The sequence below is a fragment of the Coregonus lavaretus genome (assembly GCF_964263955.1).
Source record: "Coregonus lavaretus genome assembly, chromosome: 8".
NCBI lineage: Eukaryota > Metazoa > Chordata > Actinopteri > Salmoniformes > Salmonidae > Coregonus > Coregonus lavaretus.
This window is the reverse complement of record NC_139995.1, coordinates 36,315,951-36,458,842: the sequence shown is the minus strand read 5'-3', so window position 1 is coordinate 36,458,842 and position 142,892 is coordinate 36,315,951. Positions and strand designations below refer to the sequence as shown.

Sequence of the window (142,892 nt, the reverse complement as noted above, 5' to 3'; positions counted from 1 at the left end):
AGTCCACAATCATCTCCTTTGTCTTGGTCACGTTGAGGGAGAGGTTGTTGTCCTGGCACCACACGGCCAGATCTCTGACCTCCTCCCTATAGGCTGTCTCATCGTTGTCGGTGATCAGGCCTACCACTGTTGTGTCGTCGGCAAACTTAATGATGGTGTTGGAGTCGTGCCTGGCCATGCAGTCATGGGTGAACAGAGAGTACAGGAGGGGACTGAGCACGCACCCCTGAGGGGCCCCCGTGTTGAGGATCAGTGTGGCAGATGTGTTGTTACCTACCCTTACCACCTGGGGGCGGCCCGTCAGGAAGTCCAGGATCCAGTTGCAGAGGGAGGTGTTTAGTCCCAGGATCCTTAGCTTAGTGATGAGCTTAGAGGGCACTATGGTGTTGAATGCTGAGCTGTAGTCAATGAATAGCATTCTCACGTAGGTGTTCCTCTTGTCCAGGTGGGAAAGGGCAGTGTGGAGTGCGATAGAGATTGCATCATCTGTGGATCTGTTGGGGCGGTATGCAAATTGGAGTGGGTCTAGCGTTTCTGGGATAATGCTGTTGATGTGAGCCATGACCAGCCTTTCAAAGTTTGAGCATACACAAAACAAAAATTAGACAGCAGGGATCTTAATCCAGGAGGGGGTTGTCTCTGCTGCTACCAAGATTCAAACTAAATACACAGCTGGAAAGAGTTTATTTGGCACTTATTAGATAGAGATGGATACAGATGTGTATATATACAGTGGGGGAAAAAAGTATTTAGTCAGCCACCAATTGTGCAAGTTCTCCCACTTAAAAAGATGAGAGAGGTCTGTAATTTTCATCATAGGTACACGTCAACTATGACAGACAAATAGATAAAAAAAATATCCAGGAAATCACATTGTAGGATTTTTAATGAATTTATTTGCAAATTATGGTGGAAAATAAGTATTTGGTCACCTACAAACAAGCAAGATTTCTGGCTCTCACAGACCTGTAACTTCTTCTTTAAGAGGCCCCTCTGTCCTCCACTCGTTACCTGTATTAATGGCACCTGTTTGAACTTGTTATCAGTATAAAAGACACCTGTCCACAACCTCAAACAGTCACACTCCAAACTCCACTATGGCCAAGACCAAAGAGCTGTCAAAGGACACCAGAAACAAAATTGTAGACCTGCACCAGGCTGGGAAGACTGAATCTGCAATAGGTAAGCAGCTTGGTTTGAACAAATCAACTGTGGGAGCAATTATTAGGAAATGGAAGACATACAAGACCACTGATAATCTCCCTCGATCTGGGGCTCCACGCAAGATCGCACCCCGTGGGGTCAAAATGATCACAAGAACGGTGAGCAAAAATCCCAGAACCACACGGGGGGACCTAGTGAATGACCTGCAGAGAGCTGGGACCAAAGTAACAAAGCCTACCATCAGTAACACACTACGCCGCCAGGGACTCAAATCCTGCAGTGCCAGACGTGTCCCCCTGCTTAAGCCAGTACATGTCCAGGCCCGTCTGAAGTGTGCTAGAGTGCATTTGGATGATCCAGAAGAGGATTGGGAGAATGTCAGATGAAACCAAAATAGAACTTTTTGGTAAAAACTCAACTCGTCGTGTTTGGAGGACAAAGAATGCTGAGTTGCATCCAAAGAACACCATACCTACTGTGAAGCATGGGGGTGGAAACATCATGCTTTGGGGCTGTTTTTCTGCAAAGGGACCAGGACGACTGATCCGTGTAAAGGAAAGAATGAATGGGGCCATGTATCGTGAGATTTTGAGTGAAAACCTCCTTCCATCAGCAAGGGCATTGAAGATGAAACATGGCTGGGTCTTTCAGCATGACAATGATCCCAAACACACCGCCCGGGCAACGAAGGAGTGGCTTCGTAAGAAGCATTTCAAGGTCCTGGAGTGGCCTAGCCAGTCTCCAGATCTCAACCCCATAGAAAATCTTTGGAGGGAGTTGAAAGTCCGTGTTGCCCAGCGACAGCCCCAAAACATCACTGCTCTAGAGGAGATCTGCATGGAGGAATGGGCCAAAATACCAGCAACAGTGTGTGAAAACCTTGTGAAGACTTACAGAAAACGTTTGACCTGTGTCATTGCCAACAAAGGGTATATAACAAAGTATTGAGAAACTTTTGTTATTGACCAAATACTTATTTTCCACCATAATTTGCAAATAAATTCATTAAAAATCCTACAATGTGATCTTCAGGATTTTTTTTTCTAATTTTGTCTGTCATAGTTGACGTGTACCTATGATGAAAATTACAGGCCTCTCATCTTTTTAAGTGGGAGAACTTGCACAATTGGTGGCTGACTAAATACTTTTTTCCCCCCACTGTACATCTCGCTCGCAAACATTGGTAGTGAATTTCATAACTTGAAATGTGTAACTTGATCACCTCACTTAAGTTGCACTGCAGGAGTGACTCACCTCACAAAGCTCGCTCAATCAGCTGTTTTGGGGGAACTACCAGTCAATTTAATAATGAAAAATAACATGTGAAATGAAGAGCACAATCTTCTTTATCGATTAACCTAGTGCACAAGTTGACTGCAGGTATTTATTTAAAAAGTACAAATATCGAAATCTATTAAACTAACATTTGTTTCAATGGTATTTAAAATCATACCGTGGGTATTTAAAAAATACCCCTGTATACGTTATATCGCCCAACCTTAAAGTCCTATCATTTGCATTTAAAAGTAGCGCTGCAGGGGATTAATTATTATAGAAACAATGGCATGTAATGCACCATTTGATAAGTATTATTTGTTTTTTCTTTTATGTTGCCGATGTGTGAAATGTACCAATGTTTTGTGATTTTATGTTGTAGGCTCAAACCAGAGTCAAGCTCAACTTCCTGGATCAAATCGCAAAGTTCTGGGAGCTACAAGGGTGCACCCTGAAAATCCCTCATGTGGAAAGAAAGAATCTGGACCTGTACCAACTCAACAAGGTATGTAGCTACAACTTCTGGCACACCCTGGATGCAGGAAACTGGCCAGCTATTCTTGGATATGATCCAGGGGGCATTTGTGTTATACACTCATAAGCATGGGAGCTCTATATGCTTCTTATTGTGCTATGTTTACACATTTTTATACACACACACACACACACAGTAAATCTAATTGATTGGTATCCTCCTTCCTTTCCCAGTTGGTGAACGATGACCGGGGTTTTGACGCGGTTTGCAGAGAGAGACGCTGGTCTAAGATAGCCCTAAAGATGGGCTTTGCTCCAGGCAAGGCCATAGGCTCTCATCTGCGCTCTCACTATGAGAGGATCCTCTACCCCTACAACCTGTTCCAGACTGGAGCCAACCTTCTGGTGAGTCAGATGGTCGCTCTCTCAGCAGATGGTGCTCTGCTCTGGGCTGTTTACTAATGTGCTCTTATCTCGAGTTGAGGACTAAGAGGTTGTGCTGCGTCAAAGGTGTAGACATTGTCCATAGCGAAATGTCAAAAAAAGAAAAAAGTTTTAGCTGTTGATATAACATTTATTTTCCAATAAATACCTGCTCGAAGATGGAAGCAGGGTCAACTTTATAAATGGGTCAACTGTACAAATAATTGGCAGTTCTTTTTTCCTGCGTAAAATGTGTAAAAGTGACTTGTCACTCCCTGCTGTCTCGGTATGTAGAGCATCACCCTAAATTAAGCTAATACCAGCCAAGCTCATTATTAACTGCCCTACTACTGCAGAGAAGGCACGTCAGAAGTGAACTGGCACTCACGTGGCCTCTTTTCCACACTACTCTATAAGTTTGATATTTGGCCAGGGATAATGTCAAATTATGTATTCAGTAGGTCTTCTTAACTGCAGTAGGTCTGCTTTGTCCCTTGGTATAACGAGGAGTTGAAGGGTCCTGGGTTTTTTCACACACATTTAGTTATATGCTAGATGAAGCCTGGGACTTTTAAAAAGCATGACTGGAATCCTGACAACAAACTGGCAACAAACCAACCATTTTCTTAGTGAGCTCTCCTCCCCATTGGGTTATTTTTGTATAATTTAGTACCGGTTTCCTCTTTTCTTTCCGTGTTTATTTTATTGAAGGCCTAAGTTGTCTCTTGCAGCTTCTCTGATTGTACCTTGGGGCCCTGGTTGGGTTTTGTGGTTAGCAGCAGCTCATCCTCTCTTTGCAGTGCTGCATGCCTCTCTCTCAACCTGCTGGCCTTGACCTCCCCTGATCCCCTCCCTCTCCTCCCCTTTCACCCTCCTCCCTCTTGCCCCACCCTCCCTGTGTAGAGGCCTAGCTGTCTCTGGCCTGGCTGCTGCCCTCGCACTGTCCTCCTGATACACCAGAGACAGCAGAGCGTCAGTGATCCCAACCCCCACCTCACCTCAGTGTTGCTGCTTGTCTTCCTCTTTGTCATGTGAGTGGTGTCAACAGAAAGATTAGAGACCATGTGCTGATCTGGCAAGACAAAAACAAGTATCAACAGTTGAAGCCCATGTGTGTAGTGGTGGGTAATGTTGAAGTTTGAATTAGATGGTTGAATTTATCAAGCCATGGTATTCAACAACTCAATTACAATTATTTTGTTCAAAGGCAACAATGAAAGATTGGAAATCAAACCCCCAAGGGAACTGTAAGACAACTAGGCACCTAAACAACCACATGGCCCTGCCTCTGTTTATCAAATCAAATCAAATTGTATTTGCCACATGCACCGAATACAACAGGTGTAGACATTACTGTGAAATGCTTACTTACAGCCCTAAACCAACAATGCATTTATTTCTTAATAAAAAAGTAAAATAAAACAACAACAAAAAAGTGTTGAGAAAAAAGAGCAGAAGTAAAGTAAAATAAAATAACAGTAGGGAGGCTTTATACAGGGGGGTACCGGTGCAGAGTCAATGTGCGGGGGCACCGGCTAGTTGAGGTAGGTGAGGTAATATGTACATGTGGGTAGAGTTAAAGTGACTATGCATAAATAATTAACAGAGTAGCAGCAGCGTAAAAAGATGGGGTGGGGGTGCAAATAGTCCGGGTAGCCATGATTAGCTGTTCAGGAGTCTTATGGCTTGGGGGTAGAAGCTGTTGAGAAGCCTTTTGGACCTAGACTTGGCGCTCCGGTACCGCTTGCCGTGCGGTAGCAGAGAGAACAGTCTATGACTAGGGTGGCTGGAGTCTTTGACAATTTTTAGGGCCTTCCTCTGACACCGCCTGGTATAGAGGTCCTGGATAGCAGGAAGCTTGGCCCCAGTGATGTACTGGGCCGTACGCACTACCCTCTGTAGTGCCTTGCGCTCGGAAGCCGAGCAGTTGCCATACCAGGCGGTGATGCAACCAGTCAGGATGCTCTCGATGGTGGAGCTGTATAACTTTTTGAGGATCTGAGGACCCATGCCAAATCTTTTCAGTCTCCTGAGGGAGAATAGGCGTTGTCGTGCCCTCTTCACGACTGTCTTGGTGTGTTTGGACCATGATAGTTCGTTGGTGATGTGGACACCAAAGAACTTGAAGCTCTCAACCTGTTCCACTACAGCCCTGTCGATGAGAATTGGGGCGTGCTCAGTCCTCTTTTTTTTTTTCCTGTAGTCCACAATCATCTCCTTTGTCTTGGTCACGTTGAGGGAGAGGTTGTAATCCTGACACCACACGGCCAGGTCTCTGACCTCCTCCCTATAGGCTGTCTCATCGTTGTCGGTGATCAGGCCTACCACTGTTGTGTCGTCGGTAAACTTAATGATGGTGTTGGAGTTGTGCCTGGCCATGCAGTCATGGGTGAACAGGGAGTACAGGAGGGGACTGAGCACGCACCCCTGAGGGGCCCCTGTGTTGAGGATCAGCGTGGCAGATGTGTTGTTACCTACCCTTACCACCTGGGGGCGGCCCGTCAGGAAGTCCAGGATCCAGTTGCAGAGGGAGGTGTTTAGTCCCAGGATCCTTAGCTTAGTGATGAGCTTTGAGGGCACTATGGTGTTGAACGCTGAGCTGTAGTGAATGAATAGCATTCTCACGTAGGTGTTCCTCTTGTCCAGGTGGGAAAGGGCAGTGTGGAGTGCAATAGAGAGTGCATCATCTGTGGATCTGTTGGGGCGGTATGCAAATTGGAGTGGGTCTAGCGTTTCTGGGATATTGGTGTTGTGAGCCTTTACATTTACATCATTTAGCAGACACTCTTATCCAGAGCGACTTACAAATTGGTGCATTCAACTTATGATAGCCAGTGGGACAACCACTTTTTTTTTTTTATGGGGGGGGTAGAAGGATTACTTTATACTATTCCAGGTATTCCTTAAAGAGGTAGGGTTTCAAGTGTCTCCGGAAGGTGGTCAGTGACTCCGCTGTCCTGACAGCCATGACCAGCCTTTCAAAGCACTTCATGGCTACAGACGTCAGTGCTACGGGTCGGTAGTCATTTAGGCAGGTTATCTTAGTGTCCTTGGGCATGGGGATTATGGTGGTCTGCTTGAAACATGTTGGGATTACAGACTCAGTCAGGGACATGTTGAAAATGTCGGTGAAGACACTTGCCAGTTGGTCAGCACATGCTCGGAGTACACGTCCTGGTAATCCGTCTGGCCCTGCGGCCTTGTGAATGTTGACCTGCTTAAAAGTCTTACTCACATCGGCTACGGAGAGCGTGATCACATAGTTATCCGGAACAGCTGGTGCTCTCATGCATGCTTCAGTGTTGCTTGCCTCGAAGCGAGCATAGAAGTGGTTTAGCTCGTCTGGTAGGCTTGTGTCACTGGGCAGCTCGCGGCTGTGCTTCCCTTTGTAGTCTGTAATAGTTTTCAAGCCCTGCCACATCCGACGAGCATCAGAGCCGGTGTAGTACGATGCCTAGTTTGTTCTTGGCAAATTGAATTTGTCACAGCATAATAGTAGTAGGAGTGACAAGGAGCTAGCAAAGCGCTTTCTGTTGTCATTCAAACAGAATTATTGTCATTTGCTTCTCATTATTTTCAAACAAACATATGTTTGATATCTGTGAAAATGTCTCATTGATGATATTATGGGGACTCTGTGTTAGAAAGCTCTACATGCCCACTCACTCCCCCATGTCTCCCCTACAGAAGCCTACTCTGACTAATGACACCAAGGACATGGACTACATCCCCCATGACCTGCCCCAGCGCCAGTCTGTCCAGCCCCTGGAGACCTGCAGCATTGCTCGCAGAGCCAAGCGCATGAGAGCTGAGGTGAGCTTCTTCCCGGTTCCCCATAAGTCACAATTCTACCTCTAGGTCGCCATAAGTAAACATTCTACCTCAGTCAGTGGCTCTGGTTCCCCATAAGTCACAATTCTAACCCACAATAGTTACATGGAAGACAGCTCTATCCGAGTCATTGTGTGAAAAGCCCAAAGGCACAATTTGGTTCACAGCTTTGCGTATATTTCTGGATACTGACCAAAAGAGCCTGTTTGTGTATGCAATGGTGACCTCTAGAAAAGGATGTTGCTCTTCCTGAATTTCCTGTCGTAGTCCACATGGCATGAACCCCTCTCTCTCTGACAGGGAGGCTGTATGAAGACTGAGACCGAAGATGACTGTGAGAACCGTCCCAACCTGAGGAGGAGGATGGGTTCCTACGTGGCCAAGCCAGAGCCACAGCCTGGTAAACACTGACCTCTGTCCTCTGGCAAAGTCTAGTGCAATGTGAAATAATTTTAATATTTTTCATGAACAAATGAAAATGTTTCTCATGTTTTAATTTAAGTTTTGATAATTATTACATAAAAAAAAAGTAAAATGGTGAAGGAAATTAACATTTTATAATATTTTAAATCTACAGTACCGTTCAAAAGTTTGGGGTCACTTAGAAATGTCCTTGTTCTTGAAAGAAAAGCAATTTTTTTGTCAATTAAAATAACATCAAATTGATCAGAAATACAGTGCAGCATCCCGGAGTCGCCTCTTCACTGTTGACGTTGAGACTGGTGTTTTGCGAGTACTATTTAATTAAGCTGCCAGTTGAGGACCTGTGAGGCGCCTGTTTCTCAAACTAGACACTCTAATGTATTTGTCCTCTTGCTCAGTTGTGCACCGGGGCCTCCCACTCCTCTTTCTATTCTGGTTAGAGCCAGTTTGCGCTGTTCTGTGAAGAGAGTAGTACACAGCGTTGTACGAGATCTTCAGTTTCTTGGCAATTTCTCGCATAGAATAGCCTTAATTTTTCAGAACAAGAATAGACTGACTAGTTTCAGAAGGAAGTTATTTGTTTCTGGCCATTTTGAGGCTGTAATCGAACCCACAATTGCTGATGCTTCAGATACTCAACTAGTCTCAAGAAGGCCAGTTTTATGCTTCTTTAATCAGCACTACAGTTTTCAGCTGTGCTAACATAATTGCAAAAGGGTTTTCTAATGATCAATTAGCCTTTTAAATGATAAACTTGGATTAGCAAACACAACGTGCCATTGGAACACAGGACTGATGGTTGCTGATAATGGGTCTCTGTACGCCTATGTAGATATTCCATAAAAAATCTGCCGTTTCCAGCTACAATAGCCATTTACAACATTAACAATGTCTACACTGTATTTCTGATCAATTTGATATTTTAATGGACAAAAAAAATTGCTTTTCTTTCGAAAACAAGGACATTTCTGAGTGACCCCAAACTTTTGAACGGCAGTGTATATAAGAACAGGGTTGTGTTGATATGAGTACATACTGTATGCCCTGGCCTCCATTATTCATGTGATAAATGTATTTCAGTGGAAGTGAAACTGGAACCCACTGAGCACGAGGAGCCAATAACAAGTGACAAAGAAAGTGTGCTTGCTAAGAAAAACGACCCTGCAGTGAGTAAAGTACGTTTATATGCTGAGCTAATCAAGGCTAATTGTCACTTCATTATTACTACGATGATGATAATAACCATAATGGATAGCATTTATTCAGGTCTCTCACAAAAGTACAATTGCTTAAGCTCTTTACATTTTAATGGTTAGTTAACTCATCCCTTCCACCAACCTGGGTGATGTTTTTGCTCTATAGTGGATAAGAAGCCTCATGGTCTTGTCTCTGTCTCCTCAGGTGGATCAGTACATGTGTCTGGTGTGTGGCAGCGGGAGTGAAGAGGACCGCCTGCTGCTGTGTGACGGCTGTGACGACAGCTACCACACCTTCTGTCTGATACCGCCCCTCCACGATGTCCCCAAAGGAGACTGGAGATGTCCCAAGTGCCTGGCTCAGGTGACAGACATGCTCCCGCTCTCCCCCAGCCCTAATTACCGTACTACACTGTCACTCTGTAAACCAACTCGACACACCCCGTCCACTGGGGAAGCTGAACGCAGAAGCAGCAGTAGTCGTGAAATGGGAACTGAATCTTGTTTTCATTAAAAGGCTAAAACACTAGACTCTTAAAGCGAAACAAAAGAATGCTAAACCTCTGTTGTTTTGTGGTTATCTCATATACCGGAGCTGCTCAGTAGAATCCTACTCCTGTTGGTATTGTTTTCGGCAAGTATAACTTGATGTTGACATTTTGCTGCATTAGTGCTTATCTCATCCTTGTCTTCCCTAAAGGAGTGTGGCAAACCCCAGGTAGCCTTTGGCTTCGAGCAGGCTGGCAGGGACTACTCCCTACGCACTTTTGGGGACATGGCCGACTCCTTCAAGTCAGACTATTTCAACATGCCGGTTCATGTAAGTTTGGCAGCAGATGTACTGTCCTCATCAGTGTCATGTTTAAGATGGAACCTCGGTTTCAAAGTATTTTCCCAGTGTCTTTGTGCCTACTGAACCCCCACCTGATATAAGCTGTATTAGACGTAGCTCAACCAAGCTCAGCCTGTAGTTGAGGTAATGGTTTTTCTCTGTCTCTGTTTGTCAGATGGTTCCCACAGAGCTGGTGGAGAAGGAGTTCTGGCGGCTGGTTAGCACCATCGAGGAGGACGTCACTGTGGAGTATGGAGCAGACATCGCCTCCAAGGAGTTTGGGAGCGGCTTCCCCATCAGGGGCGGACGATTCCAAGTCTCCCCTGAGGATGAGGTACACAAAGGCTCTCCTCTTACAAGTTAACATATGCTAAGTATTGGGATGATTCTGAAGTTGACTGTACCACAACATCATGGCAACGGTACACAATTTCAGACCAAGAGAACTGTCATGAAAAATAAATAAATGAAAATGTACTACTCTCAAATAGTTCTATAGCTCACAACCCACATACATCTATGCTCTCAGACTGTGGTAGCACTTGTGGCTTATATTTAAGGTGATATTGGAGTTCTACTGGAGATTAAACCCTAGCCAGTATCACCCGCAGTTGAGTCGAGCCTTAACTTGTACTTGTCTCTGACCCATAGGATTACCTGAGCAGCGGCTGGAACCTGAACAACATGCCCGTGATAGACTCCTCGGTGCTGACTCACGTTACGGCCGACATCTGTGGGATGAAGTTACCATGGCTCTACGTGGGCATGTGCTTCTCCTCCTTCTGCTGGCACATTGAGGACCACTGGAGCTACTCCATCAACTACCTGCACTGGTACATACAGGCTGCCTCTAAGGCCCCACAGGCCATTAGTATGGGACTGGAGTTTTACCTGACCTTGTGACTGGACCAGGAAAGACTCCTGTTCCGCAGGATAATGCACTGTATAGGTCTAAGCAAATGGCCTCTGCTTCTTTCATTTTGAGGAATCTTGTCAAACCCAATTGCTTGCATAGTATTGGAGTTTATTGGTTGACGTGGTATTAAACACCTCAATATACCTCAATCTTCAGAGTGATAACAGCAATCAGTGTTTTTGACAAACTGGCATCTGTGTCCTCAGGGGAGAGCCCAAGACGTGGTACGGCGCTCCGGGGTACGCTGCGGAGAAGCTGGAGGGGGTGATGAGGAAACTGGCCCCCGAGCTGTTTGAGTCTCAACCTGACCTCCTGCACCAGCTGGTCACCATCATGAACCCCAACACACTGATGAACCATGGTGTCCCCGTAAGTAACACACACACACACACACACATGCACACACACTGTGTTTATAGTTATGGTCTAACCATGACTGCATACCCACTCATCTCTAGATCTATCGCACCAATCAGTGTGCTGGTGAGTTTGTCATCACCTTCCCTAGAGCCTACCACAGCGGATTTAACCAGGGCTTCAACTTCGCTGAGGCTGTCAACTTCTGCACCATGGACTGGGTAAGATGCCTTGGAAGTCCCTCGTCAATACCATACAGAAGCTAATAAATGAATAACTGGAAGCTGTTTCTAATGACCAGTGGTCAATACACCTGGTCCTGGAGAGCTACATGATGTACAGGCTTATCATGGTCCGGATGAACAATAAATTAGCTCAGTCAGGTGTGTTAATGCTGGGCTTGAACAAAAGGCTGTATACCTTGTAGCTCTTTGGATCAAGTTTGGTTATTAATGATGTAACCAGCACTGTGTACGGCTCAGTTCAATAGTGTTAAATCGATAGTATAGTTCTAACCTAAAGCCTCCTGCTCTGTCATTTTAGATGCCCATGGGCCGCATGTGTGTGGACCACTACAGACAGCTGAATAGGTACTGTGTCTTCTCCCATGACGAGATGGTCTGCAAGATGACGTCCAAGGCGGACACCATGGACGTGGCCCTGGCCTCGGCCGTGCAGAGGGACATGACCGTTATGCTCCAGGAGGAGGACAAGCTGAGGGACAAAGTCCGCAAGATGGTGAGAGGCCTCTCATACTGGCACACTTTCATAGATTTTTGACAACATTATCATTAGAGAAGCAAATGGCCAGAGTAAACTTTCCTCGTGTCTGTGCCTGAGTCATCCATAGGACACTACTGGTGTGGGTGTCTGTGTGATCTCTGTGACACTACTCATCTGTGGGTGTGTGTTTATGACACTCATCATCTGTCTGTGTGTGATACTACTAATCTGTTTGTGTTTCCGTGTGTCCCCAGGGCGTGCAGCAGTCCCAGCAGGTGGAGTACGACCTGCTGCCAGACGAGGAACGCCAGTGTTCCAAGTGCAGGACCACCTGCTACCTGTCTGCCCTCACCTGTCCCTGTAACCCCGGCCAGCTGGTGTGTCTGCACCATGCCCAAGACCTCTGCTCCTGCCCCCCCAACAACCTCACACTCAAGTAGGTCTATCCACAGCTAAGTTGGTGCTAGATGCACACATTAGAATGTTAACATTCATCCCCATCATTACATATATCCCATGTTTTACAGAAACGGGCAATCAACAGAAGCTCATAAGTTAAAACTTTTTTTTTTTGCAGTTTTCAAGTAAAATGCCCCTTTAAGAACATCTATCAACTTAAAGTCAGGGTCAAATTCAGAGTGAGCAGCATTAAAACTTCTAAAAGCCTTCTAGAACCTTCTGATGAAAAACAAACAAGTGTCACCTGGCCAGAAAATCAACAGTTGTGACAACAGTTACTCAGCCAAGATTCCAGTCTTCAGAAACACTATAGACGTGTTTACCTGGTTGTGTGTCTTGGTCTTCAGCTACAGGTTTACCATGGCTGAGCTCTACCCCATGATGGAAGCAGTCACTCTGCGTGCCGAGTCCTACACAGGCTGGGTCTCCCATGTCAGTAACATACTGGAGGCCAAACAAGACAGGAAAAGCAGTAAGTACTAACCCTAAGTAGGATACCTCTTTGGAATCAGGCGTCTGTGGAATTTAAATGGGTCATTACATAACAAAATGCAAAATTATGTTATTGCTGCTTATTTGCATAACTCCAAGTAGACAGGATGTTCTCAAATGTATTATGGAATGTTTTGTACTTCTCGTCACCCAAATATGTTGCCTTTGTCTAATGATACACACAAAATACCAGAATAGATTATTTTCTACCATTTGCTAATCATACAGTTTACTTGATAATTGGACCTTGATTCTTTGGATGAATTGATGACTGTGTCTAAAGCAGTGTTCTGAAGCACTGTTTGTTTATTTATGTGTTCAGGCTTGGAGGTACTGCGCTCCCTGGTGGAGGAGGCGGAGGTGAAGCAGTTCCCTAAGAGTGACCTCCTGCGGCAGCTCTGCACTGTTTCCCTGGATGCTGAGAAGTGTGCCGTGGTGGCCCAGCAGCTGCTCAATGGGAAAAGGCAGACCAGGTATTTCTATTATTGTATTATCATGCTTTCTAATGTTAAAATCCTTTACCACTCCTAATTCTAGTATTGCTAGACACATGGTTAGACAAATAGTCATAACTAATGCGCAAAGCAATAATGTGCTCTAGTGAAAATAGTTTAAGCTTGTGTGCTCTGTTGGTTAGCCGTGTCTCTGATCTTTAGTGTGTTGTTGTCAGGTATCGTTCAGGTGGAGGGAAGTCCCAGAGCCAGAACCTGCTGACGGTGGAGGAGCTCAGGTCGTTTGTCAGGCAGCTGCACAACCTGCCCTGCAGCATCCGCCAGGCCCCCTTACTCATGGTACAACTATAGGGCCAGAATATATCCACTACTATCACAGTGACAACTCCTGCTTTCCTCACTTCGCTATCACACCTGACTCCGCTCAGCACAGTCTTGATTAGTTGAAGATGCACTAGGCGGGGACAAAGACTACGTACAGCCACATTGGTCTTTCAGGACAAGGATAACACTGAACAAAAACAACAACAGCGTTCATTGATTGACCCTTTTACTTGCTTGTATTTCCCCCCAGGACCTGCTTACCCGTGTGGATGACTTCCAGCAGCGCAGCGAGCGGCTCCTCTGTGACGGGGCCCCCAGCCCAGCGGAGCTGCAGACCCTGCTGGACGTGAGCCTCGGTCTGGATGTGGAGCTGCCCCAGCTGGTCCCGCTCAGGGAGAGGCTGGAGCAGGCGCGCTGGCTGGAGGTGGTTCAGGGGGCCAGCAGCCAGCCCCACAGCCTCTGTCTGGACACCATGCGGAGGCTGATAGACCAGGGGGTGGGTCTGGCCCCGCACGCCTTGGTAGAGAAAGCCATGGCGCGCCTGCAGGAGCTGCTCACCATGTCTGAGCACTGGGAGGAGCGGGCGCTCGGCCTCATGGAGGCCAGGTGAGAGGCAAGGGAGGAGGAGAGCGCCTTAGACAGTACTGTAGTTGAATATGCAAGTTGACCGGTTCTATCCTACATCACATTATGTACAGGAAAAACTCTTGATTCAGTAGTTTCACCTTTCCTTCTTTCCCTGAGACATGGCTGTAGACTCCTAGCTGTAGTGGGGGTCTACAGCCATGTCTCAAGGCCACTTCTTTCATAACTTGAGTAATACAAAAACTTTAATAGTAAAGCCATAGACATGTTTTCATTAGGATGCACAAAACAAGATTTTAAAAATAGAATGAGATGTGTAAAACAAAATAAAGCACACTGACATAGTTAATAGTAAATATGAAGCCCTGACACCTACCTTGCGAAAAGCTGCTTAGAAGTTCAGCCAGCAGAGAGTGAAAAGTGCAAGGTTTGCATTCGGAGTTGAAAGCTGCTCACTGATTGATTAACTGGATCAGTGGGTTGGGACAATGCTCTGCTCGGCTGGCTCACGCAACAGTTTACACAGAGGCGCTAGTCGCAGAGCTGGGTCCCATTGCTATGAGGGTAAACTGTGGCGGTTGCCTGAATTGAGACATCTTGGACCCTAAGGTCTTATTTGACAACTCTGAACTTTTTGAAATAGAGAAATGATGTACAGAACACTAATTCCACTGTCCATAAGCAACATCGCTTAAAGAGTTGGTTTATTCTATTGGTTTAGTTCGCTCTCTTCAGACAAGCTGAAATCTAGCTCCTCATAGTGCTAATGTGAAGAGTGACCACTGTAGAACCATATGAACTGTGAGATGAGTGACTAATTTGTACCACCTGGTTTTGAGAAGTTATGAAAGGTGTTGACAGAACTTCAAATCAAATCAAATCAAATTTTATTGGTCACATGCGCCGAATACAACAGGTGCAGACATTACAGTGAAATGCTTACTTACAGCCCTTAACCAACAGTGCATTTATTTTAAACAAAAAAAGTAAGAATAAAACAACAACAAAAAAGTGTTGAGAAAAAAAGAGCAGAAGTAAAATAAAGTGACAGTAGGGAGGCTATATATACAGGGGGGTACCGTTGCATAGTCAATGTGCGGGGGCACCGGCTAGTTGAGGTAGTTGAGGTAATATGTACATGTGGGTAGAGTTAAAGTGACTATGCATAAATACTTAACAGAGTAGCAGCAGCGTAAAAAGGATGGGGTGGGGGGGCAGTGCAAATATTCCGGGTAGCCATGATTAGCTGTTCAGGAGTCTTATGGCTTGGGGGTAGAAGCTGTTGAGAAGTCTTTTGGACCTAGACTTGGCACTCCGGTACCGCTTGCCGTGCGGTAGCAGAGAGAACAGTCTATGACTAGGGTGGCTGGAGTCTTTGACAATTTTGAGGGCCTTCCTCTGACACCGCCTGGTATAGAGGTCCTGGATGGCAGGGAGCTTTGCCCCAGTGATGTACTGGGCCGTACGCACTACCCTCTGTAGTGCCTTGCGGTCAGAGGCCAAGCAGTTGCCATACCAGGCGGTGATGCAACCAGTCAGGATGCTCTCGATGGTGCAGCTGTAGAATTTTTTGAGGATCTGAGGACCCATGCCAAATCTTTTTAGTCTCCTGAGGGGGAATAGGCTTTGTCGTGCCCTCTTCACGACTGTCTTGGTGTGTTTGAACCATGATAGTTCGTTGGTGATGTGGACACCAAGGAACTTGAAGCTCTCAACCTGTTCCACTACAGCCCCGTCGATGAGAATGGGGGCGTGCTCAGTCCTCTTTTTTTTCCTGTAGTCCACAATCATCTCCTTTGTCTTGGTCACGTTGAGGGAGAGGTTGTTGTCCTGGCACCACACGGCCAGATCTCTGACCTCCTCCCTATAGGCTGTCTCATCGTTGTCGGTGATCAGGCCTACCACTGTTGTGTCGTCGGCAAACTTAATGATGGTGTTGGAGTCGTGCTTGACACTAAAGATAAGCAGTAGTGTGTCTATTTGTGTTTTTAAGCCTAGCTTCTATTTTCTCCAGGCCCTGTCACTGTGTGGAAACTCTTGAGGCAACTCTGCAGGAGGTGGATAGTATCCCTGCCTATCTGCCCAACTGTCTGCTGCTGAAGGACACGGTGGACCAGGCTAAAGACTGGCTTCAGGAAGCAGACACCCTGCAGGTATGAGGCTCTTAGGTTGTGTCCCAAATGGCACCCTATTCCCTATGTAGTGCACTACTTTTTTTGGGGGGGGGAGCCAGACTGCTTGTGAGAGTGTCTATATGCTTATAAGAGTGTGTTTGTGTGTAGCTGGGAGGCCGTATCCCTGTACTGGATACCCTGACTGACCTGGTGTCCCGGGCCAAGGCCATCCCTGTCTGGCTGGACCCTCTGGCTCGACTGGAGGCCCTGGTCTCTGACGTGCAGGCCTGGAAGGAGAGCGCCGCCAAAACCTTTCTAATGAAGAATTCCCCTTACTCCCTGCTGGAGGTAAACTACCTACAACAATCTAATGCCAATACATATAATCAGACACCTTAGGGGTTGTTTCACTAAATAGTCACTTAGGCTACGTCCCAAATGGCACCCTATTCCCTTTATAGTGCACCGCTTTTGACCAGACCCCTATCATTTTATCCTAAGGAGAGTCTTTTGGGATTTGGCTCATTGTCTCCTTTGTGTGTTTAGGTGCTGTGCCCCCAGTGTGAGGGTGGGACGGGGTCTCAGAAGTCAAAGTCTAAAAGGGCAAAGGATGCAGCCCAGTGCAGCAAGAGAAATGAGACTTTGCTGGACTGCCTGAGTGACGTGGAGAGGGCCCTTTTAGAGAGCAAGGACTCCGCCTCTGCTGTACGTGCTGCTTGTTACTCCATCTGTCTACGTACATGTTTTAAAAAAATTAAAATAAAAAGCACACCATTGAACTCACTGATTAGCTTCCAACATATTCTAAAGACCCCAACTATTGCAATCCTCTACATTGATTGATATAAGCACCCATGATATGAAAGTGCAAATAATTCAATGTATGGTTTGATACAGTATTGTAATTCCATATACTGTAACTGTGTAGGTTACTGTTTGGTTACATGTATGTTGATGTAGTGAGCATTGCGTGTTGTCATGCCAACCTGTGCTGGTTCCCCTTTCTGTAGATGGCCACTCTAGCCGAGGTGCGTCAGAAGGAGATGGAGAGTCTGCTGGCTCTCAGGGCCTCCAATGAGTCCAAGCTCCTCCCAGCGGGCGACTGCGGGGCGTTGAGGGTGTGCGTGTGCCACAAGGCCCCGTTGGGAGCCATGCTGCAGTGCGAGCTCTGCAGTGACACCTTTCACCGCAGCTGTGTCTCAGGCTCCAACCAGGACCCCCGGCCCAACCAGGCCTGGCTGTGCCCCCATTGCCGGCGCTCGGAAAAGCCACCTCTGGACCGGGTGCTTCCCCTGCTGGCCTCCCTGCAGCGCATCAGGGTGCGGCTGCCTGAGGGCGATGCCCTACGCTTCCTCATTGAGAGGACGGTCCGCTGGCAGCACCGCGTGCAGCAGGCCTCCGCAGAGGGGGTGCTGGGGGAGGGGGTGGCTGTGATGACATCACATCAGCGCTGGGGCTCATCCAGTCCCACCTGGGTTCCATCTCAGGAAACATACAGCGCATCATTTTACACGGATCACCAGTGCATTCCTCTGCAAGGTCAGTGTCGGGCTAGCAACAACATCCAATATCCCAACCTTTCATAACAATTCACATTTTTATCAAATTTCTATCAATGTCTATCACATAAAATGTATTGCACAGAAAAAAATAATAAACTATTCCTTTAAGGTATGTGTTGAGCCGTGTTATTGGTGTGTGTTTCAGGACTGAGCCCTGAGCTGGAGGAGCTGATGATGGAGGGCTTCCTGCTGCAGGTGACTCTGCCTGAGACCCAGCAGCTGTACATGTCCCTCCTCAGCAGACTGGCCTCCCATAACCACACAGACAGCCCCTCCCCCCAGCACAGCACAGAGCAGGACCAACACAAGCACAACTCTCAAGGAGGGAGCCCCCCTCATAACCAGGTAACATACTAGTCTACTACTGTGAGGCACAGCTCATAAAATTGTTGTATTGATGTGTTTGAGAAGTTTCTGAACGTTTGTTCTTCATGTTGACATTAATTATTTTGAATGAATTTATTTGGGTGAAAAATAATACAACAAGATCTGCACTGGATCCCAGAAGATGACACTTAAAAGCATTAATTAAAACACTTATTTCCAAAGTGGTCCACGATGGTAAAACAAACATCTAATGATTTTAAAAGACAAGTTAAAGTTACAAAACTAAAACATTACATTCAAACAAAATTACATTCATACATACAAAACATTGACGTTCAAACAAAACCATTACATTCAAACAAAAACATCACATTCATGTGTGTGACCTTAATGCGTGTTTACTGTTTTCACCAGAACGGAGTAGCCTGTCTCAAGAAGGAGGCTATGAATGGCAAGCGGACCAAGCGGCACATGGAGAAGGAGGGTTCCGAGCGCAAGGACAAAGCCAAGAAGCCCCGCAAGAAGAAGCCCAAGATGGAGAGGAGCCAGGGGGCCAAGGGGACCTGTTCACCCACCACCACTCACTCTGACCTCTCCCTGTCGGACTCTGATGAAGACTTCACCCTGTGCGCTGCACCGTGGTGCCGAGAGCCAGAGGGGAAACAGGTGAGCATTAAACCCCCCTCCAATGCATTATGTTGTGGGTAATTTCAGTGTGTTTTCCCTCCCCTCATATCAAATTGTTTTAGCAATTAGACTAATAGACTTATCGTAGTATATTGAAAATAGTATGTAGTATGATTTGTATTAAAGGAAAATTCCACCCAAAACTATATTTTGGTATTTGTTTCATTAGTCCATTGTTGACATAGTCCCAAAATGTTTTGCATGTCAGAAATCAAGTTATCAAGATATATAACTTTCAAAATACAGAAATACAGCCGGTATGATGCATTTTGCATTATACCATTATACAAAAGGTGATCAGTGTCTATTTCCCTCTCTTTTTCTCAGGTGAATTGGGTCCAGTGTGACGGCAGCTGCCAGCAGTGGTTCCACCAGATCTGTGTGGGAGTGTCTGCAAAGCAGGCAGAGAAAGAGGACTACATCTGTATCAGCTGCACACAGCCAGACCACACCAGGGAGTGAAGATCGAAAGGAGAAAGAAAAAACAGTTTTGAAGGATCATCAGTTTTAGCTTAGTCACAGCTCTGGGTGTATAACCACCCAGTGATTTCCCTTCCCCATTCTTAGCTATGCTCTGGCCCCACTGCCTCCTCATTGACTTTCCTGATCTGGCTACTCTTGGTGACAACAGTGCTACTTCCTCCTCCTTCCCAGCCCAGACTGCTTTTCAGAGCTATTGAGACTCTTTCATCACTATTTTGTTATAGTGGCTGGCTTTACAGCCAATCAACTTTATCTTTCCAATCAACAACGACATGATTGCGATTGTACTGTGTGAGGTACCAACTGTCTACGAAGGAGAATAAAGTGGAGGAAACAAGACATTTTCACTTGACTGACTTTACTTGCATGTATAACAAGACAACGCAGGGATTTTTCAACCAGAAGAAGTCAATTGGACAACATTTTTGGAACCCAGTTTTTATACATGCATCTGAACAACAATGTGAACCCCTTTTCTTCTCTTGTAGAGCTAATATTATTTATCTGAGCAATAACTGAGTTGTTAATTCATTTGAGTTCAGTTTTTGTCTGAGCTATGTTTGCTTAGAAGTGGTTCTATACTATAGAACCTATAGAGCGCCCTTGCAGGTTGAAAGTGATGTGTTTGACTTGCAACATGGCTAACATAAGGAACTGTGTGAATTAACTGCCACGGGTATCATTTGACTTTTTTCCTCCTTTGGGTAAATATGATTCATGCGTTGCAGTTTGCATAAGAAATAAAATAATTTGTTCCCACAAGTATGTTGTCCTTATTTCCTCAGTGTAGAAGCTATCCAAACTCTTTTTTTCCCTTCTTTTTTGTTGTTGTCATTTAGCAGACTCTCTTATCCAGAGCGACTTACAGTAGCAATTAGGGTTAAGTGCCTTGCTCAAGGGCACATCGACATATTTTTCACCTAGTCGGCTCGGGGATTAGAACCAGCGACCTTTCGGTTACTGGCACAACGCTCTTAACCACTAAGCTACCTGCCACCCCTTACTCTTAACTTTAATATCTGAGTCTCACATGGACAATAATAGTTCATTATATGAAGAATAACGGGATTATAATGGCTGAGAATAATAATCCACTGGTGTACTGTGAATAGAGTGGGCTAAACATGATACATGAGATATTTACTACTTACAATTAAATATTATGTAGGATTATATCATCCAAAGACAACTTTAAAAATAACTCCTACTGTTAACAATCAAATGAGTCACATTCCAATCTTCCAATAAAATATTACAAATTGTATTCTTATTCAGCTCACGCTGATGCTTAGCTATTTCTATCCAAATAAATAATTCCTTTACACTGAACAAAAATATAGACGCAACATGCAACAATTTCAAAGATTTTACTGAGTTACAGTTCATACAAGGATATCAGTCAAATTGAAATAAATTCATTACTTTACTTTACTTTACTTTAGTCATTTAGCAGACGCTCTTATCCAGAGCGACTTACAGGAGGCCCTAATGACTGGGAATATAGATATGCATCTGTTGGTCATAGATAACGTTTAAAAATTGAGGAGTATTTATGTCTGTAATAAAGCCCTTTTGTGTGGAAAAACTCATTCCGATTGGCTGGGCCTGGCTCCCCAGCGTGGATCAGAAAACCAGTCAGTATCTGGTATGACCGCCATTTTGCCTCATGCAGCTTGACACATCTCCTTCGCATAGAGTTGATTGTGGCCTGTGGAATGTTATCCCAGTCCTCTTCAATGGCTGTGTGAAGTTGTTGGATATTGGCGGGAACTGGAACACGCTGTCGATCAAGAGTATCCCAAACATGCTCAATGGGTGACATGTCTGGTGAGTATGCAGGCCATGGAAGAACTGGGACATTCTCAGTTTCCAGAAATTGTGTGCAGATCCTTGCGACATGGGGCCATGCATTATCATGCTGAGGCCTGCCCATACCATAACCCCACCACCACCATGGGGCACTGTTCACAATGTTGACATCAGCAAAACGCTCGCCCACACGACGCCATACACGTCTGCCATCTGCCCGGTACGGATGAAACCAGGATTCATCCATGGAGAGCACACTTCTCAAGCGTGCCAGTGGCCATCGAAGGTGAGCATTTGCCCACTGAAGTTGGTTAGGATGCCGAACTGCAGTCAGGTCAAGACCCTGGTGAGGACGACGAGCACGCAGATGAGCTTCCCTGAGACGGTTTCTGACAGTTTGTGCAGAAATTCTTTGGTTGTGCAAACCCACAGTTTCATCAGCTGTCCGGGTGGCTGGTCTTAGATGATCCTGCAGGTGAAGAAGCCGGATGTGGAGGTCCTGGGCTGGCTTGGTTACACGTGGTCTGCCGTTGTGAGGCCGGTTGGATGTACTGCCAAATTCTCTAAAACTACGTTGGAGGCGGCTTATGGTAGAGAAATGAACATTCAATTATCTGGCAACAGCTCTGGTGGACATTCCTGCAGTCAGTATGCCAATTGTACGCTCCCTCAAAACTTGAGACATCTGTGGCATTGTGTTGTAACATAACTGCACATTTTAGTGGCCTTTTATTGTCCCCAGCACAAGGTGCACCTGTGTAATGGTCATGCTGTTTAATCAGTTTCTTGATATGCCAAACCTGTCAGGTGGATGGATTATCTTGGCAAAGAAATGCTCACTAATAGGGATGTAAACAGATTTGAGAGAAATACGTTTTTTGTGCATATGGAACATGTCTGGGATGTTTTATTTCAGCTCATAGGAAACATAGGAACAACACTTTACATGTTGCGTTTATATTTTTGTTCAGTGTAATTTCCAGTCCTCATCTTTTCTTTAACCACTGATGAGTGAAGATGCGAGATTTCTTTCCCCAATGCTCTATTTTCCACCATTTTGTTTTCTTCTATCAAATCCTAACACCGGTTATCAAAACAGTTCCATATCCATCTTTTTACCCTTTGTTTACCCCCCAGTCGTGCAACTCCAGTTTTAAAAGGCGCACAACAATATGTCCATTATTTTCGAGAGCAAATCAACTGGAATTAATCTCTATTTGTTTGTCTGTCTCTTGTTCGTGGTCTGTATACACTACAGAAGGAAACATGCATATATTCTGCCGAGCCACAAGGCGGCGCAATGGGCGCATGTAACTATGGACCTTCAGTTATCTGATTGAGATTTTTTTACTAGCCAGTTAGCTTAGGCAAAGGCTATCTAATTGTTTTGAAAACACATTCTGTATTGTTTTGTTTTCTAGGCTTGCTTTATTATAACTTGTCGTGTGCTTCACATTATAAACCCTACTCACCCCTCGTCATCATGGACGAGGAATATTACGAGAGGAATATTGGAGACTGGGATGGTCCGGATGGCAATGTAAGCATCATCTTTAGCTACTGTAGCAAGCTAGTGAATGTACAATGTCGCTAGTAATGGCAATGTAGCTAAGATAGCTAGTAACTACATTGTTGTTGGCTGTTGATTCATTGTTTGACGGAGCCAAATCGCGAATTTATATGGTGATAGATTCAATGTTAAGATGTTCTTTCCTTGGCTGAAGTGATGTGACTTTCATATAGCAAGACGACTATATTGAAGGGGAGAACGATGGGAAAGTTCAGGAGGACTGCCTACAGAAGTTTTCCAGCAGAGATTACATCATGGAGCCTGCTGTCTTCAACACCCTTAAAACGTAAACACAGTATTGTGTGTGTCTAGTAACGTTAGTGTGTGAAGAGTCAAATCATTTCCTGAAGAGGCTTCTGTTTCCACAGGTATTTCCAGGCTGGTGGCTCCCCTGAACACGTCATCCAGCTCCTGTCGGAGAACTACTCAGCTGTGGCCCAGACTGTCAACCTGCTGGCAGAGTGGCTCATCCAGATGGGTAAACAACACTGGACTGAGCTGCAAATGGCACCCGTTTCTCTATGCAGTGCACTACTTTTGACCAGTAGTGCATTACATGGGGAATAGGGTGCCATTTGGGACGAAGCCCTGGACTCCACAATCACTGAAAATATAGGGTTTTTGTTCCTCTCACACTGTTTGAGACGCATAGTAGAATTAATGTTTTTTCTGTCTGTGTATCGCAGGTGTAGAGCCAGCTCAGGTGCAGGAACGGGTAGAGAATCACTTGAAGAGTCTCCTGATCAAGCACTTTGACCCCCAGAAGGCTGACTCCATCTTTACCGTCGAGGGAGAGGTGAGATATCAGTCGCCAGTGAAGGACAAACCACCAATGCTTTGCTGTGGTCTGGATGTGACAGCTCAAAACTGGTGCTCTCCTGCTTGCTTGCTTGCTGTTTCTTTCACTGTTTTCCTCTCCTAGAAAAAAACTTGATTAATCATATAAATTGTTTTAATTCTCTGTGTTCTTGCATGTGATGCATTTCCCTCAGAGTATAGTAGAAACCCTATAGTATACAGAGTATATAGTAACCCTGTCCTCCTGTGTTGGTTCAGACTCCTGCCTGGTTGGAACAGATGATCGCCCACACCACCTGGAGAGACCTTTTCTACAAGCTGGCCGAGGCCCACCCTGACTGTCTGATGCTCAACTTCACTGTCAAGGTACTGATGATCACCCAGCAGTTAATAACTAATGTCTTTATGGGTCAAACAGTGCCATGTTCCTCCTCTCCTTGCTGACTGTGTCCGTCCTCAGCTCATCTCAGACGCAGGCTACCAGGGGGAGATCACCAGTGTGTCCACGGCGTGCCAACAGCTGGAGGTGTTCTCCAGGGTCCTGAGGACCTCTCTGGCCACACTGCTGGATGGAGGTGAGGACAACCTGGAGAAGAACCTGCCAGAGTTCGCTGTGAGTCTCTAATCAGGTCCCCCCCCCCTGTCCATATAATTATATTAATTAGGATCTAAAAGGCAATACTGATTATAGAGATCAGCACTCCTACTCTGAGACGCTTTATGAATACCGGCCCTGGTGTTCCCAAGAATAAGATCTAGGCATATCTGTCATTATCTCACTCAATACAAATCCTTGGTTTGATGGTTTTGGAAATGTGTTGTATTCAAGGTTTTCAATCATTTGAAAGCGGTACTACAATCAATATTGCTCTAACCAATATGGAATTGCAGGACATTGGTAGCACAACATGATGTTGCAGGTTACCTGTCTTTTGGCATGAGTGTCTTTGTTTGTGTGGTTGGTTTGGAGCTGAACTGTTCTCTCCTCCATTTCTGTGTTACACAGAAGATGGTGTGTCATGGGGAGCACACTTACCTGTTTGCCCAGGCCATGATGTCCATCATGTCTCAGGAGGAGCAGGGGGGGTCGGCCATGCGCAGGATCGGCCAGGAAGTACAGAAGTCTGCACATCAGAGGTATCCTGCCCTCTACACTATTTTGCCAGCATTGACTTACTTGACAAGCTCTTGGCTCCTATAAGGAGCATAGGCCGTTGACGAATGTCCTCCATCTTGGCAACATTTTGGCAGAATTACATAATGATTAGAGGAAATGTATTTCATTTATTTCAATTGATTTCTGCATTTTGAAAATTATGGTTGTATTATCTGTAAAATCCAGTGTTACAATAAACATTAACATTGAGTGAGCAGCTTTGTGGAAAATGAAGTTATGCTCTCAACTGTCACAATCTCAACTGAATGGGTGTAGTAATGTTGTATAGTAGCTAATTTTATTACAGGCCATATGTTCCTCCAGGAGCAAAGCGGTTTAAGTAAGTAAGTGAGCTAATTTGAGTGTTTTACTGTTCCTTGTGCTGTGCAGGGGCCATGATGCCAGTCAGATCACACTGGCATTGGGCACAGCAGCAGCCTACCCTCGAGCCTGCCAGGCCCTGGGCGCAATGCTGTCCAAAGGGGCACTCAACCCTGCCGACATCACTGTGCTCTTCAAGATGTTCAGCAGCATGGACCCACCTCCCGTAGAGCTGGTTAGTGTGGGGCATCAAGCCACTTTTTAAAAATCAAAAGTAGTGCACTACATAGGGAATAAGGTGCCATTATCCAAGTTAGATGGAGGGATATTTTCACTGGTTGCCTTGCATGTTTGACGTGACAATGACCAATATGAGTTAGCAAGACAGCACAAACAGATCTGGGACCAGGCTAGCCTTAGCTGGAAGCTAAACTGAGAATTGCTTGTCTTTCAGCTGTTGATATTGTCTTTTGAGAGAATGGGTGAAGTATTTTCCCTTGTATATCTTCAGATTCGAGTGCCTGCCTTCCTGGACCTGTTCATGCAGTCGCTGTTCAAGCCAGGCTCCAAGATCAACCAGGACCATAAACACAAATACATTCACATCCTGGCCTACGCTGCCAGTGTGGTCGAGACATGGAAAAAGGTACCAGAAACAAAAACGCCCCTGACATAAATCCCTCATACTACTAAGTTTATCAGATGTTCTGTCGTTGCTCATACTTATGTGCAGAATTTGAAATGTTTTTCTTACCAGTATATACAAATATTTTTTCCAATGACAGGTGTTGTTTTTTCCCAAATAAAAACGCCCAGATAACAGTATGCCTCTCTTTTCATCCATCCACAGAACAAGCGAGTGAACATCAACAAGGATGAGCTCAAGTCCACCTCCAAGGCCATTGAGACGGTCCATAACCTGTGTTGCAATGAGAACAAAGGAGCCACAGAGCTGGTGGCTGAGCTCAGCACTCTGTACCAGTGCATCCGGTGAGCCCAGCAGCCAACTAGCCAACCTAGTGAGCCCATCATGGATCTCCAATATGTAGCTAAAGCCAGAGGATTCCAAGAATGTAATTGGTTACCACTGTTGGTTGAGACATCATTATGTCCATTTTCAGGTTCCCGGTTGTTTCCATGGGGGTGCTGAAGTGGGTTGATTGGACAGTCTCTGAGCCTCGCTACTTCCAGCTCCAGACAGACCATACCCCTGTCCATCTAGCACTTCTGGATGAGGTAGAGGTTGCACTTTTTCACTGGTTGAGGGAGGATGTTTTTGTTGTGCTATTATGGATAACTCACTATGATATATAAGTCCCAAATGACTCTATATAGTGCACTACTTTTACGCTATGTGCCCTGGTCAAAAGTAGTGCACTATATAGGGAATAGGGTGCCATTTGGAACTGGTCAAAGTAGTGCACTATATAACGAATAGGGTGCAATTTGGTTGTACACAGAAATTGTGCATTTAACTGTCATTCTTGGAATTGTTTTGCGGTTTAAAGACTAGAACTGATCCCCAATCAGGTGGTAGGGACAGAGATTAATGAGACCATTATGTTTGTTTTTATTCCCCAGATCAGCACCTGTCACCAGCTCCTGCACCCACAGGTCCTCCAGCTGCTGATCAAGCTATTTGAGACAGAACATTCCCAGCTTGATGTCATGGAGCAGGTGTGTGGGTTGTGCATGCGTGCATAGGCTTAATCTGGGCCCATGCAACCACCCCATAGACTTTCAGTGGATGACTTCTTAGCTGACTGTATGAGTGTTGTCCCTTTCAGATGGAGCTGAAGAAGACCCTGTTGGATCGTATGGTCCACCTGCTGAGTCGGGGCTACGTGCTGCCTGTGGTTGGATACATCCGCAAGTGCCTGGAGAAGCTCAACACAGACATCTCTCTCATTCGCTATTTTGTAACAGAAGTATGGCCTGCTGAAACCAGAAACTATTAAAAGAGAAGTGAAACATTCCAGATAAAGAGAAGTGAAACGTTCTAAAGACACCGTCAGTCCAATTTAGTTGCGCTTGAAGAAATGGTAGTGGAAGTGAAAATACTGATATTTCTGTTTGCCCTATCAGGTGTTGGATGTGATTGCCCCTCCATACACTTCAGACTTCGTCCAGCTGTTCCTGCCCATCCTGGAGAACGACAGCATCGCTGGAACCATTCGGACAGAGGGAGAACACGACCCTGTCGTGGAGTTCATAGGTCAGTCTCTTATACCATCTTTTTCATGGCCAAAAACTGTCTACATATTGATTACTTTCATTTGGCCCAGTTATAGAAGCTTAAAATATAATTATCATTCTGCTCTGTTTCAGCTCACTGCAAATCCAACTTCATCATGATGAACTGAGAGTGACACTGGTGGGTTTAACTTGACTGAGGATGTAGTGGGAAGAGCAGGGAGGGGCAGAAGGCGGGATCTCTTGGTTATGAGCCAATCCCTGGATGTGTTCTGCTGAACGAGGAATTGAACATTGCCAATTTTGAGGCAGACGGCTGACCATTTGCATATAGACTTTGACCTGCAATTTTATTTTCAAATGTGGCGTAAACACAAATGACTTTCAGAATTAAAAGGATGTAGTGTATCTTTGCTTGTCTGGAGGTATGAGGAGAACTTCTCTAGCTCCATTATTTGTTTCACTGTAGTTTCCATTGGTATGGGCTAAGGTTTCGTTGTTCATTTTCTATGTTGCTTTGTGTTTAAATATGTATGACTGACTGCTCAAAAGGTTTGTTGAAATTCCCACTGAAAAGGTTAAGCCTTTTTCATGGTTATCCTTTTCAATTTGACAAGAATATTGACACGTCTTGGTTTTATTCATTTCACACGAAGCGACATCCACCGTTCTGCATCACTTCTTTTGAGGTGGTTCAAGGAAAGTATGTTTCAGAAAATGTATCAACTATTACAACTTTCCATCCTAGGCCTGGATTCAAACACATTGAACTGCACAATCTGCCTTTAGCAGAGATCACATTTGTGGAAACCATCATGAAGACTCAAGCATAAATTACCTGTAAGCCACGTGGATTGCTGTTAAAATCCTGAAAAATCATTCAGTTAAATTTGCATACAACAAAAGACATGTGGCATCAGAATTTATCAAGGCTTCAACATTTACAGCCACAATTAGTTATCTTACTGGCACTTAGATCTTAAGCTAATTGTGCACCAAATATTGTCAGCATTTGTACTTGTTCAAAAGGCGAAGTACATAATGACTTGTTCAGTCACATTTTGTATAAGAAAAGATCTTAAAAAACACAAAGGCAAAAAAAAATGTCCCCTTTCCATTTTACCATGGTACATTGTTGCAATGTGGAAGTAGCCTGAGATTGTCATAGAAAACTGTAGATATACAATGCTGTCTATTCAGTTTAACAGCTTCTGAGCCTCATTTACAAACGTTTCATACATACAAAATATACCCCCAAAACATGCGTGCGCTAGTTTACCTGCAAAAGTTGGCATTTATATAATCAAATGTGCTTACCTCCATGCAAACTTCAGACCATGCGTACGCACATTTTGTAGTGGTTGAAGTATGGTATTGCAAGCAGGCAAGTAAGTATTTTGTGCAAATGGTGGATATGCTGACATGCTTATTGATAAAAAAAAAAAAATGTAAAAATAAACAAGATTTCAACCATTTGCGTTTAGTTAGTTAGAAGAGCAAAAATGTACCGGTATTCGTTTTGTTTTTGGAATCTAAAATAATTAGACATTTATTTCCTATTTATTTTATTTTCATAACCATTGCAGAATAAATTCCTCAACTTTTCTGGACGCTAGCCATATAACAAATTACCATGCACATCATTTAATTGGGCCTAGTAAATAGATGGGCTATGCATTTCAAGTTTTACTGTAGCCTATGCGATCCCATAGGCAGCGCGGTTTATAAGATACTAAATTTGCTCGTTTAAAACAAATCTTTGGGCCAATTCCAATAGTTCCAAATGATACAGCAAATAAAGGGCGTTATTGTCACCATAAAAAGGTGAATGGAGGCATTTTCCAGGCGGTGTTATAACGCTCGTTCATGCGTGCACAGTTGTAGGACAGGTCTGATTTATAAAATCTCTATTTTTATACCTACGTATTCTTCTCAGAAATGGCGGACAGATATTAAGTGTGAAATTTACGCAACGATTGTTAAGAGGCCCCTGGTCTTTAGAAGAAACATTGGTTGGCCTGTTGTCTACAGGTAGGTCTTAGGCACGATGGGATCTCCGTACATGCAGTCTTCCTCCAGGGCCAGGTTGTACTGACTGCCACTTCCTCCCTTGTATGCGCTGGTCACGATCCTCAGCCAGCCCTTCTCACCCTGGCAAGAAAACAGAAACTTACTCAATCTGGAGTTTCAGCTAGATAAATATGGTAGAACATACAAACAATAGAAAGTGAAGTTCATGTAGAAGTAAAGTTAATAAACTACAGGAACTGCTATAGGCTAGGATTTGTTGCCCCATTTTGAACACTAAATGTAATTCTATAGTAGAGCATGAGGTTTTAAATTCTCTGCTGCAGTTAGTGCCATGAAAGATCACTACAGACTACCAGCTCCAATATGGAATGCATAGTGTTAATTCAGTCGATAAGGATGGAACAAGCTTCCCCCTAATGTCAGGACAGCAGAGAAAACCTACCTCTTCATCTTGATTAATCCCATAGCACCCCCCCCCCCCCCCCAAAAAAAAATACAAATAAACACCCTTGCCTTTCTTGCACCAGCACTCACTTCTATTTTCTTATCACCGACTTTGCGGATAGCTACTTTGGGATAAAAAAAAAAAGTACTAGGACTGATCGGTGGTTGTCTCATCTAGCTACCTTAAAATGAATGCACAAACTGTAAATAGCTCTGGATTAGATCGTCTGCTAAATGACTAAAATTTTACCCAGGGCTCTCCCCATGAGTTGCGGACGATCCAGAATTCCACACCGTTTTCATCCATGCCCCAGCCGGCAACAGACACAATGTGGTTGATGGAGGGCTCCTCGATATACTCAGAGTACAGGCCTCCAGTGTAGGCGTCCAACTTGTCGGTGGCCATGATTCCACAGCTACCAAGGACAGAAAACAAAAATGTTTGTTTCGCTTTAACTAATTACAGTCTGCATGTTTGTTTGTGTATGTTTTTGCAGGGGCGGGAAGGGAAACATAATAGAGGGCTAGCAGATACACATAGACTTCCAATCATTGCGCTAACGCTAGTTAGGAACTGCGCTAGTTAGCAACTTCCTTCAAACTGCACGCGGAGACATAAAACTGGTATCCACAAGTTCATCTGACTCTGGGGAAGTATATAAAAGGGCCTCATTTTCAAAATCCTGAAGTATTCCTTTAAGCTTTGACAACAAGTCATATTGCTACTCCAGTCATTTTGTTACACATCAGATATTTGCCTATTTGACTGTGACTTGGCTTTACTTCTCGTGCGAATCCATACACAGTCACTGTTAGGACAGGTGGAGCTCATGAGAAGAGAAACAGTCACCATGTTGACCCAGTCCAGTTCCAAATGCCACCCCATTCCCTACATAGTGCACTGTATAGTGAATAGGGTGCCATTTGGGCAGGAGCGCAACTTTGCATTTCTACTAGGGCTGTCCCTGACTAAAAAAATATCTTGGCACACCAAGAGTAGTCTTAAGCGTCTATTTTTCCACAGGCCTATATAGACACACCCTATGTGTTTGAACTTGTACTGAACTTGTCTGATGCTTTAAGTACGCTGTTTGATTAAATAATGAAGACACACAAATGACTCAAGAGGGAGCCAGAGATAACAGTTATGATTTTCATATGCACATTTTTCATTTATAATAATCTTTGTATCTCAAAATCCTTGTCTGTGGTTAATCTACATTCTATCTAAATGAAAAATATTCAAATCTAAAAGTAGCTTTTTTGCCATTGCCAACTATGTAATAATAACCTACATAAAGCCAAAACCTTGCAGTCTGCAAGTAGAAAATATCCGGATAAATATCCTATGAATCACATTGGCTATGCATGGCCTGTCTGCAACGATCTTGAAACATTGTATTAACTGGGTCACCCCAAAACTTGAAACATTGTATAAAATATTCTGGACCCTCAGTTTCCTGCGCCAGTGAGCTCGGGACAGACACAGCTGTAGGCTATTTGTGCAGGGGGGGATAAGAAGTAAAATCAGGTATTTTAGGACGTTTCCACTGGATCAGAGCATTACATGTTTCCCTTTAATGCATGTGGTTATCGAAAGGGAGAGAGCTGGAAATATTGTTCAAATACTGTGAGGAACTATTGTCATTCTCAATTGATTCTAAAAACAGACTTTGTTTACTTGCTGTTTGAGGTGAAGAAAAATTACTTTGAGAAGCTCCACAGCTCATTAGTGGTGGTGAGTTAAGACAATCAGAAATACTATCAGACATCCCCAAATGGGCACATTCATAGGGCTACATTTGCACGAAGGCCAGGTAGACTAGTCCTACTTCTATATGCGTAATCAGGTGCTCATCCTTACTCAACATTGACAGGAGCGTTTCAAACAAAAGACGATGAATACATTGACAAAACTCGTAAATGGAATGAAATAAACAAAAACTTGTTTCTCACAAGTGTAGCATAGGTTGTGAGTTCTGCAAAACACATGTCCACACAGACAACGAGAACAGTAAATGACTGTAATAATATATTGAATGCATTAACAGAAATTACCATAAACAAAACAAACATCGCAGATTAAAATTATGGGAATTAAAGGTCAATGTAGGCTACTACTGGTGATGTACGTAATGGGGAATTGATACACAGCAAACAATGCACACAATTAAGTTATGAATACCCACAAAATGGCAGGAGAGCGTGCATTCTGGAGAGAGGTGCCATATTCTTGGACCGTGGCATCCCCGTGGCCTCCTCAATGGATTAGTCCACCGAGACAGGCGCAAATCACACAGGTGTCTCGTGTGCCATGAAAAATATAATCTATTTGCGACTGCTCGACTAAATAAAATCTAATGTTTTCAATACAGACCCCTTTTGTCATATAGTAGGCACCCAGATGTTATGAAAGTTCCACAGTATACCCTTAATCTTGTATAAAATCAAATCTAGTGATACATAACTTGACATTTCTGCCATACATTGTGGGAGGATAATCAACCTTCCAATTAAATGGCGATGCATTTCTTAGCCGCTATAAATGCAAGGTTAGACAGTTTCTTCTGATAACAGTCTCCAGTATCAACATTTCTGAGCAAAAAAAACTGGGAGAACCTGTAGACATGCCGAGATAAAATAACATACACTTTGCCAGAATTCAGCCAGCCTTCAAATGATTATAACATCTGCAAAATATGTCCCCTTTTGTGTTTTACACTTCCAACAGAGGAATTACATGTCTGAGTGCATGATATTCAGTTTCACTGGCATATAGGATGTTCTATTGATGATCTTAAACTGTAATTTATGTCTGAGATTATATGAACATGACTGGGCATTCAAACATATCTGTATCCATTCATCGTCATCATCAATATTGTGTTGTGCACTGACTGTGCACCATGACAGTGTAGTCTGTAGAGCTGTTTATACTGTGTCAGTGCGAAAAGTAGGGAATTAGCTAGGGAAACTGACAGATCAATAATGTTACACAGGCAAAAATAATACCTAAAGTTAGTGAGCTAGCTAGCTAGCTAGCTAATGTTGGCTAGCTCTAATGGTGCATCAACTGGCAAAAACTAGCCAAGTTAATTTACTTCTGTTGAAACGGGACAAAAAGGACATTTCCATACACACAACAACTGTTAGATACTGCTATCTGACAGATAGCTAAAGCTCAACTGGTTGTGGTAGCTACTAGCTAGCTAGTTCATTCTCTTCAGACAGAATTTCAGTCGAGAGGGGATGAAACATTAGCTGACGTTACATGTCAGTTACACTACTAGCTCAGCATGGTCCTAAAGCACACGATGCCGCTAATGATAAAACTGGGGTGGACAAAAATTGGGGGGGGGGGGGGTCATGTCACCCCCATCCCCAGTGAAAGTTGCGCCCCTGCATTTGGGACACAGCCCATGTTGACCAAGTCCAGCTACTAACCTGATAGGTCCTCCAGCGTAGATCTCGGCCATCATTTTCTCCCTCCCACCTACGTCGCCGAAGTCTCCGACCTTCCACAGGGTATAGTTCTGGATGATGTTGCAGACCCCGAACGTTGTGCAGGTTCCACACTGGTTGAACGGTTTGCACTCTGCAAGACACAATATGGAGAACATATTAAGCATGAGAAATTGTAAATTAACCTTAATTTGATGTGACAGAAATTCTTGTTATCAAGTCATGGAAAAAAACTGTTCAACCAAGTAAAAGTAATGTGCAGCTAGGAGATAGCAGAGTTCTTGAGGCCTTACTCTGGTCCTTGGCCTGGTAGTTGTTGCAGGTCTCGTCAGGGATGCCGTGTTTGTTGGCGTACTCCCACACCCCAGAGTGATCCCCTCCATGACAGGAGCCGGCCTCGCCACAGTCCACCACATTCTGGACTGACAGATAAGCAGAGGGCCAGGCTCCCTTCCGCTTGATGTTGATGCGATCTGACAAAGGAGAGCAAACCACCAACAACCAGTCCATTAATTCAGTACAGGTGACAGAATCTGCTCTTAGATGTTCATAAGTCAACAAAATTAGTAAGGACTACTCTATCATAACAATACCATGACTTCAGAATGCTAAAGGACTACTTGTATGAGCAAAGGAGGAACTGCATTTTACAACAAACATGCACAGATTTACAGGAAACCTGAATTACAGGAAACCATGAAGCTTTAACTGCATGTCTGCACATTCAGGGGTTGGCACTGCCACAACGCTTCACTGCCATACCACCCTGAATTTGAGTCAGTGGAGTGAGTCATGTGTTAAAAGCCTGACAGGCATGCATGTCTGAACAATTACTGCAATGTTTATTCCACCTTGGTTATAAAATCTAGTTTCCAAGTGACTTTAGATTGGTAAACCATCTTTATGACCATCTTGAAGGTGAATTACCAAAATGTACAACACTGTACTTATAGTGAAGAGGTTTGCAGACATCTGTGGCCAAATAATAGGATAGCATTTCACAATCTGATCTTCATCCATTTGTCCCTTCGTACGGTGTTCCCTTCTGATGCAAGAGAGTCTGTAAAACGACCAAGTAAATTGTATATGGTTTGTTCATTTCTATGAGCTGTCCAAGTCGGATGACCGCGGAAAGGCAAACTTGAGGTTAGGCTACCTGCCATGGCGCTGGTGCTGCCGTGTGCCCAGCAGGAGCCACAGTACTGGGGGATGTGCTGGTTGCGGGTGGTGCTGACGTAGTTGGTGCCGTTGATGTTCCTCCAGTCCCACGCCTTGGGGAGCTCATTGAGTTTCAGGAACTCGTGGGGTCTGGGCATCGTCCTGATGAAAGACATGACATCAGGGTACAAGGTTTTCTAGACAGAATTCCTAATGTAGAGCGGCTCAAACAGTCTCTGCAAACATGATGGATAACAAAATGCAGTGCGCACTTATAAGGTCCCATACCATGACAGGCCAATTCAAAACCTGACCAGGGGTGTAATCATTAGCCCAAACAGTTGCAAAATGGGTTGCAACTAAAACACGAGTTTTGATTGGACAAATTCAGGTAGATCCCTCCCAGTTTCGTGCCATTTGCTTTCGTTTAAGACACGTTTAGCAACAGAAATCGGTGTAATGAATACACCCCAGATCAAGCTTGGCAGATCTGCCTCTCCATTCAAAGGTCAAGCATTCAAAAGCATCCACAGCACAAGCATACTTTCAAAACTCAGAAGCCAAATAGCTACTACCGCTGAAAGGGCCATGCATGTTTCTGGAGACATCCAGTTGTCAAATTATATATTTCAGGAGGGCAGAATTTTGAGCGCTCAATAGCAAAATGGGATGAAAAGCTTTAAAAACGTCAGATCCCAAACAATTTCTTCCCATGCTACTGGAGACCCAGTCATCTCCTTCCACTCACAGACATGTCAGAACTTTGCTACCTTGTTTCCACCCTCGGCTTTGATTGCTTCATTGATTTCAAACTTTGGATAGCCATGATATGCCTTTTCTGTAATAAACTGATTAACACTCGAGTCAAAATCACAGGGGGTAAAAATTCTGCACTTGAGTATTGAGTATTGTTTAAAGAAGAAAGTTATGTAGTAGCCTACCAATCAGCTAATTTTCATTCTGGGACAATTCTGAAACCTGCAGGAACTTGGCAACATTTGAACCATTATTAAACCTTTTTATGAAAGAATTATGTGCAATAAACTCATACTCAGTTACTGACTAATGATATCAATTGAGTGCAGAAGATGCAGGCAATTCACACCTGAATAAATAAAGAACACTTAAATAAAATCAACACTAGACAATTTAAAACACTAGAGGCAAAAGACAGACATGCGCCATAGACATCGCATCATTGTATCTGTCCCATTATGGCGCCTGTGGGTGCGGGGCAGCGCCATTGAGACCATCTCCATTTTTAAGTAGTCAATTTTCTTCTACTACTTCTATGAGTTGGAAAACAAAGGGTGCCTACTGCCACCTGTAGTGTGTTTGAACCACTGAGATATAATAATAAATGGAGACTGTCTTAGATGTCCGACCATTGTTTTCAAGGGAATCTACTCACTTTCGCCGATTCATGGACCTTCTATATCTGGGTTGCATCTGGTTTATACGGAGCAACATCACATGAGCACAGGGAACAGCGAGAGAAGCGACGACGCCATCACGCCATCCAAAAACATGGAAGACATTGGATGAATATAAAATATTAATATCTTCAGCTGTGAGTGATAATGGGCCTCAGTGACAATTATTAATATAATTTAATGGATGTCTTGTGCACAAAGGAATGACTAAAGTGTCTTATTAGGAATTTTCAAATCTGACTTCTCTATGTGGCCGTCTATGGAAATTGTCTGTCTGGGCCGGGTGTCAGTTAAACTGCAGTACTGAAGCAAAACTGTAGGAGCAGTCAACCGTGCTAGACCAGAACCCTGGCCCATTGGTTTTAACAGGTATAAAGTCAAGGTTGGTGATTTCCTGCCACCTGCAGGGATCAGAAATGTCCTGTGCGAGAGAGGCAGGTTGAGGTTTCCAGGGTAAGAGTAGTGAAGAAGTTGTCATATGCTGAGGCAGTGAAGAAAGTAGAGGAAGATGGGTCAAGGGGGAGGAGTGGTGAGAGTAGTAGAGATGTACCAATGCAGAGGGATAGGACAACAAGTGATATATGTGTCAGTAAGATTGGATTTTTAGCATTTATAGCAATGGTTATTAATTGTACTGCAGGGATGGAATGTAAGCCTCCTGTAGCTCAGTTGGTAGAGCACGGTGCTTGCAACGCCAGGGTTGTGGGTTCGATTGCCACGGGGGGGGGGGGGTCAGTATGAAAAATGTATGCACTCACTAACTGTAAGTCGCTCTGGATAAGAGCGTCTGCTAAATGACTCAAATGTAAAATTAAAAAATTTAGGTTGTGGTGGCAGCTGCAGAGAGGTATTTGGGTGTGCGAGACTTGACATCAGAAGAGTTACAGGGAGTGTTAAGTGGTGATGTTCCATCATCTCAGGTTGAGGGCATGAGGTAGGAATGAATATATTAAAGGAGTGGGGTGGTAATTATTAATAATAATTTTGAATTTGTGAGTGTAGTGTTAGATGGTAGGGTATTTATTTTATTTTATTTTTCAAGCAAAATACACTGCTCAAAAAAGGGTACTACTAAAATAACATCCTAGATCTGAATGAATGAAATAATCTTATTAAATACTTTTTTCTTTACATAGTTGAATGTGCTGACAAATTATCAATGGAAATCAAATGTATCAACCCATGGAGGTCTGGATTTGGAGTCACCCTCAAAATTTAAGTGGAAAACCACACTACAGGCTGATCCAACTTTGATGTAATGTCCTTAAAACAAGTCAAAATGAGGCTCAGTAGTGTGTGTGGCCTCCACGTGCCTGTATGACCTCCCTACAACGCCTGGGCATGCTCCTGATGAGGTGGCGGATGGTCTCCTGAGGGATCTCCTCCCAGACCTGGACTAAAGCATCCGCCAACTCCTGGACAGTCTGTGGTGCAACGTGGCATTGGTGGATGGAGCGAGACATGATGTCCCAGATGTGCTCAATTGGATTCAGGTCTGGGGAACGGGCGGGCCAGTCCATAGCATCAATGCCTTCCTCTTGCAGGAACTGCTGACACACTCCAGCCACATGAGGTCTAGCATTGTCTTGCATTAGGAGCAACCCAGGGCCAACCGCACCAGCATATGGTCTCACAAGGGGTCTGAGGATCTCATCTCGGTACCTAATGGCAGTCAGGCTACCTCTGGCGAGCACATGGAGGGCTGTGCGGCCCCCCAAAGAAATGCCACCCCACACCATGACTGACCCACCACCAAACCGGTCATGCTGGAGGATGTTGCAGGCAGCAGAACGTTCTCCACGGCATCTCCAGACTGTCACATGTGCTCAGTGTGAACCCGCTTTCATCTGTGAAGAGCACAGGGCGCCAGTGGTGAATTTGTCAATCTTGGTGTTCTCTGGCAAATGCCAAACGTCCTGCACGGTGTTGGGCTGTAAGCACAACCCCCACCTGTGGACGTCGGGCCCTCATACCACCCTCATGGAGTCTGTTTCTGACCGTTTGAGCAGACGCATGCACATTTGTGGCCTGCTGGAGGTCATTTTGCAGGGCTCTGGCAGTGCTCCTCCTGCTCCTCCTTGCACAAAGGCAGAGGTAGCGGTCCTGCTGCTGGGTTGTTGCCCTCCTACGGCCTCCTCCACGTCTCCTGATGTACTGGCCTGTCTCCTGGTAGCGCCTCCATGCTCTGGACACTACGCTGACAGACACAGCAAACCTTCTTGCCACAGCTCACATTGATGTGCCATCCTGGATGAGCTGCACTACCTGAGCCACTTGTGTGGGTTGTAGACTCCGTCTCATGCTACCACTAGAGTGAAAGCACCGCCAGCATTCAAAAGTGACCAAAACATCAGCCAGGAAGCATAGGAACTGAGAAGTAGTCTGTGGTCACCACCTACAAAACCAGTCCTTTATTGGGGGTGTCTTGCTAATTGCCTATAATTTCCACCTGTTGTCTATTCCATTTGCACAACAGCATGTGAAATGTATTGTCAATCAGTGTTGCATCCTAAGTGGACAGTTTGATTTCACAGAAGTGTGATTGACTTGGAGTTACATTGTGTTGTTTAAGTGTTCCCTTTATTTTTTTGAGCAGTGTATAAGGGAGTTGTACACCAGTCTAATAGGTGGCGGTAATGCAACAAATTGGATGCCAACCGCCGTTAAACCTCATCGAAGAAGAAGTACTGCCACCTGCAGTTATGGAATGTTTGCTTACAAATCATTAATTGACTGATCCTTCCTTAACCCATAGGAAGTCCCACCCAGTTGACTACTTCAAAATGGTGAAAGTCCTCAAATGGCGCTACCCATGCTGAAACAGGCTTTTGATCACTTGAGTCATCTATCTCTATGACATTAGCTTGCTGGCCACCCTACTTCCCATTTCAGAGAGATGGCTATGATTATATGCTATCAGAGTATATACTACAAAAAAACGAATGATGCAGTGTTGTGCAAGTACAAAATAATTGACCATCTTTAGACATTAAGGGTGTTTTCACATTTGGTCCCTTTCATACAACTTTTGTGAACTCAGTGCGGTTTGCTTAATTTTTTGCGCAGTGTGAACACTCAAAAGAGCCCCCGAAGCGAGCTCGAGAGGTGGTCTGAGTTTGGTTCACTTAGAGCAATGTGAACACAAAGTTCCCCAGGTTCGCTTGTCATTATTCCCGCACCCCACACGAGACTACTGAAACAACGTTTCCCCGGCCATAACTCCTCACATTGGTGCCACAAAGGGGAGACGATGATGTACAGGTGCGTTGAAAAAACGTGTGCTGTTTTTGCATATTGATTAGCGATTGTCAAGAATGTACAGAAATTACAAAATATGTGTGGTGTTTTTAGTTCAGATTTTTTTATTGCAATATGTGATCTATAGGCTAAGATATATGGGCCCCGTGTAGCTCAGTTGGTAGAGCATGGCGCTTGCAACGCCAGGGTTGTGGGTTCGTTTCCCACGGGGGGCCAGTATGAAAATGTATGCACTCACTAACTGTAAGTCGCTCTGGATAAGAGCGTCTGCTAAATGACTAAAATGTAAATGTAAGAGAGCTTCATAAACTGTTTATTCGATTGTGGGGTTTGAATAGTGTTAGAAGCCAACAAAGCAAACATATTTGGTGAGTATCACAACATAGGGTACAAAATCAATTATAGCTCTTAAAGGATCAGTAGCCTACATTGGGTGTACTATTTTCAATTACAGCATTATTTAATCTGCAGTTATTTTTCTGCTATTTATTCTGTTACCAATAATATTTACATGTTAATAGTATCTTATTACAATTATAAATTGTTTACATTTTAGTCATTTAGCAGACGCTCTCATACAGAGCGACTTAATTAGTGCGTTCATCTTAAGATCGCTAGGTGAAACAACAAGACATCACAATCGTATCAAGTACATTTTCCCTCAAAGTATTCATCAGCAAAGTCAGCGCTAACGGGAAAAGTTAAAGTGCCTTCTCATCTCTTAACTAAATGCAATCTATTAGCTTCCAAAATGTAAGTAGGTATATCAAGCTATCCGATAGCACGATCTGATGGAATGGCTTGTCCTGCACTTTGTAAAAACCCAGAGTGCATTGAGTGAACGTTGGAAAAAGACCTTGGTTCCTTTCTAAACATAGCAATGTGAATGCAAAGAGTACTCGGACCACTCAACTGGTGAAGTGAACTGGCAAAAGAGTTGAGCCCTTATTCAAAGGCAAGGGCAGTGTGAATACAAAGATGACGGGAGTTATTCAGGTTGTTTTTTTTACCCCATATTTCACTTTAAAGATGACTGAGATCGGTTATTTTAAAGAGGCCTATGTGAAAACACCCTGATACAGCTGGAAGAAAATGACTAGAATCATGTTGCAACAACTCTAGCTACTATTTTTTGCTCGAGAGCAAGCACTAGACAGAAAACATATCAAATTAGATGATAGAAGACAGCTAAAGTTACCTGACTCCATTGTGCTTGGTCAGCTTGGGTCGATAGCACGGTTGTTTCTCGTTAAAGTAGCGTCCAGCAAAGACACCAGACAACATAAACACAAACAACAACAGCGCTCGAGCCATGTTGGAAAATATCAGTCATATGACTTAATAGGAACTTGGTGGGTTTTTATAGTTTCACCCGAGGGTCAGCCTGAACAACGCGCAGGCGCAGCACAGACTCGCTGATCTTTGTGTCGTAAGGATTATACTTCCCTGTCATTGATTGCCTGTTTTACAGACAGGACGATATGATTCTTACTGCACAGTTCGACCTATGTGAACAACCACATAGCAAATGCCATCCCGTGATTAGTGACTCACTACACACAGTATAACAGGAACAGCTGAATTGATTGTTTTACAAACGTTGCACCTTCTAATTAATTAATAAACCAACCAACAACTGAACCCACTGTTGCTTTTTAAAGCTAGAATCCTTAGTTGCTACATACATTTGTGGACTTAATGATATATACCCATTGATAAACACAAACAATTAAAGCTTGTTTTACTCCAATGTTTGTAAACAATGTAAACAAACACTATATAGCCTCAACACATAGTTAAAGCTACAATGTGTAACTTTTTGGGCGACCAGACCAAATTCATATAGAAATGTGAGTTATAGATATTTAATTATCATCGAAAGCAAGTCTAAGAAGCGGTATATCTGTTCTGTGACATGACATCCATCTATACAGCCAATGACTCCAGGCAAGTAACCATATTCATAAAACTCTACCTTGTAGTTGGCTTGGGCAGCAGCATCAGGGAACTTGATGTAATTGTCTTTCAGTTCACATATAGCAGTGCAGACTTTGTGGACTATTCCGCATACAGTCGGTTCACTTACACCACACAAATCTCCTGTTTCATGATGGCAGGTTTCAGATGCCAAAATCCTCAAGGTGATCAGTATTTGTAGGGAAGCAGGAATGGGCCTTCCCCTAAGAGAGTCAGATGAAAGCCTTGGCTCAAGCAAACAAATGTCAGTTGCATGGAAAATTGATTTAATCTAAATCATTCAGTGGGTTGCTCCTGTCTATAACCGCCCTTCTGTCTGGGCTTGGTGGTGTTCTTTGATCATTGAAATAGTCCAGGTAACCAATTTTCCTCCATTGCCAACATCCATTAATCTGAAGTTAAACTTGCCTCTGTCCAGGTTTAATTCAAGCCTTCACTTAGATCTAAATTACCTATAATCGTCCTTCTGGAAATCAATACTTTTTCAATCTAAACTAGGGCATGTCTGATAAATGCCATTTCAGTCAATTGAGTTTAAAAGTGCAATTTAATCTAGGATTAGGCTTAATCTGCCAGCGAAACCGCCCTGTCATGTCGGGGTCTGTAACCTGATTTGATGTGTGCATAAATGTGAGAAGTAAGCATATGCGACCAGGTGTTGAATGCATGTGTCCGGGAGACAGTAACCTTACCTTAGCTCCAGGGCTAGCTCAGTCCAAGCAATTAGTATTTGTTAAAAGTGCTGACTGAAAATAAATATATACAAAAAGATAACTACAGAGGCAAGCATAAACTAGAGGTTAACTAACACAAAACAACAAACACTAACAGGCCGAGAAGCCTCTGGTCACAGAATGCCAATCATCCTGATTGCTCACACCTGTCGATTTATCCAGGCTTCCTGGCAGAGCAGAGCCCTTGACCGAGTTGGTGCTGCCACCTGGGGATGGACTGTAGTGTATCTTGGTAGTATGTTGCCTGGCTGCTAACACTAAACTACCCCCCATATCATAAGACCTGCGTCAATAAAGTGCAAATTATATAGTTTGCTTGCTACCCAAACACATTCCACATTTGTTACAGGCAAGTTTGTCTATTTATTTCATGCAATTATCGTTTGACAAGGAATAAGACAAAGCAGGTAAGATTGCTTTATTATTATTCACGTTATTCCCAATGTCCATAATGACAAGTTTGGCATCAGTGGATAAGCTATGGCTGCAAACCAAAATACATGTTTGCCTAGCTAATTTCCTCAAGAAAGACATTGAAACATAAAAAGGAAAATCACTTATAACACAGGATCACATACCTCATTTAGTTACTTTAACAGTCAATTTCAGACTGCGTATTTTGATTTCATTACAGCTATGGTAAATTTTCTGAAATTGAGATAATGCTCTGGTAATTATTCAAGGAAGGCAAAACCCTTAAGTGTACAACATCCTATAAACATTTGCATATTCATAATTCCTGCCAATTCTTTGTGGGACATCTGAGACAAAAATCAAAGAGTCAATTAAATACAACATGAACAAATCTGAGAGAAATTCTAGCCACCTGCTTATTTTTTTCACATTTTATTCACTGCATTGTAAAGGAGTAGAATAAGAATTGACGATTGGAAATGCTTTCTAGGTGATCAGTGCATGTCAGTGTAAAGAGGGGAGGTGTGTGGGTCAGGTGAGGGTCTGGAGTTGGTGAGGCAGAGTTGGTGAGGCAGAGGTGGCTGCTTAGAGGTTTTACACCAGTCTCCTCCTTTTGCTGTCACGCGCCATCGGGTCCCCGGACGCAGCATTCATTCTGGCCGCCCCCAGAGGAGACACCTGGTTGAGCATGTGGTCGTCGGAGGCCTGGCCGAACAGAGCCATGAGCAGAGCCACGCCGAAGCCGGTAGCACGCTCCCCCTGCAGAAAGGAAGAAAATTAGAGAACAGGTTACACCATGACTCAACTCTATTTTGGTTCCCAGCCCCCCTTCCCTTAGCTCTTACACATTTGTTTTTTCACCGATCTGCAAGCACTAGACAGATAAGGTATACAGAGGAAGATCCTTTGTTCCCTATTTGTTCAAGCTGGGCTGAAGCAGGTTTGGGTACACTTTTTCTGAAGATCCTTTGTTTATTTGAGTCTGTCAATATATGTGAGGGGCTGAAATGGATTTAATAGATCATGTCTATACTTTGAAAATATTATACTTTCCTGGACACATTAAGACTAATCCTGAACTAAAAAGCATTTTCAGTGGGGATTCTCCATTAAGTTATCTTTTTAGTCCATGACTAGGCTTAAAATCGGTGTCCAGGAAAACACCCCCACTTAACCCAAATATCCAGTCACTCACAGCATGGACGGGGGAGGCTATGTCCACATGGACCCAGACCCCAGGCCAGTCGAAGCCCAGGTGAGAGCCGATGAAGAGGCCGGCACAGGAGCTCGTAGCGTTCTCCCGGTCCTTTCAAAGACACAGAAAAGGCATACATTTACATTTGAGTCATTTAGCAGATGCTCTTATCCAGAAAATATATAATAGGCTGAAGGAAAATGATCAACAATCATTATAAACTGTAGAAGCATTAACTCTACTTCTGAGCTACTTGATTGTACTCCGATCCAGGATTAGGACCTGGTAGACTGCGCATACAGCAGAGAGAGGAGTAGTGGGGCCACTCACAGCCACAGAGTTCTTCATGTCTGCCACAGCTGAGGTGAACTCGCTGAAGTGCAGCTCTGGGCAGTAGACCAGTGGGTGAGCCAGGTCTCCACTGCTGCGGCCTGCACTCACACATGCAATCTCCCACTGCTCATTGTTGGTCATCACAGCACAATGGTACTTCCCTGTGGAGATCCCCTAGGAGAGCCAGACACAAATTAAAACCATTGTTTGAAACATATACTTGTGTAGTAATTTGTTATACAGGAACTATGGTAATGAACTAAAGTGAAAGGTGGTAATAAGAAGTTCAGTGATGTGTATATTGAGTACAAATTCACCTAACGCTTATGATGGTCAGCAACAAAAATCTGCCTTGTTTTTGTGCATCAGACCTCAGTGACATTTCACTAGCTAACTACTTCACTGGGTAGCCAAAATAATTCAGTGTGGTGCATGTGACTTACAGAATGAGCTCATCAGTGCATCATGAGGGTTACCACATGATGTGGCTTTATCATTGTCAGCACAAGCTGTGTTTTGAGTTAGAACACAACTGTTATAAGGAAGATCAAATATTTAGGCCTAATGATTTTGTTGGACACAAACACACCATGCATTTGTGTGAGACAACCTTGATAACAGTTGTTTTGAGTTCCTCAGAGAATGTGCTGAGTTTTAGCTTTAGCCCACGAAAATGTCAGTTAAGGCAAAGATCAGCAAAAGTAAAACTTTCGGGGTACTGGGTATAATTACGTCTGTCACAAGCCCTGTTAACCTTTGCACATGTTCATTTTAGCCTATATATGGCTCTGATCAAAGTGCAGTGACTGTTAAACAGCCCTGACCGGCTTTTATGAGTGTTTCCACAATGTACATGTGGTGTGACTACCTTGTGCTAACATTTATTACCCAACCATCACTTCTGAAAATAATGTACCGACCAAATATTATAGAAATACAAATATATCAAATGCCTAGAGGCTTAAATCTATTCTATAAGGGCAAAACTATATCCATTGCTTGAAGCACAACAACAATAAGTGATTAAAGAACTGTGTGGCACCAAAGTAATGTAGGTGTCTATTGTTGCCAAAGATGCAGTGCTGTGGTCCTAGATGAGGCCGCCAGTCACACACCTGTGCCCCTGTCAGGGTGGCCATATCTAGGATGATGTCAGAAGAGAGGTCCTTGCTGGCATACACCACACCATCAGACAGCACCAGCCTGCCTTCGGCATCAGTGTTGTTGATCTCCACAGTCCTTCATCAGAAAGGCAGGAAAAAGAGAACAAAAAAGGCTATTCAAACCACAAATCAACCACAAACTAAGCCAGCAACGTAATAATGGATCCTTGGTCAAATATCAGCCAATTGTGTCTTTCCCACACAAAGCCCATCAGAAGGAAAAACCCTACTTTGCTCCATCAGGTTGCCATTGTATTGGCCTGTTTCCCATTACTTTGCCTAACTGGTTAAAATGAACCCAACAGTTAGGAGGGTACTCACTTTCCAGAGTAGAGAGTGTGGATGTCATCTGGCCGTGTGGCAGTGGGTCCGACTGCATTCTCTGCCAGGCAGAATACGGCATGGAGATTGTCTTTGAAGCCCTGAAAAAAAAGACATGCATTTCAAAAAAGGTTCACACACAACTTTTCAAAAGCTCTAACCAAACTGTCAATACGTTCCCATAGGGTGTCTCCGAACAGGCCCTTATGTTGCAAAATAAGAGGTTGATTTGAAAGATTAACCAGCGGTAGTAGGTAGACCTCACCTGTTTGACAGTAGCTTTGAAAGCGCCTAAAATGGCTGCTGCCCCACCACAGTCTCTCTTCATCCCAGGCATGTTGGTCTTATAAGAAAAATAAAAAAAGTACATTCATCCTTTACAACATTGTAACTGAATACTTATTTCGCAGGCTACTGTTAAATAGCCATTTAATTATACAAAAGACAATGATCACATCAAGGACCTGTTCCAAATGGCACCCTATTCAATTTATAGTACACCACTTTTGACAAGGGCCCATACGGCTCTGTTCAAAAGTATTGCACTATAGGGAACATGGTGCTATTTGGGATGCAACCCAACTGACAAGCCTCATGCTTGCCTTTACCTTTCCCTTGATGCTGAGGCCTCCAGTGTCGTATACGATGCCCTTGCCCACCCATGCAATAGTCTGGGTGGCGCCATCTGGTTTGTGACTCAGGACTGCCAGAGCAGGGGGGTTCACCGCTGCCTTGCCCACTCCATATATCCCTGAGGGCCCAAACAGTCCAAAGTGATTGAGTTGATAACCACAGAAACTAATTTTGAGTTATCAGGAAAACAACCATGAGTATATCTGCATCATTTGACAACTCAAACTAAAATACAAGCTTTATTCCAATGTGGGAAAACTATTTAATTTGACATTCCTTTTTGCCCAAATCTTCTGGGTCCCATTAATTAGCTAGTTTTGCTGAGAAAGTAATAAAGCAGAATAGAAACACTGCACATTCAAAGACAAAGAGAAGAGAACCAATAAACCAACCCCCAAAAAACTCCAAAAGGGAAGTGGAAGAAAGCGTGTGGTCATCATACATGCGAGCTAATACATATGCTAAAAAAATAAAAAACACACTGCACAAGAGCGCAGACAGTTTGAAAATACGTTTTTCTAACCGGCCCACACGTTAGTCTGTGTGATGGCAAACAAAGAACCAAACAGATTTGAGTCCCAATTAGAGTATGTGAGCGGAGTTGCTTTGGCGCTCCACATTCTTTCCAACCGCTCCGCTAAAAAACACTCCTCACTCACAGGAAGAAAAAAAACTGATGCTCCAAATTCGCTCCATTCCTTAAAATCACAATTTAACCAACAGCCATTTATTTTTGTGACTACCTGGCACTTCCATTTGGTTTTGAAGTATTGAAACCAAACCATATGATTTTAATTAAAAGTATTTTAATAAAAATGAAAAGGTGACTAAAAGCACTCAATTTCAAATAGGCTACTGTACATGTCGTATTAAACAGCATACAAACACTTTAAATAGGTCAGGAGCCAGACAGGTAGCCTAAGGAGGAATGAAAATGAATTATTTAGGCTACAGTGCTATGAAAAAGCATTTGCCCCCTTTCTAATTTTCTCTACTTTTGCATATTTGTGATACTGAATGTTATCAGATCTTCAACCAAAACCTAATATTAGATAAAGGGAACATAAGTGAACAAATAACACAACAATTACATATTTATTTCATAAACAAAGTTATGCAACACCCAATTCCCCTGTGTGAAAAAGTAATTGTCCCCTTACACTCAATAACTGGTTGTGCCACCTTTAGCTGCAATGACTCCAACCAAATGCTTCCTGTAGTTGTTGATCAGTCTCTCACGTCGCTGTGGAGGAATTTTGGCCCACTCTTCCATGCAGAACTGCTTTAACTCAGTGACGTGTGGGTTTTCAAGCATGAACTTTGGTATGATGTTCTTACTGTGGAATGCAGTGTTTGGTTTTCGCCAGGCATAATGGGACCCATCTCGTCCAAAAAGTTGACTCAAGTTTGCCAAAAAGCACCTGGATGATCATCAAGACTCTTGGAAGAACTTTCTATGGACAGATGATTCAAAAGTCTAACTTTTTGGACGACATGGTTCCAGTAATGCCTGGTGAAAACCAAACTCTGCATTCCACAGTAAGAACATCATACCAAAAGGTCAAGCATGGTGGTGTGATGGTTTGGGGATGCTTTGCGGCCTCAGGACCTGGACGACTTGCCTTAATAGAAGGAACCATGAATTCTGCTCTGTATCAGAGAATTCTACAGGAGAATGTCAGACCATCCGTCTGTGAGCTGAAGCTGAAGCGCAGCTGGGTCATGCAGCAAGACAATGATCCAAAACACACAATCAAGTCTACATGAAAATTGCTAAAAAGCAACAGATTGGAAGTTTTGGAATGGCCTAGTCAAAGTCCAGACCTAATCCCAATTGAGATGTTGTGGCAGGACTTGAAACGAGCAGTTCATGCTTGAAAACCCACACGTCACTGAGTTAAAGCAGTTCTGCATGGAAGAGTGGGCCAAAATTCCTCCACAGCAACGTGAGAGACTGATCAACAACTACAGGAAGCATTTGGTTGGAGTCATTGCAGCTAAAGGTGGCACAACCAGTTATTGAGTGTAAGGGGGCAATTACTTTTCCACACAGGGGAAATTGGGTGTTGCATAACTTTGTTTATGAAATAAATAAAATAAATATGCAATTGTGTTATTTGTTCACTTATGTTCCCTTTATCTAATATTAGGTTTTGGTTGAAGATCTGATAACATTCAGTATCACAAATATGCAAAAGTAGAGAAAATTAGAAAGGGGGCAAATACGTTTTCATAGCACTGTATATTATTGGCCTATTATTACAAGGCTATAGCCTACAAATAAATACATTTTGAAGCATTTGCGAGTGTCGACACACTAGGCTGGCAGGAACATTAAGCGCTCAGCATTTAAAAAACATTTTATGTTGTATTAAGTCATTATAGTCTATAAATTGTGCATATAGGCTGTGACTTACTTAGAATTAAATACAAATCTAATTAATTATTAGTGCCTTTGAATTCACTTTTAGAAACACAAGTTTGGCCAGTGTGGCTTCAGGCTCATGTGATGGTGCCTGCAGAGCAGACCAGACGCAGAGAATACCCTCTCCGCGCTTGCAGAGCTAAACACCCTTCGGGCCACTCTTGCCAGGCTGGGCAGGGATGCAGAGTTATTTTTCTATTTTTCTATTGGTAGGCCTAAAGGTTTTTAGGCAAAATAACCCTATCAAAACGGAAAGAGGTAATATGTCAGGCCTATTGTGCCAAAATCAATGATAGTCTATTGTATAGATACTAGAACAAAAATGAATGAAAATTAAGGAGATCAGATTTTTTGTTTGTAAATACTTTGCTACAATGACACTTAGCTTGCTAACCACCTCACTACTTTCTGTTAGCATTTGCACGTAGTACACCATCATGCTTTCGGGATACGAGTCTTTTCAGATTTCGCGATGACTAATTGTGGACACTACATCATAACACTCCCTCTCTTGCTCTTGGTCCTAATCTTTGTAAGTCACCTTGATTCTGCACCGGTGTGCTTTATCAGTTTCTTTATGAAAATATTTAGAAAACTCCATTACAGTAGCTAAAGCAAGGGGCTATAGCAGCACACAAGTAGCCTACAAATGCATGCTGGGCCGGGCATGCCCTGAGCTCGTGAAGTAAGCGCTACTGGAGTGAAATTGAAGCGAGCAGGAAGGCTGATGCTCCAGCCTTCTGGAAACTCGCTCCGCGATCCAGTCAAATTGGGCACGCTCCGCTCCAGCTCCGCTCACATACTCTGGTCCCAATCCATAGAAGCATAATAGCCAAGCATAACGCATAGCCAAGACCCTCCTGTCCTGATACAGTACCTCCAAAACCTCTCTGTTTCAGTTCCTCTCCTCGAATGATAACAGGAGTAATGCCCAGTTCAGTCCCCACTGCCTTAATCTCCTGAAGACAAAAAGGTATACCCAGTCAAATAAAGTACATTTCGTTTAATTAAGTTGTTTTAAGAAGTCACTGTCGATTGTCCATTATTTGGGTGCTATTGCTTTATGATGGTTGGGTCCCAAATGGCACCCTATTCCCTATATAGTGCACAACTTTTTAGTAGAGCCCATAGTGCTCAAAAGCAGTACCCTGTGTATGGAATAGGGTGCCATTTGGGACGCAACCGATAACCCCATTAGGATATCACTTGCCTCCAAGAAGTGATCAGTATTCATCTCGTTGCACGGTGTGTCCACAATCCGTGCTGCCAGTCTCACTCCATCAGCAGCATTGGCAAGACACTGGCAAGAACCAAAGCATAAATTACGTTTACATTTTATTCATTTAGCAGACGCTCTTATCCAGTGAGACTTACAACAATGCAAACATGTACTTTAGATGTACATTTATGCATGTAAAGTGCATACGGAAAGTATTCACACCCCTTGACTTTCCCATATTGCTACGTTACAGCCTTATTCTAAAACAGATTAAATCGCCCCCCCCCCCCCCCCCCCCCCCCCCCCCAATCTACACACATACCCCATAATGACAAAGCGAAAACAGGCTTAGAATTTCTTGCAAATGTATACAAAAATGAATAACTGAAATATCACATCTACAGTGGGGAAAAAAAGTATTTAGTCAGCCACCAATTGTGCAAGTTCTCCCACTTAAAAAGATGAGAGAGGCCTGTAATTTTCATCATAGGTACACGTCAACTATGACAGACAAAATGAGAATTTTTTTTCCAGAAAATCACATTGTAGGATTTTTAATGAATTTATTTGCAAATTATGGTGGAAAATAAGTATTTGGTCAATAACAAAAGTTTCTCAATACTTTGTTATATACCCTTTGTTGGCAATGACACAGGTCAAACGTTTTCTGTAAGTCTTCACAAGGTTTTCACACACTGTTGCTGGTATTTTAGCCCATTCCTCCATGCAGATCTCCTCTAGAGCAGTGATGTTTTGGGGCTGTCGCTGGGCAACACGGACTTTCAACTCCCTCCAAAGATTTTCTATGGGGTTGAGATCTGGAGACTGGCTAGGCCACTCCAGGACCTTGAAATGCTTCTTAAGAAGCCACTCCTTCGTTGCCCGGGCGGTGTGTTTGGGATCATTGTCATGCTGAAGACCCAGCCACGTTTCATCTTCAATGCCCTTGCTGATGGAAGGAGGTTTTCATTCAAAATCTCACGATACATGGCCCCATTCATTCTTTCCTTTACACGTATCAGTCGTCCTGGTCCCTTTGCAGAAAACAGCCCCAAAGCATGATGTTTCCACCCCCATGCTTCACAGTAGGTATGGTGTTCTTTGGATGCAACTCAGCATTCTTTGTCCTCCAAACACGACGAGTTGAGTTTTTACCAAAAAGTTCTATTTTGGTTTCATCTGACATTCTCCCAATCCTCTTCTGGATCATCCAAATGCACACTAGCAAACTTCAGACGGGCCTGGACATGTACTGGCTTAAGCAGGGGGACACGTCTGGCACTGCAGGATTTGAGTCCCTGGCGGCGTAGTGTGTTACTGATGGTAGGCTTTGTTACTTTGGTCCCAGCTCTCTGCAGGTCATTCACTAGGTCCCCCCGTGTGGTTCTGGGATTTTTGCTCACCGTTCTTGTGATCATTTTGACCCCACGGGGTGAGATCTTGCGTGGAGCCCCAGATCGAGGGAGATTATCAGTGGTCTTGTATGTCTTCCATTTCCTAATAATTGCTCCCACAGTTGATTTCTTCAAACCAAGCTGCTTACCTATTGCAGATTCAGTCTTCCCAGCCTGGTGCAGGTCTACAATTTTGTTTCTGGTGTCCTTTGACAGCTCTTTGGTCTTGGCCATAGTGGAGTTTGGAGTGTGACTGTGAGGTTGTGGACAGGTGTCTTTTATACTGATAACAAGTTCAAACAGGTGCCATTAATACAGGTAACGAGTGGAGGACAGAGGAGCCTCTTAAAGAAGAAGTTACAGGTCTGTGAGAGCCAGAAATCTTGCTTGTTTGTAGGTGACCAAATACTTATTTTCCACCATAATTTGCAAATAAATTCATTAAAAATCCTACAATGTGATTTTCTGGATTTTTTTTCTCAATTTGTCTGTCATAGTTGACGTGTACCTATGATGAAAATTACAGGCCTCTCATCTTTTCAAGTGGGAGAACTTGCACAATTGGTGGCTGACTAAATACCTTTTCCCCCCACTGTACATAAGCATTCCGACCCTTTATTCAGTACTTTGTTGAAGCACCTTTGGCAGCGATTACAGCCTAGTCTTCTTAGGTATAACGCTACAAGCTTGGCAAACCTGTATTTGGGGAGTTTCTCCCATTCTTCTCAGCCGATCCTCTCAAGCCCTGTCAGGTTGAATGGGGAGCGTAGCTGCTCAGCTATTTTCAGGGCTCTCCAGAGATGTTCAATCGGGTTCAAGTCTGGGCTCTGGCTGGGCCACTCAAGGACATTCAGGAGACTTGTCCAGAAGCCACTCCTGCGTTGGCTTGGCTGTGTGCTTAGGGTTGTTGTCCTGTTGGAAGGTGAACCTTCACCCCAGTCTGAGGTCCTGAGCACTCTGGAGCAGGTTCTCATCAAGGATCTCTGTTTACTTTGCTCCGTTCATCTTTCCCTCGATCCTGACTAGTCTCCCAGTCCCTGCCGCTCAAAAACATCCCCACAGCATGCTGCTTTACCATAGGGATGGTGCCAGGTTTCCTCCAGACGTGACGCTTGGCATTCAGGCCAAAGTGTTCAATCTTGGTTTCATCAGACCAGAGAATCTTGTTTCTCATGGTCTGAGAGTCCTTTAGGTGCCTTTTGGCAAACTCCAAGCGGGTTGTCATGTGCCTTTTACTGAGGAGTGGCCTGATTGGTGGAGTGCTGCAGAGATGGTTGTCCTTCTGGAAGGTTCTCCCATCTCCACAGAGGAACTCTGGAGCTCTGTCAGAGTGACCATAGGGTTCTTGGTCACCTGCCTGACCAAGGCCCTTCTCCCCAGATTGCTCAGTTTGGCTGGGCGGCCAGCTCTAGGAAGAGTCTTGGTGGTTCCAAACTTCTTCCAATTAAGAATGGAGGCCACTGTGTTCTTGGGGACCTTCAATGCTGCAGAAATGTTTTGGTACCCTTCCCCAGATCTGTGCCGACACAATCCTGTCTCGGAGCTCTACAGACAATTCTTTCCACCTCATGGCTTGGTTTTTGCTCTGACATGCACTTTCAACCGTGGGACCTTATATAGACAGGTGTATGCCTTTCCAAATAATGTCCAATCAATTGAATTTACCACAGGTGGACTCCAATCAAGTTGTAGAAACATCTCAAGGATGATCAATGGAAACAGGATGCACCTGAGCTCAATTTCGAGTCGCATATCAAAGGGTCTGAATATTTTTAATACATTTGCACAAATTAATAAAAACCTGTTTTCGCTTTGTCATTATGGGGTATTGTGTGTAGATTGATGAAAACAATGTATTTAATCCATTTTAGAATAAGGCTGTAACAAAGCAAAATGTGGAAAAATAATATTTTCCGAATGCACTGTACATACCACCACAGACAAAATAACACATGGGACATTTGTTCAGTAAATGCAAGGGGTGTAACCGTTTGACAAACCCACGGTTCGGTACATATTGCAGTTTTGGGGTCACGGTTTGGTACAGCAGGAAAATGAAATGCCAATTAGGCTTGGGCAGTATCCAGATTGTCATACCTTCATACTGACCTTGTGCCATACCGGGATATTCAGTAATACCGGCACTGAACAAAAGGGGCGCCGTTTTCAAATGCCCACTAATACCCTGTAATCCGAAGGTTAGCAATGCTAACAAGTACATGTAAAACCCCATAGAGAAAGCCAACTAAATGTCTGACCTAAACTATACAAGTAACTAAAAAAAAATGCTATGCACAGTTTTCTGCAAGCACAAAATAAATATTAGCCAGCGAGGCTCTTGATCCAGGAGGAGATTCTCTGCTGTTATCAAGCAAATGCTTGATTTGGGAAGAAGCTAACAACTTAGCTAGATAACTAACTAGCTACTAAATTAGCAAACCAAATGAAAAACTGCAGAGCATTTAGCACATTTTAGACAGTTAACTTAATAGTTATATGATATCTAGCAGGCAAACATTAAGTTTTGAATTCCATTCTGTAACTAGATCACCTGGCGAATGATGCACAACAATGAGTGATTCACAAGGCTTGGGTGTGCCTGTAAACAAACACCACATGACTGGGGACTACCATAAGCTTCATAATAATGTGACAGCTGAAATGAAGAAGGCAATGTTCTTTATCTCCTAATGTATTGCACAAGTTGACTGCAGGTATTAACTTTAAAAGTATTTACAAATATGCACATTTATTAAAAAAGTTAGTTTCAACGGTACTGAAAAACCATCCTGTGGCTTTTTCCAAATACCCCGGTATATGGTATACCGCCCAAGCCTAATGCCAGCAGTTACTGTAGTTCATTTTTGTTTTGGCAAAATATGCTAAACTACATTTACATTTTTGTCATTTAACAGACGCTCTTATCCAGAGCGACTTACAGTTAGTGAGTGCATACATTATTTTTTTATTTTTCATACCCCCCATGGGAATCGAACCCACAACCCTGGCGTTGCAAACGCCATGCTCTACCAACTGAGCTACATCCCTGGAATGGGTCATGAGGTCAACTAACCCAGGAATAGGTCATGAGACATAATGTAGGGCCCTATATGTGGTCCTCTGTAGCTCAGCTGGTAGAGCACGGCGCTTGTAACGCCAAGGTAGTGGGTTCGATCCCCGGGACCACCCATACACAAAAAAATATATATGTATGCACGCATGACTGTAAGTCGCTTTGGATAAAAGAGTCTGCTAAATGGCATATTATTATATTATTATTATTAAAATCTGTTTTTATTTTTGCCCGATTCTGTATTCCAGGTTTCAGATTTTTCCCTGTTTTACAGGTTCACTCTCAAAATCACACTTTTTATATGGGGAAAAACAAAATTTGAGGTTCTAAGTCCACAACCATGCTTAAACCACATAAGGAGACCATTTGAGGTCTCGGGAAAAATCAAATACATTTTCACTAGAGCTGGGACTATAAACCGGAAATTACAGACACCGACATTTATATCCTCATACCGAAGCAATTTTGCGTATGTCTGTAATTTTAGGCGATTACAATGTTCCTGCCTGCATTCAACAATAACCTACGGAGCCGCGCGGCATATATGAAAGCGAAACGCCATAGAAAAAAATTATTGCGCTCTGGAGCTCAACACTCCTCTATGCAGTTTAATTTGAAACAAGACTACAGCAGCCAATCAGAGCAGCGTTCTATCCCACGCTTCCGACCCGGTTGTTGGCATCTCTCCCAAGTGATGTTGCGAGTAGCTTCGTTCAATAGCGGGGGAAATGAACGGCGACGAAGAAAATGCAGTCTCAGGAATCCAAGAACAATTAATGCCAAAGAAGGGTGCTGTGTCGGTTGTTTGGGTTTATTTTGCTTTTAAACCTAGTGACATCGAGCAGAGTGAGGCAGTGTGCTTGAACTGTCGCAAAACTATAGCAACCAGTTGAGAAAACACGAGCAACTTATTCCACCCTTTGAAACACAGGCATGTAATACAGCATGACGAATGGATGGCGAAGACAAATGAGGCAGAGGCCAACAAGCGGCATGACAAGAGCAAAGCCCAGGCAACAACCCAATACGGAATAGTTTGCACACAGACACACAACTCCCTACGCAACGCGCTCACCGGTGGAATGAAATAACATGACATCGCAAAAGACATGGCCCCAAATTCAACAGTTGAACAAAGTGGGTTCAAGTAGATGGTTCACACTCTGGACAATAAATACAATATGCCATGTACAAGAAATGTCATGCAAAAAAAATTATAAACAGGTGCACCATTTCGCGACAACTGGATCCAAAAATTGACACTGCCCTACATCGATCCCGACTGGAAGCCGTGCAGCAGGCTTTCCAGAGGACCACACTGGGGAGATGATAGCCCAGGCCAGGGGCTGTGGATCTCGCTAGCAGCCTGGGATCAGCATTGCGTCGGACAGTGGGGCAAACGTCGTGAAAGTCAACAACCAAACTGGATGGACGAGGTTGCAGTGTTTTGGCCATAGACTTAATCTCGCGATCATTATGTATTTCTATTGTAATAAAGTTAAATATAATTGAGGAAAAAGTTATAGGCCTACATTTTGATTGTGTTTGGAGCAAATAATATGCTGCAATTACCAAAGAAATATACTAATGATCTTGAACTTGGTTTGAAATGCTATTACATTTAAAAAATAAGAAATGCATAACTAAATGAATGTTAATAATACAGGTCTCTTTCTGTAGCAGCGTTATATCATCTTATAAATCATATGCTGGATCACCTGGTAACCAAATAACGTAGGCTAATATGGCAATTTATGAGTGTAAAAAGGGCGGTAATGAAAAAGGGCGGTAATGGAGAGTAACTGTAGTCTTTCTAACACCAGCCTCTACATTTTGCAGCTCGCTGTGTAGTCACGCGTCAGCCAGGCTAGAGTAACTGTGCACCTCCCCCTCAAAAAAAGTATTTATCGTTAAAGCAATAAATGTCAATTTATCGCGATATGGATTTTTGTCCATATCACCCAACTCTAGTAGATACCCTTTAATTTAGGTGAGCACCAGCAAGAGCCTTGCTTGGTTAGCAGTGTTTCTGTAGCACACATGTGATTGCAGAGTTTGCTGAACAAATCACCACTGATTGATGCAAATAATCATATCATTCTGCCAGGTATGCATAGACTACTTTGTAGTTAACATTGAGAAGGTTTTTGGGAAAGCCTTTCCATCTACCAGAAGACGGTTGTCATTATTAGCATCATCGCTAACGGCTACATAGAAGGCACTTAACAACCCCCCTACAAAGTAAAATACTGCACTGATAGGCTACTGTATAAAACACGTGGTCCGTTAACCCTCCATCTGGAGGGCTACTGATTGTGCAGGCTTTTTATCCAACCCTGCTTAAACAGAGTCAGCTTATCAAGGTCCTGTTGAGCAGCTGATTTTATTTTACAATGTGGTGTGTTCTAGCAGGGCTGACGCAAAAGCCTGCACACCTATTAGCTCTCCTGGACTCTACAGGATGAGGCTTGGCAACCCTGCAACATTACAATTACAACCAAATACTTTGTCTTTGTAAAATAATTCCCTCATTCAATGAACCAGGGATCAATGGCTAAGGTAGCTAACTAAGGTGTTTATCTATTTGTATGGTTAAAATATTCTGTGTTCAGAGGAGATCTTGACCGCATAGGAGTTACTTGTCAATTAGGCTATTATTTTTTTACTTTGTTAGAATTACATGGCTAGTATTGAATAGAAGAGAATCCTAGCCAATTTTGAGCGCTTGAGAGACAGTTTTACAACAGTATGCAGCATTGGTTTCATCAACTGCGCACACGTATCAACTGCGTGTTGGCCATTTGCGGTTATACACGAGTGCCGGTGAAAAGTTATTATGACAATGACATTAATGTATGCTAAATAGTTAAGCAGCCAAATTACAACATGTTTTGAATTTGCTATCTAGTTAGTCTCGCTCTCTGCAGGTAATGCACACACAATTACTTTTCCAGGATTTTAATTGCTGACCAAAAATGTGCTATAACTGGGCAAATACGTCACTAGCAATGAATATCAACAAATGTGCAAACACTGCTCGCTTTGATCTCAAAAACATCTCGTGACTGCATGATTGAAAGACCGCTCGTGCCTGTCAATGCAGGCCTACAATAATGATACTCCGATGCACACTACAGACATTGGGCGGAGAGTGAGCAAAACATCGCGTCCGGAGGATACTGATCCAATTCTGATCGGAGTAGCATAATTGTTTGATAGTGATTTTTAAATCTATAATCTGCTTGTCCAACAATTTGTTTTACTTGCCCTGGGCAAGCGGACAAATCTCAATGTCGAGCGCTGTAGTTGTTTTAACAGAATAGCCTAAAATGTTTTTTCAGCTCAGATTTACTCTATAGGCCTATTGTTTTTATAAATCTATTTTTAAATGTATTCATTCAGGTTCACAGTGCGGACCGAACCGAGGTCCCCGTACCAAACGGTTTATACTTGTACTGTTACACCCCTAGTAAATGCACATCATAAAAGCACTCCATATAGATCTTGGAGTCAGTTTGGTCAGCCAGCAACAAAACCAAACCAGTGGGTGGCAGCAACAACAGTGGCTGATATAGGTCCACAATGGCTCTGGCAATGAGACAGACACACATAATTCACTAGTATAGAAGTCAGAGGTACCTGCAGTATAGTGAGTTCCAGTGGTCCGTTATCTTGGCCCACAGTGATAAACTCCACAGTGACTTCTTTCTTCTCGGTCCTGCGGGAGGAGGCAGAGCGACGGGAGAATATGGGGAAGGCCCGGGCGATGGCACAGGCTGAGGCAAACACATCAGACCGCTCACACACCACCTGGACAGACAGGAACAAACACACTTTTACTGTCTGATAACAAATCTGTTATAACGGTCTGTCTAAAATGATCAATGAATGCAGTGTGTTAATCACAAAGCATGCAATTTGGCATATTGCCTTAGAAGTAAAATCAAAAGAAGACAGGACATAGGCCTACTTGACCTATGCAACCACATGTAGGCCTAACCTTTATTTGTTTGAGACTTTGGACAGCTGTAGGGGCCCATCTATGGCTTAACGATCACATTATCACTAAGGATCTAATAATAAATGTCTGGTGTCTGACGCATAATGGAAGATAAGGTCAGCATTACCATAAACTCCACAGGCATGTTTCCCGCCACAGGTTAAGCCTAGTCCTGGACTAAAAACTATTCTCAATGGACAATTTCCATTGAAAGTGCGTTTAAATCCAGGACTAGGCTTAATGTGTTTGGGAAACCGGCCCCGTATAGGTCTTTAATCTCAGTACGGTGAACTGACTGACCAGGATGCAGCGGCTCGTCCCTCCAGGCAGGCAGGTACGGACCAGACGGGAAAGAAAGTGGGCAGAGGAGGGGCTGTTGTGTCTGCTAACCCGGGAGGGCAGGGCTGCCACGGCTGCATGGCTCAAGTAGAGAGGGCAGCTGTCCGTAGGGTTAGGGTTCAGAGCAGTGAGGGCCGCCTGCCAGACCTGGATAAAAAATAAAGAACAAATATTTCACTTTGTTAGCTCTGACTGAGTGACAATCACTGGCTATATTATGATGATCACATAAGCGCTGGCACCAATTCTGAATGGCCCTGAATACAGTAAGACTTGGGAAGGCATATGACATAAGTTGTCTGACACAATGTGGCAAATTGTTGAACAATTCACCTGCAAGTTGCACACACAGTGTTGTCAAACTGAGTGATAATATATTTGCAAAGCAGAAGACCAAATAGGAGGCTGCGTTCACACAGGCTGCCCAATACTGATCTGGCCCTGTGTAGTTCAGTTGGTAGAGCATGGCGCTTGCAACGCCAGGGTTGTAGGTTCGATTCCCACGGGGGGCCAGTATGAAAATGTATGTACTCACCAACTGTAAGTCGCTCTGGATAAGAGCGTCTGCTAAATGACTAAAATGTAAATGTCAAATGACAATTTTCCCCAATTATTGGCAAAATATCTGATTGGTCAAAAGACTAATTAGTGGCAAAATATAATTGGTCTGACTCCACAGTCAACCTGGCTGGACCAAACATTAAGTAGTCATGAGCAACAATAGTTAGATTAGTCGGGCACATGCAACTTGACAAATGAACATAATTGCGAAGGTTGGAACATGCTAGTTAACCCAGTAAGACTGACTTTCCTTCAAGTAAAATGGGGGAAAAGTTACAAATTAGAATTTCTTGAAATTAAAGAATAAAGGCCAATAAAATAGTCAGGGATCAAGTAACGAGCCAATGTGGTTGGTTGGAGAATGGAGATGACATGTTAAAAGCTAAGCTAGCATGACTTGATTTGTGATAGCTAACTTAGCTAGCAAACAAGTTAGGCAACGTCGTTAGCATTAAGTCAGATTCAATGTAAGGAGCTATACATGGCCCATTGAACTGTTTCACAATACCAAGAGTCAAATTAAGCATTATTTCATATTATAATTACTAGTTAGTTAGCTATAACATTTTTACTGACGCTAGCTTGCAAAGTTAGCGCGAGAGGACAAGTGAGTGCTTGCCGGGGAGCTCTGGCGCCACTCTGTTCTAGCGCGAGCAGCTCCGATAATTTTTTTATTTCCTCACCTTTTCGCTGACAGCTGGCTGCAATTTTCCCTTGACTTGGGTCCAGTTTGCTTGCTGCAGGTTATTCAGTTGACCGACAATGAGGACCGGGCGATTTTGGGGCTCGGAGTCTCCGGCAGAAGCCTTGAACTCCAGCACCACGTTCGCCATCTTTGAACAAAGCGATGGCTTGATGCCCTTTGCACTTTATCGCACATCCTGCTTTTCATAGAGAAGTGTCACAGATGAGATTGAATGGGAGGTCAGCGTTACCGCCGTCCTTGAATAGTATTGGATTTTCCATATTTCTGTACAGTAGTTGTACATAGTGTGTGTGTGTGAGAAATATATTTTGAAATCAGTAAATTTTCATTTCCCCCGTAAAATCTAAGTGGAAAAGACTCAATGGAAAGCCTATCCAACCCTACTTACGCATATTGTTTTCATGGCAAGCAGCAGGATCTCAAACTGCCGATACGAACCAATGCAATGCACGTGTATTATTATTTTTGAACTGCTAATATCCACAATCGTAAAAAATTATTGAAAAAAAAACCCATAAGATAACATTAGCCATAACATACCATTGGGACGTAGGTGGGTTTTTTTTCCCACACAGAAAACATCCAGACATGAACGATTATGATTTATCATTGAAGTGTGTATAAATATTATCTATATATAACTGAACTTGGGCAATGTTTTAGAAATGGAAAATTCTGTCCATGACAAAATCCCAAATTGTACCCTATACCCTGGCTATGGCTCCTGGTCAAAAGTAGTACACTATTTAGTGAATAGGGTGCCATTTGGGACTTAAACATTAATTCAGCTTCATCATCAGTAATAAAGGAAGACTTGAGCAAACAAAGAATTCTATACTGAATTTAACATGAAATGGGTCACATCTTTCCAAAAAACAGGTCCATTCTTCATAAGAAACAGTAGAGTAGTGTTGATTTTGTAGTGGGATCGGCAAAGTAATTTCTGAGCACAAAGGCTTGCATCACATTGTTCATTCCAACACAGGCTGCCATAGACACAATTTAGGCTACTCAATACATCTTTGCCATATTAGACAACCTTTCACCTTTTATACAATTTGAATTCAAAATAAATAATTATAATTTCATATTATACAGGAGACAGTAGTTTGACAGACATGAAACCAAACATCAGTCTTTCGATATGTGCAAACTGTGAGAGGTATAAAATACTAAATAATAAACTCAACTGATGTATCAGTTAGCGATACCGAACAATATAAAGGGTCGTGAAACAAGAGAAAGCAGTCATCAAGTGATCTAAAATGTGCAACATCATGAAAGACACTGCTGTTGGTACAGAGACATGAATTTAGGATGGTCAAGTACAGCTCTGAATCCAAAAGGAAGTTTTGGTGATCAATGAATCAGTATTGTAGTTCTTCAGTCACTGAGAGACACAAAAACCCTTGTAATTTCTCCCTCTTTAAAAAAGGAAACATGATAAAGCAGAAAATGAAACAAATGCACAACGAATCAAGTGTCTGCAATGACCAGGGTCCGTAAAAGCAACACCACGAGACACAAATGTTCATAGACATTCAGTATTCACCTGTGCAGTAGCTGAGTTGTCAGAATTATTCTATTGGAATAACAGACATGGGAAAGCAGGGCTTACAACTATAGCTTACAATAAAACTGGACAGATGATGCTTACTATCACAAGAAAACCACTTATTTTCTCCAAAAACAAAGCAAAACGTATGGCCATGACAATCAGTAGTCGACCACAAGGAAATTTAAGGAGTGTTTTTTCTGTGTTTGTTTGTAGCAGTACCATGACACATGGAGGATATGTTCAAGAGTGTATTGGGGCAGACAGTGGGCATGTGTGCAGGCCTGTTCCAAAGTTAAATAGGAACTATCCCTGGCTGTCCTCTCTTAAGGATCATGCATTCAACACATCTCCATGAGCCATACAGCGAGAGATTTTGGAAGGGTGATTGGAAAGTTGGACAGGTAGTCAGCATTGTTTGAAGTACAGAGAAGACCCTCATACAAGCACACATATGCACACCAAACAGACACACAGACATACCAAAAGCAAAGGAATGCATCACTAGAACTTTGTCCCAAATAGAATAAGTATTAGAACAACAACTATTACGGTAAGGATTAAAATGACCAGCATCTTTCGGTTTTTCTTCTGATACTGTTCAGCCTGAAAGAAATCAGAGAGAAAATGTTATAATTAAGTTTGCGGGCAAGATAACATATTTCCCCTTGTCGTGGACATCATCAATTGGGCTTCGTTTTAACCATTGTGCACTACACACATCTGAAACATCAACAATCTTTAACGTTGTGTCCTCACCTTTTGTAACTGTTTCAACCCCTCTTCTGTTTTGACACACGATTGCTCCACATTGAAGTCAATTCTGTCAAGTACTGTGCCCTGATATTGGACAAAGAAAGAAACAATCAGTTGGGAAGACATAAAGTCATATATCCATGGGCCATACTGACACATGATGGTGTTGTTATGTTTCCAAACACTGAATAGGGTTTCCCTCACAGACCTGTTCCACCACCATTCCAGCCAGGTCTCGGAAAATCTCATTCAGGTCAGAGATGGACTGGACTATCTGTCTGACCTCTCTCTCGCGTTCCTCCACCATCACTGTGTTCTGCTCTACCAGGACCAGCTGGTCATCTGTAAACCCCTGGGAGAGATCAGAAATATGGGCTCACTGAATAGAACTTTGTCTACGTTCCAAATGGCACCCTATTCCCTTCTGTGGGGGAAAAATTGTTTTGTTACAGTCTAAATTTACTATGAAAATGCTTGAGTTGAATAGAGCTATTCACTGGTAATTTCCCCTGCTGTCCAGTAACTCTTATAAACTGGAAAATGAGTTCTGCCTGATCCTTGGAACAAGTTATTTCTCAACACTTCATAGCACACTACTTTTGACCAGGTTCTCATTGCACCTTTCGAACTGATTACACAATTGCATTGCTTTAGTAAACGGCTTGGCATTTTATTGCTTATCTCACAGCAAAAGAGGAATCCTTTAAAAATAAATGTTATTTTGCCCATCTCAGGAAAAGAAACTGAAGGTATGTAAACGTTTTGGTGGATGTCCACATAAATCATGTGGTATCAGATGAATCAGAGGAGTATTGTTAAAATGTAAGGGTGACTTCCTGTTACATCAAGATAAAGCACAACAAAGAACACAGGGTTTTTTCCTCCCCGCCGATTTTCATGAGGCTTCAACAAGTCAACTTAGTGAAACTCACATTCTTGTTAGGGAGTGAAGGTTATTTATAATAAGGGTTACGTGGAGAAAATCGGACCTCTCTGAAATGAAAATGGATGGCCCTCCCTTCAACATAATATATTTTACCTAAACCCTCCCTGAACGCTTGAAAAAAACAACAAAAAATAATTAAAACAAAGTGGATAGCAGAGAACATGTTTACCTTTTAACCTCACTTCTTGGACAGACCAGAGCCTTAGATATGCAGTTTTAGAAACTGTTCTTCGTACTGTATGCATTACATGGAAACGCAGGAATTTTGAAGGTTGTGGGTTCGCAGACCACCATGGACAAGAGTAGGGATGGAAAGATCTCCTTCATAGTAAAATCATTGCATTAATCTATCATTTTATTTGCAGGTCAGAGAAAAAAAAAGCCTTTTATAAACATTTCATGCAATTATATTTGACATTTTAGCAGAATCTTTTTTAATACCACACAAATGACTGAAATTACAGTCTAAGAATGGACATCTTATCATATTTCTCCAATGCCAAATCAGTGCGTCTTGTTTGCAATTAAACTGTCCCTGTTTGCAAATAATGAAATCTGAGACGTCATTAGGAATCTGAGCATGGTACCTTCCACCCCAGACAGAGTAGGTAGGCCTACCGATGCAGAAAAATGTAAGCTTTAACGGCTGGCTACTCTTCTTTCAAGGCTTAACCCAAGTGTTTCCCTAAAAGCTGTCTGGGTTTAAACATCTTCTATTGTACAGAAAGTGAATAGTTTAAATCAATTGATAGTGACAGAATTGGATTACTTTCCAAGTAAAGTACATGTTTTGTCTCCTCGGCTATAGAAGGTTGTAGCTCAGCCTCAATGTCAGGCGCTGTTATAGATTACTTTATATAATTGGATCAGTTTTATTTTCTTTAAAATCTTAAGCTAACAAGGGGTAGGCCTATGCTTTTTACCATTTTCTTTAATAAAAAAGTAGGCCTATGGCCTACCCTCTCATACCCCCTCAATTCGAGTCTTGGTTTTAACTTAACAGCCCTTCACTGAGGTAGGCTATTTAAAGAGTGCATGGTGGGTGGAGGAATTGACCAACAAATCTATGGATATAGCATCCTATAGCCTAATTTCGTAGGCCTACCTCTTATTTATTAAACAGGAAGAAATAAGCTCCAACATAAAGCCCTCTTGTTGTTAGTAATGTGTAATTAAAATGAAGACTGTTGAAATGAATTATAGCACTAACTCCAAATAGTTTTGGGACACTAAAGTCCATGGAAAATAAGAGCACCTCCTCCCAGCTGCCCACTGCACTGAGGCTAGGAAACAATGTCACCACCGATAAATCTACAATAATCGAGAATTTCAACAAGCATTTTGCTACGGCTGGCCATGCTTTCCACCTGGCTACCACTACCCCGGCCACCAGCTCTGCACCCTCCGCTGCAACTTGCCCATGCCCCCCCCCCCGCTTCTCCTTCACACAAATTCAGACAGCTGATGTTCTGAAAGAGCTGAAAAATCTGGACCCCTACAAATCAGCTGGGCTAGACAATCTGGACCCTTTCTTTCTAAAATTGGCCGCCGAAATTGTCGCAACCCCTATTTCTAGCCTGTTCAACTTCTCTTTCGTAACATCTGACATCCCCAGTGATTGGAAAGCTACCGCGGTCATCCCCCTCTTCAAAGGGGGTGACACTCTAGATCCAAACTGTTACAGACCTATATCCATCCTGCCCTGCCTTTCGAAAGTATTTGAAAGCCAAGTTAACAAACAGATCACCGAACATTTCGAATACCACTGTACCTTCTCCACTATGCAATCCAGTTTCTGAGCTGGTAATGGGTGCACCTCAGCCACGCTCAAGGTCCTAAACGATATTATAACCGCGATCGATAAAAGACAGTACTGCGCAGCCGTCTTCATCGACCTGGCCAAGGCTTTTGACTCTGTCAACCACCGCATTCTTATTGGCAGACTAAATAGCCTTGGTTTCTCTAATGACTGCCTCGCCTGGTTCACCAACTACTTCTCAGATAGAGTTCAATGTGTCAAATCGGAAAGGCCTGTTGTCTGGACCTCTGGCCGTCTCTATGGGGGTGCCACAGGGTTCAATTCTCGGGCCGACTATTCTCTGTGTATATACAGTGGGGGAAAAAAAGTATTTAGTCAGCCACCAATTGTGCAAGTTCTCCAACTTAAAAAGATGAGAGAGGCCTGTAATTTTCATCATAGGTACACGTCAACTATGACAGACAAAATGAGAAAAACTATTCCAGAAAATCACATTGTAGGATTTTTAATGAATTTATTTGCAAATTATGGTGGAAAATAAGTATTTGGTCAATAACAAAAGTTTCTCAATACTTTGTTATATACCCTTTGTTGGCAATGACACAGGTCAAACGTTTTCTGTAAGTCTTCACAAGTTTTTCACACACTGTTGCTGGTATTTTGGGCCATTCCTCTATGCAGATCTCCTCTAGAGCAGTGATGTTTTGGGGCTGTCGCTGGGCAACACGGACATTCAACTCCCTCCAAAGATTTTCTATGGGGTTGAGATCTGAAGACTGGCTAGGCCACTCCAGGACCTTGAAATGCTTCTTACGAAGCCACTCCTTCGTTGCCCGGGCAGTGTGTTTGGGATCATTGTCATGCTGAAAGACCCAGCCACGTTTCATCTTCAATGCCCTTGCTGATGGAAGGAGGTTTTCACTCAAAATCTCACGATACATGGCCCCATTCATTCTTTCCTTTACACGGATCAGTCGTCCTGGTCCCTTTGCAGAAAAACAGCCCCAAAGCATGATGTTTCCACCCCCATGCTTCACAGTAGGTATGGTGTTCTTTGGATGCAACTGGAACGAACTGCAAAAATCTCTGAAGCTGGAGACTCTTATCTCCCTTACTAAATTTAAGCGTCAGTTGTCAGAGCAGCTTACCGATCACTGCACCTGTACACAGCCATTCTGAAATTAGCCCACCCAACTACCTCATCCCCATATTGTTATTTATTTTGCTAATTTGCACCCCAGTACCTCTATTTGCACATCATCTTTTGCACATCTATCATTCCAGTGTTAATACGAAATTGTAACTAATTTGCACTATGGCCTATTTATTGCCTTACCTCCATAACTTACTACATTCGCACACACTGTATATATATTTTCTGTTTGTATTTTTGACTTTATGTTTCGTTTACCCCATATGTAACTCTGTGTTGTTGTTTTTAATCGCACTGCTTTGCTTTATCTTGGCCAGGTCGCAGTTGGAAATGAGAACTTGTTCTCAACTGGCTTACCTGGTGAAATAAAAGGTGAAATAAAATTAAATAAAAAATTATGCCTACTTGAATTTGCCTACTTTCAGCACCATGAGCAGTCCATTTCCGATTGATTGTGCCGCGGTTGATGCTACAAGTTTCAGCACCACAATGTAAGTTACTCGAATCTGGCTTATTGTGAGGTCAATAACTCTGATAAATACATAATGGGCAAGAAACATATTGTTTTTAATAAAAATCTATTATAGTAGTACAAGGTATCAAAGTTGACCTCTGGTACACATCATCTTCGCGCTCTCCTTCTCAAACTGAACATACACTATATGCTAGTCCGCGTGCAATATTTATAAGAATTTCATAAATTACAAATTACATGAACCTCCCTTAAACTAGATAAAAAATAAAAAAAATACTAAACCCTCCCCTTGATGGAAATTGAAAAAGCATGACCCTCCCTAATTTTCCTCCAAGTACCCATTATGTAAATTCCGATCCATCCCTTACTAAGTGAATTCGGGACGTCAAACGTTCAGACACTACGGAGGCTCTAGTCTAGAGCGGCCAGTTAAATTGTGTTAAGACATTTTTTACTCTATAATGGTTAAATGAGGGAGAAATAGAGGCATTGTTGCAATAGTTTGTGAGAGGGAAACTTATACTATCATCTTAAAATTGACATGTTTAATTATTTTGCCATATTAACTTATATTGTGCTAATTTCCCTAATGTGGACAGTTTGTGTTACTACTGTACACAAGCTTGCATTTTCACCTCATAAAATATTGTGGAATTACACGTCCTTTTTACCGCAGATTGGTGATGTTAGTATAAAAGTTTATAGTCATCACGATGACATAAGATCGATTGCTTAAAACAGATAAATATCTTTGGTTTTGTACCGTTGTGTCACGGTTTCGGCCGAGGCTGCCCCTCCTCCTTGTTCGGGCAGGTTTCGGCGGTCGTCGTCTCCGGAGTACTAGCTACCACCGTTCGATGTTTCGTGTGTGTTTGGTTTTGTCTGTTTGTACACCTGACCCTTGTTAGTGTTTGATTATGTGCCTATTTAGTTTCTGTGTTTGGGGTCAGGTGTTGTGAGTGATTATTTTCCTGTCGGCTGTGTTCGTTTCTTGTTGTGGGATTTTGTGCTCGTGCGTGTGTTTTTCGTTTCCGCACTGTGTGCGCATTTTTCCTCTTTTACGCACGGGTTTGTTTGTGCGTTATAGTGTTCCTTGCCCTGTTTAGGTTGGACACTATTTTCCTGTTTTGGATTACCTATTTTGCAATATACATATTTGACTGCTTACTAAGACTTCGTGTGCCTGCGTTTGATTCCTCCACCACATACACACTCAGCTCTTGTGACAGAATCACTCACCACTGATGGAATCAGCAGGATCACCGACGCCAACAGCCAATATGGAGGACCGCCTTCGTGGACAGGAGGACCGCATCAACCAGGTCTGTCATGCACTGGGGGAGGTGATGAACACTCTCCACCGATGGGAGACCAGCGGAGTACCCACGACTCCACCTACCGGACCAGCCCCATCGGTCGAACCTCCTGTCCAACTTCCGGAACCCAGAGGAATTAGGCTCTCGCTCCCGAGGGCGTACGACGGCTCCGCTGCCGGGTGTCAAGGGTTCCTGCTCCAAGTGGAACTCTACCTCGCCACCGTACACCCAGCGCCCTCGGGATACGAGAGCGTCTCCGCCCTCATCTCCTGTCTGTCCGGCAAGGCGTTGGAGTGGGCCAACGCCGAATGGAGGAGAATGGACGCCGCTACTACCACCTATGCAGAATTCTCCCGCCGCTTCCGTGCCGTGTTTGACCATCCTCCCGAAGGGAAGGCGGCGGGGGAGCGTCTGTTCTACCTCCGACAGGGGATGAGGAGCGCCCAGGACTTTTCTCTGGAGTTTCGGACCCTAGCGGCAGATGCAGGGTGGAACGAGCGGGCCTTAATAGACCACTACCGTTGTAGCCTCCGGGAGGACGTCCAGAGAGAGTTAGCGTGCAGGGACACATCGTTGACATTCGACCAACTTGTCAACATGGCCATCCGGCTGGACACCCTGCTCGCTACCCGTGGACGTCCCGGAGGGGGTTCGTTCGTTTCACCCTCCAGCACCTCCGAGCCGAGCCCTATGGAGCTCGGGGGTGCTGGCGCTAGAGAGCGAAGGCACAGGAACCCGAGGGGGGCCGTTCCCTGCACCAACTGCGGCCGTGGAGGGCACACCGCGGCCAGGTGTTGGGGAAGGTTCCCCGGTGGAGGAGAAGACAGGCCACGCATTGGGGAGTCCTCCCAGGTGAGTAGGCGCCCTACTTACCCAGAGCTTTCTGTCGTTCACTTAACCTTGCCTGTTTGTTTTCCACAGGTTGCACCTCGGTCCCAGCATAAGGCGCTAGTAGATTCAGGCGCAGCTGGGAACTTTGTAGATCGCCAGTTCTGTAATAAGTTAGGGATTCCTCTCCTTCCAGTACCGTTCACGCCCTAGATAGCCGTCCTTTAGGATCTGGGTTGATTGGGGAGGTCACGGCGCCTCTTAGGATGATAGCGCAGGAGAGTCATATGGAAACTATACAGCTCTATGTTATTGACTCTCCTGCGTATCCGGTGGTGCTGGGGCTTCCCTGGTTAATGACCCATGACCCTACTATGTCGTGGCGAGAGAAAGCTCTTAAAGGGTGGTCTGTCCAGTGTGAGGGTAGGTGTCTGGGTGTTTCCTTAGGGGCGACCTCGGTGGAAAGTCCGAATCTTATGCCAGCACTGCATATTCCCCCAGAGTATGAGGATTTGAAACAGGTGTTTAGTAAGACCAGGGCGGCGCAGTTGCCACCTCATAGACTGGGGGATTGTGCGATAAATCTCCAGTCAGGTGCAGCTCTCCCTCGGAGCCACGTGTATCCCTTGTCTCAAGAGGAGAGGAAGGCTATGGAGACGTACATCGCTGAGTCTCTGAAACAGGGATACATACGGCCCTCCATTTCACCCGCTTCCTCGAGTTTCTTTTTTGTGAAGAAAAAGGATGGAGGTTTGCGCCCGTGTATTGATTACCGCGGTCTCAATCAGATTACAGTGAAGTACAGCTATCCACTTCCTCTGATTGCGACTATGACGGAGTCATTGCACGGGGCTCAATTTTTCACAAAATTAGATCTCAGGAGCGCATATAACTTAGTGCGTATTAGAGAGGGAGATGAATGGAAGACAGCGTTTAGCACGACCTCCGGACATTACGAGTATCTCGTCATGCCATATGGGTTAATGAATGCTCCCTCAGTTTTCCAATCCTTTGTCGATGAGATTTTCCGGGACATGCAGGGACAGGGAGTGGTCGTGTACATAGACGACATTCTGGTGTACAGCCCCACCCGAGCTGAGCATGTAGCCCTGGTACGCAGAGTATTGAGGAGGCTGTTGGAGCATGACTTGTATGTCAAGGCAGAGAAATGTTTGTTCTTTCAGAAGTCGGTCTCCTTTCTGGGTTATCAGTTGTCTGCGTCAGGGGTGAAGATGGAGGTAGACCGGGTGTCAGCTGTGCGTAATTGGCAGACTCCAACTACTGTGAAGGAGGTGCAACAGTTCTTGGGCTTTGCGAATTATTACAGGAGGTTTATCCGGGGTTTTGGACAGGTGGCAGCTCCCATAACGTCTTTGTTGAAGGGGGGTCCGGTGCGCTTGCGGTGGTCAGCTGAGGCGGACAGGGCTTTTGGGAGACTGAAGGACCTGTTTACCTCGGCGCCGGTGTTGGCGCATCCGGATCCCTCCTTACCTTTCCAGGTAGAGGTAGATGCGTCAGAAGCCGGTATAGGGGCCGTGCTCTCCCAACGGTCTGGCACACCCCCTAAACTCCGTCCCTGTGCTTTTTATTCTAAAAAGCTCAGTCCGGCGGAGCGGAATTATGACGTAGGAGACAGGGAGCTGTTAGCCGTGGTACAGGCCCTAAAGGTGTGGCGGCATTGGCTTGAGGGGGCTCAACACCCTTTCCTCATTCTAACTGACCACCGTAACCTGGAATACATCCGGGCAGCTAGGAGACTGAATCCTCGCCAGGCTCGCTGGACTATGTTTTTAGCCCGGTTTGTGTTTAAAATCACCTACATCCCTGGGTCCCAGAACGGGAAGGCAGATGCCCTGTCTCGGCGGTATGACGGGGAGGAGAGGTCCGTTGAGCCCACTCCCATACTACCGGAGTCTTGTCTGGTTGCCCCGGTGGTGTGGGAGGTGGATGCCGAGATCGAGCGGGCGTTACGCACCGACCCAAGTCCTCCACAGTGTCCCGTGGGTCGGACGTACGTCCCGCTCGAGGTACGCGACCGACTCATTTATTGGGCTCATACGTCCCTCTCCTCTGGACATCCTGGTATCGGCCGGACGGTGCACTGCCTTAGCACTAAGTACTGGTGGCCCACGTTAGCCAGGGATGTGAGGGTTTATGTCTCCTCCTGTTCGGTGTGTGCCCAGTGTAAGGCGCCCAGACATTTACCCAGGGGTAAGCTACAGCCCCTGCCCGTTCCACAACGACCCTGGTCCCACATCTCGGTAGACTTTGTTACCGACCTTCCCCCCTCCCAGGGGAATACTACCATCCTGGTCGTTGTGGATCGGTTCTCTAAGGCCTGTCGTCTCCTTCCCCTGCCGGGTTTACCCACTGCCCTACAGACCGCTGAGGCTCTGTTTACCCATGTCTTCCGGCATTACGGGGTACCCGAGGATATAGTGTCTGATCGAGGCCCCCAGTTTACCTCCAGAGTGTGGAGAGCGTTCATGGAACGGTTGGGGGTTTCGGTAAGCCTTACCTCGGGTTACCATCCGGAGAGTAATGGGCAGGTGGAACGCGTAAACCAGGATGTGGGTAGGTTTCTGAGGTCATATTGTCAGGGCCGGCCGGAGGAGTGGGCGAGATACGTGCCGTGGGCCGAGATGGCACAGAACTCTCTCCGCCACTCCTCCACACAACTAACCCCTTTTCAGTGCGTATTAGGGTACCAGCCGGTTCTGGCACCGTGGCACGAGAGCCAGATCGAGGCCCCTGCGGTGGATGAGTGGATACGGCGCTCGGAGGAGACATGGAACGCTGCCCACGTACACCTGCAGCGGGCCATCCGTCGGCAGAAAACGAGCGCCGATATCCACCGCAGTGAGGGGCCTGTGTACACACCTGGAGATCGAGTCTGGCTCTCGACCAGAAACCTGCCCCTCCGCCTGCCCTGCCGGAAGCTGGGTCGGCGGTTTGTGGGGCCATTTAAAGTCCTGAGGAGGTTGAACGAGGTGTGTTACAGGTTAGAATTACCTATTGATTACAAGAATATTAACCCCTCGTTCCATGTGTCTCTCCTCAGGCCGGTGGTAGCTGGTCCACTCCAGGAGTTTGAGATAGAGGAGACTCCTCCGCCCCCGTTGGACATCGAGGGGGCCCCGGCGTACACGGTGAGGTCCATCCTTGATTCCAGACGCCGGATGGGGGGTCTTCAATATCTCGTGGAGTGGGAGGGGTACGGCCCGGAGGAGCGGTGCTGGGTGCCACGGAGGGACATCTTAGACCCGTCCCTATTGACCGAGTTCCATCGGAGTCATCCTACGCGCCCTGCTCCGCGTCGTCCTGGTCGTCCCCGAGGCCGGAGTCGGCGCACGGCTGGAGCCGCGCGTCAGGGGGGGGGTACTGTCACGGTTTCGGCCGAGGCTGCCCCTCCTCCTTGTTCGGGCAGGTTTCGGCGGTCGTCGTCTCCGGAGTACTAGCTACCACCGTTCGATGTTTCGTGTGTGTTTGGTTTTGTCTGTTTGTACACCTGACCCTTGTTAGTGTTTGATTATGTGCCTATTTAGTTTCTGTGTTTGGGGTCAGGTGTTGTGAGTGATTATTTTCCTGTCGGCTGTGTTCGTTTCTTGTTGTGGGATTTTGTGCTCGTGCGTGTGTTTTTCGTTTCCGCACTGTGTGCGCATTTTTCCTCTTTTACGCACGGGTTTGTTTGTGCGTTATAGTGTTCCTTGCCCTGTTTAGGTTGGACACTATTTTCCTGTTTTGGATTACCTATTTTGCAATATACATATTTGACTGCTTACTAAGACTTCGTGTGCCTGCGTTTGATTCCTCCACCACATACACACTCAGCTCTTGTGACACGTTGATTTTGTCACACGCGCTGGGGTGCGCAGGACTTAGAACGCAGAGTTAATTAGTGTGTTTATAAGGCGCTGTTTAGATTTTCAATATATCACAAACTGTTCCTGCATATTGGTTATCGATTTGGACACAAACAGTTTTGACATTGGGCTATTTATCAAAATGTCTTGTCAACAGGAAGCAGCGACAGCATCATTTTCAACTTAAGTTTTAAGAATATAAATGGAACTTTCAACATTAATTTCCAATGGTATTGTACTTAACCAGGTAAAAACTGCTGAATGTGCCCAAAAACATGCTGTGATTGATTTATTTTGATATACCAGAAATCACCAAAACTGGTTTGCCCTGCCTACTGTATCTTACATTCGCAGACAAAAACATGCATTTCTATATTATATATAATTTATTACACCTGGATATTATATTTTTCCCGAGAGATATGTATAAGCACCGATGCTGATCAGGGAAATGTCAAAATACACTGTCAGTTCCAAGCTCACCCTGTCATATAGTGCTATGTCTTCATCCTCCTCCATTAGAGGGCCGGAGTCAAAAAAGTGCTTGGATCTCTCCTCACGATTCTTCATGCCTGTAACAGAAAACATCAACATTATGACAATAAAAGAGACATGATGAGGGTGGAGGTGAAACCAAAGACGAGAGAAATGAAGAGTGTGTGTGTTTGGTGTATGTGTGCCAGTTCGTGCAAGGAGAGAGAAGTGAGGGATGGAATATGGAAACTAATGGAAAGGAAAAAATGAAGATAGCTGCGAGGTATAGGAGTAAATACAGTAACAAGTGAAATACCACCGTTCAGTTTGAGTGAGTGCTCGCTTACGTTTCAGGTAACTGGACTGTGTGTGTCTGAAGTTGGTGGACAGCTCCTGCAGGCTCCCTGCCAATGAGGACACCACGTTTCTCAAAAGCCTCTCCTCCTGCTCTGTGCAGTGGCCACAGCGAGACTGCAGACCTGTCACCGCACGCTGACACCGGTGGAACATCTACACACACCGGCAAAGGAGAGAGCACTCAATATATCTTTGCCATATTAGAGAAAAACATTTGACCTTTGTTCAATTTAAATTCAAAAATAAATAATGAACATTACACTAGTGATGTACGGGTTGACTCAACCCACAGTTCCCGTGGTTATATCCGTAGGGCGGGCGCGTTTAGGGTCATTCAATATTGTGTGGATGAATGGCGGGCGGGTGGCGTCAGGTTGAATAAAGAGAAAATAAATCCATAAATGTATAATTCTTGTGCAATTTATATCTATAGGCTACATTGAGGTTTTTATTTCATTATTTTTAGGCTATCTGGCATTAGTGCGTAAACTTTACGCGTGCCAAATAGCCTACATGCCAATCACCAAACGCTTTTGGGAACGGGCAGAAAAAGTTAATGTCATCCACTGAGGCAAAAAGGACAATGTCAGAGAAATAAGAGAAAAGCTGCGAAATGGAGAGTTGAAAATAAAGAAAAGATGGCCAGAAAACAAATGTTTGGGAAAGATGGTAAAAGAGGACGATAGCAGTGCCTATGCTGTGTGTGATGATTCTGAGGTGCTATACAAATTTGACAGTCACAAGACGGGAACTTCAAATAGGCCTATGGCACGTCAATGCAACTGTAGCCTACTGGGGTAGATGGGTGAAATGGAAACTGAAATCTGGAAACTGACTGTAGGTCTATAACCTCTCACATAGTCTTAACATTAACTCCTGCATAATTAAGCATTTCTTGCTGTAAAGTGATTCACTAAATGTACATTTAGACTTGGGAACAGGAGTAGATAAATATTATTTGTTTCAGCATCTTGAGAGAATGCGAATGAATGTGCAGTTAGGGACTGTCTGTAGAGGTGCTATCTTTAATCAGCATCATAAAAGCTGATAGTATTTCAACCACATAAAATATGCATCCAGGCCAAACTGAAATCTTATCAGAAACGTGTTGCGTCGTTTTCACAGCTTTCTATTTCCTTACAACCTGTCAAACTGACGTAATTTGGAAATTTTGCAAAGAAAGAGTTATTGCATTTTCTTCCCGGTCCCTAAATGTCTTTGCTCCACAAAAGAAGCAGCGATGACAGAGAAAACGTTATACTGACGTCAACTAGATTAAAGCATTCATTATAATTTATTCTGGTGAGGAAGGGTTTATTTAGTCTTCTGGGGCAACATATAATGACAGAAGAGAAGCTGCATGTTTCTAATTATAGACAAGTTGACTAACAAATAGCCTACCAAAATGTCAGAAATTATAAGCAGAAACATATCTAAATTATACAAGAAAAATTCCTGCACCTCCTGTCAATTTTTTTTTTTTTTTTAAATAAAAAAAATCGGTCCGCCATCTGACTGTAGCCTACAGCGCATTTTCTATATTTGCGGGTTAGGGTCGGGTGCAGGCCTCAGATTTTCACTTTATCATATGTTGTTGATGGGTTATTAGCAATTGCGGGCAGGTGCGGGTGAACAAACAGCTGACCCGCACACCACTAATCTACACAGACCAAAGCAAAGGAGAGAGCACGGCAGAAAAGCTTACTGAAAAAAAAATACGTTCTTATTCTACTATATAACAAGAATGGCCACAAGAATGGCCGACTAGGTGAAAAATCTGTCGATGTGCCCTTGAGCAAGGCACTTAACCCTAATTGCTCCTGTAAGTCGCTCTGGATAAGAGCGTCTGCTAAATGACCAATTATTATTATTATTATTATTATTATATTACATCAGCAGGCTGCATACAGTGAAGGGAAAAATTATTTGATCCCCTGCTGATTTTGTACATTTGCCCACTGACAAAGACATGATCAGTCTATAATTTTAATGGTAGGTTTATTTGAACAGTGAGAGACAGAATAACAACAACAAAAACGTATGTCAAAAATTTTATAAATTGATTTGCATTTTAAATTAGGCAAATAAATATTTGACCCCCTCTCAATCAGAAAGATTTCTGGCTCCCAGGTGTCTTTTATACAGGTAACGAGCTGAGATTAGGAGCACACTCTTAATGGGAGTGCTCCTAATCTCAGCTTGTTACCTGTATAAAAGACACCTGTCCACAGAAGCAATCAATCAATCAGATTCCAAACTCTCCACCATGGCCAAGACCAAAGAGCTCTCCAAGGATGTCAGGGACAAGATTGTAGACCTACACAAGGCTGGAATGGGCTACAAGACCATCGCCAAGCAGCTTGGTGCGATTATTCGCAAATGGAAGAAACACAAAATAACTGTCAATCTCCTTCGGTCTGGGGCTCCATGCAAGCTCTCACCTCGTGGAGTTGCAATGATCATGAGAACGGTGAGGAATCAGCCCAGAACTACACGGGAGGATCTTGTCAATTATCTCAAGGCAGCTGGGACCATAGTCACCAAGAAAACAATTGGTAACGCACTACGTCGTGAAGGACTGAAATCCTGCAGCGCCCGCAAGGTCCCCCTGCTCAAGAAAGCACATATACAGGCCCGTCTGAAGTTTGCCAATGAACATCTGAATGATTCAGAGAAGAACTGGGTGAAAGTGTTGTGGTCAGATGAGACCAAAATTGAGCTCTTTGGCATCAACTCAACTCGCCGTGTTTGGAGGAGGAGGAATGCTGCCTATGACCCCAAGAACACCATCCCCACTGTCAAACATGGAGGTGGAAACATTATGCTTTGGGGGTGTTTTTCTGCTAAGGGGACAGGACAACTTCACCGCATCAAAGGGATGATGGACGGGGCCATGTACCGTCAAATCTTGGGTGAGAACCTCCTTCCCTCAGCCAGGGCATTGAAAATGGGTCGTGGATGGGTATTCCAGCATGACAATGACCCAAAACACACGGCCAAGGCAACAAAGGAGTGGCTCAAGAAGAAGCACATTAAGGTCCTGGAGTGACCTAGCCAGTCTCCAGACCTTAATCCCATTGAAAATCTATGGAGGGAGCTGAAGGATCGAGTTGCCAAACGTCAGCCTCGAAACCTTAATGACTTGGAGAAGATCTGCAAAGAGGAGTGGGACAAAATCCCTCCTGAGATGTGTGCAAACCTGGTGGCCAACTACAAGAAACGTCTGACCTCTGTGATTGCCAACAAGGGTTTTGCCACCAAGTACTAAATCATGTTTTGCAGAGGGGTCAAATACTTAATTCCCTCATTAAAATGCAAATCAATTTATAACATTTTTGACATGCATTTTTCTGGATTTTGTTGTTGTTATTCTGTCTCTCACTGTTCAAATAAACCTACCATTAAGATTATAGACTGATCATGTCTTTGTCAGTGGGCAAACGTAAAAAATCAGCAGGGGATCAAATACTTTTTTCCCCTCACTGTATACTGTAGGCCCTTATAAAAAGGCACAAATGTAAACATGTACAAGTCTTAAATATTTTTAGATCATATTGTCAAACAAAGAGCTCCATTCATAACAACAATAGTTAGGCACTCCTTATAGGCGGTGGCTTTTCCAGAAGGCCACTTATGAGGTGTGCCACCTTTTGCCTCAGTAGGTATCCTAGGTGATAATAATAGTAGTGACGCTTCAAAGTTCGTTCAATGGAGTTTCTTGTATGGACTCCTCTGTCACTGACCAACCTGTGTGATCTCCTGAGTAGTGATTTCTATGGCATGCTCTTCTTCACTGCTGTCATCCAGGGTGGGACGGTTCATGTGCTTATCATGGAGGGCGGCCAGCTCCTTCATTTTCTGCCGGACCCGTGTGATTTCATACTGAATCTGAAAGCCCACGCAACCACAGGATTAACACAGATGCACGAGAGAACAGCACATGCACTGAAAGCTCCAATAAAAATGCAATTTTAAAGAAGACTAACACAGGATCTTGGAATTTGGTATAGGCTAATATTAGTAGGCTGACATTTTCTGAAGTATCTATAGCTCAATAGTTTCATTATGGTGGTGAAACTAGGCATATGTAATAGCCTAAACGTAAAGGATTAGTTCACTATTTTACAACTTGTTAGATTGTTCCTCACCCTGAAAGTAACTCCATATTTGGTTAGATGTTACTTAAAAGGCGATTTGACCATTAGAAAAAAACAAAAAAATACATGCTCACGTCCATTGATTGTTAGCTTGTGGTGGCTAAAGTAAGCTGACGTTTGTAGTGGCTGTTTAAAGAAAACTGAACCATGGATTAGTTTATCCTGACCCATAGACTACTTTCAGGATGAGGGACCATCTAACATCAAGTTGTAAAATAGTAAACTACTCCTTTAATAAGAAAGTCCTCAAAAGGAAATTGGTGGAGAGATCTCTGATGAAGTCTGGAATAGTGCCTTACTTAGAGTAAATGGAAGCTCCTCTTGTACCCGGCTCAGCCTTATACAGTTTAAGGTACTTCACCGTATCCATTTCATTAAGAACAGATTGTCCAAATTCTACCCAAATATGAATGGTACATGTGACAGGTGTAAAAGCTCCTTGGTGGACTTGACCCACATGTTCTGGTCCTGTCCCCATCTGGCAGACTATTGGTCCACTTTATTTAAAACCCTTTCTGAAGCATTTGATATAGAGTTGCAGCCTAGTGCAGAAAAGGCTATTTTTGGACTACCAAACAACAATCCTTCCATGACCAATAGACAGCGAGATGCCATTGCCTTTTCCTCCCTGTTGGCCTGCAGAATAATTTTATTGGATTGGAAATCTATCAATCCTCCCTTAGCCTCAAAGATTGGTCGAGGGGGGACAAAAAGGGGAAAAATGTACAATGTCTTTAAATGTGTATCTTTCGTTCACTGTGAATAAAAATATGATATATACAGTGTATTCAGACCCCTTGACTTTTTCCACATTTTGATACGTTAAAGCCTTATTCCAAAATTGATTAAATCATTTTTTCCCCCCATAAATCTACACACAATAATACCCCATAATGACAAAGCAAAAACTGGTTTAGAAATTTTTGCAAATGTATTAAAAATACAAAACTGAAATATCACATTTACATAAGTATTCAGACCCTTTACTCAGTACTTTGTTGAAGCACCTTTGGCAGCGATTACAGCCTTGAGTCTTCTTGGGTATGATGCTACAAGCTTGGCATACGTGTATTTGGGGAGTTTCTTCCATTCTTCTCTGCAGATCCTCTCAAGCTCTGTCGGGTTGGATGGGGAGCGCCGCCGCACAGCTATTTTCAGGTCTCTCCAGAGATGTTCGATCGGGTTCAAGTCTTGGCTCTGGCTGGGCCACTCAAGGACATTCAGAGACCTGCGTTGTCTTGGCTGTGTGCTTAGGTTCATTGTCCTGTTGGAAGGTGACCCTTCGCCCCAGTCTGAGGTCCTGAGCGCTCTGGAGAATGTTGTTTTCATCAAGGATCTTTCTGTACTTTGCTCCGTACATCTTTCCCTCGATCCTGACTAGTCTCCCAGTCCCTGTCGCTGAAAAACATCCCCGCAGCATGATGCTGCCACCACCATGCTTCACCGTAGGGATGGTGCCAGGTTTCCTCCAGACGTGACCCTTGGCAATCAAGCCAAAGAGTTCAATCTTGGTTTCATCAGATCAGAGAATCTTGTTTCTCATGGTCTGAGAGTCCTTTAGGTGCCTTTTGGCAAACTCCAAGCGGGCTGTCATGTGCCTTTTACTGATGAGTGGCTTCCGTCTGGCCATTCTATCATAAAAGGCCTGATTGGTGGAGTGCTGCAGAGATGGTTGTCCTTCTGGAAGGTTCTCCCATCTCCACAAAGGAACTCTGGAGCTCTGTCAGACTAACCATTGGGTTCTTGGTCAACTCCCTGACAAGGCCCTTCTCCCCCGATTGCTCAGTTTAGCCGGGCGGCCAGCTCTAGGAAGAGTCTTGGTGGTTCCAAACTTCTTCCATTTAAGACTGATGGAGGCCACTGTGTTCTTGGGGACCTTCAATGCTGCAGACATTTTTTGGTACCCTTCCCAGATCTGTGCCTCGACACAATTCTGTCTCGGAGCTCTACGGACAATTCCTTCGAAACTCATGGCTTGGTTTTTGCTCTGACATGCACTGTCAACTGTGGGACTTTATATAGACAGGTGTGTGTGCCTTACCGAATCATGTCCAATCAATTGAATTTAGCACAGGTGGACTCCAATCAAGTTGTAGAAACATCTCAAGGATGATCAATGGAAACAGGACGCACTGGAGCTCAATTTTGATATTTTTAATACATTTGCAAAAACGTCTAAACACATGTTTTCACTTTGACATTATGGGGTATTATGTGTAGATTGATGAGAATTATTATTTTTTAAATCCATTTTAGAATAAGGCTGTAACGTTAAAAGAATGTGGGAAAAGTGAAGGGGTCTGAATTCATTCCGAATGCACTCTATAGAAAAATCAAAAATCAAAACTTCTCATACTGAAGTAATGTAGAAAGCATGTGATTGGTTCTTACCTCATCTACCCCATCTACCCACTTGGGTGGCAGTCTCTTGGTGACTCCGATGGCAGCTTCTGGGTCCAGACTTATCCCGGAGACCAGGGCCATGCGGTCATCAGCCAACTGACAGGAACATCACAGATATTACACAGCATATCACTACCCATTTCAAGCATTGTTGTTTGCAGACTTTCCATACAACGCATGGTTTATTTCCCCCCCAGAAAAATAGGTCCTTGTGACTAATAGTACAGTTTGGATAAGAGGAGATTGGACAGTACCTCATCAAGCTCCTAATGTGATTGGCAGACACCAGCGAAGTCCCATCCAATGAGGAGAGAGGGAGAGGTTAAATGACGTGAGACAGAAGTAACAGTAAGTGAGCCCCTGACAAAAAGCAGTGATCAGCTTCACACAGACATTTTGCATGCAATGTCACAGATACCGTTTAAAGAGGGATCATACAAATGTTCCAAAATGTCTCATCTTGAGTCACCAGATTCTGTGACTGACCATTTTTATATCAATCGAGGTTCTTCAAACCTGTAAAATCACTCTTTTAAAAAATGTAGGTCTGTCTTTGAGAAATCTATGCTAGGCCTAAATACATTGGGTCAGTGAAGTGTGACATGAGTGTGTGTGTGAAGGCAAAGATATAGGGCTAGCCTATGTCCCCGATTCCCAAATGATTATCCTAACCACAGAAGCATTTCATATAGGCCTAGAGAAAGGAAAGATGCAGGCCAATAATTAGCATTATAACAGGATTTTGATATGCATGCAGATCACTCAGCATGAGCACACAGAACACCATACAAGAGAAATAATGCCATAAAAACAAGGAGGAGGAGCACCTAAGCTATATCAATCATAAACTCAAAGCCTGGATTTGCTCTTTGATCCAAACAAACATTACCATTCCCCAAAACACCAGACGACTGATTTGTCTTGTAATGAATTGGGCCTAACGCTTCCTCTTCAGATACGAACAAACATTAACTTTTTTTAAATCATTTTTGTTGCCGTTGGTGCTGTCAGTGCCAGATCAATTCTGAGTAGCCTATCCAAGCTACTATCCACAATTAGGTGGATGAAAAGAAGGCATTTCAATGTCTGGATTTAAGATCTACTTCGAAGCTGCTAGACACAATAATGGTCCCACAGTCAAAACACCTTCGAGCCCAAAAGTAAGAGGGTGAATGAAAGAGGGACTGAAAGGGAAAACTGTTTAGAGTTTTGAAACTATGCAAAATAAATAGGCTAAGATATTATAGACTTACATAGACAGCATTTGTAAAAGGCCCTGCATCCTGGTCAATAATGAAAAATAGAAAATATATATCAGTAACCAACAGTGCAAACTAGGTATTCTAAATGACCATACACAAATATCTTAGTAACAACTAGGCCAAGGCTATATTAATGTAAAGTTTGTCAAATACCTTTAAAATAACAGTTTAACAACCCAATACGAAGCACAGGATCAATTAAATCTAAAACTGAGAGCAAAGCACCATCTTTTTAGATGTAGGTTTGAGAAAGACATGCAACTCACTAAAAAGCAAAAGGGCACACACTATAAACAAACACCTCATTAAATGCAACATGTCAATTGTTACATTTGACCATCTGTTTAACAAAAGACAAGCCAACTCATTCCAGCATGCACTGTTATGACTTCTTTATCAAGTACTGAACATTGCCCCTAAATTGAAGTTCATGTTCTACCTTTATCTAAACTTTTAATTCATTTCTTACTCTGACAAATGCATTGTTTCAATTGATGTAATCATGTCAAAGGAGAATGCACGCTCTTTGATTATTGGTAGCAAACTGAGCTGGTCAAATGTGTTGGCTAGATAGGAAATGCAAGTTGAGGGCATCAGTACTCCAAATGCATGCCTCTGTGACATGACTCAAGCCAAGGCAAATGTGCGCATCTAGCTTGACAGCGAACTGTACCTAGCTGCTGCGTTCTAGCTTGACAGCTAAACGCAGAAAGTAGCCAACATCAGATTAATGTTTGGTAGATGGCCACTAGCTAGTTAGCTAACGAGGAGACTTAATCAAGATACGGTTAGTTTATGAATGTGTTAGCCATCATCACACACACATACATAAAATGTCAAATCCAGACGATTAACGTTAGACTCACCGCAGCATTGCTACGTGTACTCAGAGTACGACGGGGGTCGTATGTACTCACTTGCTCAGCCAATATATGCCGATTTTGGATTGCATTGTTCCGCATTAATAAGAAGGCATCGGTCAAGCGCCTAGTTGCCATGATTAATTTACACACGAAGGATTGGCAGCTATCAAATAACAAACCGTAGCGCACAGTGACTACGACGACAACCTAGCTAGCTAGCTACAATGCAAGGAAAGTTAGCGAACTCAGCTAGCCTGCACCGGCTAATCGAAGGGTTCTTCCCCTTTCTATCTTCACAATAACATATAGCTTGTTCGCTTTCATGAAGTACATAAATAAAACATAAAATATGACGGATGTCGTTTGTCTTCAGTGAAAAACGTAATGAAGAGAGGGTCGGTGTTATGGCCTCATCTACGTGGAAAATATAAATACACAATAAGAGCTTCGTGACCAAACACTTCCAGGTCAACAATTTCAATTTGAATTGGAGACCTCTATCAAAGAGAATATATTTTTAAAGCTCGATAAAACTGAATCGAATCATCATTGATAATATTTTATTTATTTTCATACTATAAAATGTTATATTAATAAAATAAATACATAAAAACGAGAAAGGTGTTCTTTACCGGGTCAATCCCACAATATTTCAGTTCACCGATATTTTGGAAGAGTTTAAATAATGAAGACAATCAAGGATGCATGATACATAGTTCTGCATTGTATAGTATTATATTGAAATAAAGCATTGCCATCTATAAAACAGAGGAATATATTCGTTTTTAAAGAGAAAATCTAATTCACGAATGTCAGTATTAGCGCTACCCCCAACTACAACTATCAGCGAACAGGAACGTCCCCATTGGAAGCTCTAGCGCGCATGCTTCCTTGAATGCGTAGCTAATGGCTAAGGGTAAACTACATAAACAGTCTAACCATTTTTATTTACAATGACAGAATATGGAGAGGAAGAGGGATTCATGTTGCCTGTAGATGACGGTTTATTTGCTGATACATTTTCTGATGATAGCGTGTACAAATTCATCGGTCAAGAGTTAAAGATCAGCCAGGTGTTCAGCGCCAACCTCGGCGTGGCAGCGCCAGTGTGGGACGCGGTAAATTCACGATTGGCTCCTTAGTACACGCTGGCTACATTGCCTACATTTATTCTGCACATTATGAATAAAGCTTTATTGGTTATGTAGTAGTGCATTTAATACAGTATTGTTATACAAGGAATGCAATGAGCTGCCTGTTGTATTTACTGTTTGTCTTACTGTTGGTTAAATAGGCGCTTCATCTATGCCGCTATTTCGAGGAAAACTCGCTCAACCTGAAGGGAAAGCGCATCATTGAGTTGGGCGCAGGGACTGGCATTGTTGGCATTTTGGCAGCACGTTTGGGTATGTTGGTTCATTCTTTGTCCGTCCAGTAGAGGTCGGCAATGTCGATTTTCAGTAGCAGCCACTGTTATTTCAATAGCCTAGTCATTCTTTTTTTTATTTTTTTAATAGCCTTTTATAGATTTTTCATTGCCTTTCCCATCACACTGTTCCATCCTGTCACACACACATTAGCCTACAAATGCACTTTTCAAAGGTTTTGAAACACTACAATAAAACATTACAAAATCACAAACATAATCATAAGGTGTATTTACCTAATTTCCCACTGTTACAGGAGCGGATGTGACCTTGACAGACCTCCCCCTTGCTGTCCCACAACTGCAAAGCAACGTATCAGCCAACATGCCGTCCTCCGGCTGGCCTTCTGTTGCCCCCTCCGTCCTCCCCCTCTCCTGGGGCCAGGACCAGCACATCTTCCCCATGGACTGGGACATGGTACTGGGTGCAGACATTGTGTACCTGGCTGAGACTTACTCCCTCCTGCTGGACACACTGGTTCACCTGTGCAAGGATGGGGCCGTAGCGTACCTCTCATCCAAGATGCGAGGAGAGCACGGAACACCTGGATTCTACGGAGACACTCTGCCACAGAGGTTCCATGTAAAGCTGGTGCACCGCGACCCCACACAGAACATCAACATCTACCGCGCTACTCTGAGAGGGAAGCAGTGACAGAAATGAGACTGGATAGGACTGGGAGACTGTGATGGACTGTAAAATAGGTTTAGACTTGGAGGAGAACCACACAACAGTGCCTGACTCTCTGAACCCTCTGGTTAAGAGGGAGTCTTCTAGATATCCTCTCTGAAAAAACTTTGTGCAGGTGCTGGTACGAAAGAATAGGCAACTGACACAAAAGGCTCCTCACTCTGATTTTAGTGCTCCCAAAAGTGTTATTAATAAACAAAATATAGACCAATAGGTCATCATCTTGAATGAAAAGATCTATATGGTCTAGTAAGAAACAGAGATAAAATAATACTTTTGTGGGCAGTAAAAGTATTTTCCTGTCTTTGTCAGGTTACTACAGTCAAATCAAGTTGTGTTTGAGGACGTGCTATATTGTACAGGTTGACGGGGTTGATTACTGGGAAAACGTTGTTTATACCATCCACTTGCAGAACTTTTCTGGCAACATTGACAGATTCTGCCCCCCCTCCCTCCGCCTGTACGTACTTAATCCCCTCACTCTCCTGCTCTCTGCTGATGTGCAGAGTTTCTGTTTAGAAAAGAAAAGCCTGTTTGTTCCGCTGGAGAGTTTCAAAGAAAGAGAGACCGGCCGTCCTACCCCCCCTCCACCTCTCTCTGTGCTATAGCTCACCCGACAAAACAACAGATCCCTATCTATATTCACAGTCTGCTCTCCACCAGTGGTCCACAGGGTCCCCATACAAGAAACTGTCATTCATTGTGCGTGTAATAATCCTTTGATCAACATTGTAATGATAATGCCCAAAGCAAGTTGTACAAAAAGTAACCTGTGGTACAACATAAAATACAATGTTATGCGTTAATTTCCTATGCCTATGGTGCCTGTAAGATACATTATTTCTTTTTCAATTATCAAATGATTGATTGAGAAGCAACACTTCTGAGAAATAAAGTTAAAATGTATACAACTTTTTCAGCAACATAATCTCCTTGTCTGCTTTGTCATTGATATAATTGATTACATGTTGTAATGCTTTTTTCCTTTGGCTTGCAATGTCAGTCACTTTTAAGCACATCAGCCATGTACACACAATGTGAAGCGTGCCAACCCTCTGTGTCATTTCAGCATTGTACAAGCAAACATAAAAATCAAGGTATTTAGGATGACATCATTGGAAAGATATCTTGTACAGTGTCGTCCTTAAATCCTCCACCACTGCGGTCCCTAATCATCAATCTGACCCCAAAACTATCAGTCCTTAAATCCCAATAAATTATATTCAGGATCCTTAGGGCGTCTCTAATCTAAACCCTACCCTTATCCTAACCATAACCCTTACCTAACCTTAACCCTTACCTTAACCATTTTTTATTTAAACTTAAATCGGGTAGAGACGTCCCAAGGATACCGGATAGCAAGGACCGTAAATTCATGGCAGACAGCCTTTGTCGCCCCAAACAATTAACTTCAGCCAAAAAACGCTGAAGTAAGCATTTGGGAGCAGCCATAGTATTTTTTTACCAGCTGTGTCACATTGGTCCGTGTGTATGTACAGACACAGTTTTTGTTCCCACTTCTCTCATCCTGCTATCCGTCAGCCCAGGGAATGTGACTGAGTGGGGAATGTTTGTTGCAACCAGGAGTGTGCCTCTTAAAATAATTCCACTGTGATGTTTTGACTGGGAATGTTGGCTGTGGACGAGGAGGATGCCCTCTCTGGCGGTGACGGGGGAGTGAGTGTGTGTGGCACGAGGAGGGGGTGATCAATAACATTCTCTTTTTAAAACAAGTTGCCCAGTTGGCGTGGTCATCATCAGACCATACCCTAAAAGCAAGGACCTTCATCCAGACGCACTGACCAGCGGTATGTGTGATATGACAGTCATTGGATTATTAAATGTGCTTTCAGTTTATCTTATTTAATATTCATACAAATTCACACTTGTTGGTTTAATCTAAAGTTTGACTTTTGTATGCAAGTCTGGACTATAAAAGTGTAGTTTTCTACTTCAACAGTGAAATTGCATCTCATTTGATGAAATAGAGAAAACATTTTTCAAAATGCTAAGAGCTATTCTGTAGTTGAAAAGGCATATCTACATTAGGGATAGAACAATAAAATGTATGTTTTTCCTCTACAATAATTTTAGGAGTTAGTCCCTGGTTTCAAACCTCTTGTGATGCAGTTCTGGGCTGGGAGTCAGGGGCAACCACCCATGTATGCTAAATTTGGGACTGTTCCTGGACAAAACTTTGCACATGTGTGAGTTCAGTTCACTTTAAGCTGTTTCAAAGTGATATTGTGTTTGTCTCTGTGAAAGCTTGCCAGGTGAGAAACGTAAACAAATAGCTATATAGTCTGCTTAGTTTGTTTTCATGTCTCTTTGTTGGCAAACAGAAGTAGAGCAGAATATTCATAATCCTAAAAAAAAGAAACCTGCCTGCAATAGTATCACATAAAGATCATGTAAATAAGGTTGTTTGTATTCATACAAAAATATTTTTCACTTACAAGTGAATTTACTACATGCAATATTTTCTTTATTGTCTATATGGGTTATTAGGTGTCCTTGTAACATGCTACTACACTGTGTCCTGCAAAGCTAGGTATGGGGGTAATCTCCATGTTTTGTTTTCCACCCTATTATTTCCACAGATATCAGGACAAGCACCAGGCAGCATATTTTCAACCATACCAGGGCAGGGAGCCCAGTTGTTGGACAGTACCAGGTTCTAGGACCGGAGGGGTCCTACAGGACTATTCCAACTGGACTGATCAAGATCTATCGCCCTCTGGCCCTCATTTCCCCTTTGCTCTAGACAGCCAGCCCCGACAGCTCCAGGGCTCAAGGGACTATCAGGCTCAAGAGAAGAGAGAGAGGGAATGGTTGGTGGGAGAGGCTCATAGAGCAGCAGCTAGGGAGAGGGAAAGGGAGTGTGAGAGAAGGATGCAGAGGGAGGGGTGGCAGAGGAGGTGGGAGCTCTGTAGTCCTGTCCGCTACAGGAGGGAGCCAGCCAAGAGAAGTCTGAGCGACAGTAGCTATCGGGAGCTGGAGGCCTGGGCGGCCCGCTACAGCCACTCACTCCCCAGGAAGAGACGCCTGGAGGCAGGGCTGTGGGGGGGGGCCCAGGGGGCGCCGGAGAGTGAGAGAATCCTGGAGAGAGAGTCATGGGGCAACAGAGGTGGAGCAGAACCCATAGCATGTGCAATGCATCCAGCGGGACAGTGGGAGAGGAGGGACACACAGCAAACTATGCGCCACCGCTTGTCTGAGCCGGTCATTCCTTATACAACATGCCCATCAGACACCAAGGAGAATGAGACAAGCTACCAGAAGAGGGTGTTAAGTCAACCTCCAGGCTACATTCCACCTCCGCCTTATAATGCCCCACATAACATTTCACCAGTAATGCAACATGCTGAGAAACATACCACTAAAGAAGCGATGGCTTCTGTGTATGCAGGGTGGGATCCAAGAGCTAGCAGACACAAATACTGCACACTGCCTACTCCGAGGAAGCAAGACTACTCTGTACTAGACTTTCATAGGGAAAGAGGAGGGGGAGATGAGTTTATGAAAGAGGAGTGGAAGCAGAGGACCTGGTCTGATCCTGGAGGGCATAGGCAGCAAGGACATGTTGTAGTTGGTCAATGGACAGGCTTTCCAGCCCATCCACAGAACATGCCAATCCAGTCTGAAAGCCTCTCACCTCTGCTGCAGTCCCCACAACAGCCTCAGATGGCCAACCTCAGTGAGACGGCCTACCACAGTGCCAACACAGAAAGGAAAGTCAGCCTAAAGAAAAGGAGAGGAGGGGAGACCATATTTTGCTTGGTGTCTCGCATGGGTGAAGTGGCAGGGTTGTCAAGTTCTCCTGAAGAACCACTAAAAACCTTTTCCCTGCCACTCTTCACCACCTCACCTCTGACAACTGTGTCAAACAGTGAGTTAAGCAGGGTATCTAGCGACCTAGAGGAGTGTGGTGCCAGTAACGAATCGCATAAGCTTGCAGATGAAGTTGATTCAGGTGTGCCATCACTCCAGCATGATTCCAGTGCTTCAGCCCAGACCTCTGTCTCCATCAGAGACAGGAATCTCAAACCTAAACTGAAGGGGGCGCTAGACTGGATGGGAAGTGAGCAAGTAGCAGCCCACAGGGATGAGCTTCTCAGGGCCATTCAGAGCAGACCAAGGCTTCAAGGAGAGGAAAGAGACCTCCAAAGCCTACCCAGTACAACAGACAGTGAAGTTGCCTTGACAGAAGGCACCCAGGTTAATGCTTCATCCCCTGTATCCAGGAGAAAAGGGATGCAAGCACTGGCTCCTGTGTCAGTCAAGTATCCCTTATGGAGGGAGCCTAGTTACATGGGCAGAGTCAAGAGTGACTATCCCTCACCTAACTATTTGAAGGGTACCTGGGAGGAGGGCGAACCAGGTAAGAATCTGAATGATGATCGTACAGAAAATTGCCCTGATGCTTGCAATCATCCTCTTGATGTTGAAGTGAGGCGATTGGAGCTCAAGAGAGACACAGAGTCTGATGGTAGCAGTGGTCTTCTGGTCATCGACGCAACTTGTGTTGTAGTCAGAGTGGAGTTCATTTTCCCTCCTAAAAAAGAACATGTCCAGTATTTGTGCTTACCAGCTCCTAGTGACCCACCTGTGCCTGATCTAGACCCGAGCTCCGCTATCCCAATAGATAACCAAGTCAAGGAGGATACTACACCTGATCAGGGCATTGATATATCAGCCCAGATCTGCCCACTGTTAGATAGTGAAGAGCCTGTGAGTGATTTCAAACCCTCTGACACAACTGTCACTGAAAAAGACTTGCCTCAGCAGATAGAGGAGACAAGCCAACTCCCTGAATCGCTCTTGCCCTCACCTTCGATCCCTGACAATGAGACCTGGGAGGAGCGTGCTGAGAGGATTTTGGGGATCCCTTTTCTGAACTCTAGCGTTCAGGATAAAACAGAAAAGGATGAGATGCCACAGCCGCCAAAAGATGAGAACAATGACGCCTTTGAGTGCCTTCCTGAGCCAGTGTCAGAGGCATCGCCTGAGATTGGTCTAACTGAAGATGATATTTCTGCTACAGACACTAATGTCACTTTAGATGACCAGTCTGCACCAGATATAGTTGCAGAGCCCAAGATGGAGCTGAGGGAACAAACATTTGATGTCTCTGTGGAGAACTCCAGTGACTGTCTGCCTGACGTAAAGGTTATGTCTTTACGAGAGACAGATAGCGCAAACGAGCCTCCATCCGATCCCTGCCAGGAAGCAGGTCAATTTGGTCCATTTGGTGATGATGGTTTTTCCCCACCCATCTCTCAGTGCCTCAACCCACCTCTAAGTTACCCTGATTCTCCCCCACACTTACCTTTAGATGCTACCTCCCCCTCTAATTCAAGACCCCCCTCTTCCTCTCATCACTTGTTGACTTTACCCTCCCAGTTCATTTCATTATCTCTCCCCCCTGAGTTTAACACAGATCCCCTGTCTCTCCCTGAAGATCCACTCTCTCCCTCAGCTATAAGCTTACCCCGTCACCCTGATTTCCCTCCTACTCAACTCTCAGACTCCATTTCCCTGTCCCGATTCCCATCTCCCCCTCCCTCTCCCCCAGTCTCGCTCTTCCCCTCCAGTTCTCCCCCGGTCCCACTCTCCCCCTCCAGATCTCCTCCCCCTCCAGACCCCTCCTCTAGACCCTGGAGCCTAGAGATACTGGCCGAGGCCTTTACCCCTGTCCTGTCCGCATCCACCACACCCACCACACGTATAGAGGAGCCCCAATACCCCAAGTCCCTCTGGGATGCAGTGAAATGCATCCGGAAGCACACAGCCCCTGACTCAGAAAATGAGGAGGAGGGAGGTGAGCTGTGGGATCCAGAGAGTGCTGGTGAGGATGGTGCTGCACTATGCAAAGAATTTGATTTGAGCATTGGGGAGATGTTGTTCCAGAGTAGTAATAGCCTGAGACAGGGGATCATTTTCAGCACTGGCGGAAGCTCCCTTGAAGTAGCAAAGGACTTAGAGGTGCAAAGGGATCACAAAGAGGGACACATTTTGGTTACGTCAACACAGGATGAAAAACGCTGTGAGAAAGAGCCCAGCGGGCTGGCTGAAGATGACACGCTCTCCTGCAGCAGCACAGACAGCCACGGCTCAGGGGACACGGTCATCATGGGGGCTGAGGGAGAGTCTGACTCTGAGACAGAGACTGAGGAGGAGACAGATTGTGAATCTGAGATAATCAGTGAGGAGGAGCCTGACACCAACGTGGAGCACTGTGTTGCTGAGGGAGAGGAATGGAGCTGCACTGTAGGCCTAAAGAGATATGTTGTAGTGGAGGGGGAGGGAGATGATGAGAGAGACAGGGAGGTGAGGGACACAGCTGAGCCTTGTCAAAACAAGGGGTATCTGTCTGAGACACAGGTGACAACACTGCAAATTGAGGAAAGGCATATGGTAGAGAGTCAGAACGCTGGGGAAGGGAGAAACTCTGAGGGGGAGGAGAGCAGAGGTTTGGTCAACATAACCACATCTGAAAAGTTATCTGGTGGGGCTATGGGTGACAAGGGTCAGTATGGATGCATGACAGTAGAGGGGATAGAGGAAAGTGATAATGGGCAACACCATAACAATGGTGAAACAGTTTATAGTGCACAATGCACTGAGGTGGTGGAAAGTGTTGAGGAGATGTGTAGCAGCAATGTGGCATAAGAAAATATCATTTTGGACGAAAAATCCTGTGACTCAGGAGGATATTCCTTGTCAGTCAAGTCAATAGGTAGGGCTGCAAGATGTATATCATTCTATCAGAGCATGAACTTGATCTTGCATACAATTTTGAATTAGCTAATTGACATTTTAAATTCCTTCAGAGCCTTATATTGAGATTGAGGAAACGTCTATGTGTGTGGGCTTTGACTATTTATAGACATACAGAATTTTAAATAGTAGAATAAGGATATTTCATTTATTAAAGCGGCAATCAGCAGTTGAAACAATAACAAGGTGTTCTACCCATCACAGTATTGCTAAAACGCTGAGAGATGGGCTAGGGATGCAAGGACTGACCATCAATGATATCACAAATTATAGTTTTAACCATGTTTTGAGGCTATACAGTGTGTTTACATTTACTTCGTTTACAAACACTGGAGTAAAATAAAGTTATATTTTGGGTTCTGATGGGGTACTACAGTTGACCTATGCTCATGAGGCATTTCTAAGTTATATTTTTCAAGAATCAATGGGTACATATCATTAATTTATAAGTTGAAAAATGTATGTAGCAAATACAAATTGCCCCTTTAAAGGGCATTTTGCAAGACCTCCGAGATGTATTGTATGGCAGGGTGTAGTTATTGCCAAAGCATCTCTCAATGGTCACAATCTATTTGCTGTGTTTGGGAATAGAGCTACTTTTTCCATTAATATTTATGCTGTGAGATTATAGGCTTAGAGATGTGCATTTAGTATGCTGCATTTTGACATACTCTGACATAATTATGCTTCGATAATTGTGCTGTTTTAATAAATAAATAAATGAATAAGTGAACCATGATATAGTCTGTGTAATATATCATTTTCAACAAGTCAATAATTTGTTTATGGTATTGGTCGCCTTTTGAAGTATTGATACAGTATGTCCTCTTCATGATTTACATGACAACTCATTAGGCCTACTTTTAGCAAGGTGTCTGAATTATTTCATGAACAATTCATTCATATAGCACAGAGATTACATTTTCTTTATGTGGAAATGAGTAAAACACACTAGAATTATTCTCATAGAATTTAATGTAGGCTATAATTTATTGTATAACTATTGAGTTTTGAAAACTATCCTATTCAAATCTTCTTTGAGTTAGGCCTAGGTCATGCAAATATTTTCTTATAAACCTTATGCGTTTATATACAATTTGTGTGTCAGGTGAATTCCTTCTTCTTTGGTATCATGGCGTTCGCACATTTTATTTGTGCATGCTGCCACCTACTGTGCGATAGTGTGTGGTCAATCACGTTACATTTTGTGATTTAAAAAAAAATACAAAAAAGGAGGGAAAGGAAAAGTTTGCACCATCAACTAACCCTACACCTACATACCACTATTTCATAAAAGAAAATCATCACCAGCCCATTCCATTACTTTGACACTAACTGATCCTCCACCAGGCTAACGGCCTGGGAGGACGGGACTCTTTCGTTCAACATACCTTGTAACTCTTCTGCAGTAAAACCTTGCACACCCAAGTACTTCTCTGCAGCTGCCACCACAACATCTACAGTATTTTCAGTGATTTACATTACATTTCTGTGGTACAGTTGATAACCATGGCAATGAATGCTAAGAAGCCAACCTTGTTGAAGCACAAATTTGTATCACTGTATTGGCCTAGACCTACTACTCACCCTTGACCCATCATCCTCTACTCTCTTCACTTCTGATCCCCAGCAACATGGGCACCCCCACAATTGACACAGTTTTTTTCCACCGATACTACACATTCCTTTTTCCCATGCCCTCCTGTACACTTCTCACATCTCAGAATCTCCCCCCTACACTGCTACAACATTACCATAAGCTTGGCATCTGAAACACCTTACTGGGTTCAGCACAAAAGCTCTCACTGGAGAACTGACATATCCAAACATGACATTATCAGGTAGACTCTGCTTCAAAACTCAAAAGGACAGACAATGTCTTCTCAGTTTCACCACGCTTGCCACCGGGTCTGCGTTGCATTAAATGGCAGGCTTCACAGACACAGGGAATTTTCCATTTCAGTTGCTCCACCTCAACACTTAACGCCACCCCAGTAATCACTCTTTTCAAAGACGCCCTGCTCTGGAGAGCAAAGCAAGTCACAGGTCTTGTCCCTAGTCGGATGATGCAAAGTGCCCGCTCCCTCTGGACGGAAGAAACACAGAAAATCATCACAAGTCCACTTCAAGCTACCTTCACTGATTTAACAGTACCCAATTTATTTTCTACCCAGCCTGAGACTACATATGGAGCAGCCAAAAGGCTCACCTTTGACATTTGAAGGTGAAGTTGCTGAAGTGATGAAAGCTTGCGACTAGAGGGAGTACATCTATGACTGTAATTTACTTTTCCTAGCAGGTTAGGAGTGTTTTAGCTAACCCTAACCCTTTTCCTAACCTTAACCTAAGTCTCCTAACCTGCCACGTGCATTCTCCTAACCTGCTACGAAAAAGTCACTTCCAATTGTAGCTGTACTCCCTCTAGTCAGAACAGTATGTGGACAGAACCATGATGAAACGTTTTACTGTATAGTTGTTGAGTGATGGATCTCAACAGCCAATGAGAGTCTCTCTATCCAATAACCTGAGCATATGGGTGAGTGTCTAGAAGTGTCACTTCACTTGCCTGGTCATGGCTAGAAGGTATCCAGCTTTCGTCAAATAACTTCAGATTTGACTTTTCGTAGCAAGTTAGGAGAATGTATTTAGCAGGTTAGGATAGTTAGGTTAAGGTTAGGAAAAGGGTTAGGGCTAAAATTTAAAAAATACAAAATAAAAACTTTTGACATTAATTTGACTAAAGCTGGATCCCTTCTAGCCATTACCCACTTGTTTCGACATCTAGCTAGCTAGCCAGTTTATTCGAGAAATGCACTAACCATGTTTCATCCAACCTTTTTATGCTAGTACATGTCGGTTAAAAAATGTAATGATTGGCCTGATGGAAATAACAGTTTCCGGGTAAACTTTCCAAATGTCGACAAAACAAGGTGGGATCTTTTTGTGTCAGTAAAATTAATGTAGGTGGAAATGCTTTTATGCCGAAATATTGATATAATAACCATATCAAAGTAAATTTGGAGTCATGAAATGACATGTTGTGTGGTCCTCCCACTACAACTCGTCAGGAAAACATGCAGTTTATTAGGCTACAGAGTAAATCAATTATGATGAACTTCACAGGGTGGTGAAAGTGCAAGGTGATGAGCTTGATGCTCCTGTCCAATAAATATTGAGGGTCTCTGGTGACATGATTATCGATCCTTGGCTGCATTTTACAAATAAAAATAATCTCACTCTTTTGTCCATAATAATCTCATTATGTAGGCTATACAAAATTTGCCAGCCAACCAGAAAAGCAAGCTTAAGCAATTCATGTATTCTTGAAAGTCAGGACAATCCATGTTCTTCTTCTTCAGTGGGGTTTATCGGTGGTTGGCATCCAACATTATGGTGCATTACCGCCACCTACCGACTGGAATGTGGGCCAGAGACAGGAAGAAACTAAATCCTACCTGCCAACCCTGTTTCTCTTAAAAAAGAAAAAATATTTGAGACTATATCTAATGACGTTCTGCTCAATATACTCTTTAAACTAATTTCCTGTATCCCCTTCTCCCTCATACTAAATATCATCCTCTCTTTCCCTCTGATACTGCCCACACTGTAGCAATACATGCTCCACAGTCTCTATTTCCTGACAATAATCACACTTTCCTGATGGATGCTTTCTTATCACGTTTAATGTCTTATTCAACTGGCTGTGTCCCACCCTTAATCTTGTAAAAATAGCCTCCTCTCTTCTGTCCCTTCCTGCCGTCCTCCCCTCCCTGACTTTCCTCTGTACCGGAAATGAATGCCTTCCCTTATTATTTATATTCCACTGCTCCTGCTATCTCTGCACCATCACTGTATATATCAGTCTTTTTGCCTCTGCCTTGCTCATTGACACTTCAACATCCCCACTACTAAGTGCTTGTTTAGCATGTTCATCTACTGCCTCGTTCCCCTCCACCCCCACATGGAACCCAAGTAAATCTTATCTGAATACCCATCTGTTTAATCCTTCCATGGGTTTATAGCACCTCATAAAGCAGGTCTTGTCTGCTACGTGAGCTAAAGGACTGGAGACTCATTAACACTGCACATGAGTCAGCGCAAATAACTATTCTGTCTGACTTAACTTCCTCCACCCACTGCAAGACCAACAGTACGGCCATCAGCTCCTCCGTATATACAGCCAGATGATCTGTAATACGTTTCCTGATTTCCACCCCACACTCCTGCACTACAAATGCTGACCCAGTACGTCCTGTCCTTGGATCTTTTGAACCATCTGTGTAAATGGCAACAAAATCCTGATACACAGTTTCCAGAAGTCTCTTAAAGAAATCAGCTGAATCAACCCCCTCCCTATCTTTCTGTATTCTCTTCAACACTTCTAGATCAACTACTGGAGGCGGGAGTAGCCATGGTGGATTTACAGGAATAACTACCATTGGACTAAACTCCCTTCCATACAGTCAACATCTCCTTCGCCTGGGTATTACCCACCCACCCAAAGCTCATGTTCGGTCTCCACTCATGTTCCCAGCATGCCTGTAAAATCCCTTTCGCAGGATGAGACACCCCATGTCCTTATAGGTTGACCCAATAATTCATTGCTAGCTGCTGTCTCCTAATCTGCAACGGCATATCCCCCATCTCCACCTGTAATGCAGCCACTGGGGACGTCCGAAACGCCCCACTACATATTCTGAGTCCTTGCCCCTGTATGACATCTAGCCTTTCCAGTGAGGTCCAGGCTGCCGAACCATATGCTATACTGCAATAGTCTATTACATATCGGATCAATGCAACATACATGGTCTTCAATGAGGAACGCCCAGCCCCCCACTCCTTCCCCGTCAGACAGCGCATCACATTTAGCACCTTCTTCCACTTTCCCACCACTCTCTCAATGTGTTCTGCCCAGGTCAGTCTAGTATCAAAGTATACCCCAAGGAACCTGAAGGCCCCCACCCTCTCCAAGTTTCTCCCATATAACCTCAAGCATACCTCATCTCCCACCTTCCTCCTAGTAAAGAACACTGTTAGAGTTCTCTACAGAGAACCTGAATCCCCACATTAATGCCCACCGCTCTACCTCATCAATTGCTTCCTGTACCTTCCTGACTAAGTATGGCACATTTCTTCCCCTCTTCCATAAGGCACCATCATCTGCAAATAACGACCTCCCGATAGCTTGTTGGCTTCGTTGGATCCTTCCTGGGCTTCCGGATAGGTACCACTACTGCCTCCTCCCACACTCTGTTGTACAACACCAATACCTTATCCAGTGCCTCATCACTAAGATGGGCCAACATAACATAGCACACCTCATCTTTCCCAGGTGAAGTTAACCCACCCTTACCTATTGCTCTTTTCACCTCTGCCCTGGTAAATGGTGCACTCAACACATCATTTACATCCTCCCGCCTTTCCAGCACTCCAGGATGCTCCTCTCTCGTGTTCTCTCTCGCCCTCTGCCCCTCTGACAGATTTGCAGAGCTATGCACTTGGACAATTGCTTTGCCCATCATCTCTGCTATCTCCTCATCTGTTACTGCCACATCCTCCCCACTAGTCAACACTGGATAATGCCACTCCCTTCTGATCCCACTCATCCTCTTAATCATCCCCCACACTTCTCCCACAGGTGTTGCCCTTCCAATGGTGTCACAGAACCGATGCCAACATGACAGTTCTCCTCACCATGGCCTGGGCCTGCTTATACTGAATCAGATGTTGGAAGTTATGCGTCCTTTTCAGTACTCTAAATGCCCTGTTCCTAATCCTCACCATTGCCCCACATTCCTCCGTCCACCACAGGACTGCTTTCCTCCTCCTCCCTGAACTCTTAGGTATAGCCTCAGTAGCTGCCCCCACTAACGCTGTTCTCACCCAGTTATTCATACCATCTACATCCCCTCTCATATCCACCCGAGCCATCACCTGCTCACTCAGCTCCTGAAACTGATCCAACTTTGCCCTTCCAAACACCCACCTGCCTACTCCATCCACTGACACCTCCTCCTCCCTCCGGCCTACTGTACATACAATGGGGTAATGATCACTCCCTACTGTCGACTACTCCCATACCTCCCACTCACATATTCCTGCCATCGCACTAGATACCAGAGTGAGGTCCAAGGCAGACTCTTTCCCTGTGGCTACATCAATCCTGGTCCCTCGGCCATCATTCAGGCACACCAGATCTTTCAAAGCGTGTTGTGAGCGTTAAAATCTTCACACCACATTACCTTACTTCTTTCCTGGCCCTCCACCCTCTCCAGCACTTCCATTTCCAATATCTGACATGGATTATAGTAATTCACTACCACTAGCACCCCTCCTCTCATCCACACCTCCACCACCACATACACCTGTTCAATACCTTTGCCTATCATCTTGTAGGGAATTCCTTGCTTTCTGAAGGTGGCACATCGCCCCCTCCCCCTATATCTCGGGTCCCTACGAACCACTACATATCCCTGAATGATAAACTCCACATTTGGTTTGAGCCATGTTTCCTGCACACAAATCACATCAGGCTTAGCTATCATATCAACAATGAACTGCTTGAATTCCTGCCCATTAGCCAACAGGCTTCGAGCATTCCATTGTAGTACTACCACCATAACTAAGATTCAGTAATACATGACTCCACCATCGGCTGATTGAGGTAATCTCGAACCTCTTCCCATGTCAACCCTGTCATACTCAAATGTCTCCCAGCAGCTTTCACTATTAGTTTAATCCTCTCCATTTTAGACTCTACTTTATCAGTGCTATTGATAGCTCCTGCTATGAACGTCACCAGCTTTCTCTTTTCTATGTATACCATATCCCTTCCCACCTGCCCCGTAATCCCAGGTCTAGGTCACCTACCCATCTCTCCCTTGAACCTGTTTCTCCCTGGACCTGGACCACCCTCGCTGCCTCAGCATATGACACCCTTCTCTCCTGGACCACCCTCACTGCCTCAGCATATGACACCCTTCTCTCCGCTCTCACTTGTTGCACCTCCACTGCCTTCTTCATAGCCTCACACCCACTATATACCACACTATGAGCACCTCCACAGTTGCAGCACTTTGGTTGTACACCATCTCCACACTTCCCATACTCATGCTCTCCTCCACACCTGGCACACCTCTTTTTCTCTTTACAGACTGTTGCCACATGGCCAAACCTCTGGCATTTATAACATCTTAAAGGCTTCGGTACATAAGCCCTCACATAATACCTCATATATCCTATTGTTACCTTATTTGGCAGTACCCAGTCCTTAAAATGTAACAGAATAGACATGCCATCTACCTATCTCCACCCCTTGTTGCTTGCAATCTCTGTACATTCACTAGAACGCCTCCTCTCAAATGTTCCCTTACCTCTTTAGTGCTAACTCACAGGCACTCCTGTTATCACCCCTTTACTCCACTGCTTCCCTGCTTGATCAGTCCAGCTGCTCGACTCCACCTTACACTTCCCTATTTGCTTCACTCCGATAGCTTTTTCCCTCTGGGCAATGTCCTTACAGCACACCAACAATCTCCCATCTCTTAACACTTTAGCATTAACAACTTCCCCAATCAACTCTTTTCACAGCTGTCAACCTTATCGGACTCGTCGCCCCAACTCCACCTTCCTCCCTAAACTTCATAATCATTTTATGCTCCTCCTCACCTCCATGTTCCTCTCGTGTCTTATCTTGCCCTTCCTCTGCACTTTCTACCTCCGAACTTCCGCTAGCGTTGGAAGCTAGGTTGCTCTCCTCAAACTTCCTTTTCTGCCTCCTCTCTACCGACATAGACCTCTCGCTCCCCTTCATTCCCCTACTCCAGGGTTCTTCAATTCCGGTCCTGGAGGGCCGAAACACCTGTTTTTCATCCTCTCCTTCTAATCAGGGGCTAATTCAGACCTGGGACACCAGGTGAGTGCAATTAACTACCAGGTAGAATTAAAAAACAGAAGTGTTTCGGCCCTCCAGGACCGGAATTGAAGAACCCTGCCCTACTCCCTTTCTCTCCCGCTTTCTTTTTCTCTTACTCCCTCCTTTATTTGTACCACTATGTTCCATACTTGCTTCACTTTCCTTTCCATCACTATCTCCTACCATCTCTGACCCATTCACAGCACGCCGTGCCAAACCTCCGCCACACCGAGTAAAATGTGTTTGTTTTTCCGGTGCAATGTGCTGCCAACCAATAAGTCTGGACGCCTTCGCTAGTCAGCACGCTGCTCGACAATCCATGTCCTTCAAATAAACATTTTTATATTCGAAAAAAATGATTTCCCAAGACGTAGGCATTTAGAATTAATTATGGGGTGGAGCTTAATATTTACGCGGTGACATCGCATGCCCCGTGTATCTTTAAAATGATTCCGCAATCATGATTTATTGGAATATTTTTTTGTTTGTTTCAATCATCATTTGTCGCAATAAAGAAAGTTCGACAGAAGAAAAATCCACCCCTGTCCAAGGGATAAAAAATGTTGTCGATCTTTAGAAATTGCCGTTTCCATTACACATGTCGCAATGACTTTTTTTTTGCGACATTGCTTTTGTCGAATAAACCTGGGTCAATGGAAACCTTCATACTGTCCTAATGTTATGTCAGTTTATCTATTCGTTATTTAACGTAATTAAATGTACATGAACACACGTTTTGTACATAAGCTATTTCCAGGTAAGACGACGCTGATCTATTCATTCCAGTGGTTGTTTAACTTTACAGCTAGCCGGCTAACAACATGGCATCCAAGTTAACATTAGTAGCTAGTTAGGCTAATTGCTTGCCACATCATAGGTCAAAGTTAACTAACTAGCTGGTTAGTTAGTTGTCTAGTTAAATGTTACTGTAAATAATTGACAGCAATGTTATTTAAATAACACGTATTTGAAGTTTTATATTAATGCAGCATATGTTAGTTAGCTAGCTATCTAGGTACAAGTTTGGTAACTAGCTAGCTAGAGTCAATGTTAGCGTTAGTTACCCAATGCTGCAGCGCTAGCCGGGGAATGTAGCTAGTTTGTGGTTAGCCAACTATTTGCCAGCTAGCTAGCTACCTAACCAAGATTTTGGCGATAATCAATGTTTCTCAGATATATAACAGTTAGTTAGCATAGACGTCAGAAAACTGGTCAGCCAGGCAGTTTGGCTGATGTAGTCACTCATCTGACTTCTTACATTTAAACAGACTCAAAAGGAAAGTCACAATCATATCTTTGCTCACATTCCATTGGGTTGTTATGGCACTCCTTTGATGCTTACTTTTAGGTCATTTCAGATGGCTGCCATAAAAATGTGTAGACTTTCTGGCCTCCCTTCCTATCCAGTTGACCACACTTGCTTGCTAGTCAGTTGTTTTTGACTGGGTTTCAATGTCAAAGTGAGCCCATACCAGCAAACAGCTTACAATAAATACATCTAGTCTAGTGTATGCAGTGTAGATGGAAATTAATGGACAGCTTTTAGATTGCACAAGATTGAATAAATATAAAATACCTTTAATCACTTCACTGTTTAAACCACAACCTTTGAGATTTGACCTGAAAATGGTCAGCCTGACCTTGGTTTGACAGATATGTAGGTCTAATCATTGATTTGGACACACTATAACATGTTCTGAAGTTGCCAGACTGTTGCCACAGGCATTCAGCCCTCAGAGACATTTCTAGGCCAAACTGTTCTGTTTCCTGATTTCAAGCCTAGTCCTTGTCTTATGTGAGGAATGTAGCCTAAAGGTTTGTGTTTTCTTCCTAGGCTGCTATACCTCAAAAGAGATGGGTAGATGGGTGTGTGTTTAAGGTCCTTGTTCCGTTAGGGAGGTGACATAGATATAGAGTGAGCTGTTTTTTACAGATTAGGTCTGTTAGAGAGAGAGGAGGGGGGCGAGGAAAGGCCCAAGGTTAGGGGGAGAGCAAAACTGCTTCCACTCGGTTCTCTCTTTCCCACCCCAAGTTTTCAATGAGTCATATGACTTTATAGTTACACGCTTTCACAGCCCCTCATTCTTTTCAGTCTCATGCTTCTGTTTCTTGGGAAGAATGAATGATCGGAGCTTCTAATTTGACAATTTTGACTGTGAGTATATACACAGTATACAACTTATTTTATTTACATTGATAGGGGTGTAAGCCCAAGGTTGACAAAGGATAGCGTCTCCTGATTTATCTTGTATGGGCATTTGTAAAGTGTTGACGGTACACTGTGTGAATAAGGTCAGGGTCTCGTTGGTACAAAAGCCTTAAATAGACCTCAATATGGTCTCGTTGAGGGATGTGAAATTTGGTTAGTGGGTACTGAATAAGATGTATTCAAATCACGGAGACCATATTGAGGTCTATTTAAGGCTTTTGTACCAAATATTCTCACACTTAGCCTAATATTTTTTGTATTACATTGTTATTGATTACGGCATTGTTTGGGTTAGAGCTTGCAAGAAAGGCATTTCACTGTACTTGTGCATGTGACATAAAAAACTTTAAACTTGAATGAAGCGGTCATGTGCATTTGCTGAGTCATTTTGCTGTTGCAGAATTAGTTACTCAGCAGCATCAGTTGTGTCTTCTGTCATGGGTTATTGATACTAGTTTAAAGAGTGCTTATTTCCCATTGTTATGAATACCTTTTTTCTAGGTTACTTTTGTTTAGTTTATCTTGTCATGTGTAAGATCTGGTCTAACGCTACAAAGTACAGCACGCACCAGTCAGCCTCTCACCATTTTCTAGAGCGGTCCTGCTCTTCTCTGGCAAAGCAGTATTTAGGCCCAAGTGGAGAAATGGTGGAAAGAAATGGAACTCTAACCCAGGTGTTCCCAAACTTTTTCACTAGGGGGGCCCCCCTTCCAGCATTGGGGAACATCCCTTGCCCCCCCCCCCCCCCGCACGCATGCGCCATGCCTATTTCTATGGGCACAAGCACTGTTCATGACACAAACTGTTCACACCCCTCTTGTTGGTGGAGATAATTTTGCAGGTTTAAAGCTTATTTCCTGCAATTCTACACTTATTTCCTGCAATTCTACACATTTTGTCATGGGGTGCAAAGAAAATGTTGCCGTTTTAAAGCAAATGTCCTTGCAATTCTATACATTTTGCCCAGTGTGTATTCATGTGATATTTGAGTGACTTAAAAATTACAACTATATCTATGGGCAAAAAACCTATATAAAAAAACATTAGCTGACATGGGCTAGTTGATCTGGACATTTCTGACAAATTATAAATAGTTCTCTAAGGTATGCAATGACTAACAAAACAAGAGATAATGTATGCACTAACTAAGTCGCTCTGGATAAGAGCGTCTGCTAAATGACGTAAATGTAAATGTAAGAGGAACTAATGGTGCACTACTCAATTTCGAAATTGCACTTTGTGCATTCTACTATTACAACTTTCAAGAGTAAGTTTAAAGCCGGACTGAGTTTGCGTCCCCCCGCCGACCCCTTGGATGCGACCCACAGTTTGGGATCCTTCTGTGATTCAGTGGCTGACTGGAGTGACAGCCTGCAGATACCCACAATGACCAGAGTTTAATTGGTCAGGAATTAAGGCTAGAGATGGAAGCATACCTTTTTTCAAACCCTAAATAACAGTGTTACTAGTCTCTGCAGTGTTGTGTTATATATATTTCTCTTAATATTTACAGTTGTTTAATTTCAGTTGTCTGTTTCCAGACAGATCTCCAGTCCGTGCGTTTCCAGAGCTCCCCCTCCGCCCCCACCCCCCTTTAACCCCAACCCACCCTTATGGAGACAGAGCGGGAAGCAGACCTCCTGGAAGGTAATGTTAACAGAAACAAGACTCTCCACCACACTAACTCCCATGCCTTACTGTGGTCAGCTCAGCACACATGGTACACTATAGGCTCTATGCCAGTATACACAATACATTGTAGAAAAAATAACACAATTTATCTCTGCACATTTTCGATCCAATACCTTTTTCAAGACAAAGTGAGATTCACCTTGTTGATTTTAGGGCAGTAACTCCCAGCACTACAATGAGAGAAACTTGGTGGTAGTGTGTGTGATAACCCTCTTCTAAAGTGTATACAATTAGTTCACACATTTTGTCTATCACATCTGTTGCAATATCCTGCGTTTTCTTCAGATTGTCTCCCTGGTTAATGAATTGCATAGAAGCTTGTTAAAGGAATTCCTGTGTGTAGGTGTAAGGGGGATGATGATGTGGCAATAATAGAAATCAGGAGGTTGTGACCAAGCTTTCTTTTCATGGATTGAAGGGGAATGGGGTAGTAAGTCAGTCATCCTGAGTCTGACTCGTGTATTGAAATAGGAAGTTATTGAGACATTCAGTGAGGTAGGCTACATATAGCCTATGTAAGCAACGCTCCTGTTAGAAGAAGTAGAAGTAGACTTGGACCCTGAGAGACCGTAGTGAGAGAGGAACCTTTGGGAGATGAAGGAAGAGAAGCACAATGAACACTCCAACCTGAGTAAGTACAGATCATTGTATCAGACCATCGGTAGACTGGTACACTGTTAGTGTAAGAATGTGAGGAGGATGCATTAAGGGTCTAGAATTATTGTGTAATGATGTGATTGGTAGGCTTTTGATTCATATGACGTGAATAGTCATGTGATAAGTCTGTTGTTCATATTTAAACTGTTACGCAAATAGATATTTAGCCTAAGTATTGCTCTTTGTTTAGCATACTTTTCGGAGGTATGATATAGCCTATTCATGTAGAAGGTGCATTGAAAGAGAAAAATATGCCACCTTCCATTAATCTATTGGGTGGCAGGTTGCCTAGTGGTTAGAGCATTGGTCTAGTAACCGAAAGGTCGCTGGTTCGAATGCCCGAGCCAACAACGTGAAAAATCTGTCTGTGCCCTTGAGCAAGGCACTTAACCCTAATTTTTTCTAGGGGCGCCGTACTACAATCGTTGACCCTGTAAAACAACACATTCCACTGTACCTATCTAGTGTATGTGACAATAAAAATATATACAGTACCAGTCAAAAGTTTGGATACACCTACTCATTCCAGGGTTTTTCTTTATTTTTACTATTTTCTACATTGTAGAATAATAGTGGAGACATCAAAACTATGAAATAACACATATGGAATCATGTAGTAACCAAAAAAGTGTTGAACAAATCCAAATATATTTTATATTTGAGATTCTTCAAAGTAGCCACCCTTTGCCTTGATGACAGCTTTGCACACTCTGTGGTAAACAGAAGATAGCCCTATTTGGTAAGAGACCAAGTCCATATTATGGCAAGAACAGCTCAAATAAGCAAAGAGAAACAACAGTCCATCATTACTTTAAGACATGAAGGTCAGTCAATAAGGAACATTTCAAGAACGTTTCTTCAAGTGCAGTTGCAAAAACCATCAAACGCTATGATTAAACTGGCTCTCATGAGGACCGCCACAGGAAAGGAAGACCCAGAGTTACCTCTGCTGCAGAGGATAAGTTCATTAGAGTTACCAGCCTCAGAAATAGCAGCCCAAATAAATGCTTCACAGAGTTAAAGTAACAGACACATCTCAACATCAACTGTTCAGAGGAGACTGCGTGAATCAGGCCTTCATGGTCGAATTGCTGCAAAGAAACCACTACTAAAGGACACCAATAAGAAGAAGTGACTTGCTTGGGCCAAGAAACACGAGCAATGGACATTAGACTGGTGGAAATCTGTCCTTTGGTCTGATGAGTCCAAATTTGAGATTTTGGGTTCCAACCGCTGTGTCTTTGTGAGACGCAGAGAATGTGAATGGATGATCTCCGCATGTGTAGTTCCCACCGTGAAGCACGGAGGAGGTGGTGTGGGGGTGCTTTGCTGGTGACACTGTCAATGATTTATTTAGAATTCAAGGCACACTTAACCAGCATGGCTACCACAGCATTCTGCAGCGATACGCAATCCCATCTGCTTTGCGCTTAGTGGGACTATCATTTGTTTTTCAACAGGACAATGACCCAATACACCTCCAGGCTGTGTAAGGGCTATTTGAGCAAGAAGGAGAGTGATGGTGTGCTGCATCAGATGACCTGGCCTCCACAATCCCACCATCATTGAGATGGTTTGGGATGAGTTGGACCGCAGAGTGAAGGAAAGGCAGCCAACAAGTGCTCAACATATGTGGGAACTCCTTCAAGACTGTTGGAAAAGCATTCCAGGTGAAGCTGGTTGAGAGAATGCCAAGAGTGTGCAAAGCTGTCATCAAGGCAAAGGGTGGCTACTTTGAAGAATCTCAAATATATTTAGATTTGTTTAACACTTTTTTGGTTACTACATGATTCCATATGTGTTATTTCATAGTTTTTATATCTTCACTATTATTCTACAATGTAGAAAATAGTAAAAAATAAATAAAACCCCTTGAATGAGTAGGTGTGTCCAAACTTTTGACTGGTACTGTATCTATACAGTGGGGAAAAAAAGTATTTAGTCAGCCACCAATTGTGCAAGTTCTCCCACTTAAAAAGATGAGAGAGGCCTGTAATTTTCATCATAGGTACACGTCAACTATGACAGACAAATTGAGAAAATAAAATCCAGAAAATCACATTGTAGGATTTTTAATGAATTTATTTGCAAATTATGGTGGAAAATAAGTATTTGGTCACCTACAAACAATCAAGATTTCTGGCTCTCACAGACATGTAACTTCTTCTTTAAGAGGCTCCTCTGTCCTCCACTCGTTACCTGTATTAATGGCACCTGTTTGAACTTGTTATCAGTATAAAAGACACCTGTCCACAACCTCAAACAGTCACACTCCAAACTCCACTATGGCCAAGACCAAAGAGCTGTCAAAGGACACCAGAAACAAAATTGTAGACCTGCACCAGGCTGGGAAGACTGAATCTGCAATAGGTAAGCAGCTTGGTTTGAAGAAATCAACTGTGGGAGCAATTATTAGGAAATGGAAGACATACAAGACCACTGATAATCTCCCTCGATCTGGGGCTCCACGCAAGATCTCACCCCGTGTGGTCAAAATGATCACAAGAACGGTGAGCAAAAATCCCAGAACCACACGGGGGGACCTAGTGAATGACCTGCAGAGAGCTGGGACCAAAGTAACAAAGCCTACCATCAGTAACACACTACGCCGCCAGGGACTCAAATCCTGCAGTGCAAGACGTGTCCCCCTGCTTAAGCCAGTACATGTCCAGGCCCTTCTGAAGTTTGCTAGAGTGCATTTGGATGATCCAGAAGAGGATTGGGAGAATGTCATATGGTCAGATGAAACCAAAATATAACTTTTTGGTAAAAACTCAACTCGTCGTGTTTGGAGGACAAAGAATGCTGAGTTGCATCCAAAGAACACCATACCTACTGTGAAGCATGGGTGTGGAAACATCATACTTTGGAGCTGTTTTTCTGCAAAGGGACCAGGACGACTGATCCGTGTAAAGGAAAGAATGAATGGGGCCATGTATCGTGAGATTTTGAGTGAAAACCTCCTTCCATCAGCAAGGGCATTGAAGATGAAACGTGGCTGGGTCTTTCAGCATGACAATGATCCCAAACACACCGCCCGGGCAACGAAGGAGTGGCTTCGTAAGAAGCATTTCAAGGTCCTGGAGTGGCCTAGCCAGTCTCCAGATCTCAACCCCATAGAAAATCTTGGAGGGAGTTGAAAGTCCGTGTTGCCCAGCGACAGCCCCAAAACATCACTGCTCTAGAGGAGATCTGCATGGAGGAATGGGCCAAAATACCAGCAACAGTGTGGGAAAACCTTGTGAAGACTTACAGAAAACGTTTGACCTGTGTCATTGCCAACAAAGGGTATATAACAAAGTATTGAGAAACTTTTGTTATTGACCAAATACATATTTTCCACCATAATTTGCAAATAAATTCATAAAAAATCCTACAATGTGATTTTCTGGATTTTTTTTCCTCATTTTGTCTGTCATAGTTGACGTGTACCTATGATGAAAATTACAGTCCTCTTTCATCTTTTTAAGTGGGAGAACATGCACAATTGGTGGCTGACTAAATACTTTTTTCCCCCACTGTGTGTGTGTGTGTGTGTGTATATGTATATATATACAGTGGGAAGAACATGTATTTGATACACTGCCGATTTTGCAGGTTTTCCTACTTACAAAGCATGTAGAGGTCTGTAATTTTTATCATAGGTACACTTCAACTGTGAGAGACGGAATCTAAAACAGAAATCCAGAAAATCACATTGTATGATTTTTAAGTAATTAATTTGCATTCTATTGCATGACATAAGTATTTGATACATCAGAAAAGCAGAACTTAATATTTGGTACAGAAACCTTTGTTTGCATTTACAGAGATCATACGTTTCCTGTAGGTCTTGACCAGGTTTGCACACACTGCAGCAGGGATTTTGGCCCACTCCTCCATACAGACCTTCTCCAGATCCTTCAGGTTTCGGGGCTGTCGCTGGGCAATATGGACTTTCAGCTCCCTCCAAAGATTTTCTATTGGGTTCAGGTCTGGAGACTGGCTAGGCCACTCCAGGACCTTGAGATGCTTCTTACGGAGCCACTCCTTCGTTGCCCTAGCTGTGTGTTTCGGGTCATTGTCATGCTGGAAGACCCAGCCACGACCCATCTTCAATGCTCTTACTGAGGGAAGGAGGTTGTTGGCCAAGATCTCGCGATACATGGCCCCATCCATCCTCCCCTCAATACGGAGCAGTCGTCTTGTCCCCTTTGCAGAAAAGCATCCCCAAAGAATGATGTTTCCATCTCAATGCTTCACGGTTGGGATGGTGTTCTTGGGGTTGTACTCATCCTTCTTCTTCTTCCAAACACGGCGAGTGGAGTTTAGACCAAAAAGCTCTATTTTTGTCTCATCAGACCACATGACCTTCTCCCATTCCTCCTCTGGATCATCCAGATGGTCATTGGCAAACTTCAGATGGGCCTGGACATGCGCTGGCTTGAGCAGGGGGACCTTGCGTGCGCTGCAGGATTTTAATCCATGACGGCGTAGTGTGTTACTAATGGTTTTCTTTGAGACTGTGGTCCCAGCTCTCTTCAGGTCATTGACCAGGTCCTGCCGTGTAGTTCTGGGCTGATCCCTCACCTTCCTCATGAACATTGATGCCCCACGAGGTGAGAACTTGCATGGAGCCCCAGACCGAGGGTGATTGACCGTCATCTTGAACTTCTTCCATTTTCTAATAATTGCGCCAACAGTTGTTGCCTTCTCACCAGGCTGCTTGCCTATTGTCCTGTAGCCCATCCCAGCCTTGTGCAGGTCTACAATTTTATCCCTGATGTCCTTACACAGCTCTCTGGTCTTGGCCATTGTGGAGAGGTTGGAGTCTGTTTGATTGAGTGTGTGGACAGGTGTCTTTTATACAGGTAACGAGTTCAAACAGGTGCAGTTAATACAGGTAATGAGTGGAGAACAGGAGGGCTTCTTAATGAAAAACTAACAGGTCTGTGAGAGCCGGAATTCTTACTGGTTGGTAGGTGATCAAATACTTATGTCATGCAATAAAATGCAAATTAATTACTTAAAAATCATACAATGTGATTTTCTGGATTTCTGTTTTAGATTCCGTCTCTCACAGTTGAAGTGTACCTATGATCAAAATTACAGACCTCTACATGCTTTGTAAGTAGGAAAACCTGCAAAATCGGCAGTGTATCAAATACTTGTTCTCCCCACTGTGTGTGTGTGTATATATACACACACACACACACACATACATACACACACACACACACACACACACACACACACACACACACACACACACACACACAGTGGGGGGAAAAAAGTATTTAGTCAGCCACCAATTGTGCACGTTCTTCCACTTAAAAAGATGAGGCCTGTAATTTTCATCATAGGGACACGTCAACTATGACAGACAAAATGAGAAAATAAAATCCAGAAAATCACATTGTAGGATTTTTAATGAATTTATTTGCAAATTATGGTGGAAAATAAGTATTTGGTCAATAACAAAAGTTTCTCAATACTTTGTTATATACCCTTTGTTGGCAATGACACAGGTCAAACGTTTTCTGTAAGTCTTCACAAGGTTTTCACACACTGTTGCTGGTATTTTGGCCCATTCCTCCATGCAGATCTCCTCTAGAGCAGTGATGTTTTGGGGCTGTCGCTGGGCAACACAGACCTTCAACTCCCTACAAAGATTTTCTATGGGGTTGAGATCTGGAGACTGGCTAGGCCACTCCAGGACCTTGAAATGCTTCTTACGAAGCTACTCCTTCGTTGCCCGGGCGGTGTGTTTGGGATCAATGTCATGCTGAAAGACCCAGCCACGTTTCATCTTCAATGCCCTTGCTGATGGAAGGTTTTCACTCAAAATCTCACGATACATGGCCCCATTCATTCTTTCCTTTACACGGATCAGTCGTCCTGGTCCCTTTGCAGAAAAACAGCCCCAAAGCATGTTTCCACCCCCATGCTTCACAGTAGGTATGGTGTTCTTTGGATGCAACTCAGCATTCTTTGTCCTCCAAACACGACGAGTTGAGTTTTTACCAAAAAGTTATATTTTGGTTTCATCTGACCATATGACATTCTCCCAATCCTCTTCTGGATCATCCAAATGCACTCTAGCAAACTTCAGACGGGCCTGTACATGTACTGGCTTAAGCAGGGGGACACGTCTTGCACTGCAGGATTTGAGTCCCTGGTGGCGTAGTGTGTTACTGATGGTAGGCTTTGTTACTTTGGTCCCAGCTCTCTGCAGGTCATTCACTAGGTCCCCCCGTGTGGTTCTGGGATTTTTGCTCACCGTTCTTGTGATCATTTTGACCCCACGGGGTGAGATCTTGCGTGGAGCCCCAGATCGAGGGAGATTATCAGTGGTCTTGTATGTCTTCCATTTCCTAATAATTGCTCCCACAGTTGATTTCTTCAAACCAAGCTGCTTACCTATTGCAGATTCAGTCTTCCCAGCCTGGTGCAGGGCTACAATTTTATTTCTGGTGTCCTTTGACAGCTCTTTGGTCTTGGCCATAGTGGAGTTTGGAGTGTGACTGTTTGAGGTTGTGGACAGGTGTCTTTTATACTGAGAACAAGTTCAAACAGGTGCCATTAATACAGGTAACGAGTGGAGGACAGAGGAGCCTCTTAAAGAAGAAGTTACAGGTCTGTGAGAGCCATAAATCTTGCTTGTTTGTAGGTGACCAAATACTTATTTTCCACCATAATTTGCAAATAAATTCATTAAAAATCCTACAATGTGATTTTCTGGATTTTTTTTCCTCATTTTGTCTGTCATAGTTGACGTGTACCTATGATGAAAATTACAGGCCTCTCTCATCTTTTTAAGTGGGAGAACTTGCACAATTGGTGGCTGACTAAATACTTTTTTCCCCCACTGTATATATACACTGCTCAAAAAAATAAAGGGAACACTTAAACAACACAATGTAACTCCAAGTCAATCACACTTCTGTGAAATCAAACTGTCCACTTAGGAAGCAACACTGATTGACAATGAATTTCACGTGCTGTTGTGCAAATGGAATAGACAACAGGTGGAAATTATAGGCAATTAGCAAGACACCCCCAATAAAGAAGTGGTTCTGCAGGTGGTGACCACAGACCACTTCTCAGTTCCTATGCTTTTTTGGTCACTTTTGAATGCTGGCGGTGCTTTCACTCTAGTGGTAGCATGAGACGGAGTCTACAACCCACACAAGTGGCTCAGGTAGTGCAGCTCATCCAGGATGGCACATCAATGCGAGCTGTGGCAAGAAGGTTTTCTGTGTCTGTCAGCGTAGTGTCCAGAGCATGGAGGCGCTACCAGTAGACAGGCCAGTACATCAGGAGACGTGGAGGAGGCCGTAGGAGGGCAACAACCCAGCAGCAGGACCGCTACCTCCGCCTTTGTGCAAGGATGAGCAGGAGGAGCACTGCCAGAGCCCTGCAAAATGACCTCCAGCAGGCCACAAATGTGCATGTGTCTACTCAAACGGTCAGAAACAGACTCCATGAGGGTGGTATGAGGGCCCGACGTCCACAGGTGGGGGTTGTGCTTACAGCCCAACACCGTGCAGGACGTTTGGCATTTGCCAGAGAACACCAAGATTGGCAAATTCGCCACTTGCGCCCTGTGCTCTTCACAGATGAAAGCAGGTTCACACTGAGCACATGTGACAGACGTGACAGAGTCTGGAGACGCCGTAGAGAACGTTCTGCTGGCTGCAACATCCTCCAGCATGACCGGTTTGTCGGTGGGTCAGTCATGGTGTGGGGTGGCATTTCTTTGGGGGGCCGCACAGCCCTCCATGTGCTCGCCAGAGGTAGCCTGACTGCCATTAGGTACCGAGATGAGATCCTCAGACCCCTTGTGAGACCATATGCTGGTGCGGTTGGCCCTGGGTTCCTCCTAATGCAAGACAATGCTAGACCTCATGTGGCTGGAGTGTGTCAGCAGTTCCTGCAAGAGGAAGGCATTGATGCTATGGACTGGCCCGCCCGTTCCCCAGACCTGAATCCAATTGAGCACATCTGGGACATCATGTCTCGCTCCATCCACCAACGCCACGTTGCACCACAGACTGTCCAGGAGTTGGCGGATGCTTTAGTCCAGGTCTGGGAGGAGATCCCTCAGGAGACCATCCGCCACCTCATCAGGAGCATGCCCAGGCGTTGTAGGGAGGTCATACAGGCACGTGGAAAGCCACACACACTACTGAGCCTCATTTTGACTTGTTTTAAGGACATTACATCAAAGTTGGATCAGCCTGTAGTGTGGTTTTCCACTTTAATTTTGAGGGTGACTCCAAATCCAGACCTCCATGGGTTGATAAATTTGATTTCCATTGATAATATTTGTGTGATTTTGTTGTCAGCACATTCAACTATGTAAAGAAAAAAGTATTTAAGATAATTTCATTCATTCAGATCTAGGATGTGTTGTTTAAGTGTTCCCTTTATTTTTTTGAGCAGTGTATGTGTATATATATATATATATATATATATATATATATATATATATATATATATATATATATATATATATATATATATATATATATAAACGTTACGTATCCTTTACTTTATAACCTGAAGTGTTTCACAATGTGTCATTAAACAGGTTTGTTGGCCCTTCCTGTAGACTCAGCAGGGTTCAGAGAGTTGATTGACACGCTCTTTACAGGGGACTTTGTGGCACTTCCTTGTTGAAGTTGGCAAACACGTCTGTCATTAAAGTCATAAATGCTTACAAGTGACTGTATAGATACAGTGGGGAGAACAAGTATTTGATACACTGCCAATTTTGCAGGTTTTCCTACTTACAAAGCATGTAGAGGTCTGTAATTATTATCATAGGTACACTTCAACTGTGTGAGACGGAATCTAAAACAAAAATCCAGAAAATCACATTGTATGATTTTTAATGAATTTATTTGCATTTTATTGCATAACATAAGTATTTGATCACCTACCAACCAGTATGAATTCCGGCTCTCACAGACCTGTTAGTTTTTCTTTAAGAAGCCCTCCTGTTCTCCACTCATTACCTGTATTAACCGCACCTGTTTGAACTCGTTACCTGTATAAAAGACACCTGTCCACACACTCAATCAAACAGACTCCAACCTCTCCACAATGGCCAAGACCAGAGAGCTGTGTAAGGACATCAGGGATACAATTGTAGACGTGCACAAGGCTGGGATGGGCTACAGGACAATAGGCAAGCAGCTTGGTGAGAAGGCAACAACTGTTGGCGCAATTATTAGAAAATGGAAGAAGTTCAAGATGACGGTCAATCACCCTCGGTCTGGGGCTCCATGCAAGATCTCACCTCGTGGGGCATCAATGATCATGAGGAAGGTGAGGGATCAGCCCAGATCTACACGGCAGGACCTGGTCAATGACCTGAAGAGAGCTGGGACCACAGTCTCAAAGAAAACCATTAGTAACACACTACGCCGTCATGGATTAAAATCCTGCAGCGCACGCAAGGTCCCCCTGCTCAAGCCAGCGCATGTCCAGGCCCGTCTGAAGTTTGCCAATGACCATCTGGATGATCCAGAGGAGGAATGGGAGAAGGTCATGTGGTCTGATGAGACAAAAATAGAGCTTTTTGGTCTAAACTCCACTCGCCGTGTTTGGAGGAAGAAGAAGGATGAGTACAACCCCAAGAACACCATCCCAACCGTGAAGCATGGAGGTGGAAACATCATTCTTTGGGGATGCTTTTCTGCAAAGGGGACAGGACGACTGCACCGTATTGAGGGGAGGATGGATGGGGCCATGTATCGCGGGATCTTGGCCAACAACCTCCTTCCCTCAGTAAGAGCATTGAAGATGGGTCGTGGCTGGGTCTTCCAGCATGACAACGACCCGAAACACACAGCCAGGGCAACTAAGGAGTGGCTCCGTAAGAAGCATCTCAAGGTCCTGGAGTGGCCTAGCCAGTCTCCAGACCTGAACCCAATAGAACATCTTTGGAGGGAGCTGAAAGTCTGTATTGCCTAGCGACAGCCCCGAAACCTGAAGGATCTGGGGAAGGTCTGTATGGAGGAGTGGGCCAAAATCCCTGCTGCAGTGTGTGCAAACCTGGTCAAGACCTACAGGAAACGTATGATCTCTGTAATTGCAAACAGGTTTCTGTACCAAATATTAAGTTCTGCTTTTCTGATGTATCAAATACTTATGTCATGCAATAAAATTCAAATGAATTACTTAAAAATAATACAATGTGATTTTCTGGATTTTTGTTTTAGATACCTCTACATGCTTTGTAAGTAGGAAAACCTGCAAAATCGGCAGTGTATCAAATACTTGTTCTCCCCACTGTAGCTAGTAGAGACTGAAAGTATGGTTTTCAATATCTTGACTGTGGCAAGGTTGCCAATGAATTTCTGCTTTAATCTGCTGCTGTATGGAACAAATGGCTTGGTCATGGGAATAGTGTGGGTAGAATAGAATCTCTCTTCATATTGCTCAGGGTCATGTTATCACAATAGTTGTTTTCATGTCAATAGAACAAAGTATAGGCAACATGCTTCTTGGGTGGAAATTTTAGTGTCATTTTTGCCTCTCGCTCTCAATCAATCACTCACTCACTCACTCACTCACTCACAGAGGAACCTCCTCAGGAGAATGGGGTCATCCAGAGCACCCAGGGCCTGTACAGCTCCACCTCCCCTCCTGCCTCGCCAGTGGCCGGGGACCTGGACGACGAGCCCTTCTCCACATACTTTGAGGAGAAGGTGCCCATTCCAGAGGATGTCACCCAGGTACTGAGGCCATGTGGCCTATGACCTCACACAGATTACCTATGACCTCAGGGTCTATGACATCACAAGAAGTATTAACTCACAGAGCCTATGGCATCACAGGGGTTATGACCTCACACAGATGAACCCAGAGCCTATGGCATCACATGGGCAATTATGACCTTATAAGGTATATTATATCACAGTTATTATTGAGGAATAGAGCCTATGGAATCACAGGAATTATTATTACCTCATTAGGTCTATGACATCACAGTTATTATTGAGTCAGAGAGCCTATGGCATCACAGGGATTATCAATACCTCACATGGTCATTGACATCACAGGGCCTATCTTCTAAGGGCTTATGACCTCAAAGAGCCTATTACACTAAGCTTATGACCTGAATAAAGTGATACACAAAGTTACTATTTGTATAGAATAATTTAGAAATTATAACTTCAATGACAGATAATACTTCATGCTAAGATTTATTTTCAGGTGTTGATTGTACTATTTGTGATCCTCTCTTTTCAGATATTCAGTTTCCGTAAACTCTGGGCTTTTACGGGACCAGGTTTCCTGATGAGCATAGCCTATCTTGACCCAGGGAACATCGAGTCCGACCTGCAGTCTGGAGCTAAAGCTGGCTTTAAGGTGAACACAAACACAACAGCAGCCTTGGTTGACCTTCGCTCAAGGGGCAGGGGTACCAAATCAAATGTTATTCGTCACATGCTTCGTAAACAACAGGTGAAATGCTTACTTACGGGCCCTTCCCAACAATGCAGAGAGAAAGAAAATAGAGAAATAATAGAAAAGTAATAATAAATACACAATGAGTAACGATAACTTGGCTATATACACGGGGTACCAATACTGAGTCGATGTGCTGGGGTACGAGGTAATTGAGGTAGATATGTACAGTGCATTCGGAAAAACCAAGCCATGAGGTCGAAGGAATTGTCCGTAGAGCTCCGAGACAGGGTTGTGTCGAGGCACAGATCTGTGGAAGGGTACAAAAAAATGTCTGCAGCATTGAAGGTCCCCAAGAACACAGTGGCCTCCATCATTCTTAAATGGAAGAAGTTTGGAACCACCAAGACTCTTCCTATAGCTGGCTGCTTGGCCAAACTGAGCAATCGGGGGAGAAGGGCCTTGGTCAGGGATGTGACCAAGAACCAGATGGTCAATCTGACAGAGCTCCAGAGTTCCTCTGTGAAGATGGGAGAACCTTCCAGAAGGACAACCATCTCTGCAGCACTCCACCAATCAGGCCTTTATGGTAGAGTGGCCAGACGGAAGCCACTCCTCAGTAAAAGGCACATGACAGCCCGCTTGGAGTTTGCCAAAAGGCACCTAAAGGACTCTGACCATGAAAAACAAGATTCTCTGGTCTGATGAAACCAAGATTGAACTCTTTGGCCTGAATGCCAAGCGTCACGTCTGGAGGAAACTTGGCACCATCCCTACGGTGAAGCATGGTGGTGGCAGCATCATGCTGTGGGGATGTTTTTCAGCGGCAGGGACTGGGAGACTAGTCAGAATCGAGGGAAAGATGATCGGAGCAAAGTACAGAGAGATCCTTGATGAAAACCTGCTCCAGAGCACTCAGGACCTCAGACTGGGGGCGAAGGTTCACCTTCCAACAGGACAACGACCCTAAGTACACAGCAAAGACAATGCAGCAGTGGCTTCGGGGATAAGTCTCTGAATGTCCTTGAGTAGCCCAGCCAGAGCCCGGACTTGAACCCGATCGAATATCTCTGGAGAGACCTGAAAATAGCTGTGCAGCGACGCTCCCCATCCAACCTGACAGAGCTTGAGAGGATCTGCAGAGAAGAATGGGAGAAACTCCACAAATACAGGTGTGCCAAGCTTGTAGCGTCATACCCAAGAAGACTCAAGGCTGTAATCGCTGCCAAAGGTGCTTCAACAAAGTACAAAGTAAAGGGTCTGAATACTTATGTAAATGTGATATTTCCGTGTTTTATTTTTTATACATTTGCAAACATTTCTAAAAACCTGTTTTTGCTTTGTCATTATGGGGGTATTGTGTGTAGATTGATGAGATTATAAAAAAATATATATATTTTTGAATAAGGTTGTAACGTAACAAAATGTGGAAAAAGTCAAGGGGTCTGAATACTTTCCGAATGCACTGTACATATAACTACGAATAAAGTGACTAGCAACGTGATATATAATAAACAGTAGCAGCAGTATATGTGATGAGTCAAAGTTAGTGTTAGTGTAAAAATGGTCAATGCAGATAGTCTGGGTAGCTATTTGGTTAACTATTTAACTAACTATTTAGCCATGGTGCTGTGAGCCTAGGAAGAGAGCTCCTGTACATTTTGTAAATATTTCATACTCGTTTTTGTTAAATGTTTAAATAAACTTTTTATTTTTTATAATTCTCTGTTTTGATCACATGGTGGTCTTCAATGTAAAAGTTACAGGACTTTGATGTTAAATCCGTGTGTTTGCCTTGGCTGGCTAGCTAGCTGGATGTCTAATGTTTGCATTTAAATAATGCAGCAGCAGCTCCGGCTTTTTTGTTTCACCTGCCGGTTGGAAGGTGGAGACTGCGGTGTCTGAGATGTCAGAGAGGCGGAGGAACTGTTCCTGACCACTGCTGATATGTGGTTAATTTTCTGGTGCTTTACTGAAGCTAAAGCATCACCCAGGTGGGTGCTACACTGTCGGCAATGGAGGATCAGCTACCTACGGAGGAGCGGCTACTATGAAGGAACTGGGAACGTCAGACAAAGTGATGGACCCTGATGAAGAGCTTCTGGCTTGTCTGACAGACTGACTTTCTCCCTAGCTGTACTGTACCATCGATGCCCCCTCCACTCAAGCCATACTGACTTTTCCAAACTGCCTCAACTCTATTCGTTTTCCAGCTTTCATTTGTTGTTCATTGATGAATGATGTATTTAGTTAACAAGAGGGGACCACAATGGAAATAATAAGTTTCAAACCTTTTTTAATTATACTTGATGATTTTTAAATGCATTGTATCCACATGTGTGGTTGTATTGTGATTTTTGTCAAATATATCATATAGTAGTCTTATGGCTTGGGGGTAGAAGCTGTTCAGGGTCCTGGTTTCCATACTTGGTGCATCGGTACCGCTTGCTGTGCGGTAGTAGAGAGAACAGTCTATGACTTGGGTGGCTGGAGTCTGACAGTTTTTAGGGCCTTACTCTGACACCGCCTGGTATAGAGGTCCTGGGTGGCAGGGAGCTCGGCCCCAGTGATGTACTGGGCCGTACACACTACCCTCTGTAGCGCCATGCGGTTGGATGCCAAGCAGTTGCCATACTAAGCGCTGATGCAGCCCAACAAGATGCTTTCAATGGTGCAGCTGTAGAGCTTTTTGAACCATGCTCAAATACTATGAAAAATAATTTACTCAAAGGCAAAGTTCTACCCCCCCCCCCCCCCCCCCCTCTCTCTCTCTCTCTCTCTCTCTCAGCTCCTGTGGGTGTTGTTGGGGGCCACCATCATCGGCCTCCTCCTGCAGAGACTGGCTGCACGCCTGGGGGTCGTCACAGGGATGCACCTCGCAGAGGTCTGCAACCGCCAGTACCCCACTGTGAGTAACCCTCCCTCGCCCTACACCATATAGAAGGGTTTGGTTTTGGTGAACTTAATTGAATGTGATTGCTGTGTGTTATATCCAGTCTTGTTCTTCACACCTCCATCCTGTCCAAGGTTCCTCGTATCATCCTGTGGCTGATGGTGGAGCTGGCCATCATCGGCTCAGACATGCAGGAGGTCATCGGTTGTGCCATCGCCTTCAACCTCCTCTCTATGGGCAGGTAGCTACAGTACCACCCACCAGCACCCAACTACACTTTACTACACTACACTACACTACACAAAGAGTGCGTCCCAAATGACACCCTATTCCCTATACAGTGCCCCCTGTTCAAAAGTAGTGCTCTATATAGTGAATAGGGTGCCTCTTGTCAAAAGTAGTGCACTATATAGGGAATAGGGTGGCATTTGGGATGCATACAACGGCCGCTCTAGAGATAAATGTATTGGGGTCAAACTAACATTGTTGTTTGCTATCTACCAGGATTCCACTTTGGGGAGGTGTCCTTATCACCATCATTGACACCTTTGTGTTCCTTTTTCTAGATAAATATGGTGAGTGTTTCTTCGACACATTAAGATGTGTATGTGATTTAATAATCCTTGGGTTCAGGTGTGTGTCCATTTCTGTCTGGGCGTGTTTCAATATGATATCTGACTTTTGTTTATTAGGCCTGAGGAAACTTGAAGCCTTCTTTGGGTTTCTCATCACCATCATGGCTGTAAGCTTTGGGTATGAGGTAAGAACAAGCTTTTCCCTGTGTTCATCTATAAAACTTCCGTAAACCTGGCAGCTGGTTTTGATAGTATGTAGCGCAGCTTTGATAGAATTTGGTAGGTTTTTGTTTCTGCGTGTGTGCATCTGACTGTCTTCTCTTGCGTGTGCCTGTAGTATGTGATGGTGCGTCCGGACCAGGGGGAGCTGCTGAAGGGTATGTTTCTGCCGTACTGTGAGGACTGTGATTCTGCTCAGATGGAGCAGGCTGTGGGCATCGTAGGAGCAGTCATCATGCCCCACAACATCTACCTGCACTCTGCCCTCGTCAAGGTAGGTCTCTTGCATTATGACATAGTATAGAGGAGTGTAGGACCTTCACTATGACACAGGAGTCAAATACCTACTTTATGACAGCACAGAGGAGTGAAAGACCTTGACTATGACATAGAACAGAGGAGTCAAAGACCTGCTTTATGACATAGAACAGAGGAGTCAAAGACCTGATTTATGACATAGCATAGAGGAGTCAAAGACCTGCTTTATGACATAGCACTGAGGAGTCAAAGACCTGCTTTATGACATAGCACTGAGGAGTCAAAGACCTTCACTATGACATAGTACAGGGTCGTCACGGACCTTTACTATGACACACAAAATATTGGTGAAAACATTTAAGAACGATTGGAATAAAATCATTTATACATTTTTGGGCCAAACAACCAGAAAGTACAATGTCACAGGAATTGGGATTATATGTTAGTTCATTAATTTGAATGATATTTTATCGTCTAGTCTCGGCAAATAGATCGTGGGAACAAGAAAGAGGTGAAGGAGGCCAACAAATACTACTTCATCGAGTCAACTATCGCTCTCTTCATCTCCTTCCTCATCAACGTCTTTGTTGTAGCAGTGTTTGCTGAGGCCTTCTATGACAAAACCAACATTGAGGTGGTGGGTATAACAACTAACCAGACCCAGCATGTCTCCTTGTCTCAGAATGTAACAATCCGTTACAGATGATTTATACAGTAATATAGCATCAGTATGGCACCTTTAAACCAGTGACCTTCCTTGTTTGTGATGTGCTGCTGTTCCTATCTGTTTGTCACAGAATGCAAAATGCAATGCATCAGGCAGTCCTCACACAGACCTCTTCCCCCTGGACAACAGCACGCTACAGGTGGACATCTACAAAGGGGTACGTCTTTTAAGGATGAACAACAATCTATATAACCTGTGATATGAAATCACTTTGATACTGCATATACCTGCTATCTCAGTCGATCATTTTGCCATGAAATGAACATTTGTTTGGTGTTGATAATATGAATAACCATGGAGGGAATGTATACAAACTCCCTCTCTCACTCACTCTATACAGGGGGTGGTGCTGGGTTGTTTCTTTGGCCCTGCGGCCCTCTACATCTGGGCCATCGGGATCCTGGCTGCCGGACAGAGCTCCACCATGACAGGCACTTACTCTGGCCAGTTTGTCATGGAGGTGAGAACATGCACAAGTACCCAACTACCGTGTTTGTTTGTTTGTGTGTGTGAGAGTGCACATTGTATTGTTAACCTTTTTAAGTTAATCCTTGTGTATGCGTGTTGGTATGTACACACCTCAGGGTTCTGTCAGTCGGGATGTGTGTTTGTCTGTATGTTGACTATTTTCTCTCTCTTCCCCTGCCTCAGGGTTTCCTGAACCTGCGTTGGTCCCGTTTTGCCCGGGTGCTTCTCACCCGCTCCATCGCCATCTTCCCCACCCTGCTGGTGGCCATCTTTCAGGACGTGCAGCACCTAACGGGCATGAACGACTTCCTCAACGTATTGCAGAGCATGCAGGTCAGAGAGAGAAGAGAAGACATGACCAGAGCCCTATCAAAAGTAGTGCACAAAATGGGGAATAGGTTGCCATTTGGGACGCAGAAGGGGTCTGGGGACATGCAGAGAGAGAAGAGACTGGGCTGGTCAGGGAGGAGAGGAGACGGGTGCAGGACCGTGAGAGGAGAGAGTGGAGACGGGGGCTAGGGACTGCAGGTTAGAGAGAAGGGTAGCAGCTACTCTGGGCTGGTTGGGAGTCTTTGGGGTTTTTATACTGATGCTTGTATTAAAAGCTATTGAAGGAGACTGACTGTAGTGAGTTCTTACTGTTCTTTCTGTCTCTCCTTGTTCCACAGCTGCCGTTTGCTCTGATCCCCATCCTGACCTTCACCAGTCTGACATCCATCATGGATGACTTTGCTAATGGACTGTGAGTCACCATAACCCTCAACCCATATAACACTGAAGATTGCTTCTGTATTTGCACTGATAGACCAATTCATTCATAGACGTGATGACGGGAAGCATCTCAAATGGATTCTTATTCCCTATATAGTGCCCTACTTAGTGCACTCTGTAGGGAATAGGGTGCCATTTGGGACGCAGTCAGATTGTTTCTGTATTTGCACTGATAGACCAATTAATTAATTAATGTGATAACAGTGACACTTTATCATTGTGACGCCTAACCGTCTCGGCTGTGACTATGCTCCTCAGGGTGTGGAAGATTGGCGGAGGGGTGGTCATCCTGGTGGTCTGTGCCATAAACATGTACTTTGTGGTGGTCTACGTGACCAGCCTGAACAGTGTGGCGCTCTACGTGCTGGTGGCCTTGCTCTGCATAGCCTACCTAAGCTTTGTGTGCTACCTGGTGAGTTACTGTAGCATTCATTATAACAGCATGAACCGGGCTAGATGAGCACACAACACTGTAGATCAATTCCGAAATAAAGTGGCTACCTTTCAATGCTGAATACTAGATACTGAATGCAGGGATATGGTTTGGAAAGATATATTCTAAACTATTATAGGGAGTACAGTGACCCTCTTCTGACCTCCTCCCCTCTCTGTGTGTCTACAGACGTGGCAGTGTCTGATAGCCCTCGGGGTCTCCTGTCTGGACGTGTCCTGTCTGGGCAGCAGGGTAAGCAACAACAGACCTGCTGTGTTCATTGAGGAACAGCCAGCGTATGACACCTAAAACGGAACAGGACAGTGTTTAAAGGACAAGACAGACCAACACGAACGTCGGCCGTGCACAGTAGATCACCTGCTAGGTGTCGACAAACGTTGGCCATTCAACATGTAGAATCGTTGGGAAATGAACAGAAAATGACGTCCGAACAGAAAATGACGCACTCGCTGCGCATAACAGATGTTCTTGTTGGTCTGTCTTGTCCTTCAGGCTTCGCGAGAGAGAGACTTGCACCTTTTATAGAGATTTTAAGACATATCCCGATATCTCTAATCATGAGATCAACAGTTTAGAGAACATTTCCCCCCCACTATTCTAAATGTTTTATCGTGTTCAGTTCTGTTGAGCTACTGGTATGTGGGGTTTATTTAAAGTTTATTATGTAAAACCCAGTTACAACAAATAACCTCCCTCCTGTTCAAAGGCCTCCCTGTCCCTTTGAGAGAATCCTCAGTGTTCAGCCATAGTTTTTGATATCCCATCTCCTTTATTTTCAATGCTCAAGCAGAGCGGGTGTGACATTCTTATGCTTTTCAATTAGAAAATTAAGTTTGAATTCTATTTCTCTCCAATTATTGCAGTCCTATTCCAGGTTAAGATATGAAAAGTTCTGATCTGGCAAAATGGAAATTCTTAACCTGCTGACATCATAATAAGCTGAAGTCTACAGTATTTGGCAGCTGCTATCTATCTGTATGTATTTCCGTTATTGTACCTCTGTATGTGAAGACACCATTTATGATTATTTGGTCAAATGTAGAACTTGTGAGTATATCTCTCTTCCTCGCTGTATTATTGAATTAATTTTAGAATTTTGTTCAACATTATAATTACAGTTAACAGTCCAGCTTCTCACCTTTCAGCAAAAGAAAACATGGGAAGGGAACACTTTTAGTTTGGGTTGAGCATCATTTTAAAAACTAGCTTTTAGTCAGTATTCTGAACACACCTCTACATTCAAACTGATCTTTTCAGAGTTCAAAACTGTTAACGTTATCATCCGTTCGTATATTGAGGGGTTGTTACCCACTAGAAGTGAGGATTTGGGACAGAGGAATGGACAAGTGTGTACAATTTGGATGTGACTAGAAAGGACAACAAACTTTAAGTGTAATGTCCTTGTTATGGCGAGTAATTAAAGAATTCTCGCATATCTTTTAATTGAGAATTTTGCCAATTGTCTAACAAAACCCTGTGGTAGACTTTTTGTAATGTGATACTAATAACATTGCACCTTGCTACCTTCACTTTACTAAATTACGTCTGTTATGACATACCACTTGATGTTAGTTTCTTTATCTTGAGAATGTTAATTGTAATAGTTTTGATAAACATCAGATTGGAATTACAGGACTTTTAAAAGTGTTCATGAGTAATTTCCTATCATGCCTCAATGCTTTTTCATAAGATTTATATGATTGTTTTCATTCCAACAAAACCTTGGATAGATAACAAAAACCTATAATTCAAAGTGAGATCAAAGTCAGACACTGAAATTCTATTATAACAAGTTGATTGCCCTTAAAGGGATACTTCAGGATTTTGGCAATGAAGCCCTTTATCTACTTCCCCAGAGTCAGATGAACTCATGGATACCATTTTTATGTCTTTGCATGCAATTTGAAGGAAGTTGCTAACTAGTGCTAGCGCAATTGCTAACTAGCATTAGCGCAATGACTGGAAGTCTAGTCATTGTGCTAATGCTAGTTAGCATTGGCTCGCAAAACTACCTCTAACTTCCTTCATACTGGACACTGAGACATAAAAATTGTATCCACAAGTTCATCTGACTCTGGGACATCCCTTTAAAGGAAGATTCCACCCAAAAACTATCTTTTGGTATTTGGTCCATTGTTGACATAGTCCCAAAATGTTTTGCTTGTCAGCAATATATTATTGTTTTAAGATTGAACATACAAACACAGAACTGGTTTCTTGCTGATGTTTAATGCAACAGACCAAATGAAATCTGTAAGCCTAATTCATGCAGTTCTTGCATGGTCAAGCTCAATCTATTTGACCAAGAATAATATTCAGCAGCTATAAAAGGTTTTAAGGATTTTACTATGTTTTTACCAATGTTTTAAGAGATGAAACTCAAATGTAACTTTATCTGTAGTGTCATACCAGTGCCTCTCTCTGTGTAATACAGGCAAACAGACATGTTGAGCAGACTCTGTTACCAGTGCATTGTTCTGACTAGAGGTGTGTTTGAACCCAGCAGAACCAAGTGAAGCATACTGTAGATATAAGCTATACGACAGTGTCTGTCTCTCACTACTGAATGAAGCAACACCATGTATCCAAAATAAAAATCAAAACAAACATGGATATTTCTAGATGTCTCGTGTCTTGGTGTCCGATAAAGGATTTACGATACAACTTTGTTTTTAATATCAGTTTCTTCAACAACAACAAAAATCCTCTTTTAATAATAATTAGGTGGGTGCTTATGTTTGTCCTATTTCACACATGTACAAGTGTGTATTATATGCATGTGAATTGAAAAAATTTTTTTGTGCATATCCCACTCCCCCTGAGACACCCTCGGAGAGTGGGGTCACAGCCAGGGATCAGCCATTGACGGCGACCCTGGAGCAATTAGGGTTAAGTGCCTTGCTCAAGGGCACAGACAGATATTTTATTTTTTCACCTAGTCGTTGCAGTGTTTCGGACCAGCGACCTTTGGGTTACTGGTCCAACGCTCTTAAACACTAGGCTTCTGGGTAACAATTAAGTACCTTACTGCTTTTTAGCAAAAAACTATTTCTCAAGCAAGAATTGTACTAGGACTGTCTGGGAGTGGTCTGGGGCGTGGCAAACAGAAAACTAGCTGTTATTGGCAGAGAGGTTTGGAACTCTTTGTTATTGGTCTATTAATAAATGTACCACGTGGTGATGTCACCACGGAAAGCTGAAACTCCCAGCCATGCAAACCTGCTTAGAAGGTCCTGTATAGATTAAACTGAGTGTACAAAACATGCTCTTTCCATGACATGGCTTTCACCTGGATAGTCTATGATCCCTTATTGATGTGACCTGTTATATCCACTTCAATCAGTGTAGATGAAGGGGAGGAGACAGGTTAAAGAAGCCTTGAGACAATTGAGACATGATTGTGTGTGTGTGCCATTCAGAGGGTGAATGGGCAAGACAAAATATTGAAGTGCCTTTGAACGGGGTATGGTAGTAGGTGCCAGGCGCACCGGTTTGAGTGTGTCAAGAACTGCCACTCTGCTGGGTTTTTCACGCTCAACAGTTTCTCGTGTGTATCAAGAAAGGTCCACCACCCAAAAGACATCAAGCCAACTTGACGCAACTGTGGGAAGCATTGGAGTCAACATGGGCCAGCATCCCTGTGGAACGCTGTCGTCACCTTGTAGAGTCCATGCCCTGACGAATTGAGGCTGTTCTGAGGGCAAAAGGGGGTGCAACTCAATATTAGGAAGGTGTTCCTAATGTTTCATACACTCAGTGTATTGATTCTTGAAGAATATTATTTCTTAGAAATGCCTCATGAGCTTAGTTCAACTGGTATACCCCATCAGAACCAAAAATATAAGCTTGTTTTACTCCGATGTCTGTAATTAGGTTGTCTTTGACGCCCGTTTCTGTTGACTTATGTTACAAGCTGGCTGTTCCTGTTGTACAGGACGTCCATGCAGTAAGTAAAACACTCATCTTTCCCCACCCCACTCAATTCATCACCAACCTGTTAAAAAAAACTCCATCTTGTCTCATGGCAACATTGAAAGGGAAAGGGTGTGTAAGAGGTGTAGTCAATACATGATAAAATATGATTAATGTTCATGAGTAGAATTATATAAACCAAAGTGGGGTATTCATATTTTTTCATGGGAAAAAAAATACACACAACTGATAATTTTAATGAATGTTTTGTGTCAGGTGTAATCCACCGAAGTAGATAGTCACTGTCTTATATAAAGCCTTTCTACTTCAGTGTTACCAGTTATGTCACGGCAAGTTTGTTTTCCACCCATGCACCCTTCCACCAGGGGCAAAAAATATACATAGCATGACTGTGTGTCAGTGGGTGTGGGAATTAATTTTCATCCATACCCCACCGTCCATGGTTTCAAAATGTGACTTATCACCTAAGGTGAGCAGGCCTGATACTTCCACCATTATGAAGAACAATCAAAGCAAGAGACTAACTGTAAGTCGCTCTGGATAAGAGCGTCTTCTAAATGACTAAAATGTAAATGTAAATGAATGAACTCAAGATATGATCACTTGCAATTGATCCAAACCACTATCCGTTGATGTGGGTGGTGTTTTAGTTCTTGGTCTTTAGCAACCACTTCATAATAAAAGTCCTGATGTCCCATACTCCTGCAGTTATGCATTGCACTGGGCTGATCGCATTTTATGCTCCTGAACTTTGTACTGTGATTTCACAATAATGAATAAATACCACCAGGCCCAATGAGTAAAAAGTGTTGTGTTGGTAAGCACATACTATGTTTTTGGTTGGTGTCAGTGAATAGATTTCTTTGCATTTCTAAATTTTTGAGACTATAGATTCCAACGTATTAGTATTGAACAATCCCAGTCACGATCACTTGATGAAAAGTGCTTTGCTGCTTACAGTACGTAGCCTATGCGTAGTCAACATACAACTGCTTAAGCATGCCGGGAATGATTCATGAGTTGATGAACGGGACGTCCCACCAATCGAGTGCATATGACTTTAAGTAATACGATAATCAAACTCAGATTACATGAGATGAACCATCTCTCACCCTCCTCTCTTCTCAACAGATGCGTCTGAGGCTGACGGGCCACACGGACATTTACCTGCTGAATGACATGGACAGCAACATGATGGTGGAGAGATAAGGAGGACACGTTGGAGGGGTGGATATTAGCAGTGGTACAGTCATTAGCTAGACAGGGGTGACCGAACATGGTGGATGCATGGGACCACAGGCTCAGCCAGTACAGTGCTCCTCCTCCTTTGCCTTAGTGCCAACGAGACCATTGTAAGTGCCCTTCGTCATCATCTATCCCTTACAAGAAGCCTTGAACCCTTCACTTGACATTCCACTAGGCAGGTAGCCTAACTATGATTGGCAATATCTTAAAGTTAGCCCCAATCAGTTGTTGGTGTTTATCATGTCGAGCATGCTTTTAAAAATCTGCAAGTGCGCCGGCCTTTTCACAGGTCAGCATTTCCATATGACTATGAAAAGCTTTTATAATTTTAGATGGGAAATACACAGTATGTATTACACAGTTTGTTACCAAAAAGGCAATTTCCTCCAATTGATATGCATGAATGTTGTAGATTTTTTTATTTGAGAACAGAGAACTTCACTTTGGTAAGAATTGAGAAGATATAGAGCACTTAAAGGGCCTATCCACAGTTGCTACATTAATTGTTTTGTGTATAAATTAATATACACTGAGTGTACAAAACATGACTCTTTCCATGACATAGAAGGACCAGGTTAAAGCTATGATCCCTTATTGATGTCACTTGTTAAATTCACTTCAAATCAGTCTAGATGAAGGGGAGGAGACAGGTTAAAGATGGATTTTTAAGCTTTGAGACAATTGAGACATGGATTGTGTGTGTGCCATTCAGAAGGTGAATGGGCAAGACCGGTTTGAGTGTGTCAAGAACTGCAACGCTGCTGGGTTTTTCACGCTCAACAGTTTCCCGTGTGTATCAAGAATGGTCCACCACCCAAAGGACATCCAGCCAACTTGACATAACTGTGCGAGGCATTGGAGTCAACATGGGCCAGCATCCTTGTGGAACGCTTTCGATACCTTGTAGAGTCCATGCCGACGAATTGAGGCTGTTCTGAGGGCAAAGGGGGGTGCAACTCAATATGAGGATGGTGTTCCTAATGTTTCATGCACTCAGTGTATATCTATTGATTCTTGAAGAGTATTATATCTTAGAAATGCCTCATGAGCTTAGTTCAACTGGTATACCCCATCAGAACCAAAAATATAAGCTTGTTTTACGCCAATGTCTGTAAACATTGTAAATGTAAACAAACACTGTATAGCCTCGACACATGCTTAAAGCTGTCATTTTGATATCTTGGAAGGTCAGTCCTTGCTTCCATAGCTCGGTCTATGAATTTGAGTGGTTACATTTCTCCAGGCCCATCCCTCATCTTTTTACAATACACAGGCGGGGTGACGGCTTTGTTATTGTTAAGAACATCTTCTACATTTTAATTTGATTTAACTTCCTAACCTAATTGCTCAGGCACTTGGAATATCTTGGCCACCATTTTATTTATTTTCAAAAGAAGATAAACATGCATATACACCCACTGCCCTTCTTAAACTGGGTCAGGGGTGCTCAAAATAATAATAGATTTTATTTATAAAATGCAATTTATCACACCCAAGACGCTAATAGATTTATTGGGTGTAGTCATTTAAAATCTGTTGTATAATTTGATTATTTTACTAATTTCCTGCTATTTTGGTCAAAGCACCTCAGTAAAACTGTTGCTTTGGCTTTACAGTGAAAGGCATGAAAGCCCATGTCATGCCCAAATTATCCCATTTCCTGAGGATCATTTAAGGGAAAATGACGATGTGATACTAACAAATATGTTATGTTTCTGTAAAAGCCAGTGTTTTTGTTTGTACAAAACTCTACCCATTTAAATTCTGTTGAAGAGTAAGTTTGTATCCAAAGCCCATAACAAATTAAAGATGCAGGCCTTTTCTGCTGCGTGGCGCTGTCTATGAAGTCAGAGGTGTCACTGCTAAATACAGTGGGGAAAAAAAGTATTTAGTCAGCCACCAATTGTGCAAGTTCTCCCACTTAAAAAGATGAGAGAGGCCTGTAATTTTCATCATAGGTACAGTGGGGAAAAAAGTATTTAGTCAGCCACCAATTGTGCAAGTTCTTCCACTTAAAAAGATGAGACGCCTGTAATTTTCATCATAGGTACACGTCAACTGACAGACAAAATTAGAAAAAAAATCCAGAAAATCACATTGTAGGATTTTTAATGAATTTATTTGCAAATTATGGTGGAAAATAAGTATTTGGTCAATAACAAAAGTTTCTCAATACTTTGTTATATACCCTTTGTTGGCAATGACACAGGTCAAACGTTTTCTGTAAGTCTTCACAAGGTTTTCACACACTGTTGCTGGTATTTTGGCCCATTCCTCCATGCAGATCTCCTCTAGAGCAGTGATGTTTTGGGGCTGTCGCTGGGCAACACAGACTTTCAACTCCCTCCAAAGATTTTCTATGGGGTTGAGATTTGGAGACTGGCTAGGCCACTCCAGGACCTTGAAATGCTTCTTACGAAGCCACTCCTTCGTTGCCCGGGCGGTGTGTTTGGGATCATTGTCATGCTGAAAGACCCAGCCACGTTTCATCGTCAATGCCCTTGCTGATGGAAGGAGGTTTTCACTCAAAATCTCACGATACATGGCCCCATTCATTCTTTCCTTTACACGGATCAGTCGTCCTGGTCCCTTTGCAGAAAAACAGCCCCAAAGCATGATGTTTCCACCCCCATGCTTCACAGTAGGTATGGTGTTCTTTGGATGCAACTCAGCATTCTTTGTCCTCCAAACACGACGAGTAGAGTTTTTACCAAAAAGTTATATTTTGGTTTCATCTGACCATATGACATTCTCCCAATCCTCTTCTGGATCATCCAAATGCACTCTAGCAAACTTCAGACGGGCCTGGACATGTACTGGCTTAAGCAGGGGGACACGTCTGGCACTGCAGGATTTGAGTCCCTGGCGGCGTAGTGTGTTACTGATGGTAGGCTTTGTTACTTTGGTCCCAGCTCTCTGCAGGTCATTCACTAGGTCCCCCCGTGTGGTTCTGGGATTTTTGCTCACCGTTCTTGTGATCATTTTGACCCCACGGGGTGAGATCTTGCGTGGAGCCCCAGATCGAGGGAGATTATCAGTGGTCTTGTATGTCTTCCATTTCCTAATAATTGCTCCCACAGTTGATTTCTTCAAACCAAGCTGCTTACCTATTGCAGACTCAGTCTTCCCAGCCTGGTGCAGGTCTACAATTTTGTTTCTGGTGTCCTTTGACAGCTCTTTGGTCTTGGCCATAGTGGAGTTTGGAGTGTGACTGTTTGAGGTTGTGGACAGGTGTCTTATATACTGATAACAAGTTCAAACAGGTGTCATTAATACAGGTAACGAGTGGAGGACAGGAGCCTCTTAAAGAAGAAGTTACAGGTCTGTGAGAGCCAGAAATCTTGCTTGTTTGTAGGTGACCAAATACTTATTTTCCACCATAATTTGCAAATAAATTCATTAAAAATCCTACAATGTGATCTTCTGGAGAAAAAAAATCTCAATTTGTCTGTCATAGTTGACGTGTACCTATGATGGAAATTACAGGCCTCTCTCATCTTTTTAAGTGGGAGAACTTGCACAATTGGTGGCTGACTAAATACTTTTTTCCCCCACTGTACAGCTCCTGATGACAAAGCCAATATGAATCAACCATGGTGGTGACCATTGTTGAGTTTCCATCTACTGGCATTTGGAGCGTAGCTCATAAATATCTATCACAAATATAAGGTCTCTGCGTGTGCATGGTCACACCACTTTAGTCAAGTTACTACCCTGGATTGTTTTAATTATGTAATATTCTAACAGAAATCATCCACTGAGTAAGGTATATAGTTATGAAACTGATTTTAAAGTGGGATTTTATGTACTGTAGAAAGCCAGACCAGTACTCGTAATTTGTCAAATGTAACAATCGAGTAGATATATTTTATGACTTCTGTATTTTTATATATATATATATATATATATATATATTATTATTTTTCAAAGGAAAACCAAAGGAACAACAGTTTGTGGATGTTACAAGTTTAGCTGTTACCATATATTTTGTATTATTAAAAGTACAAATCATGGCAAAAAAATGAAAAATATTTATTTATTTCCGTTTGTCACTTTCCAAAGATAAATACAAATGTCTCAATGTACAAACTCATGAACAGTGAGGCTGGACACTGGAAAGTGAGACCCCTTGAGCTCCATGATGAGGTTTTCTTCCAATACTTCTCGTTAGACTAGGTAGTAGTGTGTGGATAGTTGGTTGAAAATATAACATTTAACCTACTTCTGTACCTGTTCATGTGGAATAAAAACAGTTTACTCACATTTCACTGTAAATGTTAGAAAATAAGCTATATATTATATATAATATAATAACCCTTCATGGTGAGGTTATCAGTGGTCAGTGTGTGGATTAGCTATAGTAGTCTATGGATTTAGTTGCCTAAAAGGTGATATTTTACTAGTGGTTTACAGCAGCTGTCTATCAGAGAGATAATGATAGAAACAGAACACACAATAGATGTGCCGGCCAATTTCCTATGAAATGTAGATCCTTTTTCAAAGTGATTGCCAGATTGAAATGCTACTAAACAAAAAAAGTATGACCTCACCCAAAATATACAGAACAAAAATAAAAACATAACATGTAAAGTGTTGGTCCCATGTTTCATGAGCTAAAATAAAAGATCACAGAAATTGTCCATGAGCACAAAAGGCTTATTTCTCTGAAATTGTGTGCACAAATTTCTTTACAGCCCTGTTAGTGAGCATTTCTCCTTTGCCAAGATAATCCAGCCACCTGACAGGTGTGGCATATCAAGAAGCTGATTAAACAGTATGATCATTAAACAGGTGCACCGTGCACCTCATGCTGGGGACAATAAAAGGCCACTAAAATGTGCAGTTTTGTCACAACACAATGCCACAGCTGTCTCAAGTTGCGAGAACGTGCAATTGGCATGCTGACTACAGGAATGTCCACCAGAGCTGTTGCCAGAGAATTGAATGTTCATTTCTCTACCATAAGCAGCCTCCAACGTCGTTTTAGAGAATTTGGTAGTACGTCCAACCGGCCTCACAACCGCAGACCACGTAACCACGCCAGCCCAGGACCTCCACATCCAGCTTCTTCACCTGTGGGATTGTCTGAAACCAGCCACCTGGACAGCTGATGAAACGGGGGAGTATTTCGGTCTGTAATAAAGCCCTATTGTGGGTAAAAACTAATTCTGATTGGCTGCGCCTGGCTCCCCAGTGGATGGGCCTATGCCCTCCCAGGCCCACCCAGTCATGTGAAATCCATAGATTAGAGCCTAATTTATTTATTTAAATTGACTGATTTCCTTTTATGAACTGTAACTCAGTAAAATCTTTGAAATTGTTGCATGTTGCGTTTATATTTTTGTTCAGTATAAATGGCTTGCTATCAATGGAATGTTACTTTGACAGATATGATCCATTCTAGGACCTCTATTTCGAAAGGTACAATGCAGGAATGGCAGGCATGACGCATTCTCTGGTCAAGCCACTTGCTGATTGGCTGGTAGGCTCACTTGCTGTCTTTACCTGGGTTCTTGTGGGCCAGGTATTCTTTGTACATAGAGTAGATCACCCTTACAAAATAGACAAACATTACAGTCATGTTAGTGTTCTATTTTATGTTAGTGTGTAAGGGCACAACACGGTCAGTCTTGTGTGATACATGTTGCCCCTGTAAAGTGATAAAGATATATTAGCTGTTGGGCCTGTGTATCTGTTACACAGCACATATTGGATTAGGATTTACCTAATGTCATTGCGCCTACTATAAAGCCTTGAGCTCCAACACGCATGTGGATGAGGTGGACTGACATCTTTGTGTTCCCCCGCGACTTGAGACTCCACAGACCAAAGGCTACCACTGCAGCACATCCTGCCATGCCTGTAAAACACACACATGGGAAATGTAATGATGACTGGGTCTCTGTGTGTATAGGCTTATCCAGTGCTCGACTTGGACTGAAATAGGTGCCGGTACTCATTTTGGGTGCCGGTACTGTTTACATTTAAGTGCAGGAGCTCCACAATACTTTTGAACTGATATTCTATAAGAGGTACAGGAGCTCAAGCAGTAGAACATTTGAGGTGCCGGTACTTAGTTCCGCTGAGCTCCTGCCCAAGTCAAGCACTGGGCTTAGCGGAGTGGCCAACAACCGGATGCATCCGGTATTCAGGGATACAGCTAATTCAACCTAGCTTCCTTTTCCGCTTAAAACCAGATGTGAGAACTCCGCGCCGAAGTTCATTTATGCCTGCTACGTTATTTTTATTTTACCTTTATTTAACTAGGCAAGTCAGTTAAGAACAAATTCTTATTTACAATGACGGCCTACACCGGCCAAACCCGGACGACGCTGGGCCAATTGTGCGTGTATGTTACTGGGTGTATGATATCTAACCATAGAACCAGGGTTGGAAAAGTAGATTGCAATGTATTCCATGACTGACTGGGATTCAATCAAACATTCACTATGGACTACTTCCACTGCAGTGAAACCACCAACATAATTCCTGCGCTTGAAGTATTATTTTTTTCCTACAGTGTACAGCTTCACTTACCTATTGGGACAAATGGCGACTCCTTCGCTTTCCTCATACATTTTGATTCATTCTCATCATCATATGATGACACATTTTTGTTGGACATGATGACTGGGAGGAAAGAGAGGCAGACATGAGAAAATACTGGCTTGATGGACCATAACACACAGTCCAACTTGTATTCCTCTAATTACAGTAGGTACTCTAGTCTGTCATACTGACTGTTGCTAAAATAATGTATATCGTTTTTCCTACAAGTCCATTACAAAGTCGATAATTTAATCATCATAATTTATATTCCATATGCATTGCTTATAACACAACATGTCCTTACACAACATACTACCTACGTGACACAAAGCAGGAACCTGCCTTGAACTTAACCGTTTCAGTTTACTAATCAACTACAGTACAGACTCAATACTAGACTGATGCGCCCCCAGTTCGAACTTCCGCCCAGCGACTTGATGTCGCATGTTAAACAAACAGATGTTTGACAATCATTAGTCACTGCTTTTTTTCATAAGTTATTTGTCGTCGTGACCTTAGATTTTCACCTAACGTTAATTGCTACCAGCTAGCATCCCTTCAAAAAACAGAATCAGGAGTCATAATCTGGCTAACTAGGATGGTTCAGCAAACAGAAATTTGCATCCTGTAGCACTAACTCCAAAAAGTTTTGGGACACTGTAAAGTCCATGGAGAATAAGAGCACTTCCTCCCAGCTGCCCACTGCACTGAGGCTAGGAAACACTATCACCACCAATAAATCTACAATAATCGAGAATTTCAACAAGCATTTTGCTACGGCTGGCCATGCTTTCCACCTGGCTACCACTACCCCGGCCACCAACTCTGCACCCTCCGCTGCAACTTGCCCATGCCCCCCCCCCGCTTCTCCTTCACACAAATTCAGACAGCTGATGTTCTGAAAGAGCTGCAAAATCTGGACCCCTACAAATCAGCTGGGCTAGACAATCTGGACCCTTTCTTTCTAAAACTAGCCGCCGAAATTGTCGCAACCCCTATTACTAGCCTGTTCAACCTCTCTTTCGTAACGTCTGAGATCCCCAGAGATTGGAAAGCTGCCGCGGTCATCCCCCTCTTCAAAGGGATGACACTCTAGATCCAAACTGTTACAGACCTATATCCATCCTGCCCTGCCTTTCGAAAGTATTTGAAAGCCAAGTTAACAAACAGATCACCAACCATTTCGAATCCCACCGTACCTTCTCCGCTATGCAATCCGGTTTTCGAGCTGGTCATGGGTGCACTTCAGCCACGCTCAAGGTCCTAAACGATATTATAACCGCGATCGATAATAGACAGTACTGTGCAGCCGTCTTCATCGACCTGGCCAAGGCTTTCGACTCTGTCAACCACCGCATTCTTATTGGCAGACTAAATAGCCTTGGTTTCTCAAATGACTGCCTCGCCTGGTTCACCAACTACTTCTCAGATAGAGTTCAATGTGTGAAATCGGAGGGCCTGTTGTCTGGGCCTATGGCAGTCTCTATGGGGGTGCCACAGGGTTCAATTCTTGGGCCGACTCTTTTCTCCGTGTATATCAATGATGTCGCTCTTGCTGCTGGTGACTCTCAGATCCACCTCTACGCAGACGACACCATTTTGTATACATCTGGCCCTTCATTGGACGCTATGTTAACAAACCTCCAAACGAGCTTCAATGCCATACAACACTCCTTCAGTAGCCTCCAACTGCTCTTAAACACTAGTAAAACTAAATGCATGCTCTTCAATCGAACGCTGCTGGCACCCGCCCACCCGACTAGAATCACCACTCTCGACGGGTCTGACCTAGAGTATGTGGACAACTACAAATACCTAGGTGTCTGGTTAGACTGTAAACTCTCCTTCCAGACTCACATTAAGAATCTCCAATCCAAAGTTAAATCTAGAATCGGCTTCCTATTTCGCAACAAAGCCTCCTTCACTCATGCTGCCAAACATGCCCTCGTAAAACTGACTATCCTACCGATCCTTGACTTCGGCGATGTCATTTACAAAATAGCCTCCAACACTCTACTCAGCAAATTGGATGTAGTCTATCACAGTGCCATCCGTTTTGTCTCCAAAGCCCCATACACTACCCACCACTGTGACCTGTACGCTCTTGTTGGCTGGTCCTCACTACATGTTCGTCGTCAAACCCACTGGCTCCAGGCCATCTATAAATCACTGCTAGGCAAATCCCCGCCTTATCTTAGCTCATTGGTCACCATAGCAGCACCCACCCGTAGTCTGCGCTCCAGCAGGTATATCTCACTGGTCATTCCCAAAGCCAACACCTCCTTTGGCCGCCATTCCTTCCAGTTCTCTGCTGCCAATGACTGGAACGAATTGCAAAAATCCCTGAAGCTGGAGACTCTTATCTCCCTCACTAACTTTAAGCATCAGTTGTCAGAGCACCTTACCGATCACTGCACATGTACACAGCCCATCTGAAATTAGCCCACCCAACTACCTCATCCCTATATTGTTATTTATTTTGCTATTTTGCACCCCAGTATCTCTATTTGCACATAATCTCTTGCACATCTAGCATTCCAGTGTTAATACTAATTGTAATTATTTTGCACTATAGCCTATTTATTGCCTTACCTCCATAACTTGCTACATTTGCACACACTGTATATATATTTTCTGTTGTATTTTATGACCTTATGTTTTTTTTTTACCCCATATGTAACTCTGTGTTGTTGTTTTTATCGCACTGCTTTGCTTTATCTTGGCCAGGTCGCAGTTGTAAATGAGAACTTGTTCTCAACTGGCTTACCTGGTTAAATAAAGGTGAAATAAAAAATAAATAAAATAAAAATTCACAACATCATCTCTCAGTATTCACAGGACACATTACACAGCCCTTCGAGTGAGCTTTAATGTTAGTAGGTTAATAACTTACATTCGTTCTCTGTAGAACGATCCGGTTAAATGATAACGACGTTCTCTTTTGGCTACCTTTTGCTGTCTATTCCAACCTTTGAAGTCAAGTCAATTTATCGTTTCCGTATCACGCAATATTCCTATCACGATAGAACAGCAGCGGGAACGTCAGTGTACCGTAATATACTATAAAAACGTGCAGAAGGACAAAATGATCCAATATTTTATTTTTTTCTTCGATGTTTTATGTAGGTAACGTTAGGTACCAGTGATTTTTGGAAGGTATACATTCGTTTATTTCAAATGAATAAAAGGTGCTGATTGATCTCAGTCAGCAAGTATGCCTGAGTCATCAAGGTATGGTGCCGTATGCTAGAGTAATGGGTACGTGGAGTGTCTGGAAGTTGGCGTGTCAACCGAAGTAGGCAGATCAACCGAAGTGGGCATATTTCAAGCGAACCAGCTAATTGGGCAGATTTGTTGTCACTCAAGACCGTTTTGCGTTGCTGCATGTTTCAAACTTTCAGTGAGTCTTCGTCATGGTCTTGGTTAGCAGAGATGACAGAAAGGAATTTCAGTTAGGCGAAACATTGTGCCATTCGCTTTGAGCGGTGTCTTTGGTGTATGTATACTAGGTTTTTATTGCTGTCTATCATTAACGTTGATATAATCTACCAAAGTAAAGTTAGCCTGTTAAAGTACATTATATATACAAACGTATGTGGACACCCCTTTAAATTAGTGGATTCGGCTATTTCAGCCACACCCCTTGCTGATAAGTGTAAACTCCATAGACAACAGTAGAATGGCCTTACTAAAGAGCTCAGTGACTTTCAACGTGTGACCACCTTTCCAACAAGTCAGTTCGTCAAATTTCTGCCCTGCAAGAGCTGCCCAGTCAACTGTAAATGCTGTTATTGTGAAGTGGAAACGTCTATAAGCAACAACGGCTCAGCTGCAAAGTGGTATGCCAAACAAGCTCACAGAACGGGACCGCTGAAGCACGTATCGCATAAAAATCGTCTGTCCTCATTTGCAACACTCACTACAGAGTTCCAAACTGCCTCTGGAAGCAACGTCAGCACAATAACTGTCCATCAGGAGCTTCATGTAATGGGTTTCCATGGCCTAACAGCTGCACACAAGCCTAAGATCACCATGCGCAATGCCGAGCGTCGGCTAGAGTAGTGTAAAGCTCGAGCCATTGGACTCCGGAGCAAAGGAAACACGTGCTCTTGAGTGATGAATTACCCTTCACTATCTGGCAGTCCAATGGACGAATCTGGGTTTGGCAGATGCCAGGAGAATGCTACCTGCCCCAATGCATAGTGCCAACTGTACAGTTTAGTGGAGGAGGAATAATGGTCTGGGGCTGTTTTTCATGGTTCGGGCTAGGCCCCTTAGTTCCAGTGATGGGAAATATTAACGCTACAGCATACAATGACATTCTAGACAATTCTGTGCTTCCAACTTTGTGGCAACAGTTTGGGGAAGGCCCTTTACTGTTTCAGCATGACAATGCCCCCGTGCACAAAGTGAGGTTCATACAGAAATGGTTTGTCGAGATCGGTGTGGAAGAACTTGACTGGCCTGCACAGAGCCCTGACCTCAACCCCATCGAACACCTTTGGAATGAATTGGAACACCGACTGCGAGCCAGGCCTAATTGCCCAACATCAGTGCCCGACCTCACTAATGCTTTTGTGGCTGAATGGAAGCAAGTCCCCGACGCAATGTTCCAACATGTAGTGGAAAGCCTTCCCAGAAGAGTGGAGGCTGTTATAGAAGCAAACGGGGGACCAACTCCATATTAATGCCCATGATCTTGGAATGAGATGTTGGATGAGCGGGTGTCCACATACTTTTTGTCATGTAGTGTATAAACATGACAACATTATGTACAAAAAGCCATTTAAAACCTTAGATCAGGACATACAGATACAGTGGGGGGGGGAAAGTATTTAGTCAGCCACCAATTGTGCAAGTTCTCCCACTTAAAAAGATGAGAGAGGCCTGTAATTTTCATCATAGGTACACGTCAACTATGACAGACAAATTGAGAGAAAAAAATCCAGAAAATCACATTGTAGGATTTTTAATGAATTTATTTGCAAATTATGGTGGAAAATAAGTATTTGGTCACCTACAAACAAGCAAGATTTCTGGCTCTCACAGACCTGTAACTTCTTCTTTAATAGGCTCCTCTGTCCTCCACTCATTACCTGTATTAATGACACCTGTTTGAACTTGTTATCAGTATAAAAGACACCTGTCCACAACCTCAAACAGTCACACTCCAAACTCCACTATGGCCAAGACCAAAGAGCTGTCAAAGGACACCAGAAACAAAATTGTAGACCTGCACCAGGCTGCAATAGGTAAGCAGCTTGGTTTGAAGAAATCAACTGTAGGAGCAATTATTAGGAAATGGAAGACATACAAGACCACTGATAATCTCCCTCGATCTGGGGCTCCACGCAAGATCTCACCCTGTGGGGTCAAAATGATCACAAGAACGGTGAGCAAAAATCCCAGAACCACACGGGGGGACCTAGTGAATGACCTGCAGAGAGCTGGGACCAAAGTAACAAAGCCTACCATCAGTAACACACTACGCCGCCAGGGACTCAAATCCTGCAGTGCCAGACGTGTCCCCCTGCTTAAGCCAGTACATGTCCAGGCCCGTCTGAAGTTTGCATTTGGATGATCCAGAAGAGGATTGGGAGAATGTCATATGGTCAGATGAAACCAAAATAGAACTTTTTGGTAAAAACTCAACTCGTCGTGTTTGGAGGACAAAGAATGCTGAGTTGCATCCAAAGAACACCATACCTACTGTGAAGCATGGGGGTGGAAACATCATGCTTTGGGGCTGTTTTTCTGCAAAGGGACCAGGACGACTGATCCGTGTAAAGGAAATAATGAATGGGGCCATGTATCGTGAGATTTTGAGTGAAAACCTCCTTCCATCAGCAAGGGCATTGAAGATGAAACGTGGCTGGGTCTTTCAGCATGACAATGATCCCAAACACACCGCCCGGGCAACGAAGGAGTGGCTTCGTAAGAAGCATTTCAAGGTCCTGGAGTGGCCTAGCCAGTCTCCAGATCTCAACCCCATAGAAAATCTTTGGAGGGAGTTGAAAGTCTGTGTTGCCCAGCGACAGCCCCAAAACATCACTGCTCTAGAGGAGATCTGCATGGAGGAATGGGCCAAAATACCAGCAACAGTGTGTGAAAACCTTGTGAAGACTTACAGAAAACGTTTGACCTGTGTCATTGCCAACAAAGGGTATATAACAAAGTATTGAGAAACTTTTGTTATTGACCAAATACTTATTTTCCACCATAATTTGCAAATAAATTCATAAAAAATCCTACAATGTGATTTTCTGGATTTCTTTTTCTCATTTTGTCTGTCATAGTTGACGTGTACCTATGATGAAAATTACAGGCCTCTCTCATCTTTTTAAGTGGGAGAACTTGCACAATTGGTGGCTGACTAAATACTTTTTTCCCCCACTGTACATTTCATCAGGTGTATAGCTTAATGTTTGTCAAGATGAATAGGCTATGTATCAGAATAATATGTAGGCCTATCATTCAGGACAGATCATTGTGTTTTCAAAGGTAATTGAAGATGAACTTTATTGTCCCCCAAGGGGAAATGTTTATTGGACACGTATAGCTGCTGCATACAGTAACAATACAAACATGAAAGTGCATTCAATCACAAACATTGCATGTGTCCCTATCATACATAGCCCACCAAATCACAGATTTAATCAGACCTACATACAGTATTTATCACATTGCACATGGTCTCCACCTACATACTGCTGTTTAGGAGTTTGACTGACAGGGGAATGAAGGAGTGCTTATATATGTTCAGCTTACACTGAGGAACCCTGTTTCGTCTGCTTGAGGGGAGAAGCTGAAACTCTGGGTGGAGTACATGGGAGGGGTCTGACATTATTTTCTTGTCCCGTCTCATGATTGTTTGTTCAAAGACAGTCTACAGTAATGGGTGCTACCTAACTCCCATCACCTGCATGGCTGTCTAGACACAGCCATTGATTTGTGATTTTAAGGTAACTGACAAATTGCCAAACCAGGCTGAAATGCTACAGAATAGAATGCTCTCTGGCAGCCTGGTAGAATAGGAGCATGACCTTCTGTTTGACTTCAAAAATCCAGAACCTACCCAAAAATAAAGGCGTTGTTGGACCCTAGAGCATTTGAAAGTGTCCACTTTATGGACCACCACTGGTGAGTGTTCACCAACAGATTTGGGGTCAAAAACCATTTCCTCAGTTTGCTTGACATTTAGGATGAGGTGTTGGTCATCACACCACTGCACAAACCTCTACCTCTGACCTATCCACAGTAGTGTCGATACATTAGACCCAATATGGCAGTATCATCAGAAAACTGGACAATATAGTTATCAGGGTGTCTACTTGTACATTCATTTGTATACAGTGTTAGGGGGGCACCTTAATGACCTTGTGCTCGGACAGGGTCTTGTTCACTCGGACCTGCTGGGTCCTGTTGGTCAGAAATGAGTGATACCAACTGATGGTATAGGGTTTGACTGACATCTGTCTGAGCTTACTGAGAAGGATGTGTGGCTGCAAGATGTTAAATGCTGAACTAAAATCCACAAATAGTAGTCGAGCATAGGCCTTGGGGATCTCCAGATGTTGCAGGATGAGATGCACTATGCTGAGGATTGCTTCATCAGTGCCACGTTTGTATTTGGACCGATACGGGTCCAACAGTGTGTTTAGTTTGACTGAAGCTTACACACCATGATCTTTTCAAGACACTACAATGGAGGTCAGTGCAATAGGTCTACAGTCTTTGTTTTCTTTGGGAGAAGGCTTTTGAGGAAGAGGGGTGATGATTGCCTTCTTCCATCGAGGTGAAACTGTGTGGGAATGTACAGACCTCTGAAAGACAGGGCCCCAGGCTGGTGTAAGTTCCTCTGCACAAAGCAGAGACCCATTGGGCCTGTTGCCTGTTTGCTAAAATACTCTTGTGACCTCTCTAGGGTTAAATTCTAACTTGGTCTCAGTTTACATTTACATTTACATTTTAGTCATTTAGCAGACGCTCTTATCCAGAGCGACTTACAGGAGCAATTAGGGTTAAGTGCCTTGCTCAAGGGCACATCAACAGATTTTTCACCTAGTCGGCTCGGGGATTAGAACCAGCGACCTTTCGGTTACTGGCACAACACTCTTAACCACTAAGCTACCTGCCGCCCCTGCCGCTACCTGCATTCAACTGAAATGTCTTCCGCATTTAACCCCACCCCTCAGAGAGGTGCGGGGGGGCTGCCATAATCGACATCCATGTCATCGGCACCCAATGCTAAGGCTTGTGCTGCAGTCAGAAACATAAATGATTCTAGCTAGTTCATTGCTGGAGTGAGTAACTGACGGCATAAATAATGAGGAAGTTAATTAGCGGGGATAGCTTTGTCTCGACTCTGGTGTGGCTGGGGTGATAATCCACAGAGAGAAACTGGCTACAGGAACAAAACTGCCTGCTTTACCTTTCCTGCCAAAAGCTTAAACTGATGAGGGAAAACAATTGCCAGATGAACACCCCGTCCTATCAGCACATCTACAACAAACATCATCTGCAACTCCAAAGACTGATCAAGGCTGAAACAAAAACCTCTAGAGACCACAAGCCTTAAAATGAAACTCAGAAATAGTGTAGAAAAAAGGAAATCCAGTTTAAAAATATTTGATTCAAAATAAAATGTTTATGCCCACATCAGGTGGTCATTTTGAGGAGTGCCCAAAATTTTGACAAGGCGTAAAGTATCTAGGGGACCAGGATGGTGCATCCCCTTCACCGGTGACACTCAAGCTGGACTTGAGGACAGATGTTCTAAATAGTCAGATGGATGCTGACTATTAGTCATCAATAACAATGGTGCTGAGCCTGTTAACACACTTGGCAGAGAAGTAATGTCAGTCAAACTTTATGCAGAAGTCATTAAGTTAATTTGCCATTTTCTTTTCGCCTGTTGTATACAGTGGTTTTCTGATGGGAGTCATATTAGTGATGGATTTTATTGTTAACCCTTTTTCTTGAATACACAAAATTCTAAGCTAGTTTGCTGCCCAATTCTACAATAATAATTACATTGAGCCAAACACAATTACATTTTCATCATCTGATGATAGGCAAATAGATGCCATGAGTTAAAATAATCAAACATAGATGTATTTGTAAATGAAAAATTGGTAGGCTGTTTGCTGCCCAAGAGAAATTATAGTCTTATTCACAAAACACCATTTTGTCTTCATCAGATAGCCGAACAGATGTCATTGAGTTATAGGCCTAATAATGAATTAAGATTTACTGGTAATACATGAAAAACTGGTGGACTAATAACTGATTTAACATTTATTTTATTTTTATATTTAGGCTATAAGTGAGGTGTTTGTTTTGTTAACATTCAAATGGCACAGTATGATAATATATCAACAATAGACTGGCTTTTTGCTCTCCCGGTCTTGTTTCACACGGTTGGGAACTGAACAATAAAAACGTGCTGAGAAACGAAAAACAACACGCTCAATCAAAACCATCTAACCAATTACAGAGTTTACAGAGCGCAGGTGTAACGCCTATCGCTGTTGAGCCTCCCACTTCGGTTGACACGCCCACTTTCAGACACACTTCACGTATGCAGTTACCCATACTTGGTATGCTATGGCACCCAAATCTCTGGCAATGCTTACCATCTGAATACACACGGGGGTGCCCGTGAGCAAAAACAACTGTCTTGTGACCTCAACCACAGATGATCCATTATATTGACCAGATACTCTAGTGGCCGCTTTCACAATGAAAATAAATGTTTTCCAAAATGGAAGGCACTCAGGAGGAGGCAAGATCAGGTGGGACCATTCTAGCCAATGAGAGGGCAGATACGCGTGTGATGAACAACAGGTACAACGGTTTCCATTAGTTACCACAGCCACATAAGAAGTAATGAAACAAACATTTGCTGTTTGGTCTTAATTTAAGGTTAGGGTTAGGCATAAGGTTAGCAGTGTCGTTAAGATTAGTGTTAGGTTTAAAATCACATTTTAAGAAGAGGCTGGGTTTATGGCTTTGTGTTTGTGGTAACTAGAGACAACCAGGCACAACTCTGATATAAAGTGTTTTTTCTCAAAGTTGCTAGTGTCGATGTTTGCGTTTTTCCCACCAAATTGGGCTACTTTGAAAATGATGTGGTGGGTGAAAATTAATTGGTCACGGGTTGCGGGTGTTTGGGCTATTTCTAAATTGCACTGCGGAAGCCATGGCATTTCTCTTTAAATATATATTTCACTGTGATATTCACTGTGACCTGCTGCTGACTGTCAGGCAGTGAGGCAGGCTGTTGCTGAGTGAGTGAGTGGTGGGGAGGGCCGGAGTGGTGTGTGTGTGTGTGTGTGTGTGTGTTGAGAGCACTACAGTTATTGGCTGAGTCACGTGAGCGAGAGGAGCGAGGGCAGCAAGCAGTGTTGCCAACTTAGCGACTTTGTCGCTATATTTAGCGAGTATTCAGACCCCTCTAGCGACACATTTTCAAAAAAGCGACTAGCGACAAATCTAGCTACTTTTTCTGGTGTTATTGGAGACTTTTGGAGACTCTGACGCGAAAGCACGTATCGTTCTTACTCTTCTCAACGTCCCAAAGCACTTACAGGCGGCCCAGTCCTCTCGCAGCAGTCCCTCCCAGCTGCAGTCAGAGCAGGAGAT

General features: G+C 43.6%; 8 protein-coding genes across 12 annotated transcripts in view; 4 read left to right on the top strand and 4 right to left on the bottom strand.

Moving 5' to 3' along the window:
• The window catches only part of LOC311134234 (lysine-specific demethylase 5B-B-like), a 26,454-nt gene extending 6,595 nt beyond the window's left edge, over positions 1-19,859 (top strand). The window contains exons 3-26 of one of the 2 annotated variants that reach the window (XM_084167853.1): positions 2,822-2,944; positions 3,148-3,318; positions 7,024-7,149; positions 7,468-7,567; positions 8,671-8,756; positions 8,992-9,150; positions 9,487-9,606; positions 9,794-9,952; positions 10,270-10,451; positions 10,741-10,903; positions 10,993-11,112; positions 11,435-11,629; positions 11,869-12,050; positions 12,421-12,545; positions 12,888-13,038; positions 13,236-13,356; positions 13,592-13,947; positions 15,941-16,079; positions 16,209-16,388; positions 16,587-16,745; positions 17,051-17,579; positions 17,748-17,947; positions 18,344-18,595; positions 18,944-19,859. In XM_084167853.1, the coding sequence (XP_084023979.1) occupies positions 2,822-2,944; positions 3,148-3,318; positions 7,024-7,149; positions 7,468-7,567; positions 8,671-8,756; positions 8,992-9,150; positions 9,487-9,606; positions 9,794-9,952; positions 10,270-10,451; positions 10,741-10,903; positions 10,993-11,112; positions 11,435-11,629; positions 11,869-12,050; positions 12,421-12,545; positions 12,888-13,038; positions 13,236-13,356; positions 13,592-13,947; positions 15,941-16,079; positions 16,209-16,388; positions 16,587-16,745; positions 17,051-17,579; positions 17,748-17,947; positions 18,344-18,595; positions 18,944-19,078 (4,233 nt within the window). In that variant the 3' untranslated portion in view covers positions 19,079-19,859. Of the gene's footprint in view, positions 1-2,821; positions 2,945-3,147; positions 3,319-7,023; positions 7,150-7,467; positions 7,568-8,670; positions 8,766-8,991; positions 9,151-9,486; positions 9,607-9,793; positions 9,953-10,269; positions 10,452-10,740; positions 10,904-10,992; positions 11,113-11,434; positions 11,630-11,868; positions 12,051-12,420; positions 12,546-12,887; positions 13,039-13,235; positions 13,357-13,591; positions 13,948-15,940; positions 16,080-16,208; positions 16,389-16,586; positions 16,746-17,050; positions 17,580-17,747; positions 17,948-18,343; positions 18,596-18,943 lie in introns of both variants that reach the window. The other variant, XM_084167852.1, reaches the window with a different exon arrangement.
• A 2,346-nt stretch (positions 19,860-22,205) lies between these two features.
• LOC311134139 (negative elongation factor C/D) lies at positions 22,206-28,148 on the top strand. Of its 2 annotated transcripts, none has more exons than XM_084167732.1 (15): positions 22,206-22,448; positions 22,652-22,764; positions 22,847-22,956; positions 23,165-23,274; positions 23,535-23,642; positions 23,737-23,889; positions 24,283-24,413; positions 24,823-24,988; positions 25,265-25,399; positions 25,604-25,743; positions 25,875-25,989; positions 26,335-26,430; positions 26,541-26,681; positions 26,839-26,968; positions 27,082-28,146. In XM_084167732.1, exons 1-15 carry the CDS (start codon positions 22,392-22,394, stop codon positions 27,114-27,116), a joined length of 1,740 nt encoding a protein of 579 aa, XP_084023858.1. In that variant the 5' UTR covers positions 22,206-22,391; the 3' UTR covers positions 27,117-28,146. The 2 variants fall into 2 exon arrangements, with proteins under 2 accessions (XP_084023858.1, XP_084023859.1); XM_084167733.1 differs by having other exon boundaries at positions 22,215-22,448; positions 22,633-22,764; positions 27,082-28,148.
• LOC311134140 (cathepsin Z-like) lies at positions 27,568-40,161 on the bottom strand. The gene is made up of 6 exons (XM_084167734.1): positions 39,931-40,161; positions 34,040-34,203; positions 33,177-33,356; positions 32,866-33,016; positions 29,672-29,837; positions 27,568-29,097 (listed from the first exon to the last, which is right to left on the bottom strand). Exons 1-6 carry the CDS (start codon positions 40,044-40,046, stop codon positions 28,972-28,974), a joined length of 903 nt encoding a protein of 300 aa, XP_084023860.1. The 5' UTR covers positions 40,047-40,161; the 3' UTR covers positions 27,568-28,971.
• A 1,686-nt stretch (positions 40,162-41,847) lies between these two features.
• On the bottom strand, positions 41,848-59,364 carry LOC311133942 (putative aminopeptidase NPEPL1). The gene is made up of 12 exons (XM_084167566.1): positions 59,197-59,364; positions 57,914-58,099; positions 57,253-57,423; positions 49,138-49,227; positions 48,805-48,886; positions 45,478-45,620; positions 45,135-45,212; positions 44,870-44,970; positions 44,501-44,624; positions 43,383-43,559; positions 43,053-43,163; positions 41,848-42,616 (listed from the first exon to the last, which is right to left on the bottom strand). The coding sequence occupies exons 1-12, from the start codon at positions 59,344-59,346 to the stop codon at positions 42,452-42,454; spliced, it is 1,578 nt and encodes a 525-aa protein (XP_084023692.1). The 5' UTR covers positions 59,347-59,364; the 3' UTR covers positions 41,848-42,451.
• Positions 59,365-60,044: 680 nt separating this feature from the next.
• Positions 60,045-81,856, bottom strand: LOC311133943 (syntaxin-16-like). Of its 3 annotated transcripts, XM_084167569.1 has the most exons (10): positions 81,390-81,799; positions 80,515-80,544; positions 79,516-79,527; positions 79,250-79,357; positions 76,449-76,589; positions 72,692-72,854; positions 72,354-72,442; positions 61,739-61,882; positions 61,534-61,614; positions 60,045-61,380 (listed from the first exon to the last, which is right to left on the bottom strand). In XM_084167569.1, exons 1-10 carry the CDS (start codon positions 81,519-81,521, stop codon positions 61,279-61,281), a joined length of 1,002 nt encoding a protein of 333 aa, XP_084023695.1. In that variant the 5' UTR covers positions 81,522-81,799; the 3' UTR covers positions 60,045-61,278. The 3 variants fall into 3 exon arrangements, with proteins under 3 accessions (XP_084023695.1, XP_084023693.1, XP_084023694.1); XM_084167567.1 differs by lacking the exons at positions 79,516-79,527; positions 80,515-80,544 and having other exon boundaries at positions 81,386-81,856; XM_084167568.1 differs by lacking the exon at positions 81,390-81,799 and having other exon boundaries at positions 79,259-79,357; positions 79,516-81,342.
• A 396-nt stretch (positions 81,857-82,252) lies between these two features.
• Positions 82,253-84,430, top strand: LOC311133553 (EEF1A lysine methyltransferase 3-like). The gene is made up of 3 exons (XM_084167059.1): positions 82,253-82,504; positions 82,681-82,792; positions 83,070-84,430. The coding sequence occupies exons 1-3, from the start codon at positions 82,340-82,342 to the stop codon at positions 83,465-83,467; spliced, it is 675 nt and encodes a 224-aa protein (XP_084023185.1). The 5' UTR covers positions 82,253-82,339; the 3' UTR covers positions 83,468-84,430.
• A 14,189-nt stretch (positions 84,431-98,619) lies between these two features.
• LOC311133893 (natural resistance-associated macrophage protein 2-like) lies at positions 98,620-127,698 on the top strand. Its single transcript, XM_084167498.1, has 17 exons — positions 98,620-98,955; positions 101,949-102,054; positions 113,326-113,480; positions 113,998-114,117; positions 116,945-117,064; positions 117,184-117,290; positions 117,554-117,624; positions 117,742-117,809; positions 117,962-118,117; positions 118,580-118,738; positions 118,899-118,985; positions 119,169-119,288; positions 119,480-119,629; positions 119,965-120,038; positions 120,326-120,479; positions 120,690-120,752; positions 125,586-127,698. Exons 2-17 carry the CDS (start codon positions 102,021-102,023, stop codon positions 125,661-125,663), a joined length of 1,716 nt encoding a protein of 571 aa, XP_084023624.1. The 5' UTR covers positions 98,620-98,955; positions 101,949-102,020; the 3' UTR covers positions 125,664-127,698.
• Positions 127,699-130,503: 2,805 nt separating this feature from the next.
• On the bottom strand, positions 130,504-135,230 carry LOC311133945 (HIG1 domain family member 1A, mitochondrial-like). The gene is made up of 3 exons (XM_084167571.1): positions 135,142-135,230; positions 132,237-132,329; positions 130,504-131,559 (listed from the first exon to the last, which is right to left on the bottom strand). Exons 2-3 carry the CDS (start codon positions 132,322-132,324, stop codon positions 131,414-131,416), a joined length of 234 nt encoding a protein of 77 aa, XP_084023697.1. The 5' UTR covers positions 132,325-132,329; positions 135,142-135,230; the 3' UTR covers positions 130,504-131,413.
• Positions 135,231-142,892: the final 7,662 nt, after the last annotated feature.

Bases quoted from the DNA above. Each gene is read 5' to 3' on its own strand.
- LOC311134139 (XM_084167732.1), top strand. From the start codon at position 22,392: ATGGACGAGGAATATTACGAGAGGAATATTGGAGACTGGGATGGTCCG. The intron at 22,765-22,846 runs GTAAACACAGTA...CTGTTTCCACAG, and splicing joins GTCTTCAACACCCTTAAAAC to GTATTTCCAGGCTGGTGGCT. The intron at 25,990-26,334 runs GTAGAGGTTGCA...TTTATTCCCCAG, and splicing joins ATCTAGCACTTCTGGATGAG to ATCAGCACCTGTCACCAGCT.
- LOC311134140 (XM_084167734.1), bottom strand. From the start codon at position 40,046: ATGGCTCGAGCGCTGTTGTTGTTTGTGTTTATGTTGTCTGGTGTCTTT. The intron at 34,204-39,930 runs GTAACTTTAGCT...GTCTTTCATCAG, and splicing joins ACCAAGCACAATGGAGTCAG to GACGATGCCCAGACCCCACG. The intron at 33,017-33,176 runs GTAAGGCCTCAA...TGTGTCTTGCAG, and splicing joins CTACCAGGCCAAGGACCAGA to AGTGCAAACCGTTCAACCAG.
- LOC311133942 (XM_084167566.1), bottom strand. From the start codon at position 59,346: ATGGCGAACGTGGTGCTGGAGTTCAAGGCTTCTGCCGGAGACTCCGAG. The intron at 45,621-48,804 runs GTACTGTATCAG...TTGGGCCCTCAG, and splicing joins GAAACAGAGAGGTTTTGGAG to GGATATATGGAGTGGGCAAG. The intron at 42,617-43,052 runs GTGAGTGACTGG...TCCTTTCTGCAG, and splicing joins TAGCCTCCCCCGTCCATGCT to GGGGAGCGTGCTACCGGCTT.
- LOC311133943 (XM_084167569.1), bottom strand. From the start codon at position 81,521: ATGGCAACTAGGCGCTTGACCGATGCCTTCTTATTAATGCGGAACAAT. The intron at 72,855-76,448 runs GTTGGTCAGTGA...CGGTGTGTGTAG, and splicing joins CTACTCAGGAGATCACACAG to ATGTTCCACCGGTGTCAGCG. The intron at 72,443-72,691 runs GTAAGCGAGCAC...TTTCTGTTACAG, and splicing joins ACAGTCCAGTTACCTGAAAC to GCATGAAGAATCGTGAGGAG.
- LOC311133553 (XM_084167059.1), top strand. From the start codon at position 82,340: ATGACAGAATATGGAGAGGAAGAGGGATTCATGTTGCCTGTAGATGAC. The intron at 82,505-82,680 runs GTAAATTCACGA...TTGGTTAAATAG, and splicing joins CAGCGCCAGTGTGGGACGCG to GCGCTTCATCTATGCCGCTA. The intron at 82,793-83,069 runs GTATGTTGGTTC...CCACTGTTACAG, and splicing joins CATTTTGGCAGCACGTTTGG to GAGCGGATGTGACCTTGACA.
- LOC311133893 (XM_084167498.1), top strand. From the start codon at position 102,021: ATGGAGACAGAGCGGGAAGCAGACCTCCTGGAAG. The intron at 113,481-113,997 runs GTACTGAGGCCA...CTCTCTTTTCAG, and splicing joins TTCCAGAGGATGTCACCCAG to ATATTCAGTTTCCGTAAACT. The intron at 117,291-117,553 runs GTAGCTACAGTA...GCTATCTACCAG, and splicing joins AACCTCCTCTCTATGGGCAG to GATTCCACTTTGGGGAGGTG.
- LOC311133945 (XM_084167571.1), bottom strand. From the start codon at position 132,324: ATGTCCAACAAAAATGTGTCATCATATGATGATGAGAATGAATCAAAA. The intron at 131,560-132,236 runs GTAAGTGAAGCT...TGTGTTTTACAG, and splicing joins GTCGCCATTTGTCCCAATAG to GCATGGCAGGATGTGCTGCA.